Source organism: Mustela lutreola, chromosome 17 (assembly GCF_030435805.1).
Source record: "Mustela lutreola isolate mMusLut2 chromosome 17, mMusLut2.pri, whole genome shotgun sequence".
Classification (NCBI taxonomy): domain Eukaryota; kingdom Metazoa; phylum Chordata; class Mammalia; order Carnivora; family Mustelidae; genus Mustela; species Mustela lutreola.
The window spans coordinates 41,228,643-41,361,061 of NC_081306.1; the positions used below are offsets into that span (position 1 = coordinate 41,228,643).

Sequence of the window (132,419 nt, forward strand, 5' to 3'; positions counted from 1 at the left end):
CTGTAATGAGATTCTCCATAGGGATTTGAGAATGTGGCGATTCCATCCCACGGCTACCCTGCACCCCAAGGAGGGAGGTCGAGAGAGACCCCTGGGCTTGGGAGGAGATGTTCTCACCCAGCAGAGCTGAGGTTCTGCCATTTCCTGTCCCTGGGGAGCAGCTGGCGTTACCAGGGCAACAGGCTAAAATAAATCTTGTCTGGGTAGGGCCAAGGGCAATGTTGCTAGGGCAACTGATTAGGCCAATTGTTCGGCTCCAGGCTTTTCCTGGTACCCAGCATGGCTAAATCACCTGGCACTGCCTGCCCAGAACGCAGGTACTCAGATCCCTGCTCCCTCCCGCTCCCATCTGTGCCCAGCACTTCTGGGTTCAGTGACACAAGGTGGCCTGGAGCTGGTCCTTGAGGCAGCCATGATTGCACAAGGACTGGGGTGCTGCACGGTGGCCTGGCTGATGGGGAGCGGGAAGGAGGAGGGATGAAGAAGGCGCCTGTGGGTAGCTTCAAAGCACAGCCCATCGAAGGACCTGTGGATGCCCTGTTCCTCCAAGCAGCACCAAGCCTGGGAAGGGGAGGGGCCTCCAGATCTCTTTTTTGCTTGCTGCTTTGCACACCGTAAGTCTGTGAAGACCACACTGGAGGCAGTGGCCTTGAACATACTTCTGTCTGGGTGGCCACTTCTAGGTCTGTTGCATACCTGCTTCTCCCTGGCCGATGCCCACCAAAGGCGGTGACTGCCACCGGCCCCAGTGCATGCATGAGCTGACGGCACCTCCCCTGCCCCTTGGGAAGCTATGGCGGACCCGGATGCACCTGGTGGAGGCCCCGGGCACCCCCTGCCTACCAGCCAGCCGCCCCCCCTCACCATGCTGGTTGGTGCTATGCACCTCACTCTCAACGGGACCCTTGAAAAGATGGTCAAGGATCCTAGCTTGCTCGCACGCTGCACTATGGCTTCCCCAGTGTTCCAGAAGAGTCCCACACAGGCCTGGGAAATGGAGAAGCGTCAGTGGGACGGCCTGCCCTCCCAGCTCAGACTGTCATGGCCTCTGGACTAGCCTGAGACAGCGCAGGCTTCCCTTGCCTCCGTATTCTTGTTCTATCCTCTCCTCCCCATATGCCCTCTTCAACAGGGGCCTCGGCTGCGCACTTCCCCCTCCTCTACCCTCTCCGCAGCCCCCGCTTTAGCTCTTACTTGCCACAGAGCGATATAGGAGGTCCTCTAAGGCTCCCACCCAAGCATCAGCTCCTGGGGTGTCTTGCAGAGTGGGCAGTGACTAGAGACATCACCCCCCACCCCACCCCACCGCAGGAGTCTGTGGTCCTTGGAAGGATCAGAAGAGGGGTGGTGTAAAATGTCTGAATCCCAAACCTATCTCAAAATCTTAGGACGGAAGAGGCAGAGGGTATCTCCACCACAGAGTCTGCACCTCTGGTCAGAGCCTTCAGCTGGCCCATGGTGGCATTTGGGGACAGCGGTGCTGAGGGCAGTGAGAGGTTTCTTCCCAGGTTCTCCTTCAGTGGCCCCTTGGCTGGAATTCTGGGGGTGTGGTCTATGCACAAGGACCCATCTAAAAGCTCACTTATCTGAAGACCCCTCCTGTCACCCTAAACGCGGAGAGAACCTGAAACTCCAGCTCTTCTGAAATCAGCACAGCCCAGTGCTTGGTGGCCCTGAGAGCTAGGCTGGCTTGGGAAAAAGAGCATGGGACCATTGTTGGGGGGAACGCAGGTGCTGGACGCCTAGAGTGGGAAGTGGCGGGAACAGAAGGTGGCGCCGCCTGTCAGGGCCGTCCCCAAATCGGCAGGACTGCGGATCGCTTCCCGACGCAGTTCCACTCACACTGGCCTCACTTGGCCGCTCCCTTAGCAGTCAGCTCAGATCGGAGGAGACGCCCACGCACTCCCTGCCTCCGCAATCCCAGCCCAAGGGTGCTTGGGGTGGGGTGGAGGCCCGGTCCCCTAGACTTCCCCAATCAGACTTCACTCCCACGGCCCGACGTCCAGCGCTGGGGGCGCGCGAGGGTTAACCCCGCGGGGGTGGGGACTCTGGAGCGGTCTGCAGAGGGAGGGAGGGAGGGAGCGGGCAGGAGGCGTTTGGAGGCGTGGGGAGCCGGCCGGGGTCGAGCCTCCGAGGAGGCCGCTGGAACCTCGCGGCAGCCAGTGCCGCATCCGCCGCGCGCAGCGAGGGGACACCGCATACCCCCTGCCCCAAACTTCAAGTCCGGAGCAGGGGCGAGACGCTGGGCATCAAGACGGGTGGCAGCCTGTCAGGACGCTGCCCCCTTCCCCGGAGACCGCCACCTCCACCCCGCCTCTGCTGAGTCTCAGCCCCGATTGCCTTTGGCCGGGGATGAAGCCCGGAGGCGGTGGCCCCACGGCGGCCCCGGAGTCCGACCTGGCGGACAGGCCGCTGGTTCTGCCGCGGCCCTGGGCCTGTCCGGCTGACGTACGGCTCTGCGGCCACCTGCGGAAGCAGAAGTCGCAGCGCCGCCGCTTCTTCGTGCTCCGCGCCGACCCGCCGCGCCTCGAGTGCTACGAGAGCGAGAAGAAGTTCCGCGCGGGCCGAGCGCCGCCCAAGCTCAGCGTGAGCCTGGCGGGCGCGTGCACCATCAGCAAGCGCGTGGACGCGCGCCAGCGCCACCTGATCGTCCTCTACACGCGCGACCGCAGCCTGGGCGTGGCGGCGGCCTGCGAGGCGGAGCAGCAGGCGTGGTACAGCGCCCTGCTGGAGGCGCGCGCGGCCGCGGGTGAGGCCCGAGCCTGGGGCGGGCGGGGCCGAGGGCGAGGGGCCGGGGCTTGGGTGATCGCGAGTTTATCCGGGGTTGTCCCTCCCTGTAAGTCTCCGAAATCAAGTTCAAATATGAAGCGTTTACACGTGTTTAGTTCTCGGGGCAGTGACTCCAACCGCCCCGGCCCACGAGCCCCTGTGACCGGCCCCCTTTCTCTCCAGGTCCCAGCCTCCACGAGGACCCCGGCGCCTGGATTCTCGCTCCGTTTCAGGACGTCTGGCCCGTGACGCTGCGGCCCAAGGGACTGGGGCGAACACAAGGCCTGGGCAGCGGCCGCTACCGCCTGTGCCTGGGTTCGGGGGTGCTGAGCCTGCTGCGGAAGCCCAAAGGCAGAGGCTCTGGGGACACCCAGGCTTCGCCTCCGCCGCCCGCCCTGCGCCTGTCCCTGCTCAGTGTGCGCCGCTGCGGCCACGCAGACTCCTTCTTCTTCCTGGAGCTCGGCCGCTCGGCGCCCACGGGTCCCGGGGAGCTGTGGCTACAGGCGCCCGACGCCCTGGTGGCCCAAAGCATTCATGAGACTGTACTGGCCGCCATGAAGCGACTCGGGGAGGGCGGTGCCACTGGCAGGGCTGAGCCACTGCCAAGGGATCCCCCGACTGGCGCTTACAGACCCTCTGCCTCCCAATCTTCTCCGACCCTGGCCTCGACAGCCCAGTCAAGTGGCGGGAGCCCTCGCGGGGGCCTCGGGGAGAGAAACAGGAAAACCCTCCAGATGCTGGCAAAGGCAGCCTCGCACCCCAAGGACTTGGAGCTGGGAGGGGGCTACGTAGCCATGGGAGCCGGGAGCAACTATGAGCCCATGGGGGGTGGCGAAACGGGTGGCTACATGGTGATGGCACCCCCTGGCCTTGCGGCCTCTGCCCACGCAACTCCCCACAACCAACTCCAAGTTTGCCAGGGCACTGAATACGTTCCCATGAGCCGCTTTCTGCCAGGGTCCTTGTTCTCCAGCTCCCTGCCCGGCTCCTATGAGCTCGGAGCTGGGGAGTCTGGACCTTCCTTTCAAGGACCCCGTCGCAGCCTGGGGGAATGTTGGGGACCAGCAGGGGCGCATCCCTCCTTGCAGCCGCCCTCAGAGCTAGCAGGGGAGTACGTGTGCATCAAGTACGTGGCCCCTGACTACTTAGGAATGGGCACTGCCACACAAGAACCCCCCAACGGCCGCCTCAATTACGCTGACCTGGACCTGATCCCTTCACTGGAGGTTCGAGGTGACAGCAGGAACCCACAACACAGCTATGCCCGCATCGAGTTCCAGAACCTCAGGGAGGCTCCGGTGAGATGTGGGCAGCTCCGCCCTGTCTAGCTGAGGGATGGATGGGGAGGAAGAGAGAGAACAGAGCCAAGTTATGAATGCCTTCCTGCCTGCTCCCCTCAACCCCCCTCAAACTGTTCCCAAAACAGAGGGGCTCTCAGGCCCCCTAGGACCTGCTCTCAGGTCAGCCCTGGCCCCCAACCCTGCCCCCAATGACTGGTCCCTCAAGGACCTGCTCCTCCCCACCCCGCACCTGCAGGGCCTGCCTAGTATCTCCTTGCAGCCAAAGAACTAGTCCCGGCCCCAGGGCCCCAGAGCAGGAGGTACTGAAGCACCAGGTATCTTATCTCTACTGCTTCCTGAAAGTGCTGTGCCACTCCCTTCCTCCCTAATTTCCCTCTTCCAGTGACAACACAATCACAATACAACTCAAGTGTTCACACAATCCTCCCTTCTCTGGAGCCTAGTGGACCTGAGAACCTTCTTGCTTCCGTGTCCTTGTCTTCTGTATACTGTACTGTGGACCCCGACACCCTATGCCCTACACCCTATTAAAGTGGTCCTGCTTGGTCAGCCTCGAAAGGCCTTAGATCTACAGATTCCCCTGCCCCCTTGCAGGGGTGACCGATGAGTAACGAGAGTTTGAGAGGTGGACAGCCTAAGCCACGTAGAGGAAGAGAACCCATCCCTGTCTCCATGCCCCACTTGGCTACTCACTTACTACAAGGAGCTTGTTTGCAAACCAAAACACTGTTTTATTGTCAACAGAACCTGCGGGGGGGGGGGGGGACCCACAATGCCCACAGAAGAGCTGTGTTCAGTGGGCTTCTGGAGTTCGTGGGACAGACAGGTCAGTGCAGCGAGAACAGCTGGGCCCGCCACTGGGGCCTGGGTGGTCAGATACAGGGTCTGGGGAGCCAACAGGGGGCGTGGGAGCCCCCGAGGAGGCAGGTCTCGGAGCCCCCTGGCTCATCTGCAGGAGGCCAGTGAGGGCGATCAGCTCAGGCCCACTGAGCCAGGCGGTGGAGCAGCCCGGGGAGGGGGTGCGAAGGACCCAGGGAGTCATGACAGGAGGTGGGAGCAGCAGCTTCAGAGAGCCCATGACCTGAGGAGAACGAATGGAGAAGTGTCTTCTCCCAAGCCCTGCGGGGGGAGTGGCCCCAGGCTCGGGCAGGAATTACACTCACCTGCTGAGGGGCCTCGGACAGGTACAGCGGGACACGCTGGCCACAGGGCAGCAGCGGGTCTGACAGAAAGACATCTTCACGGCACATCACTGGGAGCCCTGGGGAGGAAAAGCCAGGAGGGCAGCAGGCTGGGGTTCCCACACCAGAGAGGGCCGCACTGGTTCCCAGACGAGCTCACGCAGGGAACCTCCAGAGCCTGGGGGACCAAGCAAAGTACCTGCGTCCCTGGGCACGTGCTCTGCGTTCTGATGCCCTGTTGCTGGGGCCCGGGGCCTGAGGTCCCGGCCTGACGCTGCCTCATACAGTGGCCAGAATGAGGGATGACACAAAGTCCGGCCTGAGAAGGAGGCGCCTGATGCACAGCTGGGCCCCTGTGCCAGAGGCAGGAAAGATGGATCCCTGCAGCTTCGGCCCCCTCCCGGGGCACCCCTGCCCCCTCCCAAGGCCTGGGCCACAGATACTCCCAACTCACCCACACCAGCCGGGGTCCTGCTTTAGCCTTGTAGCTGGGGTCCCACGGTGCTAGGACCGTCATCCTCGAGGGGGCCACCTCCCAGGCCATCTGGGGCGGCAGGGCAACTGCAGGGGTGGGGTTGAAGAGATTAAAAGAGGCTCAGGAGTCCGTGGAAAGGTGTCTGGGGCGGTAAAGACTGCAAGGCCTGTACCTACCTGGGGTTCCCCGGGACTGCTCGGCAGCCAGGCCTGGGGGGACCCGGGGCAGCAGCTGCTCTCTCCGGGTCCAGGAAGGCCTTCGGGACCGGGGCTGCGGGCTGGGAGGGGGAGGTACTGAGGTGCAACCGTCACAGCCTCCCCCTTATCTCGGAGGCAGGGCCCGGGGGATCTGGGGCCGGGAGTCTGAGCACACCCAGTCCTCAGTGTGGGCGGCGGCGGTTTCCTCCCACGGTAGGGCCCCCTGTCGGATTTCCCTGCGGCGGGGCCCCTCACCTGTCCTGTGGGGGGGTTCCTGGCTCCCCCAGTCCTTCCTCTCCAGAGCTCCAGACCTCGCCGGGGTCACTGCCCGCCGAGGGGCCTTGTTTCTCGGGCGCCTGCTCTTTGCCCGCGTCCCACAGCGGAGGCGGCCGGGGCAACATGCCGCGTCTGACGGGGAGGGCAGCGCGGGCAGCAACTCCGGGCCCCGCGTCCGCACTGTCTACACCGTCCACGCCGTCCACGCCGTCCACGCCGCCCGCGCCTCCCACCTCGCTCCTCCCGGACCCACGAGGCTCCCTCCTCCCGCGGCGGCCCGCCCTCTCGCCGCCCCGCGAGCGCACGTCGCCGGCCCACCTCGCGGGGCCTCGCGACCACGCCGGCGCCCAGCGCGTTTCCGGGCCACGTGGAGCGCGCTCCCGCCGGGGTCTCGCGGGCGCCCCCTGGCGGCGGGGCTGGCGGGGAAGAGTGGCAGCGCCCCGCGGCAGGGCCACCTCCTTTCCCACGACGCACGGCATTCATTCGCAGACGGACACACACACGCATACCCGAGGGGCAACCTATGGGGCCCGGCTTCTTTATTGCACTTGACACAACATCTGGGACCGTCTTCTATCCTAGACCCTCCGCCACACCCAGGGGCGGCCAGGGGCCTCGCTGGGCCTCGCTGGGCCTTGCTGGGCCGGCCGGCTTCCAAACCCTTGGGCGGGCCGAGGGGCACCCAAGTAACAGGGCCAAGCCTGAGGCCGCCCTCACCAGAGTCCTTGCTAGGGAGCAGAGCCGGACGCGGCTGTCTTCTCTGTTCCTGGGTTCCCGGCCGGATCGGAGCCCTGTGACCCGACCTCGACCCCTATGGCCGTTCCAGCAGTGCGTGGATGACAGCAGCGATGTAGGGGAGGCCCCTTCCCGGGGCCCCCTCCTCTTCCAAGATGTGGTGGGGCTGGCACAGGGACTCCTGGGGGGAGGGGCCCGGGTTAAGTGCCCGTCACGTTGTTCTCTGGCTTCCCTGTCCTTCTCAGAAGGCAGTGGGGGAGAAACCCTACAGAAGCCTGGGCAAACAAGGCTGACAGGATGGCCCTTCCAGGTGGAGGTGGCCAAGGTCAGGGGCATCCTGGACATGGGTTGGGGACAAACGAGATACAAGGAAGCTGCCAGCAGGTGACAGAAGGGCGATGACACAGGAGGCCAAGGCTCAGGGGAGCAGAGACCTGTCATTTCCAGAGGGAAATGCTGGAACAGGCAGGCTGACAAACAAAGCCCCTGGGGCATGGCCAGGGCTAGGCCTGGCCACAGCAGGAGCAGACGCAAACACACACACACAAGAGGCGGCCACGGTCTGTACAATTTATACACAGAGACAGGGACCCAGCCTGGGCCCCTGTATCCCCTACAAATATAGAGTTCTCTCTACAAAATATAGATAATTTAGCTCCCCAGAACAATGTGGGGGGTGGGGGAGGGACGGCAAAAGGAGGAAGGTTGAGATCAACCCTCTGAGGGAGCAGAGGGCAGGGGCTGGAGGGATGAAGGCACCATCCTACTGAGAGGTGGGGGAGGGGGCGGGGCTACAGGAGGGTGGCCAGAGGCTGGGGGCCCAGGGTCTGGGTACACCAGAGTGGGGCCTCTGAGGTCAGTGTTTGTGAGGGGAGGGGGCTCACTAGTGTCTTTGGTAGGGGCTGAAGGCACCACTGGTAGGGACCGGGGTCGCACAGGAGTCATAAATAGAAATAGGGTGATGGGGGCGGGGAGAAAGGGTGACTTCAGGTCCTAGGAACCCAGGAGCCGAGTGTAGACGACAAAGAGCAGCAGCATGAGGACCACGTAGAAGAAGATGAAGCCGCCCAGACCAGAAGGGGGCCAGACGGGCGGGGGGGCCCTGCCCCCCACCCGCTTCACAGCCTCCATGGTGGTCCATAGCCCCTGGGCAGTGCCCTGGAGGAGATCCGAGGGCGAGCACAGGTCGGCCTAGGAAGGGAGTAGGGACAGACGGACAAGGACAAAGAGCAGACGTCAGCAGCAGCAGCAGCAAGACAATCCTTCCCACCCCCTGCCCTCACGTGCCAGGGGCTGAGCCACGCCCACATGCGCAGCGCAGGGCAGGGACACATGCAGGGCAGGGACACATGCAGGACAGGACAGGGACTTGCGGACATGCTTCTTTCTGGGGAGCAGACACCCCTGTGAATGGAGCCCCGCCACCCATGCGGAGTGCTCAGCTGAGCCCGGAACGTCGCCACCCTTTATAGGAGGGATCTGCCCTGGGCTCCCCAGAATATACCCCCCATACCTCAGGCACCCCCATTTTTCGACAGGCTTCTAAGAAACTCTCCACATTTTTCCGAGACTTGAGAGCACTAAGTTTTGGCTGGGGGAGCGTGAGAAAGGAAAAGGAGAGGAGAGTAAGGGAGAGGCCCTGGCCGTCCTCTGTCCCATCCCCTGCCTCCCGCCCGGGGACAGAACTGACCACAGCGGGTGAGGGCACGTGGATGAAGGGCACGGAGCGGGGCCGCAGCTGGTTGGCCAGCTGACACAGGATGACCCCATTGGCCAGAGCTTCTGCCAGGTCCTCGGGCAGGGGCCGCTGCAGCCTTGACTCAAGGACCTGGGAGGCAGGAGGATGGGGGAGGGGTCAGGTTCGCTGGGGACTCCCGCCTGCCCCTTGCGTCCTCAGTGGAAGCACCCACAGGGTAGGGTGGGAGGCCAGGGAACTCGAGGAGGCTGAGCGGCCCCCTCAACTCCCCACCGTGCCCGGCCCCGCAGATCCCACCTCTCTTACCTGGCGCAGCTGGGCCATTAGCTCCTTTTCATCCAGAAGCTGGGGGGATCGCCGAGGTCTCAAAACACAGTCTGGGGAGGAAGGGCCTGGAGAAAGGGGAGGAATGTGGGCTTGTCTCTGTCACCCGCCGCCGCCAACTTCCTAGCTGGGTCACAGTGTCTGGCACTCCCATCTCCTGCCTCCGTGCTTGTGGGATTTTCAACACAAAGGACAATAGACTAGCGACTTCCCAGGCCAGAAGGGGAGTCTGCAGCCCAGGGCTGAGGGCTGGGTTAGCGCAGGGGACAGGGGAAACCCACCTGAGCCACTCTGCGAGGAAGAACGGAAGAGGAAGCTGTTTGGTCTCTGAATGGAGCCGAGTGGCCGGGGAGCAGGCACTGTCGCTGGGGGCCAGAGCCAGAGCCAGAGACCGGTCAGAAAAGACACCCTTCAGAGTCCCCCTCTTCCCTCAGGCCCCCAGGCCCCAGCCACCCCCTCACCTACAGAGTCCCGCCTCCTCTTCCCCCAGTCCCTGTCCCACCTGGTCCAGCCGCAGGAGGGGGGTCCTGGGAGGTGGGGGCGGGGGCGGGGGCTCCCTGTCCTCCTGAAGCTCCCGGCTGGGTGGCACTGGACTTCGGCATGCCACTGAGGACAGACAGGAAGCGAGTTAGAGGGGATGGCCGGGGCACGGCGTGCAGGGACAGAGCTCAGGGAGGTGGGTCTGCGAAGACACATACTCATAGGAGGCCTGAGTGGACGAGGCAGCGGCCCCTCCGCCAGCAGCCCTGATCCCCAGCTTCAGAAAACTGGAAAATGAAGGACATGTGGGGTCAGCAGCGCAGGCAAGGGACCCGCCAACCCCAAGGGGCAGAGGAGCTTCTGAGGACCCATTTCCCCTCATTTCCAGGCCCCCGCCCAACCCTGCCCCCTTGCCCATACCTGTCCTTCCTGGGGGCCCCCCACAGCGCACTGTGCTGCTGCTGCTGCTGCTGCTGCTGCTGCTGCCGCCGCTCCCGCTCCTGCCACAGCTGCAAGGTGTCGGGGCGCCGCCGCTCCTCCCCGGCCGGCTCCTCCCGCCTGTGGGGCAGAGGCAGGACCAGTGAGGCAGAGCTGGGTCCGGGGACAGGAGGGAGGCGAAAAGGTGCGGGGTCAGGTGGCTCCGGGGTACCTGCTGCTGGACGCCTTCTCGGTGTCCCCTGCCACAGGGCTTAATTCTGGTGGCCGCTGCTCCTAAGGAAGGAGCAGCAGGAGATGGAAGTGCTCCCCCAAGCCTGCACCACTCCCCGCCCCCCACAGGTCCCTTGCACACTGCACAGGACCTGCATGTGGCCAGGAACGGGACCCTCACCTCAACAGCGCCTCGCTCCTCGTCCTCCCCAGGCACGTGGCTGTCAATGAAGTCAATCTGCTCAGGGTCTCCGTCAGCTGGAGAGGCCAGGGCATGTCAGCAAGCCTCTGGGGGCCTTTAGGCACTCGTACCTTACCCCCCACCCCATACCCCGACCCCACCACTCACCAGAGCCATCCTCTCTCCGCTCCCTGGGCCCCCGAGGCTCCCGGGCCAGCTCTGAGATCCGGAAGGACAACTCCGAAAATTCATCTGTTGACTAGAAATGCAAAAACGGGAGCGAGCTGCGCTGTAGTGCTGGGGGTTCGTGGGGTTCAAGCCCCTGGGGTCTGCTGCTGAGCCAGCCCTTCCCCGAGATACCTGGGCAAGGGAAAAAGACCACTCCAGACACGAACAGTCACCCTGATACTCCCAGGCACCAAGCAAAGGGTCCTGACTCAGAGTTTCTCCCCCAGAGCCAAGACCCCCAATGTCCCGTGGAAAGGAGGCCCTTACCTCATTCCCAGACCACCTCTTGCTGCCACTGTCGACGCTGTGGAAGCCTGAGTCCAGCCCACCATCGTACCGACGTCCAGGAAATAAGTCCTCAGCAGGGCTGGTGGCCGCCAGGGAGAGCCAGTCAGTCCAGCACCTCTCATCCTCCCACCAAAACCCACGAGTCCGTGCTGCCAGGAAGGAGCAGGAAGTAACCAGGCGCTTGCTTCCTTCCCACTTGGGACTTACCAGGGACTGAAACTCGGGGGGCGAGAAGGGGCCAGGTCCCCCAGCGCAGACCCCCCACGCCGCCCAGCTTCTGTCGACAAGTACTTGAAGATATGAAGTTTCCCCTTCAGACAGATCTAGGTATAAGGAGGCACATGGTAGGGGTTAAGGGAAGGGGGCTCCCCCGGATCCTGCCTGGCTACTCAAGGGACTCATCTCCCAACTCCTACCCGTTCCCAGCCCCGTCCCCATGGTCTAGGGCAACCCGCCCCCCTCACCTGAGCCGGAGGGCTCTGCAGGGGGTTGCTGTCCAGCAGAATGACCTGCAGGTGCCTGAGGCGGCAGAAGGAGACCGGGATGCGGGAGACACGGTTACAGGAGAAATCCAGGCGGACAAGAGGAAGATCCCCCAGCTCTGGGGGTGGGTGAGGAAGAGTCAGGAGCCTGCCCAAGGGTGGGGCCTTGTGTTCACTTCCTCTGCCCTCTGCTCTGGCCCACTCGCCACCCTTGGGGCCACCACGTCCTCTGGCCTGGCTGGCTGGCTGAGGGCGTGCCCTGAGAACAACCTCCCTGCTCCCCTTCCTGCTTGAATCAGGCCCACCTCCAGGCCTCCCCTCCCCGAGCTCCTGCCCAGCTCATGGGCTTCTCTCTCCTCTGCCCCCCCGACCCACCCCATACTCCGGCCATTCCTTCATCCCTGACTGACCGCCCCAAGACCCAAACTGCGACACTGCACATGGTCAAAAACCATGACTTGCAGCCGAGGCTGCGGAGGGTGAGCGGACCATGACCTGCACAAAGGCACCCAAGCAGGAGGGGCCTGCATTCCCACCGGAACTTTACGAGCTAAGCCCTTCCCACCCCAGGCAAGGCTGTGCCCACCCACACGAAAGGGTGCCCTTTTTCTACTTCTCAAACATGCCCAGTGGGATGAGGGGTGACTAGAGACACAGAGGAGCACTCACCACCCCCAGGCCCAGCGCGGTCTGAGTGCTCGTGAGCTGGCTCGGACCACCCTCGCACCACATCAGACAACCTCCAGCCCTGTGAACCCCCTCATGTGTGAAAATAAAGCCAGAAAGGCTTCTGGGCCTTTCCACGTGCTGTTTGCTCAGCTGGGACACGCAGTTTTGTGACCATCTTTCAAAGTGCAGCTCAAGTGTTGCCTCTTCTGTGAAATCTCTCCAGAGACAGGTAGGAATTTACTGCTCCTTTCTCGGTGTCCCCAGGGCATTTTTGCTTGGGTCTCTCTTACGGTCACATAAGATCAAATTATGTGATCGGATCTCTGATCAAATGCTTGTTTACAGTGCTACCAACTTAGCAGGAGAGAGGGCCAGAGTAGAAGGAGGGGGAGCCCAGAGAAAATGGGTGACCACCTGACCGCCTCTCTTGTTCTTTATTGTTCATATTTTTATTTTTTAAAGATTTTATTTATTTATTTGACAGAGAGAGAGAGACCACAAGTAGGCAGAGGGGCAGTCAGAGAGAGAGGAGGAAACGGGCTCCGTGCTGAGCAGAGAGCCCGATGCGGGGTCGATCTCAGGACCCTGGGACCATGACCTGAGCTGAAGACAGAGGCTTTGACCCACTGAGCCACCCAGGTGCCCTCTCTTGTTCTTTAAAACCAAGATTTGCACGGCTCCGGCTCCCATCCTTCCTACCTGGCCCTGGCTTGCATCTCTCGCCACATCCGTGCCTGGCAGTGCTCCCTCCCACCCGCACGCTTTGCACATGGGTTCCCTCTGCCTGGGATGCATTCGGAAGGAGAACTTTCCTTCACAGGTCAGCTCCTGCCACCCCTCGGGGGGCGGGGGGCAAGTCTTCCTCAAGCTCCCCGAGCAGGGCCACAAGCCTCCCTCTAGCTCCCGCAGCTCTTTCCATGGCCTGCTCTAGCACGTCCCTCCACTTGTCTCTCCCCGGGAAGCCCGGACATTTTCAGAGTTGGCCCTAGGTGTGAGTGACATCCCCGTCTACCTGACCCCCACCTAAAACATAGGATGCACACAACAGTGCCGGCGGAATAAGGGAAGGGGCACCTGCTTTGGAGCAGAGGCTATCAAATGTTGGAGTGGATCACAATTAGCTCATTCAACTGGGGTCGGGGGCTGCTTGGGCTCCAGCTCATGGCTCCATTGACTCGGAATCTTTGGGGGAGGAGGCATAGGGCATCATCTGACTCAGGTGCCCGAGAGCTTCCACTGGCTGAGTGATGGCCCTGGGTGGCCCTGAAGGTCCCTTCCAACCTTGGGATTCTGCAGAGTGCCAACCCACTTACCCACTCTCCTTTCTGTGCCTTGTTCCTCATTTGTGAAGATAAAGTTAATAACCTATGCCTTGTCAGCCTCAGAGGGATGCCAGTCAAGAACAAATAATTTAGTTTGTCTTATACACTGCAAAACCCTGGGCACCTAGGTCGGTGATGTTGAAGAGTCTTCGGGACTTCTCCAGTGCAGACATACACACTCTCTCCACACCCCCACACCCCCACCAGATCTCTATTCTCCTCACCATCGGGCAGGGTGCTGAGCTGGTTCCTGCGCACACTGAGGTCCCGCAGGGAAGGGAGACTGCACAGCTCCGCCGGGAGGGCCTGCAACTCATTGCCGCTCACATCCTGCAGTGAGGAAAGAAGTAGGCCAGGAGCCACGAGACCAGGGGCATCAGAAACTGCCTCCAGCCCCTAGCCACGTTCTTCGGTGCCCCCCTCCCCAAACTCTCCAAAGGCCCCTGGGGCCTGGCTCGACGGCCCCCTTCTTGCCCTGCCCTCACAAGCTGCCGCAGGCTTCCCAAGGCGCTGATGTCGGGAGGCAGAGCCCCTAGTTTGTTGTTGCTGATGATGAGCACCCTCAGGGGCAGCTGGCAGATGTAGGGTGGCAGCGACGACAGCTGGTTTCGGCTGTGGAAGGGAGAAAGGCATGGGGCTCACTCCCCAGGCCCGGCAGCCCCGTGCTGCCCTCTCTCCGGGGCACTGGGAGGGGCACTCAGGGTACGGTGCGCTGGGAGGGACTTGGGGCTCCCACCCTCTGCCGGCCATGCCTCCCTACCTGAGGTTGAGGTAGGTAAGGGCTGTGAGATTCCCCAAGGCTGGATTCAGGCATCTCAGGCAATTGTGGTAGAGGCTCAGGCCCTCCAGGGACACCAGCTGGCACGCTGCCTCCGGCACCTCGGGGAACCGGTTCCGGGACAGGTCTAGGAGAAGCAAGACATCAAGGGAGAGCTGGGGACAGGCCCAGCCCCTGGACAGAAGGGCCCTCGACTTTCCCAGAGCCAGCTGCCCAGCAGTCCGCCTCCCCGTTGGACCTAAAGAATCAGGCCTGTAAACCTGGGCTCCCTGGAGAGAACAAAGCTTTCTGCAAAACCGAGCACATTCCGAGCATTAGCAGAAAAGCAAAGGCCGCAGGGTCACTGGGCTGGAGAAGCCCACACTCAGGACAAACCACCTTCAGATACACAAATGAAGGGCTATCCTGGAAAGGGTGACTGGCTTCTAGAACTCTTGCGGTTCCTGCTGTTGCTCCAAAGGAAACAGCAAGGTAATGGGCCAGGCGGCTCAAAGTGAGTATGGGCAGCTGCCCGGGGAGACCACTGAGAAAGCTAATCCCTCTTCGCCCCTCCACGGGGGCCTCGTCCCCAGCCTCAACCTCTTTTCAACACAGGGGAGAAGCCAAGGGTCATTAGAGTCTGGCTCTAGAGAATAAGGCTCCTGGCACACTGGACAACGGCTGTTCATCGGCCCCTCTGATCAGCAAGCCAGCTCCAAAGGTTTGTGAAGGAACAGACACCCAAGGACCAGGAGGGGAAGGCGAGCCGACCAGGCTGGAGGCAGAAGCTGGAGTCCTCAGGTCCCTCCCACCCCAGCCTCTTCAGGACCGGCCTCTTTCCCACCCTCTCCCAGTCCCACTGGCTCCCCTCTACTTCCTATCTTACCGACCCAGGCTTCAGGCGCTCAGCACTTTTGCCTGTGTCTTGGTGTGGGTGAGGAGCCGGGAGGCAGGTAGGGAGAGTGAAGTCTATGACCACCGCTTATTTCAAGGGGTCGCTTGCTACTCCAATGAAAGGAGTCAGGCATGGGCTTTCTGCCAGTCTGGGGACACTAACCGCTCAGAGCTCTGCAAGCCTGGGTTTCTGTTTCCTCTCCTCCCCTGCACAGGGAGGGGCCCAGGGCCTGCAGGGGGATGTCCCTGGCGATAGAACTTCTGTGAGCTTCTTAGGCAGCCCTCCCCAGGAAGGCGTGAGCCAAAGCTGATGGGAGGGAAGCTGGGGTCTATCCCCCAAGGAAATGAGTCTTGTGACAGGAAATGGAGTAGAAACAATCTATCAGGTTCTGTGTCGGTGTCTGGTGGGCCCTATGTTTCCCAGGGCGGATGACAGCCCGAGACACCAGGCCTCCTTTTTCCTCCCTCTCTGCTCACAGCCCTGGTGTGCAAGGAGAGAAGACCCTTCAAGGGAGAAGAGCAGGTTGCCCCGAGGCGGAGGTGGCCAGATGCAGTCGTCCTCTGTTGGCCTGCCACCTGGCTGCTCTCCCTGCACCTACACAGGTGTGTGTGCGCACTTGTGCGTGCTGGGGATGACGCTGGGGGAGGACAAGATGGGGCAAAAGCTCGGAGCGGAAGGGAGCCCAGGCTGGAGGCGGCAGGGCACAGGAGGCACAGGATGTGGTCTATAAGACTGTGAGCTGCACTTCTCCTTTGCGAGAGCCGCCCCTCCCCGCCATCTCAGGATTCATCCTGCTTTCGGGGGCCCCAAGGAACAGAATCCAGAGGATATCAGAGACCTGTGCCATAGGAGATATGCAGGGAAAACCATGCTTCAGAAAGAGCGGGGAAAGCAGGAGAGGGCTCATAATACTTTAGCGGAGTGTTGGAAGTGTTTGGTCTGGGCGGTAGGGCGAGGTGTAGAGGACAGGGTACACGCAACCCTGACTGTCACTTCCCTTTTCCACCCCAAACTATCAGCAATCTGCTTGGGGAGAGGGATCAGAGGAGAACGTTCTGGATAAGACAGAGTCCACCTGGCCTACAACCTGGGTCCAGAAAGGATTCAGGATTTCTGCATGGAGAGCGGGGAGAGGCCCGTGGGAAGCGAGGATTTTCCCGCTCCAACACACAAGCTCACTCAGAAGGGCCTGCACCCCGAGCCGAGCCGGAATGCTGGTGGAGGAGCGTGGGAGGGGGCAGGAGCTGGGAGGGGCCAGGGAGTTCTTGGTAGTTTTCCCCAGGAGTCCACTCACAGAGGCAGAGCCCTAAGGAAGTCAAGAATAACATTTGGTCTTTGTCAAAAAACAAGCAAGGGGGAGGGGAAAGGGAACAGACGGCGAGTGTCACACAGCTGCTGAGGTCAATCTGAAGCTTGGGGGGGTTAGGCGGCTGGGGGAGACGGAGAGGGAGAGGAATGGCTCCTGGGGCTCACTCGGTCCCTGAACTCACTCTCTGCATGGCGGGGAAGCGAGTTTACCCAGCAACCCAAGTAAAGTGGAGAGGTTTAAACCGGTCCTCCCCAGAGCAGTGGAGAAAACAAGGCCGGTGCCCTCGTGCATGTTTGCAGGTGAGAAGGCACCTGCTGGAGAAGAAACGCAACCAGTCTCCGAGCTGTGTCCTCAGGAGGGAAGACACTCACCCAGCCCCAAGTCCCACCCTGGGCTAGGCTGGGGTGGGGCTTCGGGAATGCAGGCCTCCTCCCCGCTCCCAATCTCCACCCCCCAGCTGCCAGCCCAAGGTCATAGGTTGTTGCCTCCTGAGCAGCTGTGGCCTGACTCACCTGTCATGGTAGAGTCCCCCACACCCTGCCCTCAAGAGACACCAGGAAGGGGGCGCCTGCGTGGCTCAGTGGGTTAAAGCCCCTGCCTTCAGCTCAAGTCATGATCCCAGGTCGTGGGATCGAGCCCCTCATGTGGCTCTCTGCTCAGCAGGGAGCCTGCTTCCCCCTCTCTCTGTCTGTCTCTCTGCCTGCTTGTGATCTCTATCAAATAAATAAGCAAAATCTAAAAAAAAAAAAAAAAGAGAGAGAGAGAGAGAGACACCAGGAAGGAAGGAGCACGATTAGAGGGATCTGTGAGTGGGGGAGTAGAAGGGCAGTGGGACAGTCTCTAGTCTCGCAGCACTCCTAGCCAGGAGATAAGATTTCCTTCCTTTCAGCAACTGCCTCATGTCCCTCCCTCTAGGGGAAAGTAGAAGCTGAAACGGGAATTCTAGGGTCTCTATGAGGTCACAGGCTCCACAGTGACCTCACACACGCGAGAAGGAGGGGGAGTCTCGGATAAGGGGGTCAGGAATAATAGATGGAAGAGCTCGAGGAGAAAAGAGTTAGGGGACATGGAATATTTGCTTCTTTCCCATAGGCTAGCGGGGTGAAGAGTCGAGAGGGCCTGCGTCTTTAGGGGGCGGGACAACAGGCACGGTAAACAGCAACACCAGGTTGTTAGGGGTAAATCCTAGGGAAGAGAAGGCCTAAGGCTGCTCGCATCTCGGTGGAAGGGGGGGGGGGGCGGGGGAGAGTTGGGAGACGAAGTGGAGGAAGATAAAGGAGTCCTCAGAGGGGGCTCGTGGGGGCCGCTTTAAGGGACGATCAGAACTGAGGTTGAGGAGATCAGGAAAATGAGTCAGCCTGGTGAGGGGCGGGACCGTTCTACAGGTGCGCAGCTATGCAAATAAAGAGAAGCAGAAGACCGGGGAATTCTCCCAACGCTCGGCCGGGGCGCTGGGCGTTCCGTGCAAACGAGAAACGCGTTCATTGTCTGGTAGTTCTCAAAGTGGGGAGGGGGAGGTAGCAGGGTTATGCAAATCGGCGGGGTCGAGAACCCCGACGGTCAGGTGAAGGGGCGGGCCAGACTCCGGAGCCCGGTGAGAAACAAGCCAGGGGCGGGGCTATGCAAATGAGGGTCCCGGCCGGGGTAGGGGGGCCGGGTGCACTCACCAGCCTGGGTGATGTCTGACAGGTCGTAGCTGCGGGCCGCGCCCCGGGGGAAGTGCTTCAAGCGCCGGTTAGATAGGTTCAGGGTCCCGGTGGCCACGGCCTCCTCTAGGGCCCGCTCTGCACTGCGGCTCCCGGGCAGACCCGGAGACCCTGGAACGGAGGTCGTGGCTGCCGCCTCCTCACCCCCGGCGGCGAGTGGGGCCGCTACCGCCGCCGCCATCCGCTCCCGGCGGCTCCCGCTGCCTGACTGACGGGACCGGCCGTCCCTCCTTCCCCCTCCCCCTCCTCGGAGCCGCCGTAGTCGCTTCAAGAGGGCGGAAACGGGCTCAGGGACCCGGCGAACCAATAGCGGCCCCGAGACGCGTCGGAAGTGGCTAATCAGAACCCGCCGGGGGGGTGGAGACTCCAGCTCCGGAGTGAGGCGACAGAAGGGAGGGGGCTAGAATGGAGCGCTCGCCAACGGCCGACGCTCCAGACCGGCCCGCCCCCCGCAGCCGCATCCAATCGCAATGCTGAGGTCTGGAGATGGAGCCAATCAGGTCTAACCAGGAGACGGAGACGCCGGCGCTCTACTAGAAGGGATAGAGGCGGAGCGACCGCAAACCGGGGCTCCAGGTTTTCTTCCAACGGAGACCAATCGCAAGGCAGATAAAAGCGACTGACTGTCACAAAGGCCAGTTAGAGCCTCCGGAGGGAAGCTGGCCCGGCCTCTTCTCTGAGGGACGGCTGTACCTACCAATAGTATGGGCGAGAAGGCGGTCCCTTCGCCTAGGAGGAGGCGGGTGAGCTAGAACTTTGAGACTGAGGTAAAGAATGTGAGCTCTGCGCGCCGCCACGGCTGGGAACAGTGCAGGGGCTGGAGTGGCGCGTGCGAGCTGGAACTGTTAGGGAGCGAGTCCGCTTTGAGCGCGCGAGGGAAGCCCGGGGGTAGGGGACTGGAGCCAGCCGATGCCTGAGGCCAGCGCGCAGGTGGTCTTTGCATCCGAAGGGACCGTGGAGGCCACTCTGGCCCGTGGAGGCTGAGGCCCTGCGGCGGTGTCCGGAGCCCCGGCGGACGGAGGGCTTACCAGAGACCGGAGATGCCCAGCTCAATCCTGGAGGAAGGGTTGCGGGAGGACCGGAGAGCCTCCAGAGCGGCCGCCCGGCCCCGAAGAGCGCGCCTGGGCGGGAATTGTGATGACAACCCCAGGGCGGACGGGGGGAGCTTAGTCCAGAAGGGACCGTGCCCTCTAGAAGAAGGCCTCCGTTTTACAAATGAGGAAACTGAGGCGGAGGGAGGTCGATGGGTTGGCAAGAGCGAACCGCAAGTTACCGCTTGCTCTAGAAGCCCGATTTCCCACCGGTTGCCCAGCAGCTCCTTCGGTGGGCTTTTTCTATCCGCACCCTCCTCTTTGCCTCCTGAGCTGCAGTGGAGGCATAAAAGGGGACCCGGACACCGGAGGAAGCCGACGATCCTTCTTCTGTCTGCGGAGAGAGATCTTAGCGTTCTCTTAGGATACAGTCAGAGTCGCCTGACCGCAAACCACTGAGAGTTTCTTATAAATCACATCTCAAATGTTGACATTCCTAAACATTTATTGAATGATTAAAATTCCACCCCCGGTGCCTTCAAAACTTAGTTGTTTACTAGTCCCCATGAATAAGGGAGTTTGGGTGGCTGACGGTTAGCTCGCGCAATAAAGTCTGTAATGCTAGGCAGCGGAGGGCTGGTTTTCCAGGACTGGATTGCTTCAAGTTCCTGGAAGATCCGGTTACTCCTTGAATTTATTGGTGTAGATCCTTTGGTCCTACCTGGACAGACACCCCCCCAACTTCTGCTGTGTCTCATACATGGCACCCCTCTCCCCTGTAAGACTACATTAAAAGCTTAGACTGTGGGAGATACCCCAAGTTTCAGAGTAACTCTAGCCCTTTCTTCCACCTTGATAGGTTGTCCTTCATACATGCCTTGATGTTACTGTCCCAAACATGCTTTGGGTGTGTTTTTACAAGACTCAAGAGTTTGTGCTGAATTATCCCCACTTTCATCTTCAGACTCTTAAGAGAGTCTAGCGGGGTCACCGGTCCCCCTCAGCTGTCAAACTGAGTTGATGCTTTTTTGTTGTTGGTTTTTTTTTTTGTTTGTTTGTTTGTTTTTTGAGTTTATACTCTTGGGCTATAAATCGCTGGAGGACCTGGCCTGCTGAGGTAGGAAGAACTCACCAGTGTTTCTCTACGGAGCTGAGTTAATGCAAAAAAAAGGGCCTCAAGTGGAGGGACCTCAGAATTACTCCCCAAAAGGAAAGGCCTCATCTACCAGTAGTTCCCACTTTCTCTCTCCTGTAAAATGCATAACCCATGAGCCCCTGGGGGGGCTAACGCTGAGCTAGAACCCAGGAGCTAAGAGCAAAATCCCAGGTCAGGTTGGGGAAAATAGGTCACAGTGGCTGGGCAGTGAGGTCACAGAGAGGTTTGTCTTCCCAGACTCCATGGGGGAGGGGCCTAGGAGGCAGAGGGGCCCCAGAGATCCCCCAAGCCCAGGCGGGGGACATGGTGTGGGAAAGGCAGCAGGGACGGGGGCCAAGGAGCTGACTACGGGGGGCCTAGGGGCACGGAGAGATGAGGGCAAGAGCAGGGAGGGGGCAGTCAGGATGGTGAGGAGAAGCCGGAGGCGAAAGCTGCAAAAAGTCACCAGGCTGTGCGGACGGGAGGAGGGGCTCCGGGTGAGGGGGGAGCGAGCCAAGGGAAGGACTAGAAGATGGTAGCCAGAGGTTGGGGGAGGGGTTCTTTGGAGCCGGTGGACCAAGGAACACGGCAGACAGGGAAGGGTGACCCATGGGCCTAGAGAGAAAGACGGGAGGATTTGAGCACGCAGAGCCGGAAGACAGGGCGGTGAGCCCCCAAGAAAGTAGCTAATGAAAGACAGGCTGAGAGAAGGCAGCAAAAGAGGCCTGACTCTCATGGAACCCCTGTGCTCCCCATTCTCGGGCAGGTGAAGCGGAGCTGCCCTTCATGTGGCCCAGAGCCTGGGGGTGAAGAGAAGAAGGGGAGAGGGAACCCTATTTCTGTCCAGCTGTTCCCCCCAGAGCTGGTGAGTCCTCCATAGGGAGGTATTAAAGAATAAAGGGCAGGGGGCCAGACCACGGAGGGACCCCACTGAACCCTGCTTCCTCCCTCCTGCACCCCCAGGTGGAGCATATCATCTCATTCCTCCCAGTCAGAGATGTAGTCGCTCTGGGCCAGACCTGCCACTACTTCCACGAAGTCTGCGACGCCGAGGGCGTGTGGAGACGCATCTGTCGCAGGCTCAGTCCTCGCCTACGAGAGCAGGGTTCTGGGGTCCGGCCCTGGAAGAGAGCTGCCATTCTTAACTGTACACCTCCCCCAGAAACCCCCACTGTCTTTGCCTCTGTCCTACCTTATTCTGGGGTCCCTCCTGTTCCACAGAGTTGCCTCCACATTCCTGGCCAAACTTCCGGGGCCCCTTTCTCTGGAAGAACCCATTAGATTCAAAACATATGCTGTCAGCGCTACAAGCTTCTAGCCCCACCTTCTGAGGGGCCCCATTACTAGCATCCCTAACAAACCTCTCTCCATAGTCAAACTCTCTTCCAAATCTTACCCCGGACACCACCACTACTCCCCAAACGTGGAGTCTTCCCTGCTCTAAACCAGGGTTCCTCAGCCTTGTCACTGTTGACATTTGGGAGCGAAATAGTTATTTGGAGTGGGGGGCCTGTCCTGTGCATTTCAGCATGTTCATCAGCATCCCTGGCCTCCCCCCACTAGATCCCAGGATCAAACCTCCCCCTAGAAGTGACAACCAGTGTTCCCTGAGGGACAGAGTCACTCCAGGCTGAGAAACATGCTCTAAACCATTCCCAGGGAGCCCCTACCCAAGTACTTGATTTCATACACTGGAGATGGAGATCCTGATCTGATCCCAATAGCAGATCTGGAGCCTGGGCTGAGCGGGGTTACTGGCCTTTCTCGATCATTCTTTTTCACTCCTCCTCCTGCTGCTTTTCTATGTGTTATTTTCCCTTCGATGTCTCTGATGCAAGGTTGGCCTGAAGCGCTCCAAAGCATGTGTAGTGCCCTGGGCTGAGGGGGGGCAGAGAACTCAAGTTCAGGCATAGGGGATTATTAAAGATATGCTCTGAGCTTTCCAGTGTCCTTTGGAAGGGGTCTGTTCCCCAGTCTTAGGTCTGGGAGCTGCTAACTACCACGCTGCCCGAGAAATCTAGTCCGCCCAAGCTCTGATTCCTCTCCCTTGTGCCACGCTGACCCCCTGAGCCTCCCATCTCCTTCCTTTCTCCAGACACGAAGGGCCTGTACTTCCAGGCATTCGGGGGCCGCCGCCGCTGTCTCAGCAAGAGCGTAGCCCCCCTGCTAGCCCACGGCTACCGCCGCTTCTTGCCCACCAAGGACCATGTCTTCATTCTTGACTACGCGGGGACCCTCTTCTTCCTCAAAAATGCCCTGGTCTCCTCTACCCTTGGCCAGATCCAGTGGAAGCGAGCCTGCCGCTATGTTGTGTTGTGTCGTGGAGCCAAGGATGTGAGAAGCAGAGCCCACCCCTCCTGCGGGGATCCGGGGACCACACCAGCCCTGAGGTCTTCTCCTCAGGACAGCCGCCCTCCTGTCCCAGGAACTGAGAAACAAGTCTTTGTTTCCCAGCCCTGAACTCCAAGTACCTCGTCTCTCACCCCATTGGGTGGTGAGAGGCTCCCGTGGGCCCAGCCTCATTCCACTCCCAAGGCCTAGACCCCAGACATCTTCATCTCTTCCTACAGTTTGCCTCGGACCCAAGATGTGACACGGTTTACCGCAAATACCTCTATGTATTGGCCACTCGGGAGCAGCCAGGCATGGTGGGCACGACGGGCAGCAGGGCCTGTGACTGTGTCGAGGTCTATCTGCAGTCCAGTGGGCAGCGTGTCTTCAAGATGACTTTCCACCACTCCATGAGCTTCAAACAGATTGTGCTCGTTGGTCAGGAGACGCAGCGGGCTCTTCTGCTTCTCACAGGTGTGGCCCAGAGCAGTGGTTTGCAAACTGCTCTCTACAGATTCTTCGGGTCCTGAGGCAGGGGCGCAGGAGGCCTCTCACATGGGTTCTGCAGGCCACCTCATCCTGCTCTCAAATCCAAGAGCTTTGCTTTTTGTCTGCCTCCTAGTCTAAGATGCTATGAGTTTCATTTGAATAAAGGGTGCTGTGGTGGTGGTGGTGGGGGAGTTGGAAACCACTATTCTAGCCAGGCAGGGCCCCAAGTTCCCAGCATCATTCTTCCTAACACTCCAGTTGGATTCTGCCAACTCTCACGGCTAGGTGTTCTCTCCACTCATCTTTCACGCTCAAGGACTTGCCTGACTTATTTTGGGTGGTAAAGGGCTAGAGTCTGGACTCAGGGTCACTCTTCCATTATTCCATTTCTACCTTTTTTCTTCCAGCCCCATTCTAGGACAGTAAATGTTTCATCCGTATGCCTTAGAGAGTCTTCTGGGAACTTAATGTGGATATTGGGGGGGTCCCCTCCCCCCCATAATTGTCTCCCTCTCCCATCTCCCAGAGGAAGGAAAGATCTACTCTTTGGTAGTGAACGAAACCCAGCTGGACCAGCCACGCTCCTACACCATCCAGCTGGCCCTGCGGAAGGTGTCCCGTTGTCTGCCTCACCTTCGTGTGGCCTGCATGGCTTCCAACCAGAGCAGTACTCTCTACATCACGGGTAAGAACCACCTACCTTCTGCAGACCCTGGTCTTAAAACAGACCTTCCAGATATGAACAGCACCCCTCTGTGCTGGACCCTTTCGGGCATCCTAGTGAAAAGATGAGTTTAGGTTCCCAGATATCATAACTGGTACATTGCTAGTGGGGGTGAGTCACCCCAGATCTTATAACTTTTCTCCCAGGTAGGGCCTTATCTCTAGGAAATAGGTGCCCAAAGCTGCTAAGCTGAGGGCTCCTGACCCCCCAGACCAGGGGGGAGTGTATTTTGAGGTGCATACCCCAGGGGTGTATCGTGATCTCTTTGGGACCCTTCAAGCCTTTGACCCCCTGGACCAGCAGATGCCGCTTGCTCTCTCACTGCCTGCCAAGGTAGGAGCCTGGAGAGGTGGGGCAGACCAGGGGGCGGGCAGAGGGGGGTTGTGTTAGGGTTTGAAGGGTGCCAGAGGTCTGAAATGTGAGCAGGGATCAAATGATTCCTCAGGAAGGGACAGGGGACCCAGAGAGAGGGGCGAGGCAGCGGGCAAGGCCAAAAGAAGGCAGCTAGAATTGCCAGGTTAGCAGCTGGGAGACTCTAGAGCTCAGGGTTCCCCTGGAGGGAACTGAATAGTCCCCTCCTCTTTCTGCTTTACTTCCTAGATCCTATTTTGTGCTCTTGGCTACAATCACCTTGGCCTGGTGGATGAATTTGGCCGGATCTTCATGCAGGGAAATAACAGATATGGGCAGCTGGGGACAGGGGACAAAATGGACAGAGGGGAACCCACACAGGTGAGACCGTTTCTCCGTTACTGTCACCCTGACCCCCTTCCTCCAGTTCCCTAAGCCCTGGATCTCTCCACTTCTCCGCCGTCTTTAGAATCCACTCCTTACTCCCTGGGGAAGTTAAGCCACCCGTAGGTAATGCCCGTGATACTACTGGCACATGTCTTTCCCAGGGTTGGCACTGTGAGGTGCCAATAGGAATTTAGCGAAGCAGGGAGACCGGGCGGTGGGCTGGTCTAACCGGAAGAGGTGAGCTGTCATCAGGGGCCTGGTAGGTCAGATCGGATTTGGGCGGGCACAGGGAGAGGCATTCTGTATAGTGGGGACGAGAACTTAAAGCAGACACTTAAAGCACACACTTAAAGCAGACAGAGTGTTTCAAACATCAGTAGATAGGAGGCGGCGCAGGTGGCACAGATTTGGGAAGGAGTCACTGCAGGTTCGGGAGCAGAAGGTAACCACCCCCTCCCCCCCATGACTGAGAACAGGAGGCCACGGAATGAAAAGCCCACTGGGAGACTGTTGAGCCCCAGCAACACTTGAGACAAGAGCCTGGGGCAGTGAGAACCTAAAAGAAAGGATCCCGGGGATGTTTTTGAAAGGAAATGAACAGGCCCTAGAAACTGCTGAGATATGAGGAGAAGGCCCCGAGGACAAGAGAGGTTCTGGGGTGAGACCCCTTGAAGAAAGACAGCATCCCTACAAACTTGGGAAGGGATACTGGCTTAAGGAAAGAGAAAGAGCATGAATTTGGACTTTTTCTAAAGTGGAAATGTCTCGCTGGCATTAGGGTCCATGCTGAAACAAGGCTGACCTGGACAGGAGTAGGGATAGAGGGGAACATCCCGGGCAGGGGCCAATGTCCTAGGCAGAGGGAATGAAAAGGCTGTCGCTGATGCCCGATGGGCACATTCTTGGATGCCAAATCCCAGAAGCCGTGGGCTCAGAGAGTTTCAAACAGGAGGGAGTGACTCAGGCTGACAGATAATGCAGGAAAATACCCACTGACACGGAAAGATGGTCAGGCCACAGTTTTCAGTGGAAAAAAAATTTTACATAATACAATGCCATTTTTGTTTTAAAAAAATACAATTTGTACACACACACACGCGCGCGCGCAGCAGTGAAGAATATCCAGCAAGATGTTTGTAGTAGTGGTAGGATTCCCAGTGATTTTTTTTTTTTTTTTTTTAAGTAGGCTCCACACCAAGCGTGGAACCCAGTGAGGTACTCCGACTCACAACCCTTAGATCAGGACCTGAGCCCATATTAAGAGCCAAGCACTTAACGGACTGAGCCACCCAGGTGCCCCTGGCCAGTGATTTTTTTTTAAGATTTTTAAATTAAATTAAATTAAATTAAATTTTATTTATTTGACAGAGAGAGAGAAATCACAAGTAGGCAGAGAGGCAGGCAGAGAGAGAGGGGAAAGCAGGCTCCCAGCTGAGCAGAGAGCCTGATGCCGGGCTCTATCCCGGGACCCTGAGATGGCGACAGGAGCCAAAGGCAGAGGCTTAACCCACTGAGTCACCCAGGCGCCCCTAGCCAGTGATTTTTAATTTACTCTTTGCTCACCAATATTTTATAACTTCTCTATCATGACCATAAATTACTTGCCTGTGTCTTCAAAATTAAAGCCCTCGTAATCTCAGGAGAAAGTGTGCGAGAGGCTCTCGGATTTGGCCCCCGGGAGGTCAAGGGCGTTTGGAGAGAACACGTCAGTAGCTTAGTAAGGAGAGAAGCCAGATCACAAGAAGGTGCAGGAAAGCCTGGCCATGGTGAGAGCAGGAAGGGGTCGACCTCAGACTGGTCACGTAACCAGGTCTGCTGCCTGAAAAGACGGAGGTTGGAAGCAGCAGGAATCCGGTGGCCATGTTGTTTTTTCAAAATAGGGCAGCCAATTTGAAAGACAGGCATAGGACCAATTGAACTTGCTGGAGACAGGAGAGAGGAATAAGTGGAAGGAAAGTCCTTCCTGGGGGCTGGCCTGGAGGGCGGGAGGGAGTCTTTCAACTTTGGGAAGAGGAAGGATAGCCCTCCTCCTGGGGCTGGAAAGCAGGATGAAAGGCTGGGCTGGCACAGGCCTGGAGTGACAGCCAGGGAGCGGATAGCAGACCCTGGGCCCAAGCAAGTAGTCTGTTTTCTGGGGAGCAAAGATGAGGAACCGACGAAAGTTCTAGACCCCATGCAGTCCGACTGGGGCTTCAGGAGATCCAAGGAGGGAGAGATTGCTGTTGGTCTGCCTCCTGGCTGGGAGTGGGGTGGTGGGAGCTGGGGGACGCTGAGTCCCTTCCCTTTCCCCTCCTAGTTTCTCTAGATTCTTCCCTGAGCCTTCCTGTCCTGTCTGGGCCCCCAAATCCTTGGCGTTCCCACCTTAGGGATTCTGGCCCTGTGTCCTCAGGTGCATTATCTACAACGCCCCATTGCCCTGTGGTGTGGCCTCAACCACTCCCTGGTGCTGAGCCAGAGCTCGGACTTCAGCAAGGAGCTTCTGGGCTGCGGCTGTGGGGCTGGAGGCCGCCTCCCTGGCTGGCCTAAGGGGAGTGCCTCCTTCGTGAAGCTCCACGTCAAGGTCAGAGCATTGTCAGACCAGCAGGCAACCAGGGAGGGCAGGGGCCATAGAGCTAGACTGCACACAGGAACGCCCCCCCCCCGGGGGCGGGGGCATGCCCCAGCACCACCTGCCTCCCTTCCCGGCCCCACACCACAGCCCCTGGCTCCCTCCCTCAGCAGACCCTGCTGGCCCTCTCTGACCTCACACAACCTTGGGGCTCGGCCAGCCCTAGCTCACTTGCTGGCTCGGGGCTGGCCGGAGAGGGAGGAACACAACAGCTGGAACTTCCTGGGAGCCCCTCAGTGATGGCCCCACTGAGCCACGCCCCTTCTCTCCTCCAAGGTTCCTTTGTGTGCCTGTTCCCTCTGCTCGACCAGAGAGTGCCTCTACATGCTGTCCAGCCATGACATCGAGCACCACCCCACCTACCGGGACCTACCAGCCAGCAGGGTGGTGGGGACCCCCGAGCCCAGCCTGGGGCCCGGAGCATCCCAGGACCCTGGGGGGACAGCCCGGGCATGTGAGGAGTACCTCAGCCAGATCCACAGTTGCCCCACGTTGCAGGATCGCATGGAAAAAATGAAGGAGATCGTGGGCTGGATGCCCTTGATGGCGGCACAGAAGGATTTCTTTTGGGAGGCCTTGGACATGCTGCAGAGGGCTGCTGCAGGGGTCGGCCCAGGTCCCCCAAACCCTGAGAGCTGACCCCTCCCCCTCCTCATCCTCACCCCCAGAGGGAGAGAGGAGCCCTAGGCCAGGAGCTAAGGAGACACAGGGCGGTAGCGGTAAACACTGTATGTGCACACGGTGGGGGTGGGGGGAATTGCTCGACATGCCAGGGTGGACAGGGAGCTGTTTTGTAAAAATGTTTGGGGGGCTGCCCAGGAGGGGCCCCCAATCTGACTATCATGGACAAGAGATTTGATGGACAAATAGAATAAAAGGCTGAAGTGAGGCCCGGTTTGGAGGAAAATGGGGCAGGGGACGGGGGCCCGATGCCTGGCTCGGTGGGCGACGGAGGACAGGAGCATGGCCGGGGCGGGCAGAGCAGAAGTGGCTCAGGCATTCAGGTGCTGCAGACCTGACCACCTACATCTCTCAGCTCACTTTCCCCTCCCCCTCCCAAGACACCCCCCCACCACCCCCGGCCCTGGCTTCTGGACTTGGAAGTCCAACCCCCACCTTCTGGAGCAATGCAGGCAACATATGCTACTCCGTTCTCTGGTTCTCTTAGTGGGGTCCTCTGTCCCTCAGACTTGCTCCCATCCTGAGCAGGCCACTTGCTTCTGACCTCGCAGAGCGTCCTACCCATTGCCCTTGGTCCCCAGGAAGTCAGTCCTCTCTTCCCCTTCTCCGATTTTCCTCCCGGGTTCAGTCTCATGCGTTGTCCCTGTCCCTTACGTTCTACTTTGTTCTACTCAGACAGAGGACAGGCCCTTCATCGGCCCGCACACCATGCCTCCCTAAGCCACTCCCCCACCTCCAAATACTGTGGAGAGAAAACAGGCGAGCAGAATTTTCTCCTTCCGGTAGTCTGGCCCGGGGATGGGGAGAAGACAGTAGAAATTCCGTAGTGGAAAATAAGCTGGAGCCAGGGGGTGGTCAGGAAGGGGGTGAGTGACTGGATGTTGGGGGGAGGTCAAGGAAGGACGACCTGTGGGTGCCGGGGAGGCGGGCATGGGGAGGATCACGACGAGGGACCCGAGGCTGTGTTCGCAGGATGCTCGCGCACCTGGCAGAGTGGGCTTCCGGAGGACGGGACCCGATGCCTGCCCTGTGGCTGAGGCTTGATGCTTCTTCTGCCCTTCACTGCTCGACCCCCTACTTGGGTCAATATTTATGTGTCCTGGATGTAGAGAGGCCCCTGGACTCAGCACTGTCCCGACTACACTCTCCCTGTCCCGCCTTCCCCACCGCCCGCCCCGCTGGCCAGTCCCCACGCCCACACAGCCGGGCTGCCTCAGCTGGCCCTGATTATCCCTGCTGCTGCCGGTGCCGCTGCTCAACTCAGCTGCCGCCACTGGCTCAAGGACCCCAGCGCCTCTCCCCCTGGCCATGCTGCCTGCTGCCACAGCCTCCCTCGTGGGGCCCCTCCTCACTGCCTGGGCCCTGCTACCTTTCGCCCAGGGCCAGACCCCCAACTATACCAGGTAGGTCTCGGCACCTTCCAGATAGCTTGAGTGAGCTGCAAAAGCCCTGATTCCTGGGGGTTTTGCCTGTGGATCCTGTGGATTCTTTTACTCACACACCACCACCCCCCCAAAATCTCCCACAGCCCCAGCTCCCCGCTAGCCCCTAAGTTCTCTCTCCCTACTGCAAGACCACGGTCATCTGTGGGTCACCACTGTCCCCCCCCACCCCATTCCTCCACCCTTTGTCCCCTGTCCTCTTAAGTCTCATCCACCCAGACCCTTGGCCCCCCTCCGTGGAACCTGAGAGCACCAAGACTCTGAACTTGCCTGGTAGCTGGACATCTGGATTCCAGGAGGGAAATCAGAGGTGGTGGGGGGAGAGGGGAGAGCGAGTGGGGGACCTGGGAGTCAGATACTCAAGTACTTAGCAGGAACAGGAGCAGGGCAAAGGTTGGGAGCTGGGGAAATCTGGTCTCCAGGTTCAACGTGAGGGCCATAGCCGCCGCTCATCTCTCCGCCCCCCTCCCCCCCCATGGCCTCGTGGCTGTGTCCACATCTGGAAGTAGTTAGGCGGCTCCTGTCCCCGACTGCCAGGCAGGGCGAGGGTGTGTGTGTGTGGGGGGGGGGAGAGTGAGGAGCAGCCTGGGGAGGATTCCGGGAATTCCTGTTGGGGTGGGGGTGGGGATTGGGGGTGTTGGAAAGACAGCAAAGTTGCTGGCCCCACTTGTTGTTAATCCTCTCAATCCCGGTCTGGCTGGCTGAGGCTGTCCCAGATCCCCGAGGCCTTCTCCTCCATCCTCCGGGCGTCCCCCCCCCTGCACCCGCCCCCCCACCCCCCCATCCTCATTACCCTATCGGTCCCAAGCTCTCCTCCATTCATGGCTGACCCCTCTTCTGTTCTCCAGACCCGTGTTCCTGTGTGGAGGGGATGTGACCGGGGAGTCCGGTTACGTGGCAAGTGAGGGTTTCCCCAACCTCTACCCCCCCAATAAGGAGTGCATCTGGACAATCACGGTGAGAAGGTCCTCCTGATCACTACCCCCTCGTTGAAGTCTTGCAGGCCTGACTGCTAAGGGAACCCCAGTCTGCCGGCCCCCTCCGGTCCCTGCACCACCGCTTCTCCCAGGCCCAAGCCCTGTTCCCTCCGGTCACGGAGGGCAGCAGGGCCCACAGTAACACATGGCAAAGTGTCCTCACACCTTCCTTAACTCAGGGCCTGCTCCCCTACTCCCAACTCCGTTCTCGACCCTCCAATCTCTCCATGCCCTAGTTCTTGTCCCTGCCTGAGCCACAAGCTAGGGCAGCGCCCCAGCCCCCTGCTCTGCACCCTGATGGGGTCCCTTCCTGCTCAGGCCCCGTTTCTGTATGAAATGCAGGTACCCTCCGCCTGGGTTGTGTGTGCCTTGACTTTGCGGGTCCTCTTCCCTGTCCCTGCCTTCAGGTCCCTGAGGGCCAGACTGTGTCCCTTTCCTTCCGAGTCTTCGACTTGGAGCAGCACTCGGCCTGCCGTTACGATGCTCTGGAGGTCTTTGCCGGGTCTGGAACCTCGGGCCAGCGGCTTGGACGCTTCTGCGGGACCTTCCGGCCTGCGCCCTTAGTCGCCCCCGGCAACCAGGTGACCCTGAGGATGACGGCGGACGAGGGCACGGGAGGACGAGGCTTCCTGCTCTGGTACAGCGGGAGGGCCACCTCGGGCACTGGTGAGACCTCCCTCACCTCCGCCTTCCCCCTCTCCTGGCCCCGCCCCCGGCGCAGGCCCCGCCCCCAGCCTTAACCTCCACCCGGCGCCAAACCCGGCGCCCGAGAGCCTAGGGCCCCCATTACCTCCCTTACCCTTTTTCCTCACTAACTGCCCCTTCAGTCCCTCCTCCCCGTCTTCTCTCCCCCCTCCCGCTCCCACCCACCCCCTCTTCCAGGCCCCCCCCCAGGCGCGAGGCGGAAATGGGTCACCGACCCGCGGGTGGAATGGGCGGCCTGGGGTTACTGGGACGGTGAGTAACTGCCCGCCCCCGTCCGCAATCGGGCTCCCTCAGACGGGCGTGAGGGGGCACCCCCGGGCTGGGGAACTAGGTTCCCCCAACCCGGAGCCCCCTACACCCAGCCCGGGGCTCCCGATTGCGGTCCCATCACCCCCCTCCTGGCGGCATAAGTCTCCCCTAAAATGTTTAAGGCAGAGACCTCCCCAAAGGGGTCTCTGGGCTGGGCCCCAATTTGAGGGCACCCTCACAACGTGAGGACTCCCGAGCCTGCACAGGGGACTTTTCCGCCGGACCGGGGAGATGGGATCTCCCCGGGGAAGAGGAACGATGTGGCCGCGGGGCAGGGGGAGGGGCGAGAAGGGACCGTGTCCAGCCAATGCCTCCTCCCCCTTCCACCGCCTGCCTGGGGGGCCCGGAGGTCCAAGACTCCCCCGAGCCCTTCTCTTCCAGGCCCCCTCTCTGCTAACCAACCCCCTCTTTCCTACCCCTCTTCTCGTCCCCTCACGCTGGGACCCAGACGTCTGAGCTTCCAGCACAGTCTTCCAGCCTAGAGCTCTCTCCGAGCTGACCGAGGGTCTCCACCGCCTCCCACCCCCAATACTTTCTCCCCTCCCCAGAGCACCAATTTTGCGGGGGGCGGCTGGAGAAGGCCCAGGGAACCCTGACCACGCCCAACTGGCCCGAGTCCGATTACCCCCCGGGCATCAGCTGTTCCTGGCACATCATCGCGCCCCCGGACCAGGTACCGACCCCCTGCCCGGGCCGCCCTCGGGGACCCAGGCGCCACTCTCCAGCGTGCAGCCAGCAAAGATTTACTGACCATCTGCTCGGTCGCGACCACTGAGCTCGCGCTGGTAGGGAGCAAAAACAGACCCAGAACTGCTTGCACTCAAACAAAAAGTGTAAAATCACACCTGTGACAAGTCTTAGGAGAGCGAGGTACCCGACGCTGATCCATAAACGGGGTTGTGGGTGTATGTGGTGGCGCTGGAGGTGGAGGCCGGGTCTGTTCCCTGAGTGCGAGCCAGGACTAGACGGTACCCGAGCCGGAAGACGCCGCCGAAGGGTTCCCCTGGGCGTGTGACCCTCTGAGCTGGGGTGTGAACGCTTTTACGAGGGGGGTGGTGTACGGGGGACCCGGGAGGAGGAAGAGGAGGTGCCGCGAGCTTCTGGGCTTCCGGGGGTCCAGCCGCGCAGCCTCCTCTCTCCCCGGGGACAGGTGATCTCGCTGACCTTCGGGAAGTTTGACCTGGAGCCCGACACCTACTGCCGCTACGACTCGGTCAGCGTGTTCAACGGAGCAGTGAGCGATGACTCCAAGAGGCTGGGGAAGTTCTGCGGCGACACGGCCCCGGGGTGAGGGGATGGACCCGGGTGGTTGGTGGGTCCCAGCGTCTCCACCTTTCTAGGGAAAGGACTGGGCCGTGGGGGGAGACCAGGCTTAGCTGAAGAGGCGGGATCTGAACCCGTGAGCCCCAAACGGGTGGGCGGAGCTAGTGGGAGACCAGGCAAGAGACCCGGCTTGGCACTAGGACAGGTCTGGGTCCACCGATCCATGGAGAAGCGAGTAGGTCCTGCGAAGGCGGGAAGCTGGAACAGCCAACCAGGGCGGAGATGACAAGGCCCGCCTGACGCCCCCTCCTCGGTGCCCCGCCACCCGCAGTACCATCTCTTCCGAAGGGAACGAGCTCCTCGTCCAGTTCGTCTCTGACCTCAGTGTCACGGCGGATGGTTTCTCGGCCTCCTACAAGACCCTGCCGCGAGGTGCCGAAGGGCAGGCCCGGAGCCCCGGGGAGGATGCCCGGCCGGGTACCTCGCTCCCCAAGCCCAGACCCCCACCTGCAGAGAAACCAAAGGCCTCGTCTGAAGCCCAGGCAACTCCGGGGGCCCCCGGTGAGTCTGGGAAGGGGGAGGAAGGGGATGCAGCCTGAAGAGAGCCGTTTCAAAGACCAACTTTCCAAACTCATTCATTCATCACTCACTGGTGCCGCCTCCTTACTGACGTCTGGTACTGGGTGCTGCCCAGAACTCTGAATGAATTCAAATCAATGAGGCCATTATAAGGGAAGTGGCCCTTCCTACCTGCTGGGTGGGTCCCCCTCCACAAACGTCGCCCCCTCTCCCTCCTAGCCGTGCCTGCTGTGTCCTGCCCAAAGCAGTGCCGACGGACAGGCACCTTGCAGAGCAACTTCTGTTCCAGCAGCCTGGGTAAGAAGCCCTATCTGCCAGCAACTCTAACCTCCCCTCCTGTCCTCAGAGTCCCCCCCCTCCTGGCTCCAGCCTGAGCTGGCCTCCTGTCGCCTCAACCTCTCACGCCCACTCTCCCACAGTGGTGACCGCAACAGTGAAGTCCATGGTTCGGGGTCCAGGAGAGGGCCTCACTGTCACCGTCAGTCTCATCGGTGCTTACAAAACCGGAGGCCTGGACCTGCCCTCTCCACTCACTGACGCCCCCCTGAAGTTTTATGTGCCCTGCAAGCAGTGCCCCCCCATGAAGAAAGGTAACGGATGTGGCAAAGTGGGGAAGAAGACGTAGCCTTATGAAAATGAGAGAATCTGGAGGACTGACAAGGAGGTACGTCTTACAAGGTCTCAATAACACGCTCTCAACCCCTCCCTCTCCTCCCCCAGGAGCCAGTTATCTGATCATGGGCCAGGTGGACGAAAGCAGAGGTCCTGTCCTTCCTGCAGACAGCTTCGTGGTTCTCTACCGGTCCAACCAGGACCAGATCCTCACCAACCTCAGCAAGAGGAAGTGCCCCTCCCAGCCTGTTCGGGCTGCTGGGTCCCAGGCCTAAAGCCCAGGCTACCTTCCGGAGCCCTAAAGACTCCTTTCTTATCCCAATAAATGTTTCTTGATGGAGGAAAGGGTATCATCTCCATTTCTGTAGTCTGGGGGTCCATCTAGGAGATTTCGTTCATGCGTTAAACTCAACAGACTCAACAGACTGTTTGCTATCCTGAATAATCTTTTAAGAACCTAAGACCTTGTCACCTTTTGCTCAAAACTCTCCCTTATTCTAGGGGGTGCCTGGGTGGCTCAGTGGGTTAAAGCCTCTACCTGCGGCTTGGGTCAGGTCATGATCCCAGTGTCCTGGGATGGAGCCCCGCATTGCATGGGGCTCTCTGCTCAGCAGGGAGCCTGCTTCTTCCACTCTCTCTGCCTGCCTCTCTGCCTACCTGTGATCTCTCTCTGTCAAATAAATAAAATCTTTAGAATTTTTTAAAAATAAAAATTAAAAAATAAACCCGCTCCCTTATTCTCAACACACACACACACCCCCACACACACACCACAGAGGTGTTGGATGTGTTAATTAGCTTGATTGTGGTAATCTTTTCACAACGTATACATGTTTTTTAAAAGATTTTCTTTGGGGAAAGAGAACACAAGCAGGGGGAGGCGCAGACAGAGAGGGACAAGCAAACCGTGCCCTCCAAGTGGGGACGGTGAGATCACCTGAGATCACCTGATCTCAGACCCTGAGATCACGACCTGACCTGAAATCAAACCCTTAACCAACTGAGCCACCCAGGTGCCCCTCAAGTTGTACACCTTAAACAATTTTTCTATGTCTAAGAGATCTCAATAAAGCCGTTAAGAAAAAGAAATGAGGAGGGCGCCTGGGTGGCTCAGTGGGTTAAGCCGCTGCCTTCGGCTCAGGTCATGATCTCAGGGTCCTGGGATCGAGTCCCACATCGGGCTCTCTGCTCAGCAGGGAGCCTGTTTCCTCCTCTCTCTCTCTCTGCCTGCCTCTCTGCCTACTTGTGATCTCTCTCTGTCAAATAAATAAATAAAAAATCTTTAAAAAAAAAAAAGAAAGAAAGAAAAAGAAAAAGAAATGAGGAAAACCTCTTCCAGAGTTTTCCATCAGTCTCAGAATAAAATCTGAAGTCCTACTGCAGACTCCGAGGCTCTAGGTGATCTGCATCGCACCCTCCCAGTGATTGCTGTCCCCTTTGCAATCACTCTTTCAGTCTCAGTGGCTCCTTGACCATTTCCAGTACCCTTCTGCTTCGCGGCTTTGCCTTAGCTATCCCCTCCCTCCAGAATGCTCTCCCCTGATTTCTCATGGCCCGCTTCCTAACTTCCATCAGATCTCAGCTCAAAGTTTCTTCCTAGTCACTCCTTTGTTCATTTCAAATGGCGGGCACTTGGGAATGAACCAGAAAACAAAGTCTCTGCTCTTGTAGGGAGGAAAAGTACATTCTACTGGAGCAGATAAAATAAAAAGCAGGTAATAAAATAATCAAGTGAAGCTATGTCAAGAAAACAAAAGCCTAAGAGGATAAAGGGATTTTCTGCATTTGTTGGGGTGCTTTGGGTTAAGATGAACTTTATTTTTGCTCTACTGCTAACCAGTCGTGGGGCCTGGGGTGAGTTCCTTCACCTTGGGATGATGCCAGTGGCAGGGCTGGTAAATCCTACTTCCTTTATGCAAATGCCACTGATTTCTGAGTTCCACGCTGGAAAAGGAAGAGGAGCCATGGACTGACCTCCTGATGCAGGAAGGTTGGGTGTGGAAATCCATTAGATATATCTATATATCTATAACAGAGAGAGACAGAGATGGACTGAGCATTCCTGAGACTTGGAAAGGAACAGAGCATGAGTCTCGTCTTTTCTTTTTTCTTTGAATTTTTTTTTTTTTTTAGATTTTATTTATCAGAGAGAGAGGGGGAGAGAGCAAGCACAGGCAGACAGAATGGCAGGCAGAGGCAGAGGGAAAAGCAGGCTCCCTGTCGAGCAAGGAGCCCGATGTGGGACTCGATCCCAGGATGCTGGGATCATGACCTGAGCCGAAGGCAGCTGCTTAACCAACTGAGCCACCCAGGCATCCTGGTCTCATCTTTTCTTGAGGTCCACTACATCTGTTTCCTCAGGCATCCAGCAACTGGTCAGAACAAGCATAGGGTCCACGTCCTTCCTAAGTCACTCATTCCCTGAAGCCAGGGGGTCTTGGCCTGCAGATATCTAGTGAGAGTGGCCTGAATAGGCACAGGACGGCTCTATCAGATCATTCCCTAAGTATCACCTATTGTACTGGAAGCCTCCAAAGATATTCTCTCTTTGTCCCTTACAAGGAGGACATATGCTTTTTGCATCAGGAGGCATGTGTAGAGTGGGGTGGGGGTGCAGGTCCTAGCAAGAATAGAAGCTGGAAAAGAATCGGGGGGGGGGGCGGCTTTTGGGGCACCTGAGGGGCTCAGTCAGTTAAGCGGCCCACTCTGGATTTTGGCTCAGATCATGATCAGGGTCTTCGGCTTCACCGGGCAACAGGCTCCCCGCTCAGAGGGGAGTCCGCTTCAGGAGTCTCTCTCCCTCTGCCCCTCCCACTCGTGCTCTCTCTCTCTCAAATAAATCTTAAACAAAACCAAAACAAAACAATGGGGTCCCTGCAGTTTCCCTGCCTCAATCCTAGCCCAACTGGAAGCAACCTCCCAACTAGGACCATGGAAAACCGCTATGATGGCTGCAGAGGCTTCTAGGAGAGCCTGGGATTAAAATAGAAAAAGAGGGCTTTCCTATGGGTTGTGATTCTAGCGACTTGGAGGTCTCAGTGTGGAGGAACAAAGCCCAGTTCCCAACTCCCAAACTCCGCCGGACCCCCTGACTTACTCCGGGTAGAGCTTTTTGGCCAGAGTAGCCCCGTAAAGTTATACGTCACTGGGATCAAGCCAATCACGTCATTAGACTCACCAATCGGCGCGCGCTGACGGCGGAAACGAGGCCGCCCTAGCCAATGACGGGAGCCGTACGGCGGAAGTGCAGAAACCGGTCTCTCGGGAAGATGGCAGCCTCGATCAGGCCAAAAGTTGATTGGCAGGTTCAGTGACCAGAAGGTAAGCCTCACAGCGCGAGCGGCAGTTCGGAGGCTGAGGCACGAAGGCGCTGCGGGCCAACCTCAGGGAGGAGTTGGAGGCGCAAATAAAGGTCTCTGGAGAGATTGGAGAAAGGGCGGTTCCGGAGGGGGGCGCTGCGGCGGGCGGGGTCTGGCCAGAGAGCTGGGACGCCCGGAAGGGGCGGGGCCCAAGGCGGGGCAGGCGGGGCTTTTGGAGATCGGGAGCCGGGCCTGGAGACGAGGCCCGGGTTGGGAACAGCTAGGGGCAGGGTTTATGGGGTGGGCGTGACCATGAGGTGGGGCTTGGGGCGGGGCTTAAAGGGACCCGGGACAGAGCTGGAGAGGGGAAGGGTTTGGGGGGCCTGGGCCTGGTCTGCGGGAGCCTCATCTAGCGGGGTTCCGACGCGGCGGCGGCGGCATCAGACCAGGCCCTGCCCCCCCGATCTCATTCCAATCCCTTTCTCCCCTCTCGTCCCCCAGCTCTAGACTCCGGGCCCTGTCCCCTGAGCTCTGTCCTCGTATGTCCACCGTCCACAGCCTGCATGCGCCGTGGGGCGCCCCAGGACCAGGAGCTGGTGGGCCCGGGGGCTCCTGGGCGGGGGTCCCGGGGCGCCCCTCCTCCCTCGGGACTTGTCCCTGTCCTCGTCTTTCCCCCGGACCTAGTATTCAGGGCGGACCAGCGGAGCGGACCCCGGCAGCTGCTGACGCTCTATAACCCCACGGGAGCTGCGCTTCGCTTCCGAGGTGAAGGGATGGGCGCCTCATGCCCGGGATCTGGGTCTGGCAGCAGGACATTGGGGGATGTGCGGGCTGGAGGAGTGAGATGAGTGGGGTCAGATAGCCAAGCTTGGCGGGCTGGAAGAGTTACATCCAGCCCTGGGTTAGAAGGGAGGGAGGACTCTAATGTCCCTCCATGGGCAAGCTTGTCTCTGAAGCAATAGTCGGTCTCTGTGTGCCTTTACCCCTCAGTCCTGTGCACAGCGCCGGCCAAATACACGGTGTTTGACGCAGAAGGATATGTGAAGCCTCAATCCTGCATTGACATGTGAGTGAGGAGGGTGGAGGGGACTCACGGAAGCCAGGGGTTGGTGCCACCTTGGTCTCAATTACCGAGCTGGTATCATACAGCTCAGACCTGGTTCTCTTTAACCTTTTTCCCCACCTCTGTCTGCGTCCCTAAGGGGAAGGCTTCTGGGAGGTGGGGCCTGGATCCACTTGGATCACTGCCTGTTACTCACTTCCTCTCACTGGGTCTTTCTCCTATTTTGGGACCAGTGTGATTCGCCACGTGGCCCCCATTCCCAGCCACTATGACGTCCAGGACCGCTTCCGCATTGAGCTGTCTGAGGAGGGAGCTGAGGGTCGAGTGGTGGGGCGCAAGGACATCACTTCGGTTCTGAGGGCCCCAGCCTACCCCCTTGAGCTTCAGGGACAGCCTGACCCAACACCCCACCCAGGGCCTCCTTCCTGGACAGCACCACCCAAGGCCAGACACTTCCCAGAGAGTGAGTCGGGGGATGGGAATTCTCGAGTTCTTTTTTTTTTTAATTAAAAGAATTTATTTATTTATTTGACAGAGAGAGATCACAAGTAGGCAGAGAGGCAGGCAGAGAGAGAGAGAGAGTGAGTGGAGGAAGCAGGCTCCCTGCCAAGCAGAGAGCCCGATGCGGGATTCGATCCCAGGACCCTGAGATCATGACCTGAGCCAAAGGCAGAGGCTTAACCCACTGAGCCACACAGGTGCCCCGAGTTCTTGAGCATTACCCTAGAGATGGGCTCAGCTGGAGCTGAAGGGGTCTTCTGGCTCCGTGTTTTGCTTCTTTGTAGAAGCATTCCTAGGAGTTTAGATTTTATATCAGGTTAGGCAAAAAGCAGGCTTTGTAGTTTCCCTGGTTTCCGGCTTCTACTTAGAAGGAAAAGTTCTTCCTTAGCTCTAACCTCAGTACTTCCTATCATTGCTTCCTCTCTGCTCAGTTCAATAAAAAACCCATACTGAGCAACTACGCCAAACCAAGCTGCGGGCAGCACATGGGAGACAGTCCCCTGCCTGAGGGACGTGTACAAGAGTCAATAATAAAGGCAGGGTAAAGAGAAAAAAGTGCTGAGGGCCCAGAGGGGAGAGGGTCTCTCATGCCTGTGGGGACAGAAGCAACAGGGAGGAGGGGACACTTGCCATATGTCCCCTGGAGGCCCATCAAAATACACCTCCCATCTCCAGCTTCCTCCCTGGAGGGCGCTGGGCTGGGCAGGAGGGCGGGTGGAGCTTCTGATGACCTTTGTTTCCCAGACCGCCCCCCACAACTGGCCACCAGCTCCTTCCTCCTCTTCTTGCTGACCGGCATAGTCTCTGTGGCCTTCCTGCTGCTCCCGCTCCAGGACGAGCTCGGCAGCCAGCTGCCCCAAATCCTGCACGTCTCCCTGGGACAGAAGTTGGTGGCAGCCTACATCCTGGGTGAGCGTTGGGACCTAGGAGGGAGGCTAGCAGGGCCCCAGGGCTGCTCACCCCCTTGGTCTTCTTTCTCTCCTCTCCAGGACTCCTCACCACGGTGTTCCTCCGGACCTGAGCCCTCTGCTCACCCTCCCCCCACCTCCTGGGGCAGGGACTTGGACGTGCCCATGAGACAGCCACTGTGATGCTTATGCCTCGCCTCAGTTCCTACTCCCTCTTCTTCCCGCCCATCTTCCCTCCCCCAGGCACCCAGGGATTTGTATTCATTTTCCAAATTGAATAAAATAAATTTTTAAAATCAAACTGAGAAACGGAGGGAGCAGCCCCTTCCTTCACACTTCTTTCCTGAAGTTTCTCCTTCCGGCCACAGGAGACCCAGGAAGGAGTGGGGGACAGTCAAGGAGCCCAGTGAGGATATAGAAGTCCTGGGTTCTGGTCCTAGTGTCACACCAGGAAAATGTGTGACCTTACAAGCAAGTCACTGAACTTCTCTGAGCTTCTCTTTCTACCTCTAAAATGAGGGGATTGGGACAGCAGATTTTTAAGGTCCCCTTTAGCCCCCCAAATAGGGTCCGGTCCCTAAACTAATGTACTTAACCTACAAAGAAACAAATCTTGCCCGATCCCGCCCACTGCACATATCCAGTCTCATAGTCTTGAGCCATCAGAGCCTCTTGCCAGGGCTGCCTAGATGCTTTTTTTTTTTTTTTTTTAAAGATTTTATTTATTTATTTGACAGAGAGATCACAAGTAGGCAGAGAGGCAGGCAGAGAGAGAGAGGAGGAAGCAGGCTCCCTGCTGAGCAGAGAGCCCCAGTGAGGCTCGATCCCAGGATGCTGGGATCATGACCTGAGCCGAAGGCAGAGGCTTTAACCCACTAAAGCCACCCAGGCGCCCCTGCCTAGATGCTTCTAATACCCAGAATCCTTTTCTGCTTTTTGACCCTTTATGTGCCTTATTTTTTCTCTCCCTTTAAGACTTAAGCTCCAGTGGTTCAGAAACACCAAGGTCCCTGCCAAGATTGGGGGCAATGGCATAGCCCGACATTACCTCAATTTAACCAGGCAAGAAAACTAAGGCCCAGGAAAAGGACAGGATCCTCAAAAGGTATGTGTCCAGCCCTCAGATGCAGAGCAAGGGAGCAGGAAGGAAAGGGGGCAGCCGGTGACACTGGCAGGTTGTTGACTGTGGACCAAAATCAGCAAGATGAGGTTGTTAAGACAGACTCAAGTCTGTTCTCTGCTTCTGCTGCCACGTCGCCTTTGCTGCCACCTCTGCTCCTCTTGCATCCCTTTTTTTTTTTTTAAGATTTTATTTATTTATTTGACAGAGAGAGATCACAAGTAGGCAGAGAGAGGGAGGAGGAAGTAGGCTCCCTGCTGAGCAGAGAGCCTGATGCAGGGCTCGAACCTATTACTCCAAGGTCATGATCGGAGCTGAAGGCAGGCCCTTAACTGACTGAGCCACCCAGGGACCCCCCACCTTTTTATTTTTTTTATTTTTTATTTTTTTAAAGATTTTATTTATTTATTTGATAGAGAGAAATCACAAGTAGATGGAGAGGCAGACAGAGAGAGAAAGGGGAAGCAGGCTCGCTGCTGAGCAGAGAGCCCGATGCGGGACTCGACCCCAGGACCCTGAGATCATGACCTGAGCCAAAGGCAGCGGCTTAACCCACTGAGCCACCCAGGTGCCCCCCCCCACCTTTTTAAAAAGTAGACTCCACACCCAGTGCAGAGCCCAGTGTAGGGCTTGAACTCATGACCCTGAGATCAAGACCTGAGCTGAGGTCAAGAGCCTGACATCTGACCAAGCCACCCAGATGCCCCTGTGACAAATTTTCTCATAAGGACCCTGATTAGATTGGATTAGGCCCACCGTAATGGTCTCATTCAAACCTAAGTCCCTGTCTCCAAATACAGACTCTGAGATACTAAGGGTCAGGCTTCAGCTCTGGTGAGGGGGACACATTTCAGCGCGAAACACTCCCCATCTCCAGATCCTCAATTGAATCACGTCCAAAAAGTCCTTTTTGTTGTGTAAGGTAACATTCACTCACAGGTTCCGGGGATTACGACGTGAACATCTTTTTCCAGACCACTATTCTGTGTGCTACAAGAAGCAAATGGACAAGGTAAAGGGCCAAGAAGCCACTTTGGGAAATTTGTTCTGGACAGTATGTCAGGGAAGGAAATAGCTGAGGAGGGTCTGACCCTCTTCCCGGCTCCTGAGAACCCAGTCTGGATCGAGGGGCTCAAGGAGGTGCGCAGGCGCAAAGGCAGAGGCTCATGCTGGAACCAGGGTAGGACCTGTTGTGCCATACTGGGAGCAAAAGAGGACGGAGTAGCCCAAAGACCAGCCCCAGGATTTATGCAGCTGCTTGGACGTGAGAGCCCAGCCTGCGGCCTCCCAAGACGTGGAGAGAGAGCATTCCTACTTCTACCTTCTCTGGCCCTTCTGCCCAACCCTTCCCTGTCTCGAGTGAGGGACGACTGGGTGGAGAGAGTAAGGAACATGCATAAAGGTGTTTGTAAAGAACAGATGCCACCGTCCAGTTTATTCAGGCCCAAACCCCAGCCCCTCCCGCCACAGACCACCTGCTGGGGCTATAGGCTACAGTTCCAGCCATTCTCCCACTAAGAGGGGTGGCCCCTTCCCAGGGCCTAGGAAACCTTCCAGAGGCGTCGCTAGGTGTGGGGGACCCCCTTTCCTGCAGGGGAAGGGCTGTGCGATGAGCACGGGGATGCTCTCAGATTAGCTGACAGGATGGCCGGCCCATCGTGGAAGGCACAGCTCACCTGCTCCTACACTGCAAGGCCTGGGGGTGAGTGTCTGCGCTGGCACCTCGGCTGGGCCCCTTGCAGAGACGGGAAGGGCTGATGAGAAATCGGCCGGCAACGACAGGTGGTACTAGGCACCCCCATCACCCAGAAATCACTCTAATGGGAGAGCAAGAGCTCCGGGCATAAGCCCCAGCTTCTCCGCAACCCCCCCGCGCACCCTCCCACCATGGACCTCAGAAGTTGTTATCGATGTTCCAGACGTCCCCGCTAAGTGCGTTGGCGGCCCCCTGCAGCGTCCAGGTGAGCAGGGCCAGCTGGCGTCGGAAGCGGCTCTCCTGGAAGCCCAGGCCGGGAGCCACCCTGGAGGCGGTGGCCCCCGGGTCTCCAGAGCCGCCCGAGCGCAGCAACCGCACGTGGTCGAGCAGCGCGCCCAGCGTGTGGTCTCCGCGGCCCAGGAAGATGTGGCGGAACGGGGAGTCGGCCGGCGACACGTACTGGGACAGGAAGTAGAACTCCACCTGCGCCAAGAAGGGGATCAGGTCGGGGTGGGGGTTCCGCCGAGAGCGCGGGCCAGAACAGCAACTCCCCACCCAGCTTGGGACCATTGCAGCTGCTTCAAGTCCCACCTCCCTGTGGCTACCCAATCGGGGGCGGCCATTCCTTGACGTCACCAGCAGCTGGGTAGGATGCGTCCTGGGTCTGTGTTTTGGGTTCTATCCCGTTCTGAGCCTTGGGCCTCCAAGCCTGCATCCACGTCTCCCCAGTGTTCCCTCTTCACCCATTCACTTACCCGGCTGAAGCCTCAAAGAAGTCTATGGTCTGCATTCCCCCTCAACACCAGGAACGTCCACAGCCCAGAGTCAAAAGTCAAAGGGACTGGCCAGCCCTAATTAAGTGCCTGTCTGTCTGTCCTCCCTGCAAAACGTCTTTCCAGAGACGGCCTCTCTCCTAGCCGGATTCGTGCACCTTCTTTCCACCCTCTCTGGTTCCTTCTGCTACCACCCATGGCCAAGCCCAGGGTTCGACCTACACTCTCTGATCTCCTTACCTACACGCCGTTAGTTTTCTTCTCTGGCTGCGTATCAGAATCAACTTGGGGAGGGCCCCTGGAGGGATCAGTTGGTTAAGTGACCACCTTGGGCCCAGGTCATGACCATGGAGTCCCAGGATGGAGTCCTGCATCAGGCTCCCTGTTCAGTGGAGAGTCTGCTTCTCCCTCTGACTGCCCCCCTGCCCCGCCCATGCTCTCTCTATCTCTCTCATTCTCTCTCTCTCAAATAAATAAAACAAATCATTAAAAAAAAAAAAAAAGAATCCCTTGGGGAACTTTCCAATACCCACTGGGTGGGTGGGTGCCTCCCCAGGAAAATTGTCATCTCTACTCCAGTTCCCTCACCCACGGGCGGCATCTTCTGCCGCTCATCAGCAACCTGACACTCTCATCCAGACCTCGGTCTTTGCTAACTTCATTCCCTCTTCTCCATTTACACCCTGGCCAAATCCTTCCTAAAAGTCCACTCTGCCCACATCACCTCCTTCCTCAAACACCTTCCTAATTTCCTTGATGCCTGGACCCTTAAAAATCCAAACTTCTCATCCTGGCATTCAAGGCTCCTCATCGGTGAACTCTATCCCACTATTTGGTGTACCTCTGCCCCCTGCTTCTCCACAGGCTTCTGTTCTGGCTCTCCTAGCCCACACGCTGCTCCTAAGGACAACCAGGCCTGTGTCCCCACCACACCCTTACTCTGGGCCTCTCCACTCCGAAATGACTTTTCTTTGCACCGACCCAAGTTCTGTTCATTCTTCAAGGCCAACGTCATGGTCTAAAGCAGGGCTTGGCAAACCTTTTCTGCACATAGTAAATATTTTTGGTTTTGCAGACCATGTTGTTTCTGCTGCAAATGCTAAACTTGACCACCACAGCCAGCACACAAGCAGCCATAGACAATATGAAAATCAATGAGCGTGGCTGTGTTTCCATAAAACGTTACTTGCAGAAACAGGCACCAGGCCAAGTCTGGCCTACGGGTTATCATTTACCAACCCCTGGTCTAGAGCCACGACCTTCCCTGGGTCTGGCCCAGCTCTCTGCTCCTGGTTCTGAAGTACTGATTCTTAAACTCTCCAGCCCTGAGTGTGAATCATGTCTCTGACGCACAGATGGGGGGCATGTAGCTACTTAGGGGGTCAGGCGAGGGGAGGATCATTTTGTGTTCCTGGAGTCTGGGACAGCAGGGGTTAGAACAAGATCTGTAAATGAGAAGGAACCAGGCCCAATCTCTTGTCTCACCTGCAGGATCACTGGTGTCTTAGTGGAGGGGACAGCAGGGAGGAGAGGTGGAGAGGCCAGGAAGTGGGGAGCAAGAGGAAACTACAGAGAGAGAATGAGGGGGGTCAGGAGAAAGGAGCAAGGGCGAAAGAGCAAGAGGGGTGGGTTGGTAAACAGAAAGAATGAGTGATGCCAAGGAAAACAGGCAGGGACTGAAGGAGGACTCAATGTCGGGCATACACTGAGGGTCCGCTGTCTACTCTACACTCACAGAGGATGCTCCAGTTTTTAATTTTGCCCTGTAGACTTTCCCCCATGCCCACAGCCCCGACTTAGCCCATTTTCCAAAATCAGTGGGTGGCCAGACCGAGTTCTTGGCATAAAGAAATGGAAGGAAGCAGGGGGGATGGAACAGGAGATGTTGTGTGGGTTGCAAAGTCTTCAAAACTAAGCTGGAGGAATGGGCCAAGGACTAAGGTCTTGTATAACTTTACCGGACACCTCCCCCAGGCAGCTTCTCTGGGTTTCGCCCGCCTTATTACCAGGAGGAAGAGAGCTCTCCTTGCTCTGAATTTCTTAAGCATTTGCCCCTCCTGGGCCAGAAGCTTGTGCCTCTTGTACGGTGGACGATCGTGTACATGCTTTTTCCCTCCAGAGGGGTGAGGAGGCAGTGGAGGGCCCTGTGTGTGTGTGTGTGTATATGTATGATGGGGAGGGGGGGGAGGGGTGGGCGGGGCCTCACCCGCATGATCCGCACGTTGTACATGCGCATCAGCCGCTCGTCCCTCTCCTCTGAGCTGTAGATCTCCTTTCGCAGCTTCTCTGCCGCGCGGATGTAGTCCCCGCGCGCCGAGTACACCCACTGGAGGGTCAGCCCGCGGGCCTGAGGGTGGAGTTGCAGACTGGGGCCAGCCGCGGGGGCCAGGACCCCGGCCTAGGCTGGGACCCCCGGGGCTGGCAGGAAGAGGGGCTGTAGGGGGGCGGGATGCTGGGAGAGGGAAGACCTGGGTGGTTGGGAGGGTACCAGCTGGGTCGTAGGGCAGGAGTCAAGGGGCCGGGCTGCCAGAGGGGACTAGACCCTAAGGACTGTGAGGAGCCGGGGCAACGCTTTAAGGGGATATAGCGTCCCCCCACCCCCAGAAGCCAGGAGCAGGGTTTGTATCTTGGACCTTCAGGTCCCCGGAGAACTCGTTGAGGCTGCCGATGTGCCTGAGGACCACGTCCCCGTAGCGGCCGAAGTCCAGAGGCAGCAGGTGATCGTGGCTGAGCCGGATGAGGAGCTGCCCCGCGAGCTGGGCCACAGCCTGGGCCACAGCAGGCAGGCGGCCTCGCAGCATCGTGTGTAGGTTCTCGTACGTGTCATCCTTCGTGTGCAGGAACGGGTACACCTGGCCATCCTGCCGGGACAGGGCGCGGGCTGGCGCAGGGCCACGGGACACAGGGGCCGGGGGGCTGCTGCTCTGGGGCAGGGCCAGGAAGTCTCACCTCCATGAAGGAGAACTCGACGGCAGGGACCCCCGCAAAGGCCGTGAAGGAATAGGCACTGCTGTCCATGGGCAGCGGCCGGATCCTGGGAGTGGGCAGGTTGGAGGGCGTGTGGCTTCGGCTCCCCCCACAGCTGTCCTCCCGCCTTCCTGGCCCCAACTTACACTTCGGCGTCCCAGCTGTGGCTGTTGAAGGTCACCTGCTCAAAGAGGGTCTGCCCACTGCGGTTAGGGGAGTCCACCTGGGGGGGCAGGACACGGGGCACGGGTCAGGCGCTGGCTGCCACCAGCTTCCCTTTGTCCCCGGCTCCCGGCCAGGCTCTTGCCTGCTTCAGGATGTTCTCTATGAGGCTGATCAGAAGGGGGCTGGTCTTGGCATGGAACTTGTCATCGCCTGTAGAGAGGGACAAAGGATGCCAGGCTCTAGGCTGGGCCCTGCGGCCACCGTGCACCCAGCGGGTGCCCCCCGTCCCCACTCACCCAGCACTGCATTGTCCAAGCTCACGTAGACCACGGCTTTGAGGTGCAGCACGCTGAGGTAGCCCTGTGGGTGAGGGACTTGGAGTTTAAACCCCCCTCCTCCCCACTGCCTGACCCCCTGCCCTGGACCCCCCATTACCTCCAGCCACTCCGTGGAGCCCACACTCCCAAAGTCCCCTCCGTCCCAGCTGATGAACAGCAGACTCCTGCGGGGCTGGAAGCCTGGAAGCAGAGCGGGTCAGGAGGACGGGCTCCGCTGGAGGCCCAGCAGCGATGCACCTTTGTCGTCTTCTGTCCTGCGGCCCTGGGGTCTCTCCGTCCCTCCCACTGAGCCCCCAGCCCAGCCCACCTCACCTGGTCTGCCCAGACTCCACTATCACAGGGACGGAGCTAGCTTTCCTCTGGTGTCTCCTGCCTAATGCTTCACTCAGACCGAGGACCATTACTACAGCTGCCCCTTGAACTTGGGTTTGAACCACTTGGGTCCACTCACATGCAGATTTTCAGCTGAGCAGAGTCAGCGCCCCTGACCCTGGTGCTGCTCAAGGGCCCACTCTACTCTCCTGTTTGCAGCAGGAAACAGGAGAAGAGACTTGCTTGGCGCCAGCTAGGATGTGAGGAAGCCAGGTTTGGAGCCCAGGTCTGCCTGGCCACTCTCTAGCCTGTGCCCGCCTGCCTCTCTGCCCTGTGCTGGCTCGGGCCACAGCCCCAGCTGCCCGGCCCAGGCCCTGACCTTACCATTGCTCACCATGGAGGAAAAGGTCCGCACCAGCTCCAGCAGGATGGCCGTCCCCACGGCGGACTTGGCCGCACCTGGGCCCCATGCATCCCTCTGGGCCCCGATGACAACATAGTGATCTGTAGGAGGGGAGACTTGGGGTCTACGTCCTTACACTGGGAGAACCCAGAGACGACCCGGGAGGGTGCGTGCTCACGGGGCCTCCCCACCATTTCCCAGTCCTGCACCCCCACAACTCTCCACCTCACAGCCCTGCAATCCTTGCTGTCCTCAAGGAGAGTGGCCCTCCTCCCCTCGGCCCTGCCTGGATGGCCTGCTCCCTCAGCAGGGTGCCTGGCCTCATGCTGGACTCCATCACCTCCCTGGCTGGGCCATGTCCTGCGCAAGTCCTGACAGGTTTTCCTCCTTCACGCCTCTCTCTAATCCACCCCGCCCCTGCTCCCGCATTCTCCTCTGAGCCACCACACCACCCCACACACACACCGTGTCTCTCCATCAGCGCTTGTAGCTACCACCCTCTTTGGCTCAAAAACCCACTTTGATTGCCCATTGCTCTCTACATCTAGTTAGGTTTGAAAGGTTCATCTATCTCATGGGAAGTCCCGTTCATGCTGTAAGATCACCCAACTCATGCTTGCTCCCGTCCCGTGCCAGAGAACTCACTACTGTGCCAAGCTGCCCATCCCATTTCTGATCAGATTTGACCATGGGATCTACTCTTTGCCACCGCTCTCGGTCCCAGATCAGCCTCAACTCGCCAGCCTCCCTCCCTGCTCAGCCCTGCCGCCCCCTCCACTGAGCACCACTCTTGCCCACGCCCCCAGGGCCACCTGCCCCACCCCCATCTCCAGCCAGGGTTCATGAGTGGTGGCTCCCCAACTTCTGGCTGCAGGGGATGCTGGGCAAGCTAGCACACCTGGCTCGGAGCGGCCCTCGATGCAGCCAAAGATGTTGCTGATGGGGGTAGAGACCCTGTGGTTGTTGACCCCGAGACGCAAGCCTGGCCCAGGGCCCAGGCGATAAGGGGAGACTGGGAGGCGCCCCTGCCACTCCTGGGGGGCCACAGGGCCTTGGAGCTTCCTGGAGAGAGGTGGGCAGAAAGGGTCAGAAGCGACACAGAGGCTCAGGCTGTAGAAGAGCCCAGAGCTCCCTCTTTGCGCTTTCCCTCCCACCTTCTGGCTCCAGCTCGACTTCTGCATTCTGCCTGCTGCCGTGGACAGTTGTGCAGGTTGTGTCCTGCTCAAACTGAGGCTGAGCCCACGCAGAAGATCAACCTTTTCCTACTTCATGCAAAAGCACTTTACAGGCTAGCTATGTCTCCCTTCCTCCTCCTACCCTGGCCCCCACAGGCCCCTCACCTTAGCAGGAGGGAGGCAATGTCCGCACTGATGGGCTGGGCGGGTATGTTAGGGAGGCCGGAGGACTGGACTGGAGGGAACTGGGTTTGATTAAAGGAAGGGAAGCCAGGCGTGTAGGGGTCCCCAGTTCCGAGATGCACCTGCGAGGAAAGGGATGTCCACACCAAAGCTGGGAGCTGGGCTCCCAGGGGTAGCCTACCAGCCTCATCCCAGACAAGGAGGTCCAGTTCTGGGGACTCCAAGAATCCACTGCTGGCTCCCCCAGACTCACATGTCCATACACAGCCCTGTGGCTGGACAGGCCGAGCTTGTGTGGGTCCTGGGAGAAGTCTGCTGGATCGGGGTATATGAGTACTCCTCCGGCCCCAAATTCCTGGGCACTGGCCACCTGGGGAAGGGGGGTGGCTAACGGACTCCTTCTCCTGGAGAGCACCCAGTTGTAAGGGCAGGAGAAGCAAGGAAAAGGGAAGTAACACGGTCTCCGCTCCGCTGTCATGGAACCACAGAGAGCCTGTGGGCACCGCCTGACCCTCATCTTCCCTCCTTCTCCCAGTGCCTTGGCACTGTCCCACTGTCCTCTGCATTCCTCCGTGTTTGTTCCCCATCCCAGCATTTTCTTACGACCCACTTGGTTCTCTCTTTTCTCTCTCCGACAGCCTCTTAGACGCGTCCCATCCGCTGCTATCCTGTTCCCCAGCCCCGCATCCATCCCGGTTCCACGCCACTCCCCCATTCAGGGACGCTCACCTTCTGGGCGAAGCTGATCTCCCCCAAGCGCACCAGCAGGAGGCGCCCCGCCGTCTCCACGCCCCGGGCCCGCAGGTCTTGCAGGTCCTCCGGCCGCCCGTAGTGGGCGTACACCAGCTCTCCCTGGGGATGGGGAGGTCGGTAAGGCGTGCCCTCCGGGTCCCTCCTCCGCCACCCGAGAAAGGGTGCGCGCTGTTCCCGACTTGGAGGCGGGACAGGGGGCGCTCACCGTGGCATTGCCCGTGGCGCTGTAGGGACAGTAGACGTCGTGGTCCTCCAGCGGCAGGGGCTCCCCGAGCTTGTCAGCCGCATCGACCCAGTGCAGGGTATTGGGATGAGCACTGAAGAGCAGAGGTGGTGAGCGTCTCCGTGGCCCCCCGCGCGCCCCCCGCGCCCCCCCCCCCGCGCACTCACGGGTCGGGAAACTGCAGCCCGACGTAGTGCGTGTCCATCCACACGTGGTCCAGCTTTTGGCTCGAGAGCGCCCCCCGGATGTCCTGAGCCAGAGCGGCCATCCCCGCCGAGCCAGCCATCCTTTTCCGAAGGCTGATTTGCCTGAGCGGGAAGAGGCGGGATTGGGGAGCGGAAGGGGAGAGGGACTTCTGGACGCCTGGAGGAGAGGGCGGGAGGAGGGAATGATGCCAGAGACGTGGGGTCGCCCTGGGCTCTGGGCGGCGAGGGGCTCCTAAGTCTCTCCCTGACCCAGGCCATCACCATTCATCCGGTCACCACCTGGGCTATCTCTAAGGTCACCTCCTTCTGCTTGCAGCCTTAGCATCCGATACCGTGCTATCCTGCCCACCATCCCTTAGGTTTTTCCTTGCCCAGGCAAACTCACCAGTCTATCTACGGCCCCCCGACACACGTGCACACACACATACACACACATGCACACTGGCCACCCATGAAAACGCTTTTCTTCTGAAGGACTAAGTGGGCAGGGGCAGCCCTCCGTCTCCCCCGTCCTCCAGCTGCACCGAACAGAGACATCTGATACTATGGTTCCTGATAGGATAGCGGGTCCCTTGTCTTCTTCCACTGTCACTACCTAAGTGAGCCTGTTTTCCCCCTATTCTTCCATCTCACTCCTGCCACAGACTGGCCCCCCCAGCCCCCCACCCCCGTCTCCCTGCCATGGACTTCACCTGTGCCCGCTCCAAGGCAGACTCCTCCCTCCTCAGCATCCTCATCCAGTACCCCTCTACCTGTTGCTCTGGCAGAAACCCAAGCTGTCCCTTGAGAGGCTAGGTCTCCCATGGGGCTCTTGGGCTCAGGAGAGAACTCGGGTTCGTATACCACCCGGGCTTGGCGCAGAAGCAAGCGCCCCGCTCCACTGTTGGAATTTCCGACCATCTCTCCTCCGGTAAACCCCCTTTGAAGCCTTTGCCATCCAGCTCTCCCCTCTTCTGCCCTATCTTCCAGCCAATCTGTCCCTTGTCTGCTTTCATCAAGGACTTTGGCATCTGGCTTGGCATTTTCCTCTCGACACACGGTCCCCTCAGTCCATGCTGCCACTTCGAAATCCGTGTGCAGGATGTGCCTTAGTCCCAGCCTCCACCCCTCAGCTCTCAAGAGGACCCCTGCACCCCAGGGCTCGTGCTCAGGGGGGCTTTCTCGGTGCCATCCCTGCCGCCTCCTCCCAGCCCAATCCAGGAGCTCAAGCATCTGTTTGAAACTGCATCTGTCAGGCTCAGATGATGGCTCAGTCCGTTAAGCGTCTGCCTTTGGCTCAGGTCATGATCCCAGGGTTCTGGGGTCCTGAGGCCCTGGGGTTCTGGGATGGAGCCCCTCCTCAGGCTCCCTGCTCAGTAGGAAGTCTGCTTCTCCCTCTCCCTCTGCCCCTCCCCCTGTTCATGCTCTCCCTCTTCTTTCTCAAATAAATAAAATCTTAAAAATGAAAGAAAGAGGGGTGCCTGGGTGGCTCAGTGGGTTAAGCTGCTGCCTTCGGCTCAGGTCATGATCCCAGGGTCCTGGGATCAAGCCCCCTGTCGGGCTCTCTGCTCAGCGGGGAGCCTGCTTCCTCCTCTCTCTGCCTGCCTCTCTGCCTGCTTGTCATCTCTCTCTGTCAAATAAATAAATAAAATCTTAAAAAAAAAAAAGAAAGAAAGAAAGAGCGAGCTAGCCTGTGTTAGTTTTAGTGTGTTTGTAAAATACGTGATGCGCAGTGTGAATTCCTGTGCCTAACAATAAATTTGATGGGCACGCTGCAATATGGATAGACCTTGAAAACACCATGTTAAGTTAAAAAAAAAAAAAAAGTTTCTCAAAATTAAAAACACACACCAGAGATAGCTACATCCAAGCAGTGCCTCTTGGAATGATTTTTTTTAAAAAGATTTTATTTATTTGACAGATAGTGATCACAAGTAGGCAGAGAGACAGGCAGAGAGAGAGGGGGAAGCAGGCTCCCCGCTGAGCAGAGAGCCTGATGTGGGGCTCAAACCCAGGACCCTGGGATCATGACCTGAGCCAAAGGCAGAGGCTTTAACCCACTGAGCCACCCAGGCGCCCCTGATTTTTTTTTAAACTTTCCCCTTTATATTTTTCCATATGGCTTAACTTTTAAAATAATGGACACAGAGGATTTTAGGCAAACATTTATGTTTTGAAAAATCTACATGTGCCCATAAAACATTACATGTATAGCAAGGCCATGTGTGAATTTAAAGACACACAGCAAACATCAGATGAGGGGCTTCTAGAGGAACCTGGGTGGCTCAGTGGGTTAAGCCTCTGCCTTTGGCTCAGGTCATGATCTCAGGGTCCTGGGATCAAGCCCCGCATCAGGCTCTCTGCTCAAGCCTGCCCGCCCCTTGCTTCTCTGCCTACTTGTGATCTCTGTCAAATAAATAAATAAAACCTTAAAAAAAAAAAAAAAAAAAAGATGAGTTGCTTCTGGGGGAGGGGATGGGAAAGAGGGCTACGGGCTAGGGAGGGAAATTTAAAAAGCCCTTCACTGGGGCACCTGGCTGGCTCAGTCAGTGGGCATGGGACTCCTGATCTCAGAGTTATTAAGCTTGAGCCCCACGTTGTGTGTAGATTACTTAAAAATAAAATCTTTTAAAAAACAAAACCAAACCAAAAAAAGCCCTTCACAGAGACGCTGAACCACCATGTCAGGAATATTATAAACTGTTCTTGGCACTCACCTTAAAAAAATTTAAAAACCCCTCCCCTTCCCAACTGACCATGATATTCTATTGTTTTAAAGTCTTCATTTCTGGGGCACCTGGGTGGCTCAGTTGGTTAAATGTCTACCTTCGGCTTGAGTCATGATCCCAGGGTCCCAGGATCAAGCCGGCTTCTTCCTCTCCCTCTGCCCCTCCCCACTGCTCCAATTCTCTCTCTCTTGCTCTCACTCTCAGATAAATAAAATCTTAAAAAAAAAAAAAAAAGTCTTTATTTCTCTCTTTTCTCTTAGAATAAAATCCAAAGCAGTTTGGGTAGATATTAAGGCTTTTTATGGCCTGAGCTATATCCACCCTGACACCACAGGTCCCTGAGGCCACAGGTCAAAAATCCAAGGTCCATGATGGGGCCTTCAAGACTTTTCTGGGTCTGTCCCACCACTTGTCTGGATACCGGACCCCTCTGCTCTCCTTCAGACAACCACATGGACCTTCCTTCACTTCCTCCAAGAAGCCACCATTTCCCACCCCAGCCCCTTTGCACCTACTCTTCTCTGACCTGGAATGCTTTTCTACCTTCTCTTTGCCTGGTGAACAACTCACCCCTCAGGCTTCAGCTCATCACCTCCTCCAGGAAGCCTTCCCTGGCCCCTAATCTAAGTCGGGTTCCCCTGGTTATAGTCATTCCCCACATCCTTTACTTTTCCTTTGAAACAGTGACTGTAGTAATAAATACATTGTCATGAAAGTGATTATTAGTTCAGTACTGATTTTCCCCCACAGGCTGTAAGCTTCATAAGGACATAGCCCAGACTTTTGTTCTCTCCACTTAACCCTAACCCCACCTACTTAGCCGAGCACCTGCCACATAGTACAAGCTCAAAGACATTTGGTGGATAAATGAATGAATGACCTCATCAGTGTCACTGAGTCTAGCCACTCACTTCCCTTGCCACACCCACATCGGGCTTGTGCTTACTCAGAATTCCATCTCTGGAATCTTTACCCACTGGGGATTTACTGAGCACCAACTTAAATGCCAGGCACTGGGCTAGGTGCTGGACACATGCAGATAAATAGAACCTGGGAGATCAGATAAATCTTAAAAGTTCCAATATCCCACTCTCTGACTAGATCTTCTCAGGTTCCGGCTTGCTTCTTGACCCTCCCCTATGCCTGCTTTTCAACCCCACTGAGTGCTCCAGACTATCCCGTTCCTTCCTTTTCCATCCACCCTGGAATGGTGGATCCCTTCACTGCTCGCCCCCCTCACCACCCCCCTCTTGCCTCCCTGCCCTCTGATGGCATCCCCGGTGCCATACCTGCCCGTGGGACCTGACAAACCATCCGCCTGCTCAGCCTGCACCCAGAAGACCGACTCTTGCTCAAGAAAATGAGGAGGCCCCGCATGTTGTTGATGGCTCAGACGCAAGGTCTTTGAGCAAGGTGGGTCCAGTGTATGCAAAGAGTAGTAATACACCTTGATCAAGTTTCACACTGATCCCATGAAGATGAGAAAAATCTATCAATACTAATTACAACAGAAACATACACTAAAAACATACAGACATAAACTGAAGCAAAAAAATCAGATGATCATTTCAGTACATTCTGGAAAAATATTTGAAAAAAAAAAAAAAATCCAGGGGCACCTGGGTGGCTCAGTGGGTTAAAGCCTCTGCCTTCGGCTTGGGTCATGATCCCAGGACCCTGGGATGGAGCCCAATGTTGGGCTCTCAGCTCAGCAGGGAGCCTGCTTCCTCCTCTCTCTCTCTGCCTGCCTCTCTGCCTGCTTGTGATCTCTGTCTGTCAAATAAATAAATAAAATCTTTTTTAAAATTTCTATGCAAGTCAGGAGACAAGCCTATCTCCTGTCATCATTACCTAAATTCATGTCCTCTCTAATGTGATAAAGCAATGAAAAAGAAAGGGTATAACCATTGAGAAAGAAATTTTTTATCTCTTACTGTCTATAGCTTATGTGAGCTTCTACTTAGAAACCCCAGGAGAATCCACTGAAATACTATTCCTGACCCAAGATAGTGCTCCTGGTGATTCTACCTCTTCTCTGGACCTGCCTGGGCAGCTCCTTCCCAATGGGGAAAGTGACCTCAGCAAAACAAGAGAAACCCCGTGTGGTCTGCCTCTGGCTGGCATCTCTCTCCCGTAATGTAGATGGAGGGGGGTGGTCTGTGCTCTTGAATGCATTTGCTTTCTCATTTTTTTTTCTTGTTTTGTTTTTTTTTTCTGATTTTTCAAAATATCCTTCCTCAGAGCTCCCCCGCCCCTCCTTCTGCCCCCAGCCCCTAGAGCTCCCAACAGTCCCAGGTCAAAATCCACGGACCCGGGATGTGGCATTCAGGACTTTTCTGGATCTGTCCTGCCTCCTATCTGCATACTGGCCCCCTATGCTCTCCCTCATTCGCTCCCGAATCTCCCAAGCGTGCTGTTCAGACCCCAAGCCCTTTGCCCTCTTTTTTTTTTTTTTTAATTTTTTAAAAAAATTTATTTGACAGAGATCACAAGTAGGCAGAGAGGCAGGCAGAGAGAGGAAAGAAAGCAGGCTCCCTGCTGAGCAGAGAACCCGATATGGGGCTCGATCCCAGGACCCTGGGATCAAAACCCGAGCCCAAAGTAGAGGCTTTAACCCACTGAGCCATCCAGGCGTCCCGCCCTTTGCTCTCTTCTTTCCAGAACACTCTCCCTCCCCTGGGCTCCAAACAGGCATCCTTCCCAGGACCACACTGAACAGGGAGGCCAGGGAGGCGAGCGGAAGGACTCAGAAGCGACCCCACATCAGGGTCCTAGGAGGAGAGGAAAGGAAGCGGAGTCCAACCAAGTGAATGAGGGTTTTCAAGGCCAGGGGAAGGGGACAGGCTGATCCTTACCTGATGGTGTCCTCCAGGCGCCCCTCCCCCAGGAACCGCAGGAACATGGCCTGGAGGTCGCTCCAGTACAAGGTGCCCTGGTGGGAGTCTGGGCCCGGCTCATAGTTTACGTCCTCGGGGACCACCAACACGTCATCCCCACATGCCTGGCAGGACCCGCGGAAGGCCACGTAGCCCAGAAGGAAAGCTGGGGGAGGGCAAGATGGAGACTCCCCTGGCGCCCCGCTCCGGACTCCGGACTCCGTAAATCCCCCCAACCCAGGCCCTTCCCTGGTGGGGGCGGGAAGACTCTCACCCCCAGTGAAGATCAGCAGGGCTGTCAGGACCAGGTAGGGGGCAGCCTTTCGTCCTGCTGCTGCCCAGAGTCCAAGGTTTTGCCTCCCCGCTCGAGAGCCCAGGTCGGGGCCCCTCAGCTCCATGGGGCAGAAGTGGGCTGCTGGCTCAGCCCCCTCCTCCCCCTCTTCCTCTTCCTCCTCCAGGCGCCACTGCTGGGTGCCCTCCACACGCTTGTAGATGGTCTGAGAGGGTCGTGGGGACAACCTTTGCTGCAGGGGGTGGGGGCACGGTGGGCATGAGACTGGGGAAAGAGGCACAGGGGGTAGGATCTGGCCATAACGGTCAGTGGCTCTGGAGTGCCAAAGGAGCACAAGGCAGGGGAAAGGGTCCCCAGAGGCAAGCTAGAGGGGAGAGATGGCGGTGGGAAGGGGAGGGACCAGCCTTGGGGTTTGGGGGGGGGGGGTGGAAGGACCTGGAGAGAAGGCCTAGAGTGTCCCCCAACCCATTTGGTCTTACCGTTCTCTGAAGTAGACCCCAAAGTCGCTCCATGCTCATGCCCCCTCCTGAGCCCTGCCGGCCGTTCCCCCCACAGTGATAAACCGTTTGTGGGAGCCCCAAGAGGGCCCCTTATCAGCCCTGGCAGGCAGCCTGGGCCCAAGCTGTTCTTCTCCCCCCAAAAGGGGTGGGGGCACTGTCCTGGCCTCAGTCCAGCCTTCCAGATATGAACCCCCAGCCCAGGCTAGAGGACAAGGGGCTGTGCCGTCCCCTGCCAATCCCTCCACAGTCCCTCTCCCGCTCCTTCCCGGCAAAACAATCAATTTTTTTGACCTTGGGGCAGACTTTGGCCTCCTAGTTCCGGTCAGGGGTGGGGGAGGGGGGGACTGATGGTGGGGGAGTGCAAAAAGATAAGGATGCCGGCTCCTGCTTCCACCCCTCCCACTGTCCTTGGGGACCCCTTCCTAAGCCCCCCGCCATGAAAACCTCGCTCCCCCTCAAGTCATCCGGCTTGCAGGCCCACCAAGCACGTGCACAGAGCACACAGCCAGCCGGGCCTTGTAACACATGAGTTCCCCGCTCCCAACATCTGCCCCCAAGCAATCCTAAACTGAATTGGTCACAGTGGTGTGACCTGGGGGTTGGTCTGGCCTTGCAGATGACTGTCTCATTAAAATCAGGCTGAAAAGTGGGTCTCAAGCCATTAACTTCTGCGGAGGGAGGGGCATGGGTGGGAGCATAAGGTTAAGTGAGACAAGTGAGCGCTCCAAGTCGGGGTTCTCCAGGATCTGCGGGTCGAAGCCCACCAGGCATTGGTGGAAAGTCCTGGTCAAGACCTGAGCACAACTGGATGACCTTCAACAACTCACGGCCTTCTCTGGGCACCTCTCTCTTTGGTGACAGAAGGACTTGATTTCTACCTCTTTTGGGTCTGGGCACCCCAGAAACACATCACAGGCACGAACTGCTAAGTTTTACCCAGAATTTCACACATGGGTGCTGGTCCCCAAGCCCTAGCGAGGACCCCCAGAAAAGTAGCTCTGGAATAGAAGGGCTCAGGGGCCCCGTGTCGGGGTCTCCCTTGGGAAACCTCAGCTCCTACCCAAATTAGGAGAGAAACTCAGAGCTGCTGGGGCGCACTAGTGCCCCAGTCCCTGCCGCATTCTTGGCCACCAAGACCCGAAGGAAGACGCCGCGCAGCCTGAGCGCAGGTCCGCGGAGGCTTAGGCACCGCCTCCCACCTGAGGTCCCGCCCACCGCAGCCCCAGCCTCAGGCCCCGCCCAAACCCAGCCCCGGGACTGGCCCCCGGCTCCGCCCACCCCTGCCTCAGGGTCGGGTCTCCAGCACCCTGTTCCCGCCCCAACCCCGCTCCAAGCTCGGACCCGTTCTCGCGGGCTTCTGCCGGATCCTCGCTGCGTGATCCTCCTTGGGTCGCGGTCCCTTTGAAACTTGAGGCTTCCAGGCTCCGGTGGCTCCCGGGGCTCTGCCCCGGCCCGCAGACTTTGCCCCGGCGTCCACCGCGGGATCACCGAGGGACTTGGTGTAGCCCTCTCCTCGCCTCCCCCCAGCCCCCCTGTCCCCACTCCCGCCACCCCACCCCCGGCCCAAGGAGGCCAAACTTTGTTTTCTTAAAACATTTTTACTCCTTTCAACCCAGAAACATCACAATCTAAGCGGACGAGAAGGGAGGGGTAGAGACGAGGGCATGGGCGGGTGGGGGTTTTGATCTGCGCCGGCGGAGGCCGAGCCGGGAAACCCTCTCCCCGCCTTTGGTGTCCCCTACCCCACCTCGGCGGGCGGCGGGCGGCGGGCGGACGTGTGGGTGTTGAGGGGGCGCCCTCAGGGGCACTTCCGCTCCACGCACTGCTTCCCTCCCTCCTCATATTCCTGCTTGGAGATCCACATCTGCTGGAAAGTGCCCTGGGAGGGGGGGGGGGGGCGACAGAGGCCATCAGGACGTCCCTGGAGGAAAGGGGGTGTGGGGGGGTCGCGTCCTCCCACTTTCCACCCGTGCAGGCCCAGCCCCTTGGAAACCCTTCTCCTGCCCTCGGACCCCGGAGCCCGGCCTTTCCACCCTCAGGGACCTCCCCAAGCCTCCCAGCCCTCCTTCCAATTCAGAGGGTGAGTACCCCCGCTCACGTTGTTGAGTCAAGACGTTCGTTCATTCATTCAACAAGTATTTATTGCACGTCTGTCTGCCCTGGGCCCTGCGCTGGGCTAGAGCTGGGTAGTGGAGCTTACAGCCTCAGGCCAACCAGCCTCCCCGCCCCCCAGTTCCTCCTGTACCGGTCACTCCATCAGGCCTTACAAACTTGTCCAGTCCCCCACATTCCCAAGAAGAATCTTTGCTCTGCCCTCACTGGAGTTGTCTTGATTCTACATGCCACCCCCCACGTTGAACCTTCCCCCTTGAGGGTCTCTTGTGCTGGGCATCTCGGACTGTCCCTTCTTTGATGGTTGCTTCATCTCTTCCTGAAAGCTGGTGCCTGGGTCCCTGGTACTGTCCCTTTTTCTCTCCTGGGCTCAGAGTCCTGAACCTGCTCATCCACTCCTAGGACTTCTGCTCAGGCACTAAAACTCCACCCCTCCCTCAACCTCCCCTTGCTGAACCGGAATACTAGACCCAAATACTCAGCTGTCTTTTGGGCACTTCCCTCTGAGTCCCTCAGGACTGCAAACTCAGTCCTGCACCACTGAGCTCCCCCAGGCCTGACCCAGACCTGCTCCGGTGGTCTCTCTCACCTCCTACACTAGCGCTGGCCAATATAGTGGTGACGGAGCACCTGAAAGGTGGCTAGTCGGAATTGAGATTGTTCTACAGTTATAAAATACACAACGGATACTGAAGACTAAATCCAGGAAAGGGAATGTAAAAAAATCTCATTTTTAGGGGCGCCCGGGTGGTTCAGTGGGTTAAAGCCTCTGCCTTCGGCTTAGATCATGATCTCAGGGTTCTGGGATCAAGCCCCACATTGGGCTTTCTGCTCAGTGGGGACCCTGCTTCCTCTTCTCTCTCTGCCTGCCTCTCTGCCTACTTGTGATCTCTGTCAAATAAATAAAATATTTTTTTAAATCTCATTTTTATATTGATCACATATTGAAATGATAACATTTTGGATATAAATAAGGTACATTTTGTTAAAGATTTTTTTTTTTTTTTTAGGAGGGACATCTGGCTGACTCCGTTTTTAAGTAATCTCTATACCCAATATGGGACTCGAACTCACAAGCCCTAGAAGAAGAGTCGCATTTCTACCAATTGAGCCAGGCAGGCGTCCCAAATAAAGTATATTCTTTAAGCTTAATTTCTCCTGATTCTTGGGGCTCTTTTAAAATACAGCTACTAGAAAATTTAAAGTTGGATGTGTGACTCGCATTACATTCCTGTTGGACACAGCTGCCAGGAGCTAGCACCCTGGGTGTCCTCCTGGGCTCCTTCCCTCTGTCTTCTTGGATCCAAATGCTGCCCACATCCCGTCCGTTGGACTTGTGATGGGCTTCAGGTTCCACAGCCTGATACGCACTGCTCTGTCAAGACCCCGTCACAGTGGAGCCCACAGCAGCCCTGTTCAAGCTGCTCTCCACTCGGCTGCCCCGGTGAGCTTACTGACCTCCGGTCCGACCGCGTCTGCCCATCGCCTAGGTCTTGCCTGCCTCTTTCCGTAGCCCAGGCACCATCTCTCCCTCTTTGCCTCAAAAGTTCTTTAGTCTTCCATCTCAGTCTGAATGCTCCTTAGGAGGCCCTTCGTGACCCTTGAACTAGATCAGGTCCTCCCTTGAAGGAACACCCCCACACTTTGTCTAAGGGCCTGCCCCTGGAGCAGGGGCCTAGGTCGGGCACGCAGGTGGGGCCACAGGAACTGTATGGCTGATAGGTTCCCGGTCCCCAGCTGACTTTGCACTGTCAGCTTCCTGTATTTCTTTTTTTTTTTTTAAAGATTTTATTATTTATATATATATATTATCTCTGCTGAGCAGAGAGCCCAATGTGGGGCTCGATCCCAGGACCCTGAGACCATGACCTGAGCGGAAGGCAGAGGCTTAACCCACTGAGCCACCCAGGCACCCGCCCCAGCTTCCTGTATTTCTGACACTTGTCTGTCTCCCTAGGGGCTGCCCCTCTCTCTAGGCGTTATCCTTCCTGCTATGTCATGGCCCCACTGTCCCCTCAGTGGGACAGACACCGTGAGATGATGTTTTCATCTCCAGCTCCCCACTCAGCGTCTTGCCTTTGCCCAACAGCAGGCCCATACAGAACTCCCCACCTACTGCCCCAGAACCAGCCTGCCTGTCTCCCCTTCTATTTGCCTCTTACCCAGCACCCTGTCCTCACTGCTACTCACTCTGTGACTCCGGACCAATGGAAGGAGCCTCCTCGCAAGGTCCCCCTGTGTCCAGCTCACACCCTGATCTCCAGAGACTCATGCCTGACGTAGTCTTCCCAAACACGACTGGGACTGTCACACTTCCTCCTCACCCCAAATCTTCAGTGTCTCTCCTCTGCTTAGCACAGTGGGAGCCTCAGCCACAGTCTCAACCCCCACCAGTCTCTCCAGCTTCCTGTCCTCCCTGATTTGTCCTGATGGCAGAGTCACCCTTCTGGGAGCACTAACTACTCTTTCTCAAAAATAAGAGTAAGGGGCGCCTGGGTGGCTCAGTGGGTTAAAGCCTCTGCCTTCAGCTCAGTCCCTGATCCCAGGGTCCTGGGATGGAGCCCCACGTTGGGCTCTCTGCTCAGTAGGGAGCCTGCTTCCCCCTCTCTCTCTCTGCCTGCCTCTCTGCTTACTTGTGATCTCTGTCTGTCAAATAAACAAAATCTTTAAATAAATAAAAATTTGTTGAATGAATGAATAAAGAGGCAAGGGGATGGAGCTGTGTGGGTCTGTCCCTTTCCCACAGCCAGGGCCCCTTCCCTCTCACCAGTGAGGCCAAAATGGAGCCCCCGATCCAGGGACTGAACTTGCGCTCCATGGTGCTGTTGCTGGCGATGAGTTTCAGCCGCATGCTCTGGGGGGAAAGAGGGGCTGGGGGAAGCAGACACCTGGGTTCCGGGAAGGGACAGGGCTGGAAGTGGGGAAGTCTGGGAAGCCACAGGGGGAGGGGTCTGCTCTGGTGGCCAGAAGCCTTGCTATTGGGGAAGGAGGAAGGGCGGCATCCTGAAGAGCTAAGCCAGGACCCTCGTCGGGGTGGGCCCCTACCGGCGGGGTCTTCTGGGAAAGCTCGCGATTGAGCCTGTCCGTGAAGCCCTGGAGCAGCGTGTTCCCACCAGTGACAATGACACTGCCGTACAGGCCCTGGGAGCAGGGAGGAGCGCGCCTTCAGGGCCCAGCCCCTGCCAGTCTCCCCGCAGCCCCCACCGGCCCCCACCCCCCCCTGGGCCCCTCTGCCCAGACACAGTCTCGGGCCTCACCGGGCGGATGTCGATGTCACACATGCCGATGCTGGTGGTCACCACGTGGCCCACACCCAGCATGGTGTTCCCCGACAGGCCCTGCCAAGAAAGGTGACCTGGGGTTTGGGGCCCTCTGCCCTCTCTCCCCAGACCCCAGGGATCCTTCCCAGCACCGCCCGCACCCCCCCCCCCCTTCTGGGAGCACTGCCCCGGCAACAACACGCAGGCCTCTGGGGAATCCAACCAGCCCTGAACCAATACCTCCCCCAGGGGGCCAACCTTGACATTGGAGGGATCAAACAGGCCCTCTGGAATGCGGAGCCTCTCGGCACCGTAGTCTGTGTTGTAGCCGTTGGGCATCTCATAGTGCACTGTGGGCATCTGTGCAGCCACCCTGCCCAGGAAACAGAGAGACTCTGCCAGGGGGTACTCACAGAGGACCAGGGACACCCCCAGAGTCCCAGACCTGCCCTCTTGCCCACCCCTGGGCCGGGGGGTGCCACTTACTGCTCGTCATAGGGAGAGTCTGAGACCTGCAGCACAGAGGCCTGGAAGTCCTGAATCACCTCCTGAGGACCCAGGGAGCTGGTCAGGGCCCCGGCTCCCTCCGCAGCATCCCCAAGCTGCCCACCTGCCAAGCCTCCCTGTCCCTTCCCCTCTACTCAGGGCAGGGGACTAGCTGCTGGGGAGGGCCTGGGGCTGTTTCGGGGGACTCGCTCCTCACGTTGCACATGTAGTTGTGCCAGGACTTGGAAACCTGGGGTAGCTTCTCCTTCTTCCTCCAGTTCGGAGGGGCGCCCTCCCGGACGGGTTCCTGCGGGGGCACAAGGCCTCTGAGCACCCTTCCTCCATTCCACCCCTGTCCAGCCCCCCCCCCCCCCCCCCCCGTGCTGCTGCTGCCAACAGGCACCGGGTTCTTTGCTCTGTTGCCTACAAAAGCGGTCTCTCCGCCTTCCCTTGTCAAAGGAGAGAGAACAGGGAGAGGGAGAGCCTGTCCGCATGTCCCCCACTCTTGCAACAGGGACAGCTGATCTGAAAGCCCCCAGCCAGAGAAAGCTGAGGGCGCGGGGAATACAGCGGGAGACCAGAACCTTCAAGAAGCAGGCTTTTCCTGAGCTGTGTTCCACGGGGGGGTGGGGGGTGGGGGGGGTGGTCCAGGGTGGACCCCCGCAGGCAGTGTCTCAGCACTCCCAGCAGCCCCGTATGCTGTTAATGCCACTTTGCAGGGGGAAGAAACCAAGGTGCGGGGAGCTTTGATCTCCTGCTCTGGGTGGCACCGCGCTTACATGGCAAAGGCAGACCTTGAACCTGGGTCTATCCCGCTTGCCCTCATATATCCTGCTACCGGCTGGCTGTATGACCTTGGCCACATCCTCCAGCCTGTCCGATCTCCGATGCCTCGGTTGTAAATTAAGGAATTGGACCCAGGGTCCTCTGCTCCCTGCTCTGATATCTAGCGGGTCAGTGGGTCAACAGGCACAGGGCGAGTGCCCAAGACCCCCCGGAGACCCCACCTTCGCTGCAATCATGTAAGGCGGAATAATGTCAATGGCCATCTCCTGGAAGAGCTCCCGGCACTGCATGGAGATGAAGTCCCCTGCCAGCGGTGACTTGACGATGCCTGGAAAGGGAGGGGGGTGTTAGGGGCTGGATCTCCCCCCACCCCGCCAACTAAAGCATCCCCGACCCCTGTCGAGGCCCCCACCTTGTTGCAGGACGTAGCCATCATGTACTGGGATGGCTGTGGTGTGGGTGGCCCCACTGTCCAGCACCAGGCCCGTGGAACGTCCGTTTGCAAAGCTGGTGTGGGATGGGGAGGTCAAAGAGGTAGCAGCAGCAAGTGAGGGACTGGGGTTCAGGTCTGGCCTGGTCACTCTCTGCTTTCCTGGTCCAGCCCATCCACGGTCCGCAAATCTCTCATTCTGGCTTATGACCCATCAGTGGAGAAAGGTTCCTGAGACCCGTGTCTCTTCTTCCCTGTCTGAATCACAACTTCTTCCTCTTTCTCCTTCCTTCTGCCCTCCTAGTTTCTATTTAGTCTTTGTTCAGTGCTTTGTGGGCACCTTGAGATGTGGGGCCCTATTGCCCCAGCGCCTAGCACAGGGGTCAGTGCAAGGCAGAGACTTTAAAAAATGAATGCTGATTGGCTGTTTGTGGAGGAAACTCCTCAATGTTAGATATCTCTCCCTGTTCTCTCCAGTCCCAGCCCCTGCTGTCAATGTGGTCCCACTCTCCTCCACCCCCACTCCCCACCCTGGTTCAGCCTGATCCAAGGAATAGGAAAGAGCTGCTGATCTGGCCACCCCAGGGTCAAAGGCACTTAGCCCACAGGAGTCATTCTGCACTAATGGTGTACAAGGTGGGTGTCTGCCCCTCCAGGACACTATCCCCACAGAATCAGGTCCAGCCTCCTGCTCTACACACCGCAATCCCCACCCTGGCCCTCCACCCAGCCAGAGCAGCCCATGCCAGAGGATACGCGGTAAGCACAGCCGTCTTGCATAAGAAGAAGGCAGGAATGTTGTACTGCTCGAACATCAGCTCTGTCAGCTTCTCCCGCTTGGCCCGTGTGTTCCACTGGGGAGAAAGTGCAGGAGGGGAGGCTTCAAAAAGGGAGAGGCACAGAAACCCACGCACACGCATGCGTGCATTCTCACACACACACACACACACACACACACACACACACACACGAACTTGGACTGAAGAGAGAGATCAAGTCTCTTGATCCACACAGACCTTTAGGGTGTGAGAACTATGAAGAATTTCAAAGGTTACAATCCAAACCCAGCTGAAGAAATCAAAACTCAGGGAGAGTGACTTGACCAAGTTCACACACAAAGCCCTTGGTAGAGCTTGGTAGAGTCATAGTCTCTTGACTTCTGGCCACTATCAAGAGGGCCACTGGCCACTTTATTGTACAAAGGAGTCAAAGTATATAGACTCCTTTGAGCCTCCAGTTTATCCCTCTCTTCCTCACTTTAAGCATCTCAGAAGCAAGAAAGCAGAGAAGAGGAATTCTGGTAGGAACTGTGGGTTGAATTAAAATATCCAATGTTATCCTCTTCCAAGATCCCAGCAAAAGGGGTAATTTAGGGGCATCTGCGTGGCGCAGTCAGTTAAGCGTCTGCCTTCAGCTCACATCATGATCTCAGAGTCCTGGTTTCAAGCCCTGCATCAGGTTCCCTGCTCAGCGGGAAGTCTGCCTTTCCCTCTGCCTTTCCCCCTACTTGTGCTTTCTCTCTGTCTCTCTCTCAAATAAATAAATAAAATTTTAAAAAGGGGGCTCAGTGGGGAGCCTGCTTCCTCCTCTCTCTCTGCCTGGCTCTCTGCCTACTTGTGATCTCTGTCAAATAAATAAATAAAATCTTAAAAAAATAATAAACTAAAAAGGGGGCGCAATTTAAAAAGATATAAACCCATGGCACCTGGCTGGCTTAGTTGGTAGAGTATGCAACTCTTGATCTTGGAGTCATGAGTTTGAGCCCTACATTGGGCATAGAGGTTACTTTTTAAAACAGGGGGGTGGGGTGCCAGGGTTGTGCAGTTGGTTAAGTGTCTGACTCTTGGTTTCAGCTCAGGTCGTGATCTCATGGTTGTGAGATCAAGCCCCTCATCGGGCTCTGTACTCAGTGCAGAGTCTGCTTGAGGTTCTCTCTCTCTCTCTCCCTCTGCCCTTCCCGCTTGTGCTCTCTCTCTCTAAAATAAATTAGGAAATCTTAAAAAAAAAAAAAAAAGGACACAAAGCCACAAAAGCCAACCAGCACATGAGAAGATGCTCAACATTGTTAGCCATTAGGGATATGAAATTTGAAAGCACAATGAGATACCACTTCATACCCACTAGAGTGTTGATAATAATTAAGGAAGAAAGAAGGACATAGAAACACTGAAACCCTTGTACATTGCGGTGGGAAGATGAAATTGCTCAGCCACTACAGAAAACAATCAGTTTCTCAAAAAGTTAAACACAGAATTACCATATGACCCAGCAATTCCACTCCTAGTTCCATATCCAAAATAACTGAAAACAGGTACTGAAATAAATCCACATACACAACTATTCAAAACAGCACTATCCACAATAGCCACAGATGGAAACAACCCAAAAGTCCATGAGTGGATGAATTGGAAAAACAAATTGTGGTACAGCCATACAGTGGAATGCTACTCAGCCATGAAACAGAATAAAATGCCAAATAAATGCTACAGCATGGATGAACCTTGAAAATATTATGCTAAGTGAAAGAATACAGACATGAGAAATCACATGTTGTATGATTCCATTTATAAGAAAGATCCAGAATAGATACAGTCATTGAGACACAAACCAGACTGATGGCTGCCAAGAGGAGGGAGAGTAGAGAGAAACTGGTTAATATAAATGTACTTTCTGGGGCACCCGGGTGGCTCAGTGGGTTAAGCCTCTGCCTTCGGCTCAGGTCATGGTCTCAGGGTCCTGGGATCGAGTCCCACATTGGGCTCTCTGCTCAGCAGGGAGCCTGCTTCCCTTCCTCTCTCTCTCTGCCTGCCTCTCTGCCTACTTGTGATCTCTCTCTCTCTTTCAAATAAATAAATAAAATCTTAGAAAAAGAAAAGAAAATGTACTTTCTTTTGGGGTGGTGAAAATGTTGGGGAACTAGATAAAGATGATAGCTACACAACATTGTTAATGTATTACATGCCATTGAATTGTTAACATTAAAAAAGTTAATTTTCTGTTGTGTGAATTTTACCTCAAAAAAGAGATAGAAGAAGAGATAGAGAGACACCCTCAAGGTTTGGGAATAATAAGGAAGGAAAAAAGAGCAACATAGTTTTGAAGGTTGGAAATCAGATAGTTAAGTGGTAACTGATTTAACAGATTCAAGAACATGGACTCCTAAGTTGGTAGTGGAAAAAGCCAGGAACAACCTGTGTCAAACTGTAGAATCCTCAGAGGGTTCAGGAATTGGTAGTTTCAGGTACCTGTGGCAGTTAAGGTCAAGGGCAAGCTAAAATAAGATTGTTTAAAGCCATTCAAGTGACAGCTCCCAAAACTCTCTCCCCAGTTCCATGTCACTGGGATAGTACCCACCCCAACCTCTGCAGAAGACTGGAGATTTATTCCCTAGAGTAAAACTGAGGGCCTCTGTCCTGGTGAGACACTTGACACAGTCAGGAGTGAAGACATTATACTTAAAACAGGAGAAGTAAGTGATTCCATGCATATTAAATGGTGATAAACTCAGCCCTATTCCCTCATTTGGCTCCCAGAAAGGGGATGGCCAGTCCTGTCTGTAGGGTACAAGTCTTTCCCATGAGTTACATCAGGGATCTAAAGATGCCAATTATCAGAGGCTGCTTAACAATCATCCCAGGCAAGTCATCCTGTAGCAACATCCTTTATCATGACAGTCAACGAGTGCCCCAACCCACAGAGCCTCCAACCAGTGTTTCAGTCCACCACTTGCAAACATAAGCACACAACCAAGGATTTCTCAGAATCTGAGAAAAGTCTCACAAATGAGATAGAGACCTCCCAAAAAGGGCAGGGGGGAAAAGCAATTTGGAAGAACAGAGATCATGCAGGGAAATGAAAACTTCCCAAAACAGAAACAAAACTAATATTATTCTGAGAAAACACATGATACTGCACGCATAAAGGAAGGACTGGAAGTCCTCTTTCTTTTTTTTTTTTTTTTTTTAATTTTTTTTTTTTTATTTGTCAGAGAGAGAGCAAGTGAGAGCAAGCACAGGCAGACAGAGTGGCAGGCAGAGTCAGAGGGAGAAGCAGGCTCCCCGCTGAGCAAGGAGCCCGATGCGGGACTCGATCCCAGGACGCTGGGATCATGACCTGAGCCGAAGGCAGCTGCTTAACCAACTGAGCCACCCAGGCGTCCCGAAAGGACTGGAAGTCCTAAAAAGTAATATTCATGGAACAAAAAGAGCTCTTGGAGATTGAAAATACAGGAGGAGAGATGAAGAAATCAATAGAAGGGCTGAAAATAAAGTTGAGGGAATATCTTGGTAATTAGAGGAAAAGAGAAAAGGAAGGAAAACACAAGAAAAAAAGACAAGGAAATGAGAGGACCAGTTCAGGAGGTGCAAAATCCAAATGATATTTTCCAAAAGACAGAACAGAGAATATTGAGAGACATATATCACCAAGGGGTGCCTGGGTGGCTCAGTTGTTAAGTGTCTGCCTTTGGCTGGGGTCATGATCCCAGGTTCCTGGGATCAAGCCCCACATTGGGCTCCCTGCTCAGCGGGAAGTCTGCTTCTCCCTCTTCTGTTTCTGCTCTGTTTCTGCTCTCGCTGTCTCTCTTTGTCTAATAAATAAATAAATAAAATATTTTTAAAAAAAGAAATATATCATCAAATAAATAATTAAAACTACTTAATTAAATAATTAATGACATTTTTTCACAGAATTGAAAGACATAGGTTTTCAGATTGAAGGGATATACTGAGTTTTTAGAGTAATGGATGAAAATTAAACAATACAATATGGAGAAATTACACAACACGAAAGACAAAGTGAAAATTCTACAAACTTTCACAAAGAAAAACATTACACCAAAAGTTTATGAATTAGATAGTTCTGCCGTGTGTGTGTGTGTGTGTGTGTGTGTGTGTGTGTGTGTGTGTTTTGTTTTGTTTGTAAATTTTTAAAAATTTTTTTGTAAACAAATAATGTATTTTTATCCTCAGGGGTATAGATCTGTGAATCACCAGGGCTCTGCCATCTTGATGGCAACAATAGGTGCTAGAAGCACCTTCAAGATTTTAAAGAAAAATTATTTCCAATCTGGAATGTTATACCTAGCTAAGCTATCAATCAACGTCAGACATGCAAGGTCTTAAAAATTTTACTTCTCATGACCTTTCTAAGGCGGTTACTAGAGGATGTGCTCCAGGAAAACAAGGGAGTACATCAAGAAAGGAGTAATGAGATATAAGAAATAGGACCTCTAGCATAGGAAAGAGGTGAAGGGATGCTTTAAGAAGAAGGCGAAGAGAGATGTCAGGATGAGAGCTATGTCCTTTGTGTAGAAGGAAACAAGTCCAAGGTGGAGCAAATCAGTGGAATTTTGGAGAGACTTCTTCAAGAAGATGAAATTGATAGAATATCTAATGGAGGGGTGCCTCCATTTTTTTAAAAAGATGTTATTTATTTATTTGACAGAGAGAGAGAGATCACAAGTAGGCAGAGAGGCAGGTGGAGAGAGAGGGGGAAGCAGGCTCCCTGCTGAGCAGAGAGCCTGATGTGGGGCTCAATCCCAGAACCCTGAGATCACAACCTGAGCTGAAGGCAGAGACTTAACCCACTGAGCCACCCATGTGCCCCAAATAAATAAATTCATTTAAAAAAAAAAAGAGTAACTAATGGAGTTAATGTTTTGAGAAAGGATATAGATATAAACAGATAAGTAATAAGCAGATGAATAATTTAGGGTCATATTATTAAATAAATAGAAGGCTAAGCAAAATAAAAACCAGTATCATATTCAGTTCTAGGAAAAAGAGCTGTGCAGGAAAGAGAAGTGACAGTAGCTTATTGCCCATCCCAGACCTGATCAGCATACATAACCATCACTGTATAAATACAGAAAATATTTTTTTATAACTTTTAAAAAAGATTTTATTTATTTATTTGACAGAGAGAAAGAGAGAGAGCACAAGTAAACAGAGTGGGAGGCAGAGGGAGAGAGAGAAGCAGGCTCTCTGCTAAGCAGGGAGCCTGATGTGGGGCTCGATCCCAGGACCCTGGAATCATGACCTGAGCCAAAGGCAGCCACTTAACTGAGCCACCCAGGTGCCCCAGAAAATGATTTTTTAAAAAATTTAAAATAAAACTATATTTAAAGGTGGGGAATGAGGGAAGTGTGTAGTGTGAGCTGAAGGAGGAAAGAGAGCTCAAGGTTTCCTTCCTTCCTTCCTTCCTTCCTTCCTTAGAGAGTGTGCATGTGCCCAAAGCAGGGGAGGGTCATAGGCACAGAGAGAGAGAGAGAGAATGAATATCCCAAGCAGGATCCCGCTCAGCATGAAGCTCCAGGTGGGGCTCAATCTCAGGACCCTGAGATCATGCCCTGAGCCAAAATCAAGCGTCCCAACATTCTACCGATTTTCTATAGTGGGAAACCAATGCCTGAAACTGTAAATCCATAAGCAGCATTTTGAGTGTGATATTTAGAGATATGGAAGAACATGACAAAACTTATCTAAAAGAAAAGCAGGTGCCTCTGGAAAAGGGGAATGGAAAGAAGGGGATATGAATGGTAGTTCTTTATAAAGCAAACTGATTCTGTACATATACAACATTGGCAAAATTTTTAAGTTAAAAGATCCAAAAAGGACTTTGGTGGGGGGGAGGGGAGGAAAAGCAGTAAATAAGCCAGAATACATAAAAGATATGAATGGATAAAACAGGAGGAGGGAGAGGGATAAAGACTAAAACCAGAGAGGAAAAAAGTGCTTGAAGGTGGAGTGGAGTTGGAAGAAAAGTCCGAAAAGTTAAGTGGAGTGATGATGGATGGCAGACGCTTTGAGGGTGGGGAAGAGGAGTGAAAGGCAGAAAGGAGGCAGGGAGCCCCTGGGGCAGGACTGGGGTTTGGGTAAGGCACTTACCGGGGCCTCAGACATGAGCACTGGGTGCAGGTTGGGCTCAGACTTGACGTGTTTACTGTAGGTATGATCCAGAATGGCACGGAAGCATTCCCAGTCCTCAACTGGGGCCAGGAGACCAGCATGGAGAGATGAGGGTGGGCCAGCAAGGGTCCAGGGACAGGAAGCAAAGCAAGGAGGGAGGCCAAGTCCAGGGGAGGGGAAGTGAGATCAGTTCCGGCAGAAATCCCCCCTTCCTAGGTATCTGTCGGGCCCCTGGGCTGGGAACCAGGCAGCTGTGGGCAGCTGCAAGGTAGACTCCATGGGTGTGGGGTGATGTGTCCCGGGTTGTGGTGTGTGGGCTCCGGGTCTGTGGCGGGAGACGGTGGGTGGGGGCTCCTTACTCATGCCATTCTTGAGGGGCGACATGACCTCCGCTCCATCCCGAGGCACATGCAGGGCGTTGGTGTCGATGTGGAAGATCTTCCCTTTCTTCTCTTTCTCCCCCTCCAACTCCAGCCCGCCCCCCTCCTCCGCGGCCAGCAGCCCCACCGTGGTGGGGAAGTCAGCCTGGAGGGAACATGGGCAGGAAGAGGGATCAACCTCCTGCCCCTGTCCAGGCCCATAGCAAGGTCCTCAGCCCGCCCATGGGTTCACTCCCACATTCCTGGTCTCCAGAGCTTCTCTCTGGGTTGTGAGAACCCTGGTTCACTAGGAAGCATGGAGCGGAGTCTGGAGCTCCTAGGACTCGGGGATGGGGCTGAAAAGCTCACCTTGGGGCAGTCCTCCCCAGCGTACCCAGCGCGGACTGAGAAGGAGCCAATGTCAAAGACCAGCGCTCCCACCTCATCTGTGCAGGGAGACAGGTGTATGAGGGGACTTATTCCAAACTCTCCCCGCTATCCACCCCCCCCACCCCCGGCCCTGGATAGCTCTGAGGTCAGGAGGTCAGGGCAGAGACACAGTTTCGCCACCTTCAACGCTTGCCAGGGCAGGGCAGGTGGGAGCTCCGCCTGGAGTCTGGGGTCCTGGGAGTGGGCTCAAGCCTACAGAGTCCCTTCTTGCCTGGTGGCCTTATTCAGGCCACTCTCTTTGCCAAGAAAGAAGGGGCCGGAGGCGGGGTGCGGGAGGAGGTGAGTTGGATGGTGGAGAATGAGCCCAGTGCTCGCAAGCTACCGACCCGGGAGGACCAAGGTAGGAGTGGCGCAGGACCCAAACCCGTTCGAGCGCCGGGTGACAGGCCCTGGGGTGCCCAGAGCTTAGGTCGCGCGGGTTCGGGGTGCAGGGCTGCCGGTGAGGCCGCGACAGGCTGGGGAGCCTGAAGCCCGAAGTTAGCTCACCTCCGCCGTAGACGCCCCCGCTCATAATGCCCTCTCAGCGTTGCTCACGGCCCGTGGGCGGCGGCGGGATCAGCACCGAGGCGGCCGGACAGCTCCCGGGATCCCGGGCGGGGCGGGGCGCGCGGTGGCCAATCAGGAGGCCGGATCCCCCGCCCCCAATGGCGCCGCCGATTGGCTACAAGGCTAGACAATAACCTGACCGGGGGCTGCTGCTTTAAAGGGGCAGACACCGCAACTTTAAGATTTGGGAGAGGATAGCCAAGGACTTTGAGACTGACCCCAAGGGATAGCCAGGTAGAGAGCAGGCGTACGAAAGAGATGGAAACCTTGTCCATCTGGACCAGGACGCCGCGGGATGACTGATGGGATCCCTGCTCCATTACTTTTGTAAATGGGGTGGAGGAGAGGGCACCGTAGTCCTGGAGAGTTGTCCATTCTCGGGCTCCTGAGCAAGGTTCTGCCAAACTCAAGCCTGAATGAAATCACAGGGCAAAGGAGGGAAAGGAAGAAGGGAAGAAGGAGAGGCACAGGAGGGGGTGTGTCTCCATCTTCTCCCTGTTTCTTCCCACCCTTGTCTTTCTAATGGCCCCTCTTTTCCATTCTCATCCCAGGTGCGTGGGCCCTATACATACACGTGTACCCGTGCTCAGCTAACCCATCTTTAGCTTCCTTCCCTCATTAGTTCTCTCCAGCTCTTTTCCTGGCCTGCCACCACCTCCACAGCAGTTTTAATAGCAAAGGGGAAGGCGCAGCTCCGACAGCCTGGCTTAGCTGAAAGACTCTTACGTGAACATGTGTGTAGATGTGTGCCTGAATGTACGGGTTTATGAGTGTCAGGGTATGTGTTCATATGCATGTGTGTGCGTGTGTATGTATATGCATGTGAATACGGTTTTTTTTTAAGATTTTATTCATTTATTTTTTTTAAGATTTTATTCATTTATTTGACAAGTAGGCAGGCAGAGATAGGCAGAGAGAAGGAGGAAGCAGGCTCCCTGCTGAGCAGAGAGCCTGATGTGGGGCTCGATCCCAGGACCCTGAGATCATGATCTGAGCCGAAGGCAGAGGCTCAATCCACTGAGCCACCCAGGCGCCCCAATACATTTGCTCTGAGGGCACTACCACCTACTTGCTGAGGGTGGGGGGAGCAATAAGACCATGGATGGTGGGTTTCAGCCCCCCCCCCACCAAAGACCATAGATGGCACAGGGAGAGGGTACCTTGTGACAGCCAATGCCCCAGCAGTTTCTCTGCTCACCAGATGCCCATTCTGGAAGAGGCTTCACCCGCCCCTCCCCCACAAGGGACAGATGCTTTAAGATGGCTCATTGATTACCCATTGGCAACAATGGTATTTCACATGCCCAAAGCTGGCTGGGAGTCCAGGCCTGGCGCCTCAGACTGGAGTTGTCCGGGCTTAAGTGGGAGGGGTGAGCTGTAGGGGAGAAAGCTGACTCTATTGGGAAACTGAAATATTCCTGAGTGACCTAGTTATTGGCCTCTATAAATGAGACCTGGATGGGACGCCTGGGTGGCTCAGTTGGTTGGACGACTGCCTTCGGCTCAGGTCATGATCCTGGAGTCCTGGGATCGAGTCCCGCATCAGACTCCCAGCTCCATGGGGAGTCTGCTTCTCTCTCTGACCTTCTCCTCGTTCATGCTCTCTCTCACTGTCTCTCTCTCAAGTAAATAAATAAAATCTTTAAAAAAAAAAAAATGAGACCTGGATGACTGAATGAGCCCCTTGACCTCTTGGCACCTGCATTTCTTTATTGTTCACAATTATTGTTATTATTATTATTGTTTCTGTTGTTATTGCTGAGGTGAGACTTACAGGGACACTGGAGTGGAAAGTGATTCTATTCGCAGCCTGCCCCTCTCCTTTTGTTGACATTTAATGACATTGCTTCACTCCTCTGTCACCCCATCCCTTAATCCGGTCGGGTCTGTTTCAGAGACTGCCCCAAGTCAGGAGAAACCTCACTGATAATGGGTCCAGCCCCTGGATTTACAGGGATTTCCCCAGACGGAGGCACAGCCCTGTCTTGGGTCACACACCCGACCGGGGCAGAGCCTGAGCTAGAACTCACATCTCTGATCAGCCAGTTGAGACATGACCTTATTTCATAATACTTCTGTGTCACAGTCCAAGCTTCACCATCCCTAGCTGAAGGATGGCTGGGAGTGAGGACACAGTCTGATGCCAGAATCAAGTATCTGGCTAAGAGCTGGACATGCAGGACTGTTCAGTAAACACTAGTCCTAAGTAAACACTGGGGAGTTTTTAAGGCTTTACTACCATTATTCGTAAGTTAGAAATTGGTAGTGTTGTAATAAGAACTGAATTTTCCTCTCATGGTTGGTGGAGAAACTACAGCTGGCTGATTACACCCCTGGACTTGATTTACCTCCCAGTCAACTGTGGCCAATTTCCATGGGTCATTCTGTTGTATTATGATTCTGCTGCATTATGTATATAGTTCAGGTAAAAAATTACTAATATATTTCACCATCCACTCACTGATTCAGCAAATATCTTTGTGCAAGGCATGGGAGTACCAAGATGCGTAAAATCTATCCCTGCTCTCCAGGGGTTTTGGTGCAATGAGGAGCTCAGACATGCATGAAAGTGGGGGGAAGTGAGGGCCTGGAGGAGGGAGGGGCTACCTGTCTCTCAGAGCTCAGGGAAGCTTCTAGAAGTGAAGTGTGAGCTGAATTGTGAAGAATGAATAGGGTTTCACTGGTGAACAAGGTGGGTCTTCCACACCGAGAATAGCATGTGCAAAGTTCTAGAGACATGAACATTTCTGGCATACATGGAGTCAGGAGCTCAGGCTTGAAGGAGGGTTGCAGATAAGCTGATGGCAGAGACCAGAGTCAGGGGAAAATGAGACTAGAAAAGTGGCCAGAGACCAACTCGTTCATACTTAAACTCTATTTTGATTTGGCAAACACAAAACATCCAGTGCCTGGATGTAAAGCATTATAAGTGCTTTACAAATGTTAAGTAATTTAGCTCTTGTAATAATCCGACTATCATCCCCACTTTGCATGTGAAACAGGCATGGAGAGATCAAGTGACTGGGCCAAGGTCTCTCAGCTAGTACATGACAGAGCTGAGGTCTGAACTGTAGTGTGTGAAAAGTACTGATCCTGGGGGAAATGTTACCTTGCTTCTGTTCATTTCATAAATGTTCTCTAGGGGCCTGATAGACACCAGGAATAACATGGCTCACATAAGTTGATGTGACTCTCCTAGGGTTTAATGTCTATGCTGGAAGATGGAGGGTTAAAAAATTAATTCCACAAAATCATCTGGAAGTTCTCACATTCCAAGCCCACATTCGGGGTGGCCAAAGACGGACATCTGGTCATGAGGTGAAAGGTGGTGGGGCCTGCACCCTCAGACCCCACACCTTGGAAGTGATTTGGCATCTTGTGATGGTCTATTCCTTGCTCAATGAGCTCTCCCCCAGTCCTCTGCCAGAAAAATCAAGAGTCTTGGCTTCACAGGGAGCCCCTCCCTAGTGAAAGTGGTGAGCGCCCAGAAAAGGCCGCAATAGGAGTGGAGCCAGCATTGCAGTGGAGCACAAACAACAGTGCAGTCGGGGAGGCAATATTTAAATGAAGCCTGTGAAAATGGAACCGAATTTTCCCAGCTGACAAAGAAGTCGTCTTGGAGTGGGGGTGGAAGGCATTCTGGGAGGGGACAAGACCCAGCCTGTGTGTCATGAAGTTTGGCCCTTCTCATGGAATCAGTGGGCAACTACTGCATAGTTTTGTCTTTTTTTTTTTTTTTTAAAGATTTTATTTATTTATTTGACATGAATGAGAGAGAGAGAGCATGAGAGGGGAGAAGGTCAGAGGGAGAAGCAGACTCCGCATGAAGCTGGGAGCCTGATGCGGGGACTCGATCCTGGGACTCTAGAATCATGACCTGAGCCGAAGGCAGTTGCTTAACCGACTGAGCCATCCAGGCACCCTACTGCACAGTTTTGAACAATGAAGTTATATGATTTAACTTGCATTTTAGAAAGGTATATCTGGAAGCTATTTGGCAGATGAATAGAGAGGAACTAACTTAGAGGCCAGGATACAGGCTAGGACTAGGGTAATAGTATTTGGCATATGGCGGAAGGGATGGATTTAAGCAATATACAAGAGGTAGCATGGACAAGATGTATCCACCAGTGACACAGATTGCTAGCTTTACATCAATGGCCGTCTCCCTTCTTTCTTTATTAATGTTTTAGGTGGGTATATGGCTAAAGACTACATTTCCCAGCCTTCCTTGCAATTGGCCAATCTCTGAGCAGAAGTTAGTGTTGTCCTCAAACAGGAAAGAACTTACGTTTTCTACCCCAGGTATGATTGTGGAATGCTGCTCAGGCCATACTAGACACAGAGGTGGATGCTAGGTGCTGAGGATGGCAGGCATGCCCCCACAGTCCTGGAGATCTATTTTAAAGTTGTCTTGGGGCGCCTGGGTGGCTCAGTTAGTTAAGCATCTGCCTTTGGCTCAGGTCATGATCCCAGCGTCCTGGGATCCAGCCCTGTGTCCAGCTTCCTACTCAGCCGGGAATCTGCTTCTCCCTCTGCCCCTTCCCACCGCTTATGGTTTCTCTCAAATAAATAAATAAAATCTATAAATAAATAAATAAATAGTCTCTTAAGCGGTCGAATTTTAGGGACTCTTTGTTATAGCAGCTTGGCCTAGATCTTTTCTTTTCTTTTTTTTTTTTTTTTTAAGATTTTATTTATTTATTTGACAGAGAGAGAGATCACAAGTAGGCAGAGAGGCAGGCAGAGAGGGAGGGGGAAGCAGGCTCCCCGCTGAGCAGAGAGCCCCATGTGGGGCTCCATCCCAGGACCCAAGACCATGACCTAAGCCGAAGGCAGAGGCTTAACCCACTGAGACACCTAGGTGCCCCTTGGCCTAGATCTTAACTAGCTGATCATCTCTGGATACGGGGAATGAGGGTGTGAGAAGCTCCTGAGTGGGCAGTAATGCCATTAACTGGGCCAAGAGATTCAGAGACAGTAGTGTTGGGCAGGGTGGGATGGGGTAGAAGAGGATTAGTTTAGTTTTGAACGTGTTGGAGGTGACATGTCTGTGACCAGTGGTGTAGAGTAAATGGTTTAAAAATCAGCTCTTCTGGGGGCACCTGGGTGGCTCAGTGGATTAAAGCCTCTGCCTTGGGTCCTGGTGCAAGCCCCACATCGGGGTCTCTGCTCAGTGGGGAGCCTGCTTTCCCCCTCTCTGCCTGCCTCTCTGCCTACTTGTGATCTCTGTCTGCCAAATAAATAAATAAAATCTTTAAAAAAAAAAATCAGCTCTTCTGGAAAGGGAAGCCCTGAAAACTTACTTCTATCCACATGACTTCACTGAACAAGGAGCTGGGAAGAGAGGTGCACACTGGGTTCTTGTGAGCCGGTGTGAACAGACACGCTGACTCCAGCACACCACTGTCTGTGAGCAACCACGTGAAGATACTCAGGTTGCAGTTAGACACATACCAAGTCTACACCGGGGGTGGGGAGGGTGGGGAAGAACTCTGGGCCTGACCTGGAGATTTGAGAGGTATAAGCAATTCGAGGACAGTCACAGTAATGGAGGAAGGCACCAGTGGGAAAAGGAGGATGAGACTGGGATCCTGAGAGAAACAATGTTCATGGAGGCCTGGAGGACCGAGGAGAAGCCTGAAAAAGGAGAGACAGAGGAAGGAGGAAGCGGCCCGTGCCCCATGAGAGCCGGGGTCTCCACATGTGCTCCAGGGCTCCCACTTTCTCAGAGAAATTGGTCACCATTGGCCATTCCCCAACCCTTCTGTATCCTTCACCTCCCCCAGACCCCTTCCTTCCCATTATCATCTACAGAAGTTCCAGTAGCTCCTAACACAACGCAAATACCATGACTTCAGATTTTCCTCTCACCATAGGTAGCTCCACCTTTCCACCCCCACCCCTTCCAAGTCAAGATTCCCAGAACTTTGGCCACTTTGGTTATCTCCACTGCCTCCTTTTTTTTTTTTTTTTCCTTTTTCTTTTTTACTTACCTTCAGCCCACCACAAGCAAAGCAGTCACTGCAAGCGCTCTTGCAAAGTCACTGATGGCCTCCACGTTACTTAATCTCATGAACACTTCTCAGTCCAGTCTTGCTTCATCCTTCCACAGCGTTGAACAGAGTTTGCCATCCCTTTTTGGAACATTCTTTTCTTTAGGGTTCCAGAACTCCACATTCTCCTGATTTTCCTGTTAGCTCTCTGGCTTCTCCTTTGGCAGCCTGTTATCCTCTGCCTGACCTCTAATGTTGGAGTTCCTCAGGGCTTGGTCTTTGGCCATCTTGTCTTTTCCCTGAACCTCTTTATGACTTCATCTGTTCTAAAATGCCACTCATTCTCAAGGCTCGATTCCAACTCATATTATTCTGCTGAGCCCCAGACCTCCGTTGACAGCCACCAAATATTCTTCTCTGCACATCTCCTAGGCACTACAAACCTAACATGTCCCAACTTAAAACTTTTGATCTTCCTCCCCAAATGTGTCCCCTCTCAAATGTTCTCCTCTCAGCAAATGGCACTTCCAAACCAGCAGCACTAATTGTCATTTCAATGATCATCTACCATCTGTCTCCTCCGTAAACTGTAACCTTGTGGTTGTATCCTCCAAGCCTAGGGTGGTGCCTTGTACATCACTGAGACTAAGCGAACGAACGTTTGCTGCATGAGTTAGAACAAAGAAGCATATTAGCCAAAAGTGAGAGGAAAAGTGAAGCCAAAAGTGAGAGGAAGCAATGTCAGATGCACTACAGAGATTAATAAAATTGGGTTCTGGTCCTAGGCTGCCAGTTTTCTAAGTGACTTTTGGAAAGTCACTTCGCCCATCTGTAGATTGACAGGAAATTGAAGTGAATTATGTATAAGGTCCCTTCCAAATTCTAATGCCTAACTGACATCTATCATCTACTGCTAATATGTCATTGAATTGGTGCGTGCACATAAAAGGGATTTGTGCATAACAAAGAATGTGACTTTGGTTTCTTTTATTTTTTTTTTAAGTTTTTTGTTTTTGTTTTTGTTTTTTTTTTTTTTTGGACAGAGAGATCACAAGTAGGCAGAGAGGCAGGCAGAGAGAGAGGAAGGGATGCAGGTTCCCCGCTGAGCAGAGAGGGCGATATGGGGCTCAATCCCAGGACCCTAAGATCATGACCTGAGCGGAAGGCAGAGGCTTAACCCACTGAGCCACCCCAGCGCCCCTCTTATCTTCTTTAAAAGCAAAAAACAAAAAAGAGAAAACTGTACTTTGAAAGCTTTTTGTAATGCCTTTAAGCTTTTGTAATGCCTGAGTTGAGACTACAAGAAGTTGTCTGCTTTGGTACTTTCACTTTTCCATCGGATGAGGGCTCAGTGAAGGCCGGTCATTTGACTTGAACCTTCCAAAGCATTTCCACAATGTCACAATCTCCTAACGATCGAACGTGACTGGCAGGGCAGGCAGCGGTCAACACTCATTTTACAGATGTGGAAACTAAGGCCTATGCTTACATTCTCAGTCCTTTACAGGGAGGGTCCATGAGAGCGTTCCTCCAGAGGCCAGTATTGATAATTACCGCACAATTAAGTCGCTAAAGCTGCCTTGGTTCCTATCTCAACTCCGCAGTCCTAGGAACCTGCTTCCACTACTATAAAATGGGGACAATGCTAGTCCTGACATTCACAGCACTGTCGTGAGGATTAAATAAATATGGAACTCAGTAAATATGAGGTATTGTTACAGGGTCACGCGCTCCAGTAGAGTTCTACAAAAGCCCACGCTGGGGGACTTCCCGGGCACGACTCTTCTCACCATTCCCAAGTTCAGGGCACCGCACCACTCCTCGGGGACTTTCAGAAGAGCCGTTCTCTCCCTCCGCCGCGTCAGGGCCGCGGGCCCAGGGCGGTGCGGGTCGGGATCTCACCCTCTCGGTCCTGCCCGTAGAGGGGCGTGGTCTCACCGGGGCAGGGGCGTGGCGAACCAAGAACTGGGGCGTCAAGCTCCCCGGCCCAGTGTGGAGCCGCCCAGTCCGGGAGGGTGGGTCACGTGACCAGCGAGCGGGTTTCTCCCCCCCCCTTCCCCGATGTCGGTACCACTTCCGTCAGTCCCGGAGGGGGGGGGTGTCTTGCTCCTTTTCGGGAAGCAAAGCATTCGTTTTGGTCCTTTTTGCGTCGAAGTAATTTGGTGTAGTATCTTTGTTGTGACGGAGTTAATCCTTGCCCCTTAAGGGGTCTTTTGCCTTCCGGCCTCCCCCCAACTAAGGAGTTGGTCTCGCCCAGCCGGGCCCTGGGCGCGGCGGCGACGGCCGCGTCACTGGCGGGCGGGATCCCTCCGCTCTGGGGAGAGCAGTGCTGGACGGTTGAGTTGGGGTGACTGAGGAAATCCATCCGCGTCGCCGCCGCTGCCGCCTCCGCCGCGGAGGAAGACAGGACCTCCCGCGCTCCTCGAGCGACCCTTCGCAGAATCCCACCGCCACAGGTACTTCCGCTGACAAAAGAAGTCCTCTTCTCCCCCAGCCCCAAATTCCCGTGGGGGAACCTCTCTTCCTTGTGTCGCCCCGGTCTAGCCTCTTGGGAGCGGACGTAGCGCCCCAGACCTCCCCTCCCTTCCTCTGGCTCCGTCGCTCCCAAACCCGGAAGGGGAACTGGGGGGACCCTCAGCCCCAACAATGCGCGCGCTCCCCGCACCGTCAGGGGCATTTTGCCTCACCCCAGACCCCATCCCAGCCTCTCCTGCCTCTTGCTCCTTGAGAAGTTGGGGGGCCGAATTCCGGGCTTCCTCTAGGCCCCGTCCCGCCCCCTTCTCCCCCATCACCACCCTCCCGTTTGCCCCTGGGTAGCACCCCTCGTGTCCTTCCATTTTGCACCCATGCCGGCGTTCGCCTTGCAAAACTCCAGAATCCTCAGAGAGGCAGGCAAGGCCGCGAGGCCACCCTTCCCTTAGCCTCCACCCTTCCCTCGATCTGGGTTCTGTACGTGTTTTCTGGCCGCGTTACCCTAGACCGGAGACCTCGGCTCCCTGTTCCCTCTACTAGCCCTAACCCCAAACCCAGCTCCCGGACGCCCTTATCCCACGTTTAGCTTTCTTTTGGGCAAAATGGAGGTCGTGGGGGCCGGAGGGCCAGGCCCACTGCGCTTCGCAGCGAGGCACCGGCCCGCGCCTTCCAGCTGCCAGATCGGGGACCCTCCCATGTCCCCTCCCCTTCGCCCAGCCAGACCTGCGGAGGCGGTGGCACCCCCATTTTTCCTTGGGGCCCCGGCTGCTGTATGCCCAGGTTCCGGGGGCCGCCGAGGGGTCCTTGGAGGGTGATGGGGACTGAGGGCTGGAAGCGTCGCCCCCGCCCCCGGCGGCTTCCTCCCGGCCTGTTTCCTTCTGCGCCTGGCCTCTGGCGTTGCCGCTCGGTCTGGGCTGCCGGCAGCTGGAAGGAAGGGGCTTTGTCCGGAACTGAGGACGCGGAATGGGAGACTTTGCCCCCCACCGCAACAGGCTCCCCGCTTTTTTGGAGGGGCATCCCCCGGCGCTAGTGTAGAAAGCTGAACTGGCAAGAGGGGAAATGTCAGTGGGGAAGAGGAACGCCCAAGGCCTGGGGGAAGTGGGAGCTGGGTGGGGGACGTCTGGGTCGACAGAGTGCAGCGTGCACGGCTAGATCACACAGGTGTCCGGAGAAGGGGGCAGGACTGCGGGCCCTGGAGCGGAGCCGGCCGGGCCCCTGGGGCCCCGGCGCGGAGCCCGGAGGCTGGGCTCGTGGGGTGCCGAGGGCGCAGGGCCGGGCCGCTTGGGGCCGCCAGCCCGCCCGCCGGCTCGCGTCTGGGAGAGAGCAGCTCCGCGCCTCGGGGCTGGGGACCTCTCCTCGGAGCACTAATTACTCGAGAGCGGCTCCCACGGGCTTTCTGCGGGCGCGCTGGGACGGGCGGCCTCGGCGCTGGAGGGAGCAGCGGCTTGGGGCTGCCTTCCCCGCCACCCTTCCCTCCGCCCGCCAGGGGCGGCTAATGGGGCGCAGCCGGCCCAGGGATTATCCGGGGTGAGCCGTCCCGAACCTATTAGTGCCAATCGGCTTTCCCAAATCCTGTAAACAGCCACCCCGGCTGGTTCTGGGTTGGGGCGGGAGGCTGGGTCGGGCGGGGGCGATGGGGCCGGGGGTGGGGTCACCCACCCTACAGGTCTCTGCCGTGGATGCGGTTGCCTTGGCAACAGGGCTAGGGTGGGGGCACTTCACCAATGAGGTGCTCTCAGTCCGGGTGACGGTTGCCTAGGCAACCCCACGAACAGCCCAGCTTCCCCCTCTGGTCTCTCCCCCACCCCAGTCGAAGCTGGGGGTGTGTGTGGAGGGTGTGCGATGTGTGGGGGTGAATTTAAAGAGGCACCGCCCCTTTTAAAATTAGGTGCTAGGAGGGCGGTGCCTGTGCGGGCCGGGGCGGACGCCAGGTCTGTTTTCCAAGGGACTCTCCCCGCCCCCTCCCCTCCCCCCCGTCGTCCCCCCTTCAGTTCCTGCCGCGGGTGTCCCGCCCGGGCTGCTGTCCGAGGGAGGGGTTTCCCCTGCGCTTCCTCTTGCACTTCCCGCTCCGTTTCCGGGGGGCGGGAGGAAGATTGGGGAAGTCACCTCTTCCTGGGCAACATCCCTCCTGTGCCAAAGACCCAGATTCTGCCTGGCCGACCGCGGCCGCCGCTGCTGTCCCCTCCCCCCAGCCCCACCGGCGCTTACCCCTTCCGGGCCGCTCTTCAACCCCGCCTTTTCCCCCTTCCCCGGCGGCCTTGGGCCTGACGTCAGCCCTGCATCCCCCAGGCCTCGGGCCAGCGGCGAGGAGCTGTCTCCCCCAGCCCCCGTCCCGCGGCCCCCAGCCGCCCCCAACCCCGCCCCACGGGCCCGGCGCCATGAGTGAGCTGGAGCAACTGAGACAGGAGGCTGAGCAGCTCCGGAACCAAATCCGGGTGAGGGCCTGACCGCGGGGCTGGGGAGGCTGAGCCGCCAGGGCCAGGTGGCCTAAATGGACCGGGGTGGTGGTGGGGGGTGGATTCTTGTGTCTGCCGCTACCCTAGTCTCTGTCTCCTCTCCTCCACTCGTCTGTCACCCCTTCCCCTGCCTCCTCCTCCCCCTCTTCTCCTGCCTCTGAGGGGCTCTGCCATCTCTTTCAGGATGCCCGAAAAGCATGTGGGGATTCAACATTGACCCAGGTGAGATGAATCCAGGGCTGAACCTGGGGTTTGGGGAAGGAGCGAGGGTCGGAGGCACCCTGCTTGGTGGGCCCTGCTGCCTGAACCCTTCTGAGCGCTTTCTGCCTCTACCTCCAGATCACAGCTGGGCTGGACCCAGTGGGAAGAATCCAGATGAGAACACGGAGGACCCTCCGTGGGCACCTGGCAAAAATCTATGCCATGCACTGGGGGACAGACTCAAGGTGTGTGTGGGGGGTGGTTGGAGCCGTGTGCTGAGGTGTGTGTGTGTGTGTGTGTGTGTGTGTGTTTGGGGCCGTGTGCTGAGGGGTGTGTTTGCCCTGGGCTGAGTTTGTAGCAGGCCGACTGGGGCAGGGGTTGCAACCTGGCGGATCTGGCGAGATGACCGGCATGCCTGTGTGTTGTTGAGCGTGTTTGGGAAGACAGTGACTCCCAGACAGCCCCAGGGGGTGGGAAGCAGGAGCACACTGGCAGGAACTTCCTGGCCGCTGCTGGGGTCAGCAGGTCTGCTGCTGCAGAGGGCCTCGGTGTCCTGTCTCCAGAGGGAGCTTCCCACCCTGACCCCTCTGCCTCTCCCCTGTCACTTTTCAATAGGCTGCTGGTCAGCGCCTCCCAGGACGGGAAGCTCATCATTTGGGACAGCTATACCACCAACAAGGTAGAGGTGGGGCCTGAGGCCAGATGTCGGGGGGCTGCGGGCCCTGGCTGGCTCCAACCCCTGGCACTGCCCCTTCTCTCCAGGTCCATGCCATCCCTCTGCGCTCCTCCTGGGTCATGACCTGTGCCTATGCGCCCTCAGGGAACTTTGTGGCCTGCGGAGGGCTAGACAACATCTGCTCCATCTACAGCCTCAAGACCCGCGAGGGCAATGTCCGGGTCAGCCGGGAGCTGCCTGGCCATACCGGTGAGAGGGACCTGGCAGGGCTCGGGGGCGCGGTTGCAGGGGGGAGGGGCTGTGCCGCCCACCCTGAGAGCCTCGGCTGACCAGTCCCTTCCCCCAGGGTACCTGTCATGCTGCCGCTTCCTGGATGACAACCAAATTATCACCAGCTCCGGGGACACCACCTGGTGAGGCCCTGCCAGGGCTAGGTAGTTGGGACTCTCCAATACTTCCTGCCTGGAGTGCCCCTGCCTTGGCGTTTAGTATGTAGCGTGTGCCCGGAGCGAGCAGGGGGTCTTCTGAACACTTGGCCTCCCTTTCCTGTGACCTGGTGGCTCCGTGTGCCCCCCTGCTCGCACATTCTCTCAGGGCCGGGCTCGCACGGTTGGGGTGGCGGGGGGTTGCCCTGTATCCCTCTCTGATCGCTTCCTTCTTTCCGTCATGTCTCCAGTGCCCTGTGGGACATTGAGACAGGCCAGCAGACAGTGGGTTTTGCTGGGCACAGTGGAGATGTGATGTCCCTGTCACTGGCCCCCGATGGCCGCACCTTTGTGTCTGGTGCCTGTGACGCCTCTATCAAGCTGTGGGACGTGCGGGATTCCATGTGCCGACAGACCTTCATCGGCCACGAGTCGGACATCAATGCCGTGGCGGTAAGTTCCGGGTGGAGCCAGGCTGGCCCGTCTGCCAGGCTCCCAGCTCTGCTCTACCCTCATCCCGCTCCGGTCCCGTGCCCTGCAGTTCTTCCCCAACGGCTACGCCTTCACCACCGGCTCCGACGACGCCACCTGCCGCCTCTTCGACCTGCGGGCTGACCAGGAGCTGCTCATGTACTCCCACGACAACATCATCTGCGGCATTACCTCTGTTGCCTTCTCCCGCAGCGGCCGGCTGCTGCTCGCCGGCTACGACGACTTCAACTGCAACATCTGGGACGCCATGAAGGGCGACCGTGCAGGTGCGTGCCGGGTGCCAGGAGGCGGGGTGGGTGTTGGGCCCAGGGAGCCTGGGTTCTGACCGTTGTCCCTCACAGGTGTCCTCGCCGGCCACGACAACCGTGTGAGCTGCCTCGGGGTCACTGATGATGGCATGGCTGTGGCCACAGGCTCCTGGGACTCCTTCCTCAAGATCTGGAACTAACAGCTACCGCCCCACTGGGCCCAGGCCAAGAGGGGCCCTGCCCATGCCCACACTACAGACCAGGAGCTTTGGGGCTGGGTACACACCAAGCCTCCCTCCTCGGGCCACGGGGCCTTGGGTCCCTGCTCCCCTACCCAGGTTTGGTTCCTCCCGGGGGCCCCCACTGTGGAGATAAAGATGGGGATAGGATGGGGATAGAGGAGGGGCAGAAAGCCCTCATCCTTTTGCGGCCCTGGGCGTGGGGCCTCGTCCCTCTGGAGGGCCAGAGGCAGGAGGTAGAAACTCCAGGGGCTGGCTTTTTTAAAACTGGTTTTATTTTAATTTTTATTATATTTTCAGTTTTTCCATAAAGGAACCAATTCCAACTCTGTACCTGGTCTCTGCCCTTGTGTCTTTCTCATTCCAGGTCTCTGCTCCCAGGGCAGACCAGTGTATGCATCAGGGGTGCGGTGGGGGTGGTGGGGTGGATACGGGTCCTTAGAAATCGGGACCAGGGAGAAATTCCCACAGGAATTTTTTCAGCTAAAGTCAGGCAGGAGGATCTTCTACGCAACAGGGCCATGCATGCTCCCAAAGACACACAGCCCTGAGTCCGGCTGGCTGACCAGTTGTCCCCGGCCACGGCTCTTTCAGTTCCCAGCGCTTAGCCTTGCCTCATTCCCCAAAGACCCTCTTCCCCAACAAAAGACACATGGCAGAAGGGGAGAACACACACCAAGTTTTATTGGGGGGAAGGGGAGTATTTACAGGGGCGGGTAGAAGAGAGGGGAGTCACACAGGGTGGGGGTAGGGGAGGTTTGGGGTCCGGGGCAGACAAGGGGATACACAACAGCCCCTGCACCCACCCCAACCCAGGGCGGGTGGGAGAGCAGCCGGGGCCCAGGAAGACCCAGGAAGACGGGTGGGGAAGGACGACAGTGGGGTTGGAGCCCCTGGGCTGGGGGGCTCAGGGGCTTGTAAACATTGACCACTCTCAGAAGGGGATGGGGGTGGGAGAGGGCTCCCCCTACACTTCCTCACAGGGTTAAGGCCTCTCCAGGCTCAAGGGCCCCCTAAGTTCAAAGTCTCTTTAGCTGGGGGGAAGGGGAAGGGAGAGACAGGGAAGAGTGTCACCCCCCTCCCCTGCATTGGCTGCGGCAGGGGTGGGGGCGGTTACATTCAGTCACAACAGTATCCCCCCGGACTCCTCTAGCCGCCAAATACTGGCATGAGGAAGGGGGGAGCGGGGGGCCAGCAGCAGCAAGACATTTCCCCCTGGCCCATCACCCCCTTATTGCTTTAGAGAGAATATTGTCTTTTCACGGACGCTAACACTGTTGAAACCAGGGAGAAGCGGGCGGAGGGTGCCCCTCCACCCCGGAGGCCAGCTTTATCCCCCAACACTGACCCAGTTGCCACTTTGGTGCAAAACAAAACAAAAACAAAAACAAAAATGTGGTCTCTCTGGGGATGGATGGGGAAAGAAAACAGGCCACTCCCCATTTCCCCAGGGCAGGAAGGATAAATACATTCATGGAGGGGAGGCAGTGGCAGACTCCTGCCCTAATACTGCGCTCTGAGCAATGAGGTCAATGGGAGAAGTTAAATGAAAAACCCAAAAGAAAAACGTAAAAAAAAAAAAGAAAAGAAAAGAAAACACAAACGCAGACAAACCCAGGTAGGTGATTGGGAATAAGAGTTGGTGAGCGACAGAAGGGCAGCCTACCCCTGACCCAGGAGAGACGACACTTCCATTCCGGACCCCCGCACCTTACCCAACATGAAAAACGCATCGGGGGAGCGGGAAGGGGAGAGGCCACTTGCTCCTCTCCCATTTGGTCAATGGAGGGGTCAGAGCAGAGCTGGGTGGTCCGCAGCCCACGTAGCTGGCTGCAGGCAGGGAACTCCCTCCGAACAGCCCCACACCGCAACCTGAAGCCCCGCGCTGCCCACTCCCTCAGCTTCCTAGGCCCTCCTCTGGCCCCTTTCACAGGAGCGAACAGTCCCGAAGTGGTGCCTCTCTCTCCAGCTCCTGGAGGCACTGCTCCACTCCCACCTCGCGCAGGGTAGAGGCAGAAGGCGCAGCGGGGGCTTGTGGCCCGAAGAATACATTCATGTGGCAAGGCAGGGAGCTGAGGCTTTCAGCTTCATGCCCAGGCCGCCCCCCCCCCCCCAAATGGCAGCAGTGGGGGAAGCCCCTCACCAAGGCCAGAGCGGAACCTCCACCACCCTGACAACCAGATGAGGTTGGCACTGGCTGGCCCTTTCCCCTCTACCTCATCAGCCAGCACAGGACGGAGGCCCGGAGAGCGGAGGCGGCCCGGCCCATTTGTGCAACTCTTCCCCCAAAGCAGCAAAGCCGAGGGGCTACTTTGGCCCCAACCCCGGACGCCTCTGCCACAGTCAGAGCAACAAAGGGAGCCGTTCACAGCGGGTCCGGCTGGCGGGGCTGAGGGGGCCTCGCTGTGCAAACTGCTGGCACCCCAGCTTCCAGTTACCCCAATGGCCCACCATGCGGGGCAGGGAGGGTAAGTGCAGCCTCGGGGGCCAGGCAGGACAGGTCCATGGGGCCCGTGTCCCCACTGCCCCAAAATAACAGTGTGGTTTTTTCTTTCAATCTCCTAACCTTTTTTTCTTTTTTTTTCATTTTCTTTTTCTTAAAAAAAAAACAAAAAACAAAAAGAACAAAAAAATCCCAAAAAACCTCTGTGGACCTTCCATTGTCACCCTCACTGTCCCTAGAGGGGGAAGGGGTGCTTAGAGTCTAGTTTTAAACAATTTTTTCTTGTCTCTCCTAACGTTTTCTTCAGGGTTGCTTAAAATGTTTTTTTTTTTCCCCAAGAGAAAACAAAAACAAAACAAAAACAAAAACAAAAAAAAACAAAAATCAAAAACCCTTCCCCCCCATTCTGTAAAGTGCCTCGTGGTGGGTGAGTTAAGGTGCATCGTGTGGTTTGTAACAAGTGCTGGGGACCCTGCCCCTGCTTCCTCCTACGCTCCCTGTGGGGAGCCTGCAGGCTGGGGACCCAAGGGTCCAAGCCGCTGCTGCTGCCCCTGGCCTACAGCCCAGGGGCTGGTGGGACGGGCTGGTCAGTAGTCATCCACGCTCTCGATCTCACCAGAAGGTCCGTGCAGGGAGTACCCTGAAGCCGGGGAGAAGCTGGGTTTGAGCTCTCCCCAGGCTCCTGGCCCCTGCTGAGTAAAAAGCCGCCTTCGTGGCCACACCCCCGAACTCACCCAAGATGCTAGGATCTGAGTGCAGCATCAGCGCCCGCCTCTTGGCCTTGCTGCCCTCCCCAGGGCCGAGTTTGGTGCTGTGGTTGGTCTGAAAGGCTGTCTGTAGGGAGCCACTGCTCAGCCACGCCTCCTGTGAGGCTCAGAGAGGGAGGCCGGGTCAGCAGGGAGAGGAGAGGAAGCCTCCCCCGACCCACCAGGGGCCCGCGAGGCCTCACCTGCTGCTGCTGCCGCTGCTGGCTGGCTTTCTGCTTGGCCCTCCGCTCTAGGAACTGTTTGGCAAATTCTTTGGCTTCCAGCGTGTCCCCCAAGCAGGAACGGATATAATCGTGGACGTCGTAGGGGGATTCCACCTCCTTGAGGATCGCTACAGCCATGGGCACTGAGGGGCAGGAGGGGGGCTGTCAGGGTCCGCCCGGCACAGGCCCGGAAGCCCCGGCCCCGCCCGGCCCCGGCGCTGTGGCCTGTACCATCCAGGCTGCCCGTGGTGCTCAGCGTGTGCAGCATCTGCTCGCACCACTGGGTGAAGCCGTCCTGGGGCCTGGGGATGCCCTGCAGCAGCTTCAGCAGCTTCTCTTCCTCCTCCGTCTTTTTGCGCACGGGCCGACCCGACAGGTGGCTGTACGAGTCACTGTGTGGGCCGGGGAGGAACGAGAGCCAGGAAATGAGCGGACACCTGCCCCGTCCTTCCAACCCTGGCCCGAGGCCGGACGGGGCGTGCGGGCCCGGGCACCCACCTGAGAGAGGGGCTGCTCCGGCTGTTCTTCAAACCCAGGCTGCGGGCCAGGCTCCCGCCGCTCTTGAGGGTGTCCTCCCAGAGCCCCGGGCCGCCGCTGCCGCCCCCGCTCTTGTCGGGCCCGCCCCACAGCGGCCCGGCCTCAGACACCCACTGGTTCAGGGGGGCCGAGCTCAGGCCCCCAAGCTGCTACAGATGGCAAGAATCAGAGCGGCCCCGATCCGGGGACACACTCTAGAACAACTAAGCGGGGAGGCTCACCGAGGTGGCCCAGTGGGGGCGAGGGGAGGGCCGCCCGGAAGAGAAACGCTTCGGAGTCAGATACGGACCAGGGCTCAGCCTCAAAAGTCAGGGCTATGCGACTCCTCCCACCCCGGGTCACCCTGGGAGCTGACTGCAAGGTTTTCCCCACGGCTCCCAAACCGCTGCTCAGCGGGGGAAGGGCCGGCCTGCTCACCACACGGTGGTTGGGGGCCTGGGCCCGCGACGGCTCCCGGGGCACCGGCTGCTTGTGCAGCTGCCGCTCGCCCTCCAACTGCAGCTCGAGCAGCGTCTTCATGGACAGCCCCTGCTTGGCCAGGCCGGCCCACAGCGGGGGCGGGGAGCTGGGCGCCGGCGGCACGGGGACAGCGGCCACTGCCTGCTGCTGCTGGAGCAGCTTCAGCAGGAGCTCCTGCTGCCGCACCTGGACCAGAGCAGCGCGGTGAGGGCCAGCGGCCTGGCCCCGGGCCCGGGCAGGCGAACACCGGCGCGGGCAGGCGCAGCCGGGCACGCACCTGCTTGCGGCGAAACAGCTCCTCCTCCTCCTGCCGCCGCTTCTGCTCCTCCTGCTGCTGCTGCTGCCGCCGCTTCTCCTCCCGCCGCTTGCGCTCCTCCTCCTCCCGCTTCGCCCTGAGCTCCACTTCTCTGCGCTCTTGGAACTGGCACAGCCAACGAGCTCAGACGGCAGACCCGGGGGCCCCTCCGGCCTTCCCTGCCTCAGCCCGACCCCCGCCACGCGAGGACCGCAGCCCCAGGCCCCAGGAAACCCACTCACTTTGTGTTGCAGCTGGAGTTGTTCTAGAATTGGACCCTGAGTCGAAGAGTTAATTGGTATGTCCCAAAGACTGGCCTCACCGCCTGCAGGAGGCAAGGGCGGCAGCGGGAGGCAGCTCAGGCTCGGCTGGGCTGGAGTGGCCGGAGGGCTCGAGCAGACACCATGTCTGTCACCTCCTCCCCCAGCCCCCGCTCACCCAGGGACTTGGGGCAGGAACAAGCAGGCCACACACCTGACTGTGATGAGGCTGAGGTATGTATGTCCCAGAGGGGGCCCGAATCCGGCACCGACAAGGACCGGTTCATGGTCGGGAGCAGGTTCTGGTCCCCGCCTCTGAGGAGAAAAGCCGCCATTCTCAGAACTCCGAGTTCCTCTTGGGGCTGCCCTGCTCCCCCTGACAAGACCCCGGCCCACGAACCTGGGCGGTTTGAGAGCTTGGAGCTGCTGCAGGAACGCCGCGAGCTGCTGCTGCTGTGGTGGACTCAGGTCCCCCAGAGCCGCCTTCTCCCGGAGCGCGCACTGCGGGAGCTGCCGGCTGCCAACATGGGGACGGGCGTCAGGGGCGAAGGCCACCCAGCCCGGCCCAGCCCGGCCCGACCCAGCCTCCAGGGCCTCCTGGGTGCCCCGTACCTGCCAACCAGCTGCAGGAACTGCTGGTGCTGCAGCTGCTGGTACAAGGCTGCGGCGGCCATCTCCTGCTGCTTCTTCAGCCGCTCCTGGTCCATGTTGCCCTGGGTGAGGGCCAGAGCGCGCCTGTGGCTCTGACCTCCTCTCCCTCCGCACCCCTGCTGCCATCCGTCCGGCCCCAGCCCCGCTCCTGCTTCCCCTCCCCACTCCTCGCCAAGGGGGCCATGCTTACCAGCAGTGGGGGTGGCGAGGGTCCTGGGGCAAAGGGCACGCGACCCCACATCTTGATCACCTCACCCAGGGGCTGGAAGCCCTCATCGCAGCCCCGCTTCACAAGCAGCGCCATGGAAAAATAGCCCGCCTGGAACCACTCTGCCATCTCCTGTGTTGTGAAGGGGCCTGGACCAAGGGAAGGACGACATTGGCCAGAGAGCCGTGCCAGAGAAGCCCTAAACGAGAATGTCAGTGTCCCCTGCCCCCAGCAGCCCCTCCTGCATGGCTCCTACTCCCCACGGGCACCTTGGATCTCCCCCTGGGGGTCCTTGTAGAACCACTTCCGGGCGGCACCATGGCTGAGGGGGAGGGCGGTGGCAGCCGCTGAGTGGCGCAGGCCCTGGGCCTGCATGGCGGCCGTGAACTGCTCCTCCTCCAGGGAGCTGTCCTGCAGGGAGGCCACCAGCTTCTCTGCCTCCTGGGAGACAAAGGAGAGAGTTAAGGCTCAACAGCCCAATCCCCGCAGCATCAGGATGGGCTGCAGCCAAGATCGGGGTGGGGTCGGGAGGTCAGGTTACAATGCGGAGGATCAGATGGGGAAAGCATGGGACAGGGCAGGGACAGACGCAACGATGGCTCTCCGTCCCCGTGCGGCGGGATGCTCAGAGCCTTGAGGTCCCTCACACCTGCTGCAGGTGTTTCAGGCCTTCATCATCCTCCAGATCTCCAGGTGGGCCAGACGGTGAGCCTACCCCAGGACTCAGCGGCAGTCCCCTCACATCATCTAGAAGCAAAGACAGTGGAATGGGGGGCGGGGTCCAGAGAAGAGGAGGAGAGGCTTCCCTATGCACCCTCACCAGGAAAGTGGGACTCCAGTTCTACTCCTTCCTCCCAAGATGCCTCAGGTACCTCCATCCCACCACAAGGAAGAGGAGTGTCCCCCCATGCCCCACTCCGCTACCTTCAGCTGCTGGCAAGTCCTGGTCTGCGGCGTCATCCCCTTCCCCAGTAGCCCCCCAGAGTGGGCCCAAGGTGGGCAGTGGGGAGGGGGAACTGGACTTCTCCTCCTGAGGAGGTAGTGGGGTTAGCTCCTTTCCTCCTGAAAGACACAGGTAATTACCAGAATTCAAAACCAAAGGGCCGAAAGGCCTTAAAAAATGACCTGACACAAACTCCCCCATTTGTGGCCCAAACCTAGATCTCCGAACCTCGAATCCACCCACCTAACTTTGCTCAACTCCTCTAACACCCAGCAAATCAGTACCACAAACTCCATCTTGCAACACTGGACACACCGTACACGTGTCCACGTCACAGCCCCGGGGCCCCCAGACCTACTAAAGCCGCGTTCTTCAGATTCTCCAAAGGATTTGCACGGATCACCTTGATGACGCCGGACTGTGAACTGCCTCCCCGCCTTTCAGGCACGGGCCTGCTCCGTCCCCCCACCCCGCCCCCGCCCAGCCGGCCACACCTGCTCAGGGCCCCTCTGCCCACCTGGCCTGGCTCAAGGCCCTCTCCCTCCTCCCCACCCCACCCCGCAGGCTCACCTGCCTCAGGCCCCCCCTCGTCTAGCCCTTCGGGAGGCTCTTCCTCCTCTTCCTCCAGGCCCTGGAAGTCAAGCTCCTGCTCCTCAGGAATGGGCTCCTTAGGGCCCTTCTGCACAGGGTTAGGGGACACGGTGGGGGAGCAAGAGGCAGAGGATGAACGGGTGGGAGTGAGAGGCCCCCGCCGGGGCAGGCCCCGCCGCCCTCCCGTGGCGCCCTTCCCTGCGTCTCCTCCAGTACCTTGAGAGGCAGGAAGGCCCCCGAGGCATCGAAGGTGCCCATCTCTTCGTCCTCGTCATCCAGGCACCATTCTGGGAGCCCATCCTTGTCTTCCTCGAAGCCGTCAGGCCCCCGGCACCTCCGCAGGTGAGCGCTGCCTCCCCCACCCCGCCCTTCCTCTTCACCACACCCTCCTCGGTCCCCTCGCAAATCAAACTCAAACTTGCGACGCCGGTCCCCGTGTTCCCGCCAGCCAGCAGAGCGGGGGCCGCCATCTGGGCAGGGAAAGACAGAGAAGGAAGGTCAGGATCCCGGTCAAGCCGCCCACCAGGACCTCCCCTCCAGCCCGGGAACCAGCGGCATCTCCAGGTCTGCCCTCCCACGCACCCCACTCCACAACCCTTTCTGTCCCTGCACCGGGCTGCAGGAGCCCACCCTCACATGAAGGCTCTGTCACCCTCTGACCCCACGACACGCATCCGGCCCCAACCTCACCAGGGCTGGCTGAGCGCCAGCGGTCGCCGTCTCGCCGGGGTCCTGCCCCGAGTCTCCAACTGCCCTCCTCCTCCTCCTCTTGCTCCTCCCGAAGAGAACGCCAGTTCTCGCTATCCGAGCGGGCATGCTCCTTCCTCGGGCCAGCCCCTCCCTCCTCAAACCCGGATCGTGCTTGGGGGTGGGGGAAGACACAGTCAGCGCAACGGCAGCCACGGTCCCGGGAGGAGCCCAGCTCCAGGCCCTCCTGTCCCCTCCACCTCCCTCAGGAAGACACCCTCTACTGACACCACCCACTTAAGTCCCACCCCCCACCTCTCAATGACCTCTAGGACCAGGCTATCGCCACTCTCCATACCTCCATCCCTCCTGGCCGACTTCTCAAACCTTCTCTCGCCTCTGCAGAAGGAAAAGGTGTTGGTCAGGACAGGACAGACTCCACCCAGCCCTTCCACGTGCGGCACCTCGGAACCCTCTGTCCGTTCTGCCCCCAGAGGGGTGGGAAGAGGGAGGGCGTTGGGGGGGGGGGTGTCCTAGGGAAATGTCAGGCTTGGGAGGGAGCGTAGGAGGGCACACAGGAAAAGGTCACGGGATAAACAGGTACCAAGAGAATCAGAAGTAAGACGAAAGGGCCGCAGGGAGCCAGTCTGAGGCCAAGAGGAAACTCTATGACCAGGGCTTATTTGGAGGGTCTCCTGCTGCCCTCTAACAACAGAGACCCGAGCCACAGGGCTTCCCTCGGCTCTGCCACTATGCTGCCAGCACCTGTCATCCCAACTCTGGCTACGCTGGATCTCCCGGGGGTTTCGGCCGAAGGCCCCATCGCCTTCTTCAATGCTTCTTTGGTAAAAGCAACTGTCACCACGGCCTCGGCCTGGAGAAGAGACGAGATACATGTGGGAAACCTGCCGGACCACCTCTCTGCACCCTCAAACCACAGGCAGCACCCCCCGGCCCACCCCCAGAACCCCCCTCTACCTCGGCTCCGAGTGCTGCCCCTGCCACGGGAGGTGCCACCTAGGGGGGGACCAGCCCCTTTCCCCATCAGCCTCAGCACAGCCACACTGTTCACTGACAGGGAGAAGTTTCTCTGAGGAGGGAGCCAGGGGTGGGAGTGAGGACCCAGACACCCGCCCCCCTCACCCCTGCCCAGAACAAGCCCCACTGCCTACCTCCCCAGCTCCAGCTCCGGGAGGCCCCTCTGCAGGGGAAGACCCAGCGCCCGGCCGGCCCTGCCCCGGCCCTGCCCCGGCCCCGCCCCGGCCCCGCCCCACCTGCTCCTCCTCGGTCAGCGGCTCTAGCGCCAGCGGCTGCTGCGGCTCCTCCTGTAGCACCGCAGCAAACTCCCTGTCCTGCAGCTCATCCGGCACCTGTCAGCGGGGACAGGAGAGCTGGGATCCCACCGGTTCCCAGGCCCTCTCCACCCACTCAGACCAATCAGGCAGCTGGGCCACACGCCCCCCACCCGTCTCCCCGCACCTTGTTCTCCTTGACGTAGAGCGCCAGCATCTCCTCTCGCCCGTAGCGGTAGTCAGCCAGCTTGTACTTGGGCATGGCGGGGGAGGGGGGCGGGGAGGCCACGCTGCCACCACTGGAAAGCGCTCTCAACCTACGAAAGGAACACAGGGAAGGAAAGAGACAGGAGTCTGAGCAACCCTATTTTTTCTGGCTTCTCCAGACCATCCACAGCGTGCCGAACTCACCACTCAGGCCCAAAATTGAGGGTCTCTGCTGCCATTATGGAGGTGGGCGTGTCCTCGAGGTCAGAGAGGCTGGAGGAGCGGGGACCTGGCACGTTCACTCTCCAAACACCTGCGGAGGCACACGGACACTAGGCCTGAGAGACCGCACACGCGGAGCACCACGACAGAATCAACTACAGCCTCCCACACGGACTCTGAAAGGACTCACCTAAGCCAGCCACGTGCCACACACCATGAGTTACGCGAACTGTCACGAGGAGGGAAGACCTGGCAGAGAGGAGGGGCGAGGGCGGCTAGAGCCCCTTCCGGCTTTGGCAGTCTTCAGAGGTCGCCTCCCTCTGCCCCAGACTCACTTGGCAGCCTTGCCCACAGGAAGCAGGTAGGGCCGGGCCCAGGCTCTCCTCAGGCAGGGGCCAATGCTGGAATGAACCAAGGTCCCCAAGCTACAGGATGATGATCTGACTGCAGTGGCGCCCGAGGAGGGAGCTTCACATCCAGGAAAGATCCTTACCGAAAGGTGAGGAAACAGAGCTGGCGTTAAACCAATGGGCCAGATGGGCCCCCCACTTCTGGCCCTCCGTCCTGCTTAATGGGGAGATCTACTGATGCTGGAAACTTCAAGCTGTCCAGCGCAGAGAACTACAGCCCCAGCTCCTCCTCTGTCCCCCACATTAGGCCTCAAGAGCAGTCAACTCCCTCAGCAGAGCTGAGCGAGACACGGGACTCAGCACCCTCCCTGGGCGGCGCGGCATTCGGGAAAGGGCTGGTGGAGGCATGCGGGCACGCTCAACACAAGAACAAAACACAAACAAGCCAGCAAACCAAAAACCCATCAGAAGCCAGATATTCGAAAGACAAAAAACATCAGTTATGAAAAAAAATTTACAGATCAAGTTTGGGAGCAAACCTATTTCCCTTCTGAAAGAACTCAGGACTGCTTGTTTGGTGGCTAGAATCCAGGGATTTAATGTCGGGAGGAAAGCCAGAAGAAGAGGAGTGATGGCGGGGAGACCCTATTCCAAGGCCAAAGACAGGGCACGCGGAAGGCTGAGGGCAGGTAAGTCTGGCCAGTGACCGCCTCGGTCGGGCTGGTTTACCCAACAGCAATCAACACCCAGACCCTTCCCACAATTCAGGAAGAGCCCATCACAACTACTAAGAACCAAGATGGGAAGGCTCTTTTTTTTTTCTTTTTCTAAATATTTTATTTATTCGACAGAGAGAGAGATCATAAGCAGGCAGAGAGACAGGCACAGAGGGAGAGAGAGAATCAGGCTTCCAGCTAAATAGAGAGCCAGATGCGGGGCTCAGTCCCAGGACCCTGAGATCATAACCTGGGCCAAAGGCAGAGGCTTAACCCACTGAGCCACCCAGGTGCCCCTGAGAAAAGAAGATTCTTATGCTATAAACTAAGAAAGAGCTCCCCTTACCATAAAGTAGAAATGAGGTCGATAGAAGCAGTGGCAGTGGCAGTGATCTGTCCCTCTAAGGAACGGCTCTGAGGAGGCAGCTCATCCCTGGCGGTTCCAAGCGAGGACAGGTGGGCAAGGTCTCAGGGAGCTGCACGGGGGCTTCCCTCACTGGCTGGTGGGGAGGCTGGACCCCAGGGCCTCCACGGTTTCCATCAAGTCCACGACTCCACACAACTCTGGCAAGAAAGGAGGAGCGGATTCTTCCCACTCTCACTTACAGCTGCACACGGAAAGATGCAGGAAAATGCCCCGACAGAGGCAGGACCCGGTCCCAGAATCCCAGCAGGAAATGCGGCTCTGGAGAGCATCTGGAACGGGGGGACCTCCCCCGGTGCGGACTTTGCTTCAAAGCAGTCCCAAGTGGCCACTGCTGGTGACGGACAACCCCATAGCATAGGTGGCCGTCAGGAGACTCATCTGCTGCATCTCCCTTTCACTGGACTGAGGCAGGCCTCCCGGACGACAGAGCGGGGTTCATTCTTCCCATGCTAACACCCCTGCTTCATTCGACCCATGAATCAACCTTGAAGACATTATGCGACAGGAAACCACGAAGTCACAAAAGAAAAATACCACAGGACTCCTTTCATGAGCAATTCCTGAAGAATCCAGTTTAGAAGCAAAGAGAATGACCGGGTCGGGGCTGGGGTGGGTGAGGAGAGCCGGGAGCTGCTCAGTAAAATGGGTGCTGAGTTTTGGCCTGAAGGGGGCAAATGAAGCTGCTCCAGAGCCTGACCGTGGTGACAGCTGCACAACGCGAACAAACTTGACCTCACAGAGCCGGACACTCAGAAACTCGGCTGAAAACTCAATTAAATGGTATATTTAACCACCATTTAAAAAAAGGTTTAGGAAAAAAAAAAAAAAAATTGGGGAATAGCTACTGCATATCTAAGTCTTCCTCACCCGAAGGAAAACACCCCATACCCCTTCAAGCAAACCTCAGGAAAGACTGTTCTGAGCTTCTTGCAGCTCATTCCAGAAGAGCCACTTCTTCAAGGGGAAGATGGGGGATAGAAGAGCCCTGTGGGTGTGGAAGGCTGCTCCGGGGACAGGGGACCACTCACCCTCCCTCCCTTCCAGGGAGTGGCCACGGCAGCTCTCCTGGACTCTCTCCGCTCCTGGCCTTCGCCTTTCCGTCCCGGCTGGAAGGAGCAAACCGAGGAGGAGTGGCTCCCGGTGTGAGAAGCAGGGCAACTGCGGAAGCAAGGAAAAGGCAGTCAGGGCAGAGGAAGCCGAGGGGCAGCTGGAGAAAAAAAAGTCGCGTCTCCAGGTAAGCCTCGCCACCAAGTCCTGGCAGCTGATGGCCGCCGGCCGCTCCCCAAACTGCGGAAAGTGGGGCCAAGCAGCTCCCGAGCTGCCCCACGGTGCCCAGCCCTGCAGACCCGAGGGAGTCTTCTCCAGGTTTCCTCCAAGCCAGGGGTTCTCAATGGGGGAGAGGGGCTGTGCTCCCCAGGGGACACGTGGCAGTATCTGCAGGTGGCTTTGGTGGGCACGGCCGGAAGGTGCTACTGGCGTCTAACGGGCGAAGGGTGGGCACGCTGCTACACTGGCCAGAACACAGAGGGCGGCAGCTGGCCCAACACAGCAACACATTGCCAAGGTTGAGGGCCCTTCCGCCGCATCACCAGCACCGGTAAAGCCTCCTTGCTGTTTGGGAAGAACGAAGACAAGAGAGCAACCGATTCGAGGTCGGTCTCCCCGCTGAAGACCAAGCAAGGAAACCGTTTCCTAATTACACGATCCCATGAGAGACAGCTGAAATCCTGCCAGGAGGGAAATCCTCAAGAAGAGATTTAAAACGTTCTGCTAAGTTTCTCGACCACAAACTCTCAAAGCCAACTGTTTGGGTCCCTGGCCGGGACAGGGAGCAGACAGCACTGGGCACAGCACCCTTTCCGGGCTTCCTCTTCTAAGGATTTCCTCAGACTCCTTCCAGCTTACCTGCCACCCTGTGGTCCTACCTTCTCTCTGCCTCACCTCCCTACTCGAGCTCCCTCTGTCCCTGCCTGCCCTGTCTTCCTTCTCAGGCCTCAGTACTGCCTCTGTAAAAGCTCCTTCTCCTGGCATTGGAATTATTGCTATTAAAAGGCTGCCCCCTGCTGGAGTTGAGACGAGAGGACACATACTGCTCCAGGGTGCTCAGAACAGGCTGGCACAACAGGAGGGAAGCCTGTTCTCTGGGGTTCAGAACTCTCAGAAGAAAAAGATGCAAAGAATAGGCAGTCCTAGGACATGCTAAGTTAACGTTATTTCCTCATTCCATCACCCCTAAAATTAGCCCCATTCCAGAGCAACGTGCCTTGGCACAAAGAGGTACCACTATTAACAGAAGTGGAGTCCCAAATTCCCCAACATCTGAGCAACCAGCAAACCGCCCAGTTCCGAGCCTGTTGGGAGAGGACTCCGCCCTTTCTCAGGATAGAAAGATTCTCCAGGCTTAGGAAGGGGTACAACCGTGTACCCCCCGCCTGGTCAGTTAGCACAGCTCTCTACTTCTCTGAGCCATCACGAGAAGTAACACCCGTTGGCGTGTCTACTGGTTAAGTTTTCAAAGCGCTTTCACACTTTACCTCACTTGATCCCTTCTGCCTACTTGCCCAGTCTTGGGACCCAGCCAGGGAAAACAAGGGAGGGAGGATGCAGCTGCCCCCACAGGGGACCCCATGTTCCTAGACACTATTTGAGACTGGAGAAGGGGTAGTTTTAAGCCACTTTAAATTTCTCCTTAGAATTTTTTAAAAATCTTTCACATAGCAACCTCTCTTCCCTTTCTCTGTTCCGAAGTGGGGCTGCTTTTTCTATTCCCAACTCCAACCACACACAAGGGCACACAGCGGTCCCTGGATTCATCAGATCACATAACTAACTTGTCCCCTGGCTAAAAAAAAGGCAGGCCAGAGGTCTAGGAACACAACTCACTTGACTGTCATCACCATATGGGACCCTTCCGGCTTCTGGTCCTCGGGCCATGGCAGCAACACCAAGCCCAGATTTGTTTCAGCCCTTCCCCATTACACAGAAGACCTACAACTAGGAAATAAAACTGGAGCTGGGTGAGAGATTGGTGGTCTGGGGCTGCACAGGGAAAAAAGTACAGGGGAGCGATCCGGAGGGCAAACTTCCACATCAGGAGTGGCAAAGGAACCAGCCTGTTGGTATCCATGGGGCTTGGGATGAAGAGACCGGGGGTTGGGGGGCGCCAAGGTACAACTGGCATTGTCAGCTGGGAGGGACAGTGGAGAGAGGTGTGCAGGGTGCGTTCTGGCTAAGCAGCAGTAAGAAGCAAGAGGGGAGTGAGCCTGGGGTGAGTGGAGGAAGAAATAAGAGGCCGGCAATAGACTTAGCATCTCCCAGGGCTGGAGCCCTACGAAAGACCAGACCAGGAAGCTTACTGGGAATTGTGGTAATGACTGGGTAAGAGATGCAAGATGAGGGTCTCTTTCAAGTTAACTTGGGGAGGGGGGGTGCAAAGTGTGAGGGGCCGTGGCCGGGGAGCTGCTGCATCAGAGGCGCTGGGCTGGGAAGAGCCTGGCCTGGAGACAGGAAAAGACTAAGGTGTTAGAAACGGCCGGGCAACAAGGAGGAAGGAGACCCCAATGACCAAGCACTAATGTCGCCCGTCGAAAGGAAATTTAGCTGAAGACCCAGCGGAGGTGCTTCGGTGAAGAGGCAAGGCTTCCACGTTGGCCAAAGTCATGGAACGCCTGGACTCCAAGACCCGCAGGGCCCAGCTAATTCCGACAAGAGCCCAGAGACACACTGGGGAAGTCTCCCGGGAGTGCCGGGCATTAGGGTCGGGGGGCCCCCGGGCGGGCCCGCCGGAGGATGCGGGTGGACGGGAGGGGGCCGGGCAGGGCTGCCGAGGGGCCGGAGGGCGACCGTTAGGAGCGCGGGGGTGGGAAGGAGGCGGGCCGCCCGGGAGGACAGCGTGCCCTTCAGGGAGGGGGCGCCAGGTGCGCGGGGCGAGGGGCGACGGCGGCCGCCCACCCGGAGGGGGCCGGCCTCCCTCGGGGCCGCGCCGGGGAGGGGCCGGCGGGAGGGCGGACGCACCGGGCGGCGGCGGCAGCGGCCTGGGCAGAGACGCGGGAGGGTCCGTGCCGGCGGCCCGCGCTCTCGCTCTGACTCTCGCAGGCTCGGCGCGGCCGCCTCGGCGTCGGGGGCGGGCCTGCCCCGGGCCCGGCGGCGGGCCGGGGTCCGCAGGGCCGCCGAGCGCTTACCGCGGCGGGCGGCGCGAGGCTCCGGTGCCGGGGCGTTGGCGGCGCGCGCGGCGGGCCAGGGGGCGGCGGCGGCGACGGCAGCGGCAGCGGCGGCGGGGGAGGGGGCGCTGGCGCTCCCGCGGCGGCCGCTCCTCTCTGTTTGTGTTTGTAGCAAGATGGCTGCCCGCCTCGCACCACGTGACGCGGCCGCGGGGCCGCCCCCTCCGCCGCCGCCGCTGCTGCAGCCGCCGCCGCGGCCGCCCCCTCCGCCGCTCCGGTCCCCAGCGACCCGCACGGCCTCGCGCCCGCCCCGCCTGCCCAGTGGGGAGCCTGGACGCCCGCCGCCCCCGACCGCCCCCACCCCCCGGCAGGTGACCTGAGGCCTGGCTCGTCACGTGACGCAGGGCCTGCAGCTGGCCAGGGGGGTCGGGAGGAGGTTCCCCCCCCCCCGGGGCGCTCCCCGGTTGCCCCCCGTCTCTTTCGCGGCACGTGACATGCGACCGTCGCGACGGAGACCGCCGCAGGTGGCATCGCAGGGCTTTCCTTGCCAGTCGGCTTCCTCCAGGAAGCCCGCCTGGGTTGAAGGAGATAACATATAATCCAGAGCTGCATTCATCAGACGTCCTGGGATATGTGAAATAAGTGAGGAACTAATGATTTCGAAACTGTCCGAGGCAGCCCTGGCTGCTGAGACCCATTCCGTCCGGCTCCGCCACCGACTAACTTCTAGACCCCGACGGGGGAGAGTCAGGTGTTAATGCTGTTCTCCGCCCCACCCCACCCCCCATCTCCACTCCTCTCCCTTCCCCAAGTGCTGAATTAAAATAGGTGAATATGAAAGGCTGTTAAAAGAGATAAATTATTATGCAAATGTAAGTAGATTGGCACCTTCTTTGTTTAAAAAGGGGCGTTTCAAGAAAGACTTTTTTAAAATCCCTAAACTTTTTAGGATCAAAGTTGTTATTTTTTTCCTCTGTGTATTTCCACCTTTTTTTTTTTGCGGGATGGGGGTTGGGGATAGTTATTCCAGAATGTATACCTCACTTTCCAGCTTCCTAAAACAGCTGTTAGCAAACACAATGTAATCCTTCTCAGGACCGGGAAAGGTAAAGTCAGACTGGGAACTGGAGTCCCTTGGGTTGTGCCATATTGGAGCACAGACCTCAGGAGCTTCCAGAAGGCCCTTTGTTCCTGCACCTAGTGTTCCCCAGGCTTCTAGGCACTTACAGTTTTAGTGTCTGTTTTTTTTCCCCCCCAGTTCCCTTCACATTCCTGCAGTCAGGATTTCTATCTTAATGCTACCAGTCTCACTGTTTGCTGGAAGATGGCAGTTGTTTAAAGCAAGGGTTCCTGTGCGGGTTTCATTCATTACTACCTGTGGCCTTGAAAATAATCTCTTCCGTCTCTTGAATGTATGGTAAAACATTTAACATAGTACTTGGCACAGGGCAAGGGCTCCACAAATGTTAGCTGACAGGGGCTTCTGGTTCCAGCAGGGTGGACAGTAATAGATTGTTAACACTGTATAAAAATGTATCAATAGGTGGCTCAGTGGGTTAAGCCTCTGCCTTCCGCTCAGGTCATGATCTCAGGGTTCTGGGATTGAGTCCTGCATTGGGCTCTCTGCTCGGCAGGGAGCCTGCTTCCCCCCTCTCTCTACCTGCCTCTCTGCCTGCTTGTGATTTCTCTCTGTGTGTCAAATAAATAAAATCTTTTTTTTTTTAAATGAGTATGCCTAATATTTTATAAATAAATAAATAAATAAATAAAAATGTATCAATAGAACCCAGGCTTGAGTGAGAATTCTTCACCTAAAGTTCATAAATGTAGGACAGTTTTTTGTTACTCAAAAACTTGTTGCTGCTTTTTGTTTGTTTTTTAACTTTTCTAGATTGTGCCCTAGGCGATTCAAGTTCCCAAGCAGCCTAGCTAATCTCTGAATGAGTAAGGTTTTAGCATGTTTCAATTGTTAATTATCAAATGCCAGATTGCAAATTTTGGTGGAGAAATGGTATAGGAGAAGCGGGGAGACCTCTGCGGAATGCTGTCTGTAGGAGATGATGGGGGCCTATGCTGAGCTACACGGAAGGCATTTGGGTAGGTGTAGGAAAAGCATGGGTCTGCTTTACAGTAGCCGCAATCCAACTGATTGGAGAAGAGTTCGTGGATTGCTAGCTGGATAAGAAGGGAAGTGGAAATTCAACTGAGGGCTTTGAATGCCACCATAGCACCCATTAGTAGGTGGCAAGGAGCACATGCTGGACTCCAGGGTACAAGATTGGAGTGATCAGGGGCGCCTGATCAGCCTCTGCCTCTGACTCAGGTCATGATCTCGGGATCCTGGGATCGCGAGTCCCCCATTGGGCTCTCTGCTCAACGGGGAGCCTGCTTCCTCCTTTCCCTCTGCCTGCCTACTTGTGATTTCTCTCATCCTGTCAAATAAATAAAATAATAATAATAAAAGAAAAAAGACTGATCACCAAGGGTTCCTTATGTTCCAACTTGTGACCCTGGCCAGGTAATCTCCCCCAACTGTAAAACTGGGAAACATGTTGCAGCTCCCCTGTTGCTGAAGACACTGTGGAAGGTAAATCTGTTCAGTGCCCTCTTTGAGAATGGAAACTGAAATCAGAACTGTGCATCTCCCATACAAAATGAAAAAGAGAATTACCAAAAAATCATGTAGACCTAAAATATTTTTGTTTATTCAGGTGTTAGGCTGTAAAATGTCTTGGTCTTTGTTGCTTTAAATTGGCATGTTTTGGGGGCACCTGGATGGCTCAGTCAGTTAAGTATCTGTCTTCAGCTCAGGTCATGGTCCCCGGGATCCTGGGATCAAGTCCTGTGTATGGCTCCCTGCTCAGCCGGGGAGTCTGTTTTTCCCTCAGGATGCTGCTCCCCGTGCGTGGGCACACTCTCTATCTCTGTTGCTCTCCCTTAAATAAGTAAAATATAAATAAATTAATAAATAAATAGGCACGTTCTTGAACTACAAAAAGAAACTGGTTAGGTGATTAATGGAGGTGAAAGGGAGGTCTCAAGTCTAAATGGCCAAGCTCTGCCTTTTTTTCCTATTGGCAGAGTCCTCTGTGGTATTTGTCTTCAATGAAATGCAAAAAGATTAGGGCCCTCTTAATGTCAAATCAGTTTATTATAGTGCCTGACTTCACCCACCTAAATCATGAACCTTTATATTCATCTGGATGTCAAAGTTTAGAGAACATATTTCAGATCTCATGAAAAGACACATATACTGAGTAAAGGAGTGATAGTTCGGTTTTTTTTTTTTTTTTGAAAAAAAAATTTTTTTTTAAGATTTTATTTATTTGACAGAGAGAGAGATCACAAGTAGGCAGAGAGGCAGGCAGAGAGAGAGGAGGAAGCAGGCTCCCTGCAGAGCAGAGAGCCCCGATGTGGGGCTGGATCCCAGGACCCTGAGATCATGACCTGAGCCAAAGGCAGAGGCTTTAACCCACTGAGCCACCCAGGCACCCCTTTTGTAAATTTTTTTAAAGAATTTGTTTATTGGGGCGCCTGGGTAGCTCAGTTAAGCATCTGCCTTCAGCTCAGATCATCATCATACGGTTCCTGGATCTGAGCCCCACTGGGGTCCCTGCTCAGCAAGGAATCTGCTTCTCCCTCTCCCTCTGCCTCTCCCCCTGGGTCCTGCCATCTCTTTCTCTTTAAAAAAAAAATTTTTTTTTAATTTAAAAAAATTATTTATTTGCAACAGAGAGAGAACACAAGCAGGGGAAGAGGGGCAGAGGAAGAGGAAGAGGCGGACTCCCCACTGAGCAGGAAGCCTCACATGGGGCTCCAACCCAGCACCCCAGGATCATGACCTGTGCCAAAGGCAGACACTTAACCAACTGAGCCACCCAGAAGCCCCTGGAGTAATAGCTCATAGACTGTGTTTATTGTTAATTACTAGACAAAATGGGCCTCAACATGAATTTATTGCAAGAGTTACTTTCTGCCATGAGCCAAGTTTTTGGTCTACCAAACCTAACAGCTTGTCAAGTCATCAATGACCTGCATGTTGCTGAATCCGCTGGTCCGTTATCTTATGTGGCCTGTCTGTGGTGTCTGTCACAGCTGGTCACTCCCTCCTCCAGGAAATGCTTTCTTCACCGAGTTTCCAGGACACCATACTCCCTGGGTTTCCTCCTACCTCTTTACCTACCTAAGACTCCTTCTGAGTCCTTTGCTGGTTCCTTCTTTCTTCCTCAGCTCACAGGACTCAGTCCTTCCAGACCTCTCGATTGTACCAGGAGGGACTGCACAGACTTGAGCCCCACTGCTAGACATTCCTATCTCAGCTTAGCCACTGCTTCCTTTGGGAAACCTTAGATCTCCCCAAGGTCATATTGACTGTTCCTCCTTGGGGCTCCACTAAATCCGGTACATGCTGCCCGTTTAGCTCTGGGCACACTATTTTGCTCATCTTGTTGGCCGTCCACACAGAACTGTGAGCTGCTCAGCTTGGTATCCTGTGACATAACTGGTACTCCAATAGCCTATCAGGTCTTCTTCTTTTTTTTTTTTTTTTTAAGATTTTATTTATTTATTTAACAGAAAAAGAAATCACAAGTAGGCAGAGAGGCAGGCAGAGAAAGAGGGGAAGCAGGATCCCTGTTGAGCAGAGAGCCTGATGTGGGGCTTGATCCCCAGGACCCTGAGATCATGACCTGAGCCGAAGGCAAACTTAACCCACTGAGCCACCCAGGCACCCCTATCAAGTCTTCTTGATGCACCTTTTATTGCTGAGGACTTTTCCTTGGTACGGATGTGCCATTCTGTTTAACCATTTACCCATCAAAAGACACCTGGGGTGTTTCCAGTTCGGGGCTAGTACAAATAAAACTGCTGCAGACATTCATGAATGTGTGTGTGTGTGTGTGTGTGTGTGTGTGTTTTAAGATTTTATTTATTTATTTGACAGAGAGGGAACACAAGCAGGGGGAGCAACAGAGGGAGAGGGAGAGGGAGAAGCAGACTCCCCGCTGACCAAGGAGCCCGACCCAGGGCTCAATCCCAGGACCCTTGGACCATGACCAGAGCCAATGGCAGACACTTAATGACTGAGTCACCCAGGTGCCCCATGAACACGTTTTAAATGCCTTTGAGTGCTTTTACTGGGTTGTATGTTGAGTGTATGTAATGTTGGTTAATTTTAGAAGAAACTGCCGAACTATTTTCCAGAGTGGCTGGACCATTTAACATCACCCACAGGCAGTGTGTGAAATATTGAGTTCCCCTGCATTCTCTTGGTATCATTAAGTCAAGACTGTTTCTTGTAGACATTCTACTAGTCACGTGGTGGCACCTCATCACGGTTTTAATTTGCATTTCCTTAATGGCAAACAATGCTGACTCTCTTACATGCTTATGTGCCATCCTTATACACCCTTTTTGCCAAAGCGTTTGTTCAAGACTTGCCCATTTTCTAATCGGGCTTTTTGCTTTCTCGCTTGAGTTTAGAGAGTTCTATTCTGGATACAAGTCCTTTGTCTGATAATAAATTTGCAAATATTTTCTCCCAGTCTATGGCTTCTCTTTTCATTCTCTGAATATGGTCTTTCACAGCGTGAAAGCTTTTTTATTTTTCCCCTTTTTGCCACCTTGAGATACAATTGATAAAATGTAAATTTTCTTCTAATAGATTGTGCTTTTCATGTTGTCTTAAGGACTCTTCACCTAACCCTATGTTCATGAAGATTTTTTTCCTTTATTTTCTTCTAAAATTTTCATAATCTTACATTTTTTAGACCTATGATCCATTTTGTGCTAATTTTTTGGCATAGGGCTAAAGTTCAAATCTTTGCCTTTTTATCAAATTGTTTGAGCACCTTGGTGAAAAGACTTATTCCTTCCCCTTTCAACTGCTTTTGCACCTTTGTCTAGCTGTATTTGTGTGACTCTATTTCTGGGTTCTTTATTCCAATTTATTGATTTGTGTGTCTATCCCTTGGGAGATACCACACTGTCTCCAGTGTGTTTATGTAGTAGTAAGTCTTAAAATCAGGTAGTGCAAATCCAACTTTTTCAAAATTTCTTTAACTTTCCTTGCCCTTCCATATTAACTTTACAATGATAAAGTTGTCTATAACTACATAGATTTTTCCTGGGAATTTCAAAGGAATTGCCTTAAACCTAGAGTTCAGTTTGGAGAGAACTGGTATCTTTACTATGTTCAGTCTTCCAGTACATGGATATGGACATCTCGCCATTACTTTAGATCGTACTTGAGTTCTTCATCAGGGTTTTGTAGATTTTAGCATACAGATCCTATACATGTTTTGTCAGACATACACCTAAATACTTCTCGCTCCTACTTCCCTCCTCACCCCCTGTATATCCCCCCATTGTAAATTGTATTGTTTTTTTTAAGATTTTTTAAAAAATTTTATTTATTTGACAGAGATCACAAGTAGGCAGAGAGGCAGGCAGAGAGAGAGGAGGAAGCAGGCTCCCTGCTGAGCAGAGAGAGCCTGATGCAGGGCTCGATCCCAGGACCCTGAGATCATGACCTGAGCTGAAGGCAGAGGTTTTAACCCACTGAGCCACCCAGGCGCCCCTGTATTGTATTTTAAATTTTGGTTTCCAGTTGTTTATTGACAATACATATAAATACGGTAGATTTTTATATGTTAATCTTGTATCCTGTTAAACTTGCTAAACTCATTTATTAATATTATGAGTTCTTTGTAGATTCCTTGGGGCTTTTTATTTATGTAGTCGTGCCATCTACAAATAGAGACAGTTTTATATCTTCCTTTCCAATCTTTTTTTTGCCTTATTACACTGTATCCTTTCCTTGCCTTATTGAACTGGCTGGGACTTTAACCACGAGAGCTCCTGATTTTAAGAGAAAAGTGTCTAGTTTTACACCATTAAGTATGATTGTAGCTGTAGGACTTCTGTAGATGTTCTTTTTTTTTTTAAGATTTTATTTATTTATTTGTCAGGAGAGAGAGAGCACAATTGGGGGAACATCAGAGGGAAAGAGAGCAGCAGGTTCCCCACTGAGCAGGGAGCCTGATGTGGGGCTGAAGCTCGATCCCAGGGCCCTGAGATCATGACCTAAGCCAAAGGCACTCAGCTGACTGAGCCACCCAGGCCCACCTCTGTAGATATTCTTTTCTTTTTCTTTTAAATTTTTTATTTATTGGATATTTTATTTATTCATTTGAGAGAGAGAGAGAGCAAAAGGAAGGGGAGAGGGAGAGGGAGAAGCAGACTCTCTGGCTGAGCAGGGAGCCCGATGCGGGACTCGATCCCAGGACCCCGGGATCATGACCTGAGCCGAAGGCAGACACTTAACAGTCTGAGCCACCCAGGTGTCCCTGTAGATATTCTTTAACAGGTTGAGGAAGTTCCTTCTATTCTTTGCTGAGAGTTTTTTTCATAAATGAATACTAAATTATGTTAAATGTTTATTTCTGCATTGATTGGGAAGATCATATACATTGTTTTGTTTAGCCTGTTAATATGGTAAATGAGAGCTATCGGTTTTTTTAATATTGAACCAGTCTGGCAACTTCGGACTAAATTCTGCTTGGTGGGCGCCTGGGTGGCTCAGTGGGTTAAGCCTCTGCCTTCGGCTCAGAACATGATCCCAGGATCCTGGAATCAAACATCAGGCTCCCTGCTAAGTAGCCTGGTTCTCCCTCTCCCTCTCCCTGCTGTTCCCCTTGCACATGCTATCAAAGGAATGAATAAAATCTTGGAAAAAAAAAATAGGGCGCCTGGGTGACTCAGTCATTAAGTGTCTGCCTTCGGCTCAGGTCATGATCCAAGGGTTCTGGAATTGAGTCCCACATCGGGCTTCCTGCTTGGTGGGAAGCCTGCTTTTCCCTTTCCCACACCCTCTGCTTGTGTTCCTTCTCTTACTGTGTCTTTCTCTGTCAAATAAATAAGTAAAATCTCTAAAAATATAGTCTATTAAAAAATTTTGGTATTTGAGAAAGTGCACCTGCACAAGAAGAGGAGGAGCAAAGGGAGAGGAAGAAGCCAGCTCTCTGCTGAGCAGGGAAGCCCCATAAGGATCTCAGGACCCTGAGATTAGGACCTGAGCTGAAGGAAGATGTTTAACTGACTGAGCCACCCAGCCTCCCGGCATTTGCCTACTTCTGTGTCTGTGTGTTATTCTGGTAATTCTCTTGACATTTCAAACTTCTCATATTTGCTACAGTGATCTGTAATCAGTGATTACAATTCACTGAAAGCTCAGAGGATGATTAGCATTTTTCAGCAATAAAGTATTTTCAAATCAAGATGTATACTCTTCTTTAGACCTAATGCCATTGCAAACTTAACAGACTACAGTATCATGTAAATATAAATTTTATAGGTACTGGGAAACAAAAAAATTTGACTCACTTTCTCGTGATACTTTTTTGCAGTGGTTGGGAACCCAACCCACAATATCCCTAAGGTATGCCTGTATTATTCTCTAAGTAAGTATCTTTGGCCTATGAGGATCTTTAGTGCTATCCCTACTTTCGTTTCTGGTAATCATAAATTGGGTCTTCCTTCTTTTTTAGGATTTTATATTTAAGTAATCTCTACCCCCAACATGGGACTCAAACTAACAACGCCTGATCAAGAGTGCATGCTCAGGGTGCCTGGGTGGCTCAGTGGGTTAAGCCTCTGCCTTCGGCTCAGGTTAGGGTCTCAGGGTCCTGGGATCGAGCCCCGCATGGGGCATCTTTGCTCAGCAGGGAGCCTGCTTCCCCTTAGCTCTCTGCCTGCTGCTCTGCTTACTTGTGATCTCTCTCTCTCTCTCTCTCTGTCAAATAAATAAGTAAGTTGCATGCTCTACCAACTGAGCCAGCCAGGCACCTCCAGTTTTCCTTCTCTTGTTCTTGCTTTTTTGTCAGCCTTGCTAGAGGCTTATCAACTTTATTGATCTTTTCCAAAGAACTACCTTTTATATTGAGCTTCTCTATTGTTTTTGTGTCCAGTTTTATTGGGTTTTGTTTATTGTTTCTTTACTTCTCTTCCTTTGGCTTTATTTGGTGCTTCATTTTCTAGTTTCTTGAGGGGGAAGCTTAGATTGCACTTCTATTCTTTTACAAATACCCTTCAGGGCTCCTGGGTGGCTCAGTTGGTTAAAGGACTACCTTCAGCTCAGGTCAGGATCAGGGAGCCGCCTGATTGACTCCCGTGGACTCCCTTCTTAGCGGGGAGTCTGCTTCTTCCTCTGAAGCTCTCCCTTCTCATGCTCTCTCTCTCAAATAAATAAATAAAATCTTTAAAATACCCTTCAGTGTTTCCAGAATATTCCTTAGTTCCCTGAAGAACTCCTGTTTATCCATCAAAAAATCAGCTCAAGGGGCGCCTCGGTGGCTCAAGGATTAAGTATCTGCCTTGGGCTCAGGTCATGATCCCAGGGTCCTGGGATCGAGCCCCGCATCAGGGTTCCTAATCTGCAGGAAGCCTGCTTCTCCTTCTCCCACTACCCACTACTTGTGTTCCCTCTCTCGCTGTGTCTTTCCCTGTCAAATAAATAAAATCTTAAAAAAAAAAAAAATCAGCTCAAATACTTTGGAGGCAGAACAGGGCTGTGGCCAGCCTTTCCTCCTCACCCCCACAAAAACCCCCAAATTGTGATTATGGAAGAATCTGAGGCTAAAAGGAGAACTACAGGATTTAAATGGTGCTGGGAGAGAAGTTTTCAGGAACCTGACCCCTTTCCAACCTCTAGTCAAATGGGGTCATAAAAATGCCAACTCACATGTGTAGGCTTGAGTTTACCGGGTTATACTGAGTTTCACAGTTGCAAAACGAATTATCATCCTCATTTGAGTGCTGGGGCAACTCAAGCAGACAACAGTTCTAGGTCCCCAATGCAGTTCTAACTCGTTGTTTGTTTGTTTGTTTTTTATGGTCTAACTCATTTTTGAAGGGAACTCTCCAAAAGCTATACCAATCTGGCCAGGGGAGAAACCCTACCGGCCCTTGGGAGCCACGAATCCCGAGGCGCCGTCCCTCCCTGCCCGCCAGGGGGCGCAGGTCCCTGCTGGGGTGGGCAGAGGCAGAGGAGCTAGCTGGTGGGTAAAGCGGGGGTGGGGGAGTGGGGGAGGGTCTGCGTGCTCTGAGGGGAGCCTTGAAGGCTGGACCTACGGCTCATAGCTTGGGTCCCCAAGGGCTGACTTGGGGGCTCAGCCCTTCCAAGAGACAGGGGAGAAGAACGCGTCCCCGTGTCCTACAGGGGAGACCGGAGGCAGGGTCTTCCGTCAGCAGGGACCTTGGGTGGGAGATCGGCTCTGCCAGCTCCGCTACGCCTTCTCCGACCGGCGGAACTGCGATGGACGCGGGAGTCCAGATCTGCCTTCAGGCCCCTTCACCTTCTCTTGAACTCTCAGCCCCGCCGGTTGTCTCTGTCAGCCCCTATCCCCAATCCTCCACGCTCCTATTAGAGTCTCCTCTCTCCCTTTCCCCGCTTCAGGACCCTTCCGTGGGCCAAGAACTGGGACTGGCCTAGGAAAGCTTACCCTCCCGAGCTTTGACTTGGTACACGCCCCCTGCCTCCGCGCCCCGCTTGCGTGGCGCACACATGGAGGAGCGGGTCTCCCGTCGCTCTCGCGTGACTTAGACGCAGCGCGCGGTCGCGCGAGCGCCCAGAGGGGCGGGGAGAACGGAGGCCGGGAAGGCGATTCGTGGTTCGCGGGGACAGGCGCGCGTGCGCACTGCGCAGCCCCGTCCGGAGCCCGGAGCCGTCCCGGCGCCCGCGATCTCGCGATCCTGCAGAGCGCCGCCGTTTCTTCTCTTCCCCGGTCGTGTGTGTCTGACCCTGCGCGCTCGGTCCGTGCGGGTGGGCGCCGCACTTGAGTGGCTCGGCCGGGAGCGGGCCGCGTGCTCGGGGAGAGCACCGTGGACTGGAGAGTGTAGGCGCGGAGGAAGGGGGTGCGGTGGGGGCCTGAGGTGGGGGGCGATGCCCAGAATGAATAGACACTGAGGGGGAGGGAGATCCGGGAGCTTGAGGTGATGGGGAGGGGACCGAGGCTGGGAGGCGAGAGGGGAGTTGAATGCGCCCCCTCCTGTCTGCACCCTTTGGGCTGGAAACAGGGTAGGGAAGGCAGCGAAGTCGCTTGTCACCTCTCTCTGATCTCCTCCCTTATCCGCGTCAGGGCGCACAGCATGGCGGAAAACCGAGAGCCCCGCGGGGCCGTCGAGGCTGAGCTGGACCCGGTGGAGTATACCCTTCGGAAGCGGCTCCCCCACCGCCTGCCCCGGAGACCCAATGACATTTATGTCAACATGAAGACTGACTTTAAGGCCCAGCTGGCTCGCTGCCAGAAGCTGCTGGACGGAGGGGCTCGGGGTCAGAACTCGTGCAGTGAGATCTACATTCATGGCCTGGGCCTGGCCATCAACCGTGCCATCAACATTGCCTTACAGCTGCAGGCGGGCAGTTTCGGGTCCTTGCAGGTGGCTGCCAATACCTCCACCGTGGAGCTGGTCGATGAGCTGGAACCAGAGACTGATGCGCGAGAGCCTCTGACCCGCATCCGCAACAACTCAGCCATCCACATCCGGGTCTTCAGGGTTGCCCCCAAGTAATGGAAATGAGGATGGCCACCTTACCCGCCCACCCCCACCTAACTAGGCTCAGATATGGCTCCTCTTGTACAGAGGACTCTGAATTGAGAGAGAGAGTATTGTCTCTTGTTGGGCCCAAGCAGTGGGTCTTCCCAGTCTTTGTGGTTTGTAACCATCGTCCTAGGCAATAAAAACTACCAATTTTGTTAGCATGCAGCCACCCCACTGCCATTGTTTCTCCCCTGTGTAAATTCTGTATGTATGGGGCAAGGGAGAGTAGGAACCTTTACAAGTGTGTATGTACAGGAGGGAACCCCAAGTGTTTTCTGCCTCAGCAGAGTGCATTAATAGTACTCTGGACAATGTAACAAAACAAGCTTTAGTACAAGAAAAAGCCTGAGAATCCCAATGTTTGCTTTGAATTTTTTTGTACTCTCAGAGGCAGGTGGAGTGGATAAGGTGTACACTCTTGGCTGCTGAAAGCGCACCTGGGATGGTTGTACACTCAGGAAGCGGCTGGCTTTTTTTTTTTTTTAATTAATTAATTAATTAATTAATTTGACAGAGATCACAAGTAGAGAGAGAGGGGGAAGCAGGCTCCCCGCTGAGCAGAGATCTAGATTCGGGGCTGGATCCCAGGACCCTGAGATCATGACCTGAGCGGAAGGCAGAGGCTTAACCCACTGAGTCACCCAGGCACCCCAGCAGTTGGCTTTTGATGGCGGTTCCCAAGATGAGGAAAGGGAGAGTTTAAGGATGAAGGGAGCAAAGACTGGGACCTCCTTTGTGTCAGGCTCTGTGACAGGGAGTAACACTGCTTCATTTGATTCCGGGTCCTGCTGGGCCCAAGTGGTTTCAAGCAGCTGTGGTGCAGAGCCCTTTAGACGCACCCGGGTGGGCTGCTCTAGTGGGAGAGGAGAGGTAATAAGGTAATAAGTATTTTTTGCTTGGGTATTTTTTTTTTAAAGATTTTTATTTATTTATTTGACAGAGAGAGATCACAAGTAGGCAGAGAGAGAGAGAGGAGGAAGCAGGCTCCCCGCCAAGCAGAGAGCCCGATGTGGGACTCGATCCCAGGACCCTGAGATCATGACCTGGGCCGAAGGCAGAGGCTTAACCCACTGAGCCACCCAAGTGCCCTTGCTTGGGTATTTGTGAGGGGATCTGATTTCTCATGTTTATCAAGCTAAAGTCATCGAAAGCAATGTTTGTAAAAGTGTGTGATCCATTTGCGGGTCTCGAAATCAATTTACTCGGTCCTAGCCTTTTGGAAAGTTCTTTCTCTTTACAGAAACAGACCTGAAATGGTAATGTTTTGTTAGTGCTTTTCAGTTACAGATCTGTGTGTACTACACACGGGCTAGTTATCATATAAATTGTGTTTTTTACTGTGGATGCAAGTCACAAGAGTTTGAAAGCCTCTGATCTAATAGCAACAGAATTTTACTCTAGTTTGCTTGCATGCTTTGGGATTCTGAGTATCAGGCTTCTCATTTGTCAAAATCCTTCCCTCCAGCTTGGTTATTCCTGTCGTGGGACTTAGATTCTGGGTGATGACTGCCAGCAACTCCAGAAAGACTCCTTACAGGAGGACTAGTGCTTCATTCAAACAAACATGCTGAATGCCTACTGTGGGCCAAGGCCCAGGGTGGGCCCTGGAGATACAAAACCAATTAAAAAGCCCCTGCCTTTAAGGAGCTCCCCCATTTCATTAGGAAGGTAGATAAACCTTTTTTGCGAGTGAAGTGAGTTACGTAAGAAATAAGACTGGCCATGATTTGGAAATGTGGAGAGTGAGATGGCTAATGGGTGGGGTCCAAAATGGTTTCACCTTTGACCTTGGGTATTGAAGGATGAATAGGAGTTTGCCAGGCAAAGAGAAGAGAGGCCATACCTAGCAGAGAGGTCCGCATACACAAACGGGGTTCATGAATAGGGTGTGTTGTGGGACTCAAGGGTCACTTAGGGTGGCCAGAAAGCAGGAAGCACCTGGGAGGCTTAATGGAGACAAAACGAGAGGCATTTCTCTCAGATCCCCCCACCCTCCATACCGCCCACCTCATTCCCCTGTCAGCCTTGACCGACTGCAAGGCTCCCTTGCCCCAGAGCCCCCCAGTAGCAGCATGGAGATCCAGCAGGGAGCTTGCTGGAACTATGTGTCTCCCTGCACGTATGTGTTCTTGTCTCTCTGTGCTCCTGGCCTGGGCCCAGCCGAGGTGGTGGCAAGCAGCCCTTTTGCATTTGGTTTGTTTTGGCAGCTACCTCTCCCGGCCCATTTGTTATTTCTACTCCCTTTCTCTCAGTGCTTGCCAGCGGGGCTTCCCTCAGTGGCAGGTCTGCGGAAACAGCCCCTAGACATCGCTGCTGAAGGGAGAGAGGGTTAGGGAGCTCGCCCTTTCACGTGTGTGGGCAGGTAGGGGGCATGGTGAGTCTGAAATGACCCCCTGCTTCAACACCAGATCTGCAGAGGCCAGAATTGAAATGCTTTGTTTCGGGGTGCTTGGGTGGCTCAGTGGGTTAAAGCCTCTGCCTTCGGCTCAGGTCATGATCTCAGGGTCCTGGGATCGAGTCCCGCATCATGCTCTCTGCTCAGCAGGGAGCCTGCTTCCTCCTCTCTCTCTCTGCCGGCCTCTCTGCCTACTTGTGATCTGTCTGTCAAATAAATAAATAAAAATCTTTAAAAAAATTTAAAAAAATGCTTTGTTTCGGAGGAGGATACAGACCTCTGCTCAGAATCTGTAGCATTACTGAGCATGGGCTCGTAAGGATCCGTGTTAAGCACCTGGCCTTCCCAGAAAGGTATAAACCAGTCCTCTAAAGTCAACAGGGTGTAAGACAGATTTTTAAAAAGACAAATAATTGGCGTAGTGCTTGGAACTGTCCCTGGCATTAGCATAGGCTCCATCAGCCGTAAAATCCACTATGGTTAACATGGGCCATTTTGCAAAGAAATTTCGGGCCTCTTGGTGGGAATAAGGAGAGGGGAAGAAAGGTGACTGGCGCAGGTTTGGCTTATAAGGCCAGAGCTTCTAGTTCTGTTAGCTCTTACGTTTATGGCTTACCCAGCAGGGAAGAAAACAGGCCCTCAGGATACAGGAACTGGTTTGGATAGGGTGATGATCCTCCTAGGGAGGTCCTTGTCCTCTGTCTCAGGTTGAGTTCCTGGTGTCTGGTTGGGAGTTGGCGGGAGAATGGTGTGTTCCGGAAACACTTGAACCTCTGGAGAAGTTGGACTAAAATTCTGGGCTCAGTGTAGTTCCTCAAGGAGCAGGTGTCCAACTGCATGGAGGTTTGGGATGAAGTGAAGTGATCCTACCAAGCAAATGTCTGGACGTGACCATTTAAGACTCTGCTTTTGGCTTGTGTCGTGATCCTGGAGTCCCAGGATCAAGCCCCACTTCGGGCTCCCTGCTCAGGGGGGAGGTCTGCTTCTCCCTCTGCCCCTCACCCTGCTCATGCTCTCTCTCTCACTCTCTCAAATAAATAAATAAATAAAAACCTTAAAAAACAGAAAAGCCTCTGCCTTCTTAATGGCATTATAAGTGCTTTTTATTCATATGTTTTGGGTTAACCATATTTTCCAGTTTTCAATGATCACAGATCATTTTTGTAATAAGAAAACAATTTTTCGGGACGCCTGGGTGGCTCAGTGGGTTAAGCCTCTGCCTTCGGCCCAGGTCATGATCTCAGGGTCCTGGGATCGAGCCCCACATCGGGCTCTCTGCTCAGCGGGGAGCCTGCTTCCTCCCCTCCCCCCTGCCTGCCTCTGTGCCTATTTGTGATCTCTCTCTCTCTCGAATAAATAAAATCTTTAGAAAGAAAAAACAAACATTAAGTTTTTAAAAAGTTTGTTTCTTTGTTCTCTAGGTGGGGTGATCAGGGGAGTTAGTTATCAAACTGATGAGCAATCCCAAGGAGAAGTGATTTCACTGCCCAATCCAATAACCAATAAATATCACCAGAGGACAGATGCACTGACCACTCTCTAACAAGCCTCTGCTTCCTCGAGAAACACCAAATGTCTTGCCACAGCAAGCCAAAGGTGGACCTTCGCTTTCATGGGACCTCCTCAGTCCCTTCCAGTTCAGAGTCTGTGAATTCTGTTCACTGCCAGAAAAACATAGTTTCCTGAGAGTATTAAACTCATTTGCTGGTTCATAAACTAAGACAAGAGCAGAAAAGCTCCCTTATATACAGATCAGGAGATGCCTCTGGGGCAAGTAAATAGGTTCTTGATATCTGTTGGTTCTTAGTAAACCATGAACCATTCAGGAAAATATTCACTAAATTTGGATCCATAGGAGTAGGTCTAAGGCTTCTGTAAACTTGCCTTGAGGAGATCTTGACCTATATTCTAAGTAGAAAGAGCCTATAGGCTTGATACCTGCCTCTTAACCCACCAGCAACGTCCACAGTAGTCACTGCGGTCATAGTCACTGTGATCGCAGTCACCATTTCACCCAGTGGTGATCAAGGGCAAGTTTCTCCAAAGTGCAGTCAGCGCCTGGACCCTTGGATACCTCCATCCACACCCCACAGTTCTCGTGACACCTTCTGGTGAGTTGCTGGGGGGAGGGGCAGCTACAACAGCAGAGATACGGTGCCATTAGCCTGTGCCCAGCTCCCCAGAGGGAACAGGGGAGGGTGCTGGGGGTGCTAGAGGAAGTCCGGAGAAGATGTTGGAGGTTTGGTCTCTAGCCCTCCAAAGGGAGGACAACTAGGAGGGATGCTGAAGCAGAGCTCATGCAGTAAGAACAGCCAGGCTTTATTGATCACCCTCCTCCGGGTGTTACATAACCAGGACAGCCAGGGGAAGCAATTACTAGCATCCACCATCCGTAGGCTCAAAAGCAAAGTCACCAGTCCAAGCCGGCTGCTCGTAAGTGACAGAGCTCAGGCCACTAATCTGGGCTCCCTTGTTTACAGGACCCCCGTTACACTGCTGGGCCGCACAGCCAATGCTTGTTGAGAGAAGACACCCGGATGTCTGGTTCTCCTGGCTCCTTTATGGCCCAGCAAGCAGCCCTTGCCTCAGTTTCTCCAAATCGGCCTTTGGACAAGACTTTCTTTGGTTCTCCAGCAGGAATCTGTTCTCCAGCCTTCTTGTTCTTTTCCCAACTCTCCAAGGGCCAGGAAGCCCTTCCCCCACCCTACCCTCCACAGTCCCTGACCACCTCACTTCCCAGCACAGAAGGTCTTGCAAGCCGCTGGCTGAACCCTGCAGCCAAACTGAGAGCCACTGAAGGGAGGCCCAGAGTGCCCCCCCCCCCACTTCGTCCCCAACACAACTCCAGGCAGCTGGGGCTTCGTGCTGCCTTGAGGTCTGGGGGAGCTCAGGGGAGCTGTAAATTTGCTTCTCCTTGGACTTTCGGTCTCAGGCGGCTGCCAGGAAGGCTCCATGGAACAGAGCCTGCCTCCACCCCCGCCATCCTTCTGTCACACCCATCCCTTTTCAGACCCTGCCTCAGTGGCTGCTGCTCAGGAAGTGGATGGAGGCTTCGCAGGCCCCCGAGATCCCGGAGCTAGGCTGTGCAGCCTGACTCCAGCAAGCACTGAGACGCTGAATGGCTCACTTCTCCACTTTAGATCTCCCCTTCTCTGAGGTCTCTGGAGTGGAGGGACCACCTATAACACATACCATAAATAGGCAACATGCCGCATCCCTGGGGGTCCCAAGCTGAACGAGACTCACCCTACACCATCCTCTGCTCTTTCTGATGAACAAGTCACCTGTGCTGTGTGACAACAGAGAGTTCCATTCCCTGCGAGTCTGTATGAACGGCGCCCACCCCCCCACCGGAGTTGTGCAGTGCTTCACCTTGAAAGCCGTGCATGGTGGCCCAGCTGGCAGGAGACCTAAGCCACATCCATAAATGATGGCAGTGCAGAAGGAGAGAACTTTCTGCCGGGGGGGATCAGGGAAGGCTTTATAGAGGAGCATAAGGCTTCGGTTTGGGTTTTGAAGAATGGGGAGGGGGGAGATAGTGGTGAGAAGGTGATGCAGGTGGAAAGCACAGAGTGAGCCAAAGGCGGGAAGCATCTAACTGAGTTCTTGTGATGGAAGGAAAGGGGAGCCACAGCAGGCTCCTGCTCAGGGGTATGACAAGAATGAGGCTATTCAAAGGGGAAACTAGTGGGGATTGACAGGAGAGTTTAGGGAGGAGACCCTTTGCAGCAGCCAGCACCGTGCCAGAGGGACATACAGAGGCAGATGGAGGGGGCAGGGGTGGCCGGTGTGAGAGGGGGAGCCCCAAGGAGCTTCCTGTTTTCTCTCTGCTTTTCAGGGGCCCCTGATATCAAGGGCAGGTAGCTGGACCATGCTGGGCAGTAGCCAAGAGAACCTGGGTTGAAGTTGGCCCCCATACCAGGCTCTGCCCTCTGGCAGAATTGCTACAGCTTAGGGGGTGGGTATGGGAAGGACCGAGATCCTCTCCTGCACCTTCTCTCCCCAGCTGCAATCAGAGGGCTTTCTCCCAAAGTCCCAGAGGATGAGCCAGCACCAGCCCCGGCCAGCAGGCCCTACCACCTGGGCACTGGTGCTTACGGTCCATCTCTCCTCCTTCCTTGAAGGCAGAGGTGAAGTCAGGCCTCCGACAAGTTGCTATGAGGGAAACAGCAGGTCCCGCAGTCCAAAAGGCTCCTCCTCTCCTCTGTCTCCTTAGGCGGTGTCTACCCCCCACCCCCATCCGTCCCCGGCCCCCCTCTCCATGGTCAGGTCAGGGCAGTGACGCAGGAGTCAGGGGACCGACCGGACAGCAGTGGCTGGAGGGTTGGGGGGGGGTCGGGCCGGAACGCATGTGTGGACGTGTGTGGACGTGAGTGTACGTGTGCTTGTCCCACAGCTGGGATCCGGGAGGGAAGCAGACCCCGGCTCCGAAGGCCAAGCAGGGCTGGGAAGCTGCCTGGGTGCTGAGAGGCAAACTGGAACTAGGGGCATAGTGGGGTGTGCAGACTGGGAGTCAGGATGCCAGGGTTGAGGCGGGACCCCAGAACAGGGCCTGGAGGTGAGCAGAGGGCAGAGGAGGGGGATCCGAGCGAGTCAGGCTCTCAGGACTTCCCACAGGAGGCACACACCAGCCTCTGCATCCTGCCTCTCCTTCTCCTGACCCCCTCTTTAATCATGCTCTACCCCACCTGACGGTTCCCTCCCGCACCTCCATCCGCCTTTATTCAAGTCACACTCAGCACAGCTTCCCCGACTGCCCCAGCTAAACCTGCAGCCTCCGCTACCACTCCTGGTCCCTTCCACGCCCCGTCTCCTTGGTCCGTTGTTGCCATGGCAGATCCTCCTTTAATTCATTTTTGTCTTGGTCTTCCCACCTCGCCACTAGAATGTCAGCCCCACCAGGGTAGCCCCTCTTGTCTGTTTCATTCTATCCCCAGGTCCCCGGCCACAATTAGGTACTCATATGTATTTCTTAGATGAATATTCATTTTCCAGATAAACGAATTAATGAGTGCTTCCCACTCTTTACCAAAAAAATCCAAATTACTTTAAAAAAAAATTAAGACTTCTTATTTTATTTTATTTTTTAAAAAGATTTACTTATTTATTTATTTGACACAGAGAGAGAGAGAGAGAGAGAGATCACAAGTAGGCAGAGAGGCAGGCAGAGAGAGAGGGGGAAGCAGGCTCCCCGCTGAGCAGAGAGCCCGATGCAGGGTTCCATCCCAGGACCCTGAGATCATGACCTGAGCCAAAGGCAAAGGCTTAACCCACTGAGCCACCCAGGCGCCCCTTCTTTATTTTATTTTAGAGAGAGTGTGCCTGCACACATGGCGGGGTGGGTCAGAGGGGGAGAATCTTTCCAGCAAATTCCCCGCTGAGCGTGGGGACTGTGCAGAGCTCTATCACCTGACCCATGAGATCACGACTTGCTGAAACCAAAAGCCGGATGCTCAACCAAGTGAGCCACCCAGGTGGCCCAAATCCAAATTCTTAAGAGCGGCATTCAAGGCCCTTCACAACCTGATCTCTCCCGAACCAGCCCTCTGGCCTAGTGTCTTGCCACCTTTGCAGTCCACACCCTCCATCCTGACACACCTGACCCCTCCCCCCTTTCCCTTGCTGAACTGGCTTCATTCCCACCTCACAGCTCTTCCTACTGAAATGCTGGGGGCCAGTCAAGGCTGAGCTCATGTCACCCTCTACATCAAATGTTCATCGACTCCCCTAGCTAACAATGAGCTCTGCCTCTTCCAAACCCTTCCGGCTAGGCTCTGAACGCTCCGGTCCTCACACACTGCCCTGTGTACCCATCTTATCTCTGTTGTAAGCTACAAACTCCAGGAGGCGGGAGCTAGCTCTCAAACACATCTTTTTTGTCTTGCAAAGTTTGTAGTCACCTGACTTGCATAAAGAAGGCACTGATCCTGTAAATAAAATATCTTTAATGTCACGGAACTGGGTAGGAAGCGAGGGAAGATACATAACTACCTGTATTTGTAGGACTTTGGAACTGGGACGTCATCACACATCCTGCTTTGACAGGTCAGGGCACTGAGGTTCAGGACTGAGACCACTTTCCAAGGTGTGAGAGGCCAGCCCACCTCCGACTCCTGCTCTAGGAGGCTTGGCCCCCTGCTTCCTAGAAGCCCCTGAGGCTTCGCTGCAAATCTCAGCCACCATCTGGGTGGTGGTGGGGAACAGCCCTGTTTCAGAGTTCTAACGAATTTCGCCACGCAGGCTAACCTATATCACAGGTCAAAGCCCCAAACAACAAAGAACAAAAAGGATGTGAAAGTGCACACGCGTCCTGCACAACAGCCCATGTGCCCAGTGCCCTCAAAGTTCAAGTTCTGGGTTTTCAGAGTCCTAGAAAAGCGAAGAGTGGGGGAGAGAAGACCCCCACATTTCTTACTCCGTGTGCCCCCATCAAATTCCTCAACATGAACAATACTGGCTTCTGGAACATGTACTGGAATTGTGAGAAGGAAGGCAGCTTGCCTCTGCCAGGAACCGGCGTTCCCAGCTCTGAACCCCCGCCCAAGACTGGGACGTGCCAACCCGCCCCCCACAACCACACCCCCACCCCGGGATGGGGGGAGCCACGAGGTCCCCAGCCTTTCCCGGAATGGGAATGCGCACCTCCCGCCGGTGCGCACCCAGTCGCGCCTCCCAGACCCCGGGGTCGGCGGGGCACAGCGGTGTCCCCGCTCCGCTCCTGCGGCCGCTCTCCTGCCACCCCGGCGAGCCCCCGACCCAGGCGTCCTGCCCCGGTCTGACCCCTCTGGCCCTTACCTCTGGCGACCCCTCACGCACACAGCCTGCCCCCCACCCCCACACACGCACGCACACATGCTGATAACAGCCCCGACCCCCGGCGGAGCCGCAGTCCCCGGGCCAACCCCGGCCGGTCGCCGCGCGCCACTCCTCGCGGACCCTGGCCGAGAGCCTCGCGTTCGCTCCGTGCGACCCCGGCTCGGCGGCCCCTGGACGGCGGCCCCCTACTTCGGGCCGTGGGGACGGACGGCCCTGCCCCACCGCGCTTCCCAGGATGAGGGCTCCCGGCAAGGGCGCCGGCCGAGCCCCTGGTCGCTGAGGGGCCGGGGGGAGGCGCGGAGATGGGGGTGTGCGGTGAGTACTCGCCGGCCGGAGGAGCCCCCGCCCGCCCGGGCCCCTGTTTGAGCAGGAATTTACCGCCGGGGCTAGTGGCCCCGAGGTGACTGGGTTCAAGGACCGACAACTTGCCAAGGACCCCGGAAGGGCAAGGGGGGTGGGGCAGCCTCCACGTGCCGGCAGGGCTCAAGGAGCCCCTGTGCAAGGTGAAATCCAACCTGGACAAGGGGGCGCGGTTGGGGGGTTCGGGGAGAAGAGGGGCTGCTACGTGCGAGGGGGGAAAAGCGGATACCTGGGTCTTGGAGCAATCACCGGGATCTGCGAGAAGGGACGCCTCTGTCACACCGGGATCGAAGTTTGGCCTGGAGAAGTGGATGCCGGTAGTTTAGGGGGGAGGGTGTGTGCCGCAGCCGATTGAATGAAGGCAGAGGAGGCAGAATCCCAGCGCTGGGAAGGTGGGGGGTCCGGAGCGCCTCGCTGGGGGCAGTGGAGCAGGATGTGTGAACCTGCCCCTCCAAAGCCGTACACTCAGCCTGGCACTCTTTTCTAGAATGTCCTGCCCTGCTGCTTCTGCTGTCTTTGCTGCTGCTTCCTCTGGGCCTCCCAGTCCTGGGCGCCCCCCCTCGCCTCATTTGTGACAGCCGAGTCCTGGAGAGATACATCCTGGAGGCCAGGGAGGCAGAAAATGTCACGGTGAGGCCCCCTCCTCAGGACATTCCACAGAACTCACTCTCAGGTGTCCTCCAAGATCCAGGAACCGGAGTCCCCCTTCCTGGGACTTGGTTCAGGGGTGGAGAAGGTGGGAAGTCAGAGCCCCCAGTGGAAGTGATACAAGTGGCTGTCCCCAGTGCACACCTGGAAGCTAGGTAAGGGCCAAAGGCGGACGGAGCTTTTGGGGAGCCTGACCCTCCACCCGCACCCCGCAGGGTGCATTTCAGGTGGGCTGGGCTCAAGGCTGCAGCTTCAGTGAGAATATCACCGTCCCAGACACCAAGGTTAATTTCTACACCTGGAAGAGGATGGACGTGAGTTTATTTTTTCCTTCTTCTTGGGGAGACTCATTGTGGGAACCTGATGGGGTGGGAGGGAGAGCGATAGAAGAAGATGAAGGCCGAACGCAATATGCTCCTTCGTTTGTCCTTGTTCATTCATTCATTCATTCATTCGTTCAACAAAACGGATTCTGAGCCTTCACTTTGCTCAGCCTGGTGCTTGCGGCGGCTGAGAGGGAGGGGGCGGACTTGGGCTGCTGACTCCAAGTCTCCGCTCGCTTTAGGTCGGGCAGCAGGCCGTGGAAGTCTGGCAGGGCCTGGCTCTGCTCTCAGAAGCCATCCTGCGGGGTCAGGCCCTGTTGGCCAACGCCTCGCAGCCGTCTGAGACCCTACGGCTGCATGTGGACAAAGCCGTCAGTAGCCTTCGCAGCCTCACCTCCCTGCTGCGGGCGCTGGGAGCCCAGGTGGGTAGGAGCCTCCATCACACCTCACCTCCAGGGTCTCCCCCCTTCCCCCGACTGCGGTAACTTTCTGTTGTCTCCTTGGCAGAAGGAGGCCAGCTCCCTTCCAGAGGAAGCTTCTGCTGCTCCACTCCGAACGTTCACTGTTGATACTTTGTGCAAACTTTTCCGAATCTACTCCAATTTTCTGCGGGGCAAGCTGACGCTGTACACAGGGGAGGCCTGCAGGAGAGGGGACAGGTGACCAGGTGCTCCCGCCCTGGACACGTCCACCACCTCACTTACCACTGCTGCCTGTGCCACGCCTCTGCACCCCCCACTCCTGACCCCTGTCGAGGGGTGAGCAGCTCAGCACTAATCTGTCCCACGGACACTCCACGGCCAGGGGTGACATCTCAAGGGCCAGAAGGACTGTCCAGATCTAAGGATGTCATAGGGCCAGCCTGAGGCCCTGGAGCAGGAGGAAGTCGGAGGAAATCAGCTTAAACTTGGAAACAGAGCCTTGCTGGGGAGACACCAAAACTCACCTCAGTGCCCTGCTGAACGGTGATGCCAGGCCAAGCTGGAGGGCAAATACCTCTTTTTTGCACCTATCAGGCAAGGACAGGAGGGACTGGAGAATTTCGGGGGCAAGCCATGAATTCTCTGGGTCTCATGGATACTCCCATGACAGCAAGAACCCACTGGACAAAGGGTGGTGGGAGCCATGACGATGGGATGGGGGCTGGCCCCTGGCTCTCCCTGGGTCCAAGTTCTGTGTATTTTTCAATCTCACTGGCAAGAACTGAAACCACATCATGGCTCTTGACTTTTCTGTTTTCCCGGGAGCCCCCTACTTCCCAGGCCCTGCTCCCACCCTGGCAGCAGGCCACAGCCCTGGGAAACTAGAGGTGGAGGGGGTCCGGCCCTACGTGCTGCCTCTCATGGCCTGTCTGACCTCTTGACCCCACTGGGCTTGAGGCCACAGCTCTGCCCACGCCGGTCAATAAGGTGGTTCCATTCAAGGCTATTCCTCAGTAGGCAGCTGGCAGCCCTCTTTAGTGAGCTACAGCTGCCATCAAGGAAACAGGAGCCCCTTTGGGGGCTGGTGGCAGCTTCTAGTTCTGGCCAGTGGCCCCTTATTTTTTCTTAATTCTTCTCTGTGGCGTCTCTGGCTAAAGCCACATTCCTGCATCAGTCTTTGCCCTCTCTAAATTCAGCTGACCCCTTTCCTTGCCTGGGGAGGGTCCCCATTAATGCTCTCTCCCCTGGAACTTGCAGAAGGAGCCACATTCCCGACAGCAGTCTCACCGAGCACTCCGTGCCCAGGGCTATTCTAGGTGGTTCGCTTCCATGACCTCATTTTATTCCTTGCATGACTTGGAGAAAGTTTCCACTGTCATTCCCACGGAACAGATGGGAAAATATACTAACTGCCCAAAGCCAAGGTAGCGGGAACCCCCAAGTGCCCCCAGCTCTCACCTAGTCACTTACCTTCCTTATAATCCCTCCCTGCGCCCTGCTCCCCTGGGATGGGGGACACAGAACAAACTAACTCAGCTTCTGCTCTCCATCCCTACTTCTAATTTCACCCATTACTCCCAACGATCCACCTCAAATTCCTCCCCAGAAATAATGCTTCAGCTGCAACATACCCCAAGAGACCAGTCCTGACCATTATCATATATGTGGGGACTAGTCTTTCTGCTCGTATCACAAAACTTAGAGAAGTCAGCCCGTACCCCTGAAAATAGCAAAAGAGAGAATGTTTGCAATCTGCAGCAGGACAAATTAGGTGTAGGTTGGGGGACTGGAGGGTATTTGCCAAGTATATGTGTGTGCTGGGGGCAGGGGTGAAGCGTGGTGGGAGAAATCAACGCAGAGATAGACCCAAAGGAGAATTTTCACCTTGGCCAACCCAGCTCCTGGGGTACAGTGCCCTCTTCAGGCCCTACTGGGAAATGTTAGCGAAATCTACAAGTGAAAGAACTCTTAAGAGTGGTGATCTTTGCACATTCCAATAAAAATTTGTATTGCAGGAGCACCTGGGTGGCTCAGTGGGTTAAAGCCTCTGCCTTGGGCTCAGGTCATGATCTCAGGGTCCTGGGATCGAGCCCCGCGTTGGGGGTCTCTGCTCAGCAGGGAGCCTGCTTTGCCCCACCCCTGCCTACGTGTGATCTGTGTCTGTCAAATAGATAAATAAAATCTTTAAAAAAAAATTTTTTTGTGTGTTGCGGTTTCCACGGCTGGCATCTGGTTCTTGCCCCACTGCTGTGAATCAGGAAGGGAGGAGTTTGTCTTTCTCGATGGCAAAAAGCTAAGAGAACTGTCCTGAAACCCAAGGCATGCAGCCAAGAATGGCAACGGGGACCCGAACCCAAGGTTTAGGACTCATGACCCCCAAGCACATCTTAGCCTATTGTGCCACCTAGACATTCCCGGGCCCACCCAGTACCTGGATCTTTTTAACCCACAAGTCAGGGCCACCTACCTTATTCCTTGACTTCTTTTCAGACTGCTTACTGCTTTCCATCAACGAAACAAAACAAAAAAGTTAAAGTTAATGGAACCTGAACTATATGACCTAGGGCCAGTGTGTTAAGACATTAAAAATGTAACTCAATGCTCAGTGCGTTAAAGCCTCTGCCTTCGGCTCAGGTCATGATCTCCAGGGTCCTGGGATCGAGCCCTGCACTGGGCTCTCTGGTCAGCGGGGAGCCTGCTTCCCCCTCTCTCTCTGCCTGCCTCTCTGCCTATTTGTGATCTCTGTCTGTCAAATAGATAAATAAAATCTTTTTTAAAAAATGTAACTCATTTATTCCACATTTACAGAGTGCCTACTTTGTGGCAGCCTTTGCACCAAGCACTAGGAAAACGTGAAATGACAGTCTGTGCCTCTTGCAGTCCACTGTCCTCCAAAGAGACACCCCACACCCCGGAGGGTGTTGCCAGATTTCAAAGGGTCTTCCAGTGCAGGCTGGGGATGTGAACTTTCCTCTGTACTATTGTTATGGTGATTCACAATATATTAAACTCGGGAGCCTACAGGATCTGCGGCGATTCTCACCACAAGCCCATGAAACAGGAAGCCCTTAGGTATCAACCTTATTTCCAAGATGGGGAGAAAACAACCTAGTTCCACCATGTAAGATGACGGAGCCAGCTCTGCTCACTTCCTGGCAGGACAGGAGCCGGCATGGCCCATTCTGAGTCAGCAGGTTACATAATTGTTTAATGGAGATGCTTTCTGTGTGTAGAGTGCTCTGCGATTTACGAGGTGCCTTCCTGGGCATCTTCTTGTTTGCTCTCCTAACTGCATGAGGAGGGCAGAGATGGTGGGGGAATCTCCATTTTGCCGAGGAAGAAACCGAGGCCCAGAGAGATTATGGGCCTTGCCCTGGCAGTAGGACACTAAGCGGAAGATAAGGACCAGGAAGGACCCAGGCTCTCTGATTCCTGTTCCCTCTTCTAGCAGAAGCAGGGATCATAAGGAAAGGCGAGTAGAGGGAGTGACTTGGAGGGGAGGAAGCAGCTCCAGGTCAAGAAGCCATTAGGCCCTTCCCTCTCTCAGTATCAGCTCCGCCCCAAGGGGCGTCTGGGTGGTAAAGTCGGTTGAGTGTCTGACTCTTGGTTTTGGCTCAGGTTATGATCTCATGGGTCATGGGATCAAGACCCTAGTTCAGCAGGAAGTCTGCTTGAGATTCTCTCCCTCTGCCCCTCCTCCAATCAATCAATCAATCAATCAATCTTAAAAATAAAATCTCCCCCATGTTCCATCTTCTGCCTTCTGCTCCCACTTCTTCCCTGTTATCCTCCCCACCAGCCAAGTCCCCCAGAACTAGGGACCAACTCAGCCACCTCCTACAGCCCTAGCTCCCACCTTGACTGCCGCCTATTGGCCCAAACCTTCTCCCTGGGCCTCACCATCAGGCTGACCAAATGTGCCTGTTTGACCCCAGCCCACAGGTCACCTAAGATTTTCCTGAACTACTCGGAATCTTCTTCTCATCGTAGCAGATGAATGTTGCTGGATTTGAATTAGCTAAATGGGTCCTCTTAGACATTGGAATCGAAGCTGAATGTTAACTACATTTTTTTCCCCAGCTGGTTGAAGGTAATTCCTCTACGATTCCATTATAAAATGACATTATGAAAGATGACTGGCCACAGAAAAGCAGACAGTAGTATGGTTTCCCAATTTATGTGAGTCATGACCAAATGTCCATGAACTCTTTCCCCCACCCACAAGATTTTATTTATTTATTTATTTGACAGAGAGAGAGATCACAAGTAGGCAGAGAGGCAGGCAGAGAGAGAGGGGGGAAGCAGGCTCCCTGCTGATGCAGGGCTCGATCCCAGGACCCTGAGATCATGACCTGAGCTGAAGGCAGAGGCTTAACCCACTGAGCCACCCAGGTGCCCCTCTCCTTTTGATTAAAAAAAAAAAAATGGATTAATAAAAAAATTTACATGACCTGCCCACAATTTCTGCTTTTAAAAGAACTTAGCTGTGCTAGTCTCTCCATTTTGCAGAGAGCAAACTAAGGCCCAGAGAGGGAGAGTACTGTTTAAGGAAACACAGCAAAGCCAGGACTGGCGTTAATTCTCTGGAGCGCTCCCGGGGTTCTTCCACATGCCGGGGTCCCTCTACACCTCTGCCTACAGCTGCTAGGCTTGACCAAGTGACAAACCCTCAGGGGCCTTGTGCATTCTGACACCCCAAAATGCAGAGCCCTGTGGTGTCCTTCCACACCACCACCCCATCCTGTCCTGCCTCGCACACCAACCCCCACCCCAGACAGGTTGGAAGCTGTGACTGTCCCGCTCTGTGGCTCTGTGGCGCCAAAGAGAGGTCAGCAAAAGCAGCCCTCAGAGGACTTATTGCCCAACCAAGAGGGGCTGTGGGTCAATTTGCTTCTGCGGCTCTTCCCTGGGTTAACCATTTCCTGGCTCTGTCCCTCTCTTGATTGTTCTCCTAACCTGGTATGGAGGAAGGGTCCACCAGGGTCGGGGCTGGGCATCCTTTACACGTCCTGCTTTGGTGTCAAGAGGCAGAGAGGATCTCTCTCTCCCCTGATCTGACCCCTCGGTGGTCCTATTGGTGCTCATTTAGGCAGGAGTCCCCAGGTCTGTGAGGGGGTTGGGGACTTCCCTCTCCAATGCCTGGTGCACGACTGTACCGGCCCTGAAAGCTCGTGAGAATGGCTGCCCCAGGCATCCCCTTTCACTCTTCAGGGGCAAAGGCCCGGTGCCCTGGGCACAGATTTGATGGCAGAGAGTAGGGGGCTGCTGAGGTGAAGGGAATGAAACCAAAGGTTTCTAGGAACACCTGGGTGTGGTGGGATATGGGAAATTTGGACACGATTCATTTCCTTGGAGTTCAGTTTCTACATGATTTTACAGTGAGGAGGACATGAGGTTCGGTGAGGTTAGCCCGCAAGGATGGCTGTTTCTGGCTTCTGGAAAGTTCTCAATCTGCTCATGTCCCCTCTCATGCTGTCTTGATGTTAGTGTGCAACTGCACCACCATCTCTCACCTTTGACAGCCTCCTCTCCTGTCGCCCCAGCTCCAGCCAGGCCCCCTCTGGTCCACATCTCCCCAGGGTGTCCGGGTAGCCTTTTGAAAATGCAAGTCGGGTCAGGTAATCCTTGTTGTTTAAAAACTTTTGGTGGTACCTCAAAGTATTCAAGGTTCCCCAAGCTGGGGCCCCTGCCTCTTCCCAGTGTTACACACACACACACACACACACACACACACACACACACACACTGGCCATTCCCCTTTTTTTTTTTTTTAAGATTTTATTTATTTATTTGACAGACAGAGACCACAAGTAAGCAGAGAGAGAGGAGGAAGCAGGATCCCCGCTGAGCAGAGAGCCCCATGCGGGGCTCGACCCCAGGACCGGGATCATGACCCAAGCTGAAGGCAGAGGCTTTAATCCACTGAGCCACGCAAGCAACCCCGACACAGACCATTCTTTAAAAATGTCATGCTCCCTCTAAGCCTGGAACATTCTCTCTTCCTGGATGTGCCATCCCAACTTCTTTGCTTCATTACCATCTCTCTGTGGCTTAGAAAGCCTCTCAGGTGTCACCTCTTTCCAAAAACCTTCCCTTCCTGTCACCAGGGACCTGGGGGACCAGGGACCCCTACACGCTCCCTACCAAAGTGCTTGTCTGCTTGGCCACCTGTGGTCAGCCCCTCAGAGAGGGGCATGTGTGGAGAGAAGCCCTGAGGATTGCAAAGTGTGCTGGGGCAAGGAAAGTGTGGGCCAGAGGAGGGCGTTTGGTATGAGCCCAAACTAGAAGGTAGGGGTGAGTTGGCTGTGGGCAGGACTGCCATGAGCCCCTGAGAGGGGTACTGCTGTGGCCCGCTTGCCACCAGAGCTTTCTCTGCTCGCCTTCTACTCCACAGATAAAACAGAGGCTGCTACAGGCACTTGTCTGGCTTAGGCAGTGGAGCCTGCGACCCTTGATCTCAGTGTTATGAATCTGAGTCCCATGTTGGGTGTAGAGATTACTTAAAAATAAAATCTTTAGGGGCACCTGGGTGGCTCAGTCAGTTGAGCGTCTGCTTTTGGCTCAGGTCCTGATCCCAGGGTCCTGGGTTTGAGCCCTGGGAAGGGGGACGGGGGTCCCGGGTCAGCGGGGGAGCCTGCTTCTCCTTCTCCCTCTCTCTCTGCTGCTCTTCCTGCTTATTCTCCCTCTCTCTCACAATCAGTCAAATAAATAAATAAATAAATAAATAAAATCTTTGAAAAACAAATGAACAAAAAACAGAGGCTACTAAACATGCCTCGGGAAGGTCCCCTCCCGATCCCTCCCTTTGTAGAGCCGGCTTGTCCCTCCGATTGTCTGTGTTCTGGACTTTTCGGCCTCTTTCATTTAATAACATATGCAGGTTCTCTTTCCACTATCAGAACATCTTTTTTTTTTTTTTTTTTTTTTTTTTTTAAAGATTTTATTTATTTATTTGACAGAGAGAAATCACAAGTAGATGGAGAGGCAGGCAGAGAGAGAGAGAGAGGGAAGCAGGCTCCCTGCCGAGCAGAGAGCCTGATGCGGGACTCAATCCCAGGACCCTGAGATCATGACCTGAGCCGAAGGCAGTGGCTTAACCCACTGAGCCACCCAGGGGCCCCTATCAGAACATCTTGATCTATCATCATTCCCTTCTTCTTTAAGCCAGAAATAAACTTTAACAGTGTTAGTACATCAAGTGATATTTCTGAAATTATTTTTATTTATTTTCAAATATTTTATTTATTTGACAGAGAGAGAGACAGACAGAGAGACAGACAGACAGCAAGAGAGGAAATACAAACAACCCTGGTACCCCATGAAATAATTTTTAATTGTGGAAACAGACTCAGAACATAAAATTTACCTTCTTCACCATTTTTTTCCTTTTTTTTTTTTTTTTGAAGATTTTATTTATTTGCAAGAGACACAGCAAGAAAGGGAACACAAACAGGAAGAGTGGGAGAGGGAGAAGCAGGCTTCCCGCCGAGCAGGGTGCCCGATGTGGGGTTCGATCCCAAGGACCCTGGAATCATGACCTGAGCCAAAGGCAGATGCTTAATGACTGAGCCACCCAGGGGCCCCATTCTTAACCATTTTAAAATCTTTTTTTAAAAATTTTCTTATTTATTTAAGTCATCTCTACACCCAACATGGGGCTCAAACTCTCGATCCCAAGATCAAGAGTCCCGTGCTCTTCCCACTGAGCCAGCCAGGCATCCCTCTTCTTAACCATTTCTAAGTGCACATTCAGTGTCATTAAGTACATTCACATTGGGAAACCATCACCGCTGGCCATCCATGGAACCTTATCATCTTTCCCAATGGAAATTCTGTCCCAGTTAAGCACTAACTCCCCATTCTCCGCAATGGCCATTCTACTTCCTGTCTCTGGGAGTTTGACTGCTGCAGGTAACTCGGATAAGCGGAATCCTGTGATATTTGTCCTTCTGGGTCGGGCTTGCTTTACTTAGCATCGTCTCCTCCATGGTGTGGCATGTGTGAGAATTTCCTCACTTCAAAGGTGGAATGATATCTCACTGTACAAACACACCTTATTTTGTTTGACTCTTGGATTGCTCTCACCTTTTGATTATGGCAAATACTGCCTCTCTTCAAGTCTTTGCTTTTTTTTTTTTTAGTCTTTTTTTTTTTTTTAAGTCTTTGCTTTTAATTATTTTGGGTCTATACACCCAGAAGTGGAATTGCTGGACCCTATCATAAGTCTATTTTTAATTTTTGAAAGGTGCCATTCTTTTTAATACCTCCATAATATTCCTTCATATGAAAAAATATTCCTTGAGTGTGATCCAACTGTCTATATGCTGGTAAACACTTAGGTAATCTTGATTTTTTTTCCCCCCTATTATAACCCATACGCCAATGATCATCTTTAAGGTGTGCCCATGTGCCAGGCTGTAGGCAAATTCACATGGAGTTCTGTGCATAGATTCCTAGAAAAATAAGGCGGGTTGAAACCATGCATGCTAGAAAGGTTTTTGTTTTTGTTTTTGTTTTTAAGATTTTATTTATTTATTTGACAGAGATCACAAGTAGGCAGAGAGGCAGGCAGAGAGAGAGAGGAGGAAGCGGGCTCCCCGCCGAGCGTAGAGCCCGATTCGGGGCCTGATCCCAGGACTCTGGGATCACAACCTGAGCCGAAGGCTGAGGCTCTAACCCACTGAGCCACCCAGGCGCCCCCACGCTGGAAAGTTTAAGAGTCCCTGTCACATTACTTTCTGGGAAGTCTTCCTCAACCTTCAGTCTTAGCACCAGTGTATTTGAGTGTGTCTACCTACATCCTGGCCAACAGGCAATGCTTTCAGTCACTTAAACAGTGGTTACTGTGACAGTTGTAGTTTTTTTTTTTTTTTTTTTTTTTATTTATTTGACAGAACACAAGTAGGCAGAGAGGCAGGCAGAGAGAGAGGAGGAAGCAGGCTCCCTGCTGAGCAGAGAGCCCGATGCGGGACTCAATCCCAGGACCCTGAGATCATGACCTGAGCCGAAGGCAGTGGCCCAACCCACTGAGCCACCCAGGCGCCCGACAGTTGTAGTTTTGACTAGCATTTTCCTTTGTACTAGTGAAGCAGAACCTCTTTCCAGTGTTCACCGACTGGTGGCATGTCTTCTGTGGGACTTGTCTTTTTCAATTCTTTGCCATTAAGCATTTCCAGTCCCACCTTATTTGACTGGCCAGTCGTTTATGCCACCGTTGCCAGCTATAGAATTTTAGGTTTGAAATGATTTTCCGTTGGAATTCTGCAGACAATGTTCCACGGCCATTTAGAACCCAGGTTGCTATTGAAAAGCCTGACGCCATGCTGATTCCCGATCCTTAGAAAGTATGTGACTTGCTTTTTTCTATCTGAAAGTGGTTAGGGTCTTCTCTTCCCCCCTGCTACTCTCGAATCTCATGACGTGCCTTCCATGGGTGTCCTTGCATTCATCAAACGAGACCCCTTCTAATCAAGAGACGGTATCTCAGTCCAGGGAAATCTTCCTGTGTGGTTTCTCTTAAGGCATTTCTTCTCCTTGGTTCCTTCTGTTTTGAACCATTTTGTTTGGATGTTAGACTTCCCAGACTGGTTCTCTGAGTCTCTTTCTCTTGTCTTTCTTGCTTTCCTTCTCTCCTGCTCTCACTTCATTTCTCTTTGTTGGAGATTACATTTCCACCCGTATAGTTTCCATCTCCCAGAGGGCTCCCGTGTTCTCTGTCTGGTTTTCATGGCATTCTCCAAAGGTTGTCAAGCGAGGAGGGTCAGAGGTGGATAAAGTGGCCTGGGCTTATTGTGCCTTCCCCTCTCCCCTGAGAGCCGCCTCTGAGGTCCCACATGGCTCCTCCAGTCTGGACTCTGGTGCTGCTGGCGGGGGCCGCCTGGGGCCGGGGCCAC

At 55.7% G+C, this 132,419-nt stretch overlaps 12 protein-coding genes and 1 long non-coding RNA gene across 32 annotated transcripts; 7 read left to right on the forward strand and 6 right to left on the reverse strand.

Moving 5' to 3' along the window:
• The first annotated feature begins 1,520 nt into the window (after positions 1–1,520).
• On the forward strand, positions 1,521–4,689 carry LOC131820117 (insulin receptor substrate 2-like). Of its 2 annotated transcripts, XM_059155676.1 has the most exons (3): positions 1,521–2,749; positions 2,953–4,067; positions 4,453–4,689. In XM_059155676.1, the coding sequence occupies exons 1-3, from the start codon at positions 2,353–2,355 to the stop codon at positions 4,453–4,455; spliced, it is 1,515 nt and encodes a 504-aa protein (XP_059011659.1). In that variant the 5' UTR covers positions 1,521–2,352; the 3' UTR covers positions 4,456–4,689. The 2 variants fall into 2 exon arrangements, with proteins under 2 accessions (XP_059011659.1, XP_059011658.1); XM_059155675.1 differs by having other exon boundaries at positions 1,524–2,749; positions 2,953–4,689.
• Positions 4,690–4,777: 88 nt separating this feature from the next.
• SAP25 (Sin3A associated protein 25) lies at positions 4,778–6,608 on the reverse strand. Of its 2 annotated transcripts, none has more exons than XM_059155678.1 (6): positions 6,179–6,608; positions 5,903–6,003; positions 5,706–5,812; positions 5,451–5,604; positions 5,234–5,331; positions 4,778–5,151 (listed from the first exon to the last, which is right to left on the reverse strand). In XM_059155678.1, the coding sequence occupies exons 1-6, from the start codon at positions 6,322–6,324 to the stop codon at positions 4,864–4,866; spliced, it is 894 nt and encodes a 297-aa protein (XP_059011661.1). In that variant the 5' UTR covers positions 6,325–6,608; the 3' UTR covers positions 4,778–4,863. The 2 variants fall into 2 exon arrangements, with proteins under 2 accessions (XP_059011661.1, XP_059011663.1); XM_059155680.1 differs by having other exon boundaries at positions 5,899–6,003; positions 6,179–6,381.
• Positions 6,609–6,835: 227 nt separating this feature from the next.
• On the reverse strand, positions 6,836–18,162 carry LRCH4 (leucine rich repeats and calponin homology domain containing 4). Of its 2 annotated transcripts, none has more exons than XM_059155666.1 (18): positions 17,881–18,162; positions 14,013–14,157; positions 13,738–13,864; positions 13,477–13,582; positions 11,244–11,380; positions 10,987–11,102; positions 10,759–10,858; positions 10,432–10,522; positions 10,264–10,340; positions 10,084–10,145; positions 9,855–9,992; positions 9,653–9,721; positions 9,457–9,560; positions 9,236–9,319; positions 8,937–9,022; positions 8,625–8,762; positions 8,448–8,525; positions 6,836–7,115 (listed from the first exon to the last, which is right to left on the reverse strand). In XM_059155666.1, exons 1-18 carry the CDS (start codon positions 18,098–18,100, stop codon positions 7,011–7,013), a joined length of 1,983 nt encoding a protein of 660 aa, XP_059011649.1. In that variant the 5' UTR covers positions 18,101–18,162; the 3' UTR covers positions 6,836–7,010. The 2 variants fall into 2 exon arrangements, with proteins under 2 accessions (XP_059011649.1, XP_059011648.1); XM_059155665.1 differs by lacking the exon at positions 6,836–7,115 and adding an exon at positions 7,491–8,125.
• A 70-nt stretch (positions 18,163–18,232) lies between these two features.
• On the forward strand, positions 18,233–27,614 carry FBXO24 (F-box protein 24). 4 transcript variants are annotated; one of them, XM_059155670.1, is made up of 10 exons: positions 18,233–18,662; positions 20,852–20,950; positions 21,049–21,232; positions 22,181–22,419; positions 22,656–22,890; positions 23,432–23,590; positions 23,841–23,962; positions 24,230–24,361; positions 26,757–26,927; positions 27,252–27,614. In XM_059155670.1, the coding sequence occupies exons 1-10, from the start codon at positions 18,624–18,626 to the stop codon at positions 27,612–27,614; spliced, it is 1,743 nt and encodes a 580-aa protein (XP_059011653.1). In that variant the 5' UTR covers positions 18,233–18,623. The 4 variants fall into 4 exon arrangements, with proteins under 4 accessions (XP_059011653.1, XP_059011650.1, XP_059011651.1 ...); XM_059155667.1 differs by lacking the exon at positions 18,233–18,662 and adding an exon at positions 20,349–20,582; XM_059155668.1 differs by lacking the exon at positions 18,233–18,662 and adding an exon at positions 20,349–20,582 and having other exon boundaries at positions 23,910–23,962.
• Positions 21,068–22,796, reverse strand: LOC131820121 (uncharacterized). 2 transcript variants are annotated; one of them, XR_009349466.1, is made up of 4 exons: positions 22,698–22,796; positions 21,776–21,963; positions 21,278–21,349; positions 21,068–21,206 (listed from the first exon to the last, which is right to left on the reverse strand). It is a non-coding gene; the product is annotated as an uncharacterized LOC131820121 (long non-coding RNA). The 2 variants fall into 2 exon arrangements; XR_009349465.1 differs by having other exon boundaries at positions 21,278–21,963.
• A 1,253-nt stretch (positions 27,615–28,867) lies between the features above and the next one.
• On the forward strand, positions 28,868–33,888 carry PCOLCE (procollagen C-endopeptidase enhancer). Its single transcript, XM_059155677.1, has 9 exons — positions 28,868–29,059; positions 29,947–30,055; positions 30,483–30,741; positions 31,638–31,762; positions 32,240–32,376; positions 32,684–32,913; positions 33,151–33,228; positions 33,351–33,521; positions 33,652–33,888. The coding sequence occupies exons 1-9, from the start codon at positions 28,965–28,967 to the stop codon at positions 33,816–33,818; spliced, it is 1,371 nt and encodes a 456-aa protein (XP_059011660.1). The 5' UTR covers positions 28,868–28,964; the 3' UTR covers positions 33,819–33,888.
• A 2,865-nt stretch (positions 33,889–36,753) lies between these two features.
• Positions 36,754–39,615, forward strand: MOSPD3 (motile sperm domain containing 3). Of its 3 annotated transcripts, none has more exons than XM_059154838.1 (6): positions 36,754–36,864; positions 37,344–37,607; positions 37,833–37,908; positions 38,139–38,368; positions 39,151–39,315; positions 39,396–39,615. In XM_059154838.1, exons 2-6 carry the CDS (start codon positions 37,406–37,408, stop codon positions 39,425–39,427), a joined length of 705 nt encoding a protein of 234 aa, XP_059010821.1. In that variant the 5' UTR covers positions 36,754–36,864; positions 37,344–37,405; the 3' UTR covers positions 39,428–39,615. The 3 variants fall into 3 exon arrangements, with proteins under 3 accessions (XP_059010821.1, XP_059010820.1, XP_059010822.1); XM_059154837.1 differs by having other exon boundaries at positions 36,798–36,955; XM_059154839.1 differs by lacking the exon at positions 36,754–36,864 and adding an exon at positions 37,045–37,111.
• A 2,222-nt stretch (positions 39,616–41,837) lies between these two features.
• Positions 41,838–56,283, reverse strand: TFR2 (transferrin receptor 2). Of its 2 annotated transcripts, XM_059154835.1 has the most exons (18): positions 55,984–56,283; positions 55,487–55,736; positions 55,192–55,378; positions 49,590–49,730; positions 49,405–49,516; positions 49,176–49,298; positions 48,700–48,816; positions 48,429–48,568; positions 47,987–48,150; positions 47,070–47,189; positions 46,471–46,553; positions 46,332–46,395; positions 46,178–46,245; positions 46,017–46,093; positions 45,853–45,937; positions 45,537–45,764; positions 45,110–45,250; positions 41,838–42,613 (listed from the first exon to the last, which is right to left on the reverse strand). In XM_059154835.1, exons 1-18 carry the CDS (start codon positions 56,020–56,022, stop codon positions 42,329–42,331), a joined length of 2,424 nt encoding a protein of 807 aa, XP_059010818.1. In that variant the 5' UTR covers positions 56,023–56,283; the 3' UTR covers positions 41,838–42,328. The 2 variants fall into 2 exon arrangements, with proteins under 2 accessions (XP_059010818.1, XP_059010819.1); XM_059154836.1 differs by lacking the exons at positions 55,487–55,736; positions 55,984–56,283 and having other exon boundaries at positions 49,590–49,785; positions 55,192–55,377.
• A 1,299-nt stretch (positions 56,284–57,582) lies between these two features.
• ACTL6B (actin like 6B) lies at positions 57,583–79,492 on the reverse strand. Of its 5 annotated transcripts, XM_059153949.1 has the most exons (17): positions 77,338–79,492; positions 76,848–76,981; positions 76,648–76,751; positions 71,282–71,753; positions 70,715–70,791; positions 70,346–70,511; positions 69,966–70,066; positions 63,835–63,932; positions 63,061–63,155; positions 62,870–62,976; positions 62,080–62,169; positions 61,863–61,924; positions 61,635–61,749; positions 61,374–61,454; positions 61,162–61,257; positions 60,884–60,970; positions 57,583–57,883 (listed from the first exon to the last, which is right to left on the reverse strand). In XM_059153949.1, the coding sequence occupies exons 4-17, from the start codon at positions 71,304–71,306 to the stop codon at positions 57,803–57,805; spliced, it is 1,281 nt and encodes a 426-aa protein (XP_059009932.1). In that variant the 5' UTR covers positions 71,307–71,753; positions 76,648–76,751; positions 76,848–76,981; positions 77,338–79,492; the 3' UTR covers positions 57,583–57,802. The 5 variants fall into 5 exon arrangements, 4 of the variants coding, with proteins under 4 accessions (XP_059009932.1, XP_059009933.1, XP_059009931.1 ...); XR_009349080.1 differs by having other exon boundaries at positions 60,884–60,987; positions 76,648–76,981; XM_059153950.1 differs by lacking the exon at positions 76,648–76,751.
• Positions 79,493–79,650: 158 nt separating this feature from the next.
• On the forward strand, positions 79,651–84,879 carry GNB2 (G protein subunit beta 2). Its single transcript, XM_059153951.1, has 10 exons — positions 79,651–79,793; positions 82,099–82,244; positions 82,449–82,487; positions 82,605–82,711; positions 83,082–83,145; positions 83,229–83,391; positions 83,489–83,555; positions 83,819–84,020; positions 84,109–84,325; positions 84,401–84,879. Exons 2-10 carry the CDS (start codon positions 82,188–82,190, stop codon positions 84,505–84,507), a joined length of 1,023 nt encoding a protein of 340 aa, XP_059009934.1. The 5' UTR covers positions 79,651–79,793; positions 82,099–82,187; the 3' UTR covers positions 84,508–84,879.
• A 333-nt stretch (positions 84,880–85,212) lies between these two features.
• On the reverse strand, positions 85,213–100,200 carry GIGYF1 (GRB10 interacting GYF protein 1). Of its 4 annotated transcripts, XM_059153946.1 has the most exons (29): positions 99,986–100,199; positions 96,833–96,962; positions 95,724–95,941; positions 94,647–94,799; positions 94,502–94,560; positions 94,294–94,402; positions 94,070–94,199; positions 93,865–93,960; positions 93,569–93,680; positions 93,356–93,464; positions 92,949–92,989; positions 92,594–92,764; positions 92,120–92,373; positions 91,883–91,991; positions 91,294–91,431; positions 91,019–91,116; positions 90,639–90,810; positions 90,352–90,518; positions 90,123–90,223; positions 89,911–90,027; positions 89,725–89,825; positions 89,493–89,575; positions 89,233–89,376; positions 88,914–89,141; positions 88,458–88,645; positions 88,191–88,351; positions 87,939–88,102; positions 87,724–87,853; positions 85,213–87,629 (listed from the first exon to the last, which is right to left on the reverse strand). In XM_059153946.1, exons 6-29 carry the CDS (start codon positions 94,326–94,328, stop codon positions 87,577–87,579), a joined length of 3,102 nt encoding a protein of 1,033 aa, XP_059009929.1. In that variant the 5' UTR covers positions 94,329–94,402; positions 94,502–94,560; positions 94,647–94,799; positions 95,724–95,941; positions 96,833–96,962; positions 99,986–100,199; the 3' UTR covers positions 85,213–87,576. The 4 variants fall into 4 exon arrangements, with proteins under 4 accessions (XP_059009929.1, XP_059009928.1, XP_059009927.1 ...); XM_059153945.1 differs by having other exon boundaries at positions 85,213–87,853; positions 90,123–90,208; positions 99,986–100,200; XM_059153944.1 differs by having other exon boundaries at positions 85,213–87,853; positions 88,458–88,642; positions 99,986–100,200.
• Positions 100,201–110,629: 10,429 nt separating this feature from the next.
• Positions 110,630–111,736, forward strand: POP7 (POP7 homolog, ribonuclease P/MRP subunit). 3 transcript variants are annotated; one of them, XM_059155048.1, is made up of 2 exons: positions 110,630–110,773; positions 111,100–111,736. In XM_059155048.1, exon 2 carries the CDS (start codon positions 111,110–111,112, stop codon positions 111,530–111,532), a length of 423 nt encoding a protein of 140 aa, XP_059011031.1. In that variant the 5' UTR covers positions 110,630–110,773; positions 111,100–111,109; the 3' UTR covers positions 111,533–111,736. The 3 variants fall into 3 exon arrangements, with proteins under 3 accessions (XP_059011031.1, XP_059011030.1, XP_059011029.1); XM_059155047.1 differs by having other exon boundaries at positions 110,635–110,875; XM_059155046.1 differs by having other exon boundaries at positions 110,638–110,856.
• Positions 111,737–121,566: 9,830 nt separating this feature from the next.
• Positions 121,567–123,307, forward strand: EPO (erythropoietin). Its single transcript, XM_059154703.1, is given in 5 exon segments — positions 121,567–121,591; positions 121,594–121,763; positions 122,009–122,095; positions 122,347–122,526; positions 122,612–123,307. Coding segments are annotated over 5 exon segments (618 nt in total). The 3' UTR covers positions 122,768–123,307.
• Positions 123,308–132,419: the final 9,112 nt, after the last annotated feature.

Coding starts and splice junctions, on each gene's coding strand:
- LOC131820117 (XM_059155675.1), top strand. CDS start 2,353: ATGAAGCCCGGAGGCGGTGGCCCCACGGCGGCCCCGGAGTCCGACCTG. Junction 2,750..2,952: donor GGAGGCGCGCGCGGCCGCGG/GTGAGGCCCGAG, acceptor CTTTCTCTCCAG/GTCCCAGCCTCCACGAGGAC.
- SAP25 (XM_059155678.1), bottom strand. CDS start 6,324: ATGTTGCCCCGGCCGCCTCCGCTGTGGGACGCGGGCAAAGAGCAGGCG. Junction 5,332..5,450: donor GCACGTGCCCAGGGACGCAG/GTACTTTGCTTG, acceptor TTTCCTCCCCAG/GGCTCCCAGTGATGTGCCGT. Junction 5,152..5,233: donor TGTCCGAGGCCCCTCAGCAG/GTGAGTGTAATT, acceptor CGTTCTCCTCAG/GTCATGGGCTCTCTGAAGCT.
- LRCH4 (XM_059155665.1), bottom strand. CDS start 18,100: ATGGCGGCGGCGGTAGCGGCCCCACTCGCCGCCGGGGGTGAGGAGGCG. Junction 10,341..10,431: donor GCGGAGAGAGGATGGCTCTG/GTGAGTGGTGGG, acceptor TGGCCTCTCCAG/CTGACGGAGACCCTGAGCAG. Junction 9,993..10,083: donor GAGAAGGCGTCCAGCAGCAG/GTACCCCGGAGC, acceptor TCTGCCCCACAG/GCGGGAGGAGCCGGCCGGGG.
- FBXO24 (XM_059155667.1), top strand. CDS start 20,349: ATGGGGGAGGGGCCTAGGAGGCAGAGGGGCCCCAGAGATCCCCCAAGC. Junction 20,583..20,851: donor GACGGGAGGAGGGGCTCCGG/GTGAGGGGGGAG, acceptor ATTCTCGGGCAG/GTGAAGCGGAGCTGCCCTTC. Junction 21,233..22,180: donor GAGAGCTGCCATTCTTAACT/GTACACCTCCCC, acceptor TCCTTTCTCCAG/ACACGAAGGGCCTGTACTTC.
- PCOLCE (XM_059155677.1), top strand. CDS start 28,965: ATGCTGCCTGCTGCCACAGCCTCCCTCGTGGGGCCCCTCCTCACTGCC. Junction 30,056..30,482: donor AGTGCATCTGGACAATCACG/GTGAGAAGGTCC, acceptor CCCTGCCTTCAG/GTCCCTGAGGGCCAGACTGT. Junction 32,914..33,150: donor GGCAACTCCGGGGGCCCCCG/GTGAGTCTGGGA, acceptor TCTCCCTCCTAG/CCGTGCCTGCTGTGTCCTGC.
- MOSPD3 (XM_059154838.1), top strand. CDS start 37,406: ATGCGCCGTGGGGCGCCCCAGGACCAGGAGCTGGTGGGCCCGGGGGCT. Junction 37,608..37,832: donor AGCTGCGCTTCGCTTCCGAG/GTGAAGGGATGG, acceptor TTTACCCCTCAG/TCCTGTGCACAGCGCCGGCC. Junction 39,316..39,395: donor GGTGGCAGCCTACATCCTGG/GTGAGCGTTGGG, acceptor TCTCCTCTCCAG/GACTCCTCACCACGGTGTTC.
- TFR2 (XM_059154835.1), bottom strand. CDS start 56,022: ATGAGCATGGAGCGACTTTGGGGTCTACTTCAGAGAACG. Junction 49,517..49,589: donor GGGCTGCAGTTTCCCGACCC/GTGAGTGCGCGG, acceptor TCTGCTCTTCAG/TGCTCATCCCAATACCCTGC. Junction 42,614..45,109: donor ACAACGTGCGGATCATGCGG/GTGAGGCCCCGC, acceptor TTCTTGGCGCAG/GTGGAGTTCTACTTCCTGTC.
- ACTL6B (XM_059153948.1), bottom strand. CDS start 71,306: ATGAGCGGGGGCGTCTACGGCGGAG. Junction 61,750..61,862: donor GACTCTCCCTATGACGAGCA/GTAAGTGGCACC, acceptor TTTCCTGGGCAG/GGTGGCTGCACAGATGCCCA. Junction 61,455..61,634: donor TTGATCCCTCCAATGTCAAG/GTTGGCCCCCTG, acceptor CTTTCTTGGCAG/GGCCTGTCGGGGAACACCAT.
- GNB2 (XM_059153951.1), top strand. CDS start 82,188: ATGAGTGAGCTGGAGCAACTGAGACAGGAGGCTGAGCAGCTCCGGAAC. Junction 82,712..83,081: donor CACTGGGGGACAGACTCAAG/GTGTGTGTGGGG, acceptor ACTTTTCAATAG/GCTGCTGGTCAGCGCCTCCC. Junction 84,021..84,108: donor CGGACATCAATGCCGTGGCG/GTAAGTTCCGGG, acceptor CGTGCCCTGCAG/TTCTTCCCCAACGGCTACGC.
- GIGYF1 (XM_059153943.1), bottom strand. CDS start 94,328: ATGGCAGCAGAGACCCTCAATTTTGGGCCTGAGTG. Junction 91,117..91,293: donor GGACTTGCCAGCAGCTGAAG/GTAGCGGAGTGG, acceptor CTTTGCTTCTAG/ATGATGTGAGGGGACTGCCG. Junction 90,224..90,351: donor CCTCGCCACCCCCACTGCTG/GTAAGCATGGCC, acceptor GCCCTCACCCAG/GGCAACATGGACCAGGAGCG.
- POP7 (XM_059155048.1), top strand. CDS start 111,110: ATGGCGGAAAACCGAGAGCCCCGCGGGGCCGTCGAGGCTGAGCTGGAC.